The 120,329-nt window shown below is 33.6% G+C and overlaps 2 protein-coding genes and 2 long non-coding RNA genes across 9 annotated transcripts; 3 read left to right on the forward strand and 1 right to left on the reverse strand.

Annotated features, from left to right (window-relative positions):
- The first annotated feature begins 2,208 nt into the window (after positions 1-2,208).
- Positions 2,209-5,157, forward strand: LOC130647234 (uncharacterized). Of its 3 annotated transcripts, none has more exons than XR_008982825.1 (3): positions 2,209-2,511; positions 2,812-3,025; positions 3,097-5,157. XR_008982825.1 is itself a non-coding variant. In XM_057453021.1 (3 exons), the coding sequence occupies exons 2-3, from the start codon at positions 3,216-3,218 to the stop codon at positions 3,644-3,646; spliced, it is 348 nt and encodes a 115-aa protein (XP_057309004.1). In that variant the 5' UTR covers positions 2,224-2,511; positions 2,812-3,215; the 3' UTR covers positions 3,647-5,157. The 3 variants fall into 3 exon arrangements, 1 of the variants encoding a protein (XP_057309004.1); XM_057453021.1 differs by having other exon boundaries at positions 2,224-2,511; positions 2,812-3,500; positions 3,584-5,157; XR_008982828.1 differs by having other exon boundaries at positions 2,231-2,511; positions 2,812-3,900; positions 3,969-5,157.
- A 5,914-nt stretch (positions 5,158-11,071) lies between these two features.
- Positions 11,072-64,558, reverse strand: LOC130647246 (uncharacterized). 2 transcript variants are annotated; one of them, XM_057453034.1, is made up of 29 exons: positions 64,549-64,558; positions 26,448-26,489; positions 23,743-23,851; positions 23,520-23,670; positions 23,050-23,248; positions 21,354-21,410; positions 21,247-21,276; positions 21,134-21,166; positions 20,534-20,596; positions 20,427-20,460; positions 18,563-19,587; positions 18,445-18,489; positions 18,316-18,374; positions 18,096-18,117; positions 17,637-17,657; positions 16,767-16,811; positions 16,641-16,697; positions 16,415-16,519; positions 15,808-16,255; positions 13,932-15,107; positions 13,444-13,506; positions 13,151-13,213; positions 12,978-13,064; positions 12,844-12,876; positions 12,439-12,477; positions 12,206-12,250; positions 11,824-11,856; positions 11,619-11,717; positions 11,072-11,468 (listed from the first exon to the last, which is right to left on the reverse strand). In XM_057453034.1, the coding sequence occupies exons 2-29, from the start codon at positions 26,454-26,456 to the stop codon at positions 11,323-11,325; spliced, it is 4,296 nt and encodes a 1,431-aa protein (XP_057309017.1). In that variant the 5' UTR covers positions 26,457-26,489; positions 64,549-64,558; the 3' UTR covers positions 11,072-11,322. The 2 variants fall into 2 exon arrangements, with proteins under 2 accessions (XP_057309017.1, XP_057309025.1); XM_057453042.1 differs by lacking the exons at positions 20,427-20,460; positions 23,050-23,248; positions 23,520-23,670; ... (1 more) ...; positions 26,448-26,489; positions 64,549-64,558.
- On the forward strand, positions 28,059-30,395 carry LOC130647273 (uncharacterized). Its single transcript, XR_008982835.1, has 2 exons — positions 28,059-28,643; positions 29,528-30,395. It is a non-coding gene; the product is annotated as an uncharacterized LOC130647273 (long non-coding RNA).
- Positions 44,002-53,625, forward strand: LOC130647260 (uncharacterized). Of its 3 annotated transcripts, none has more exons than XR_008982832.1 (4): positions 44,002-44,204; positions 44,306-44,366; positions 44,440-45,354; positions 46,215-46,411. It is a non-coding gene; the product is annotated as an uncharacterized LOC130647260 (long non-coding RNA). The 3 variants fall into 3 exon arrangements; XR_008982833.1 differs by lacking the exon at positions 46,215-46,411 and adding an exon at positions 48,958-53,625 and having other exon boundaries at positions 44,041-44,204; positions 44,440-44,512; XR_008982831.1 differs by lacking the exon at positions 46,215-46,411 and having other exon boundaries at positions 44,058-44,204; positions 44,440-46,016.
- Positions 64,559-120,329: the final 55,771 nt, after the last annotated feature.

Below are 120,329 nucleotides of genomic sequence, written 5' to 3' on the forward strand. Positions count from 1 at the left end.
AGATAAAGATTTAGAAGAAGAAAAATGCCATATAAGGGAACAATAATTGAAATTTGCGTAGATAAAACTTTGAACTAAAATATATTTTGCTTGAAAGGATAAGAAACTTCTAAATAGAAATAAGGCATTTAGTTGAGCTGATGCTTTGCGACACAAATCACTAACGTGTCTGTCAAAATTTAATTTATTGTCTATAGTCACACCTAGTAATTTCACGTTATTTTCACTTTCAATAGTTTTATTTCCTATGTTAAATTTTAGACCTAAATTATCTGCCTTATTCTTTGTCAAAATTATCGAGTAAAACTTTTCAGGGTTTGCAATCATTTTATTCTCTTATAGTATATAACCTTCTATAGTCGTTTTCCAATACGACCAACCTTACATATTCATCACCTGAGACTTTTCCATCTGCACAATAGCACTAACACCCTCTCAATATATAGCACAATTTTCCAACTTTCGACGTGAAACTGAGCGTTAAGCGTTTTTTCGCCGCACGCGTAGCGTCCCTACAAAATTTAAAAATACAGTGAAAAGTAGCTATTTGCTTGCACAAAAACTTTTTAAAAATAACAAAAAGAATTTTCTATGGTTAAACATTTTGCAAATATAAATGAGACGCCTGGAAACTTCTAGTAAAGAAGTTAAAACTGTAAAATAAGTTTCATATCAATATTTCTTTCAAATTAGAGTAATCTAAAATTCGTTCTAAATGTAATTATGCAGCTATAAGTAAAAAAAAATAATTCATCATTTCATTCTCAAAGCAATATTGTTATAATCAGAGGTACAAATACCAACATGTATTAAATAAAAAAAAACATCTTTTATTATTATTTTTTTTCTTTTTCTTTTTCTTACATGGTGGACATTGGAGAAGGTTCTGATCGGTCATTCCAGTACAACCACAGTAAAATCACCTTCTTCAGACATATGCCTACGCTTTTTACCCGCTGAAGATGTGCCAGATTCATTGAACACGTTGTCGGTTAAGTCATTATAAAATGGCTCCTCCAACAACGCGTCCACGTGCAAAGAAGCATTATGTATTGGGACATCCCTCAGTTAGCACGAACCAAACTGCAGGCACAGTCCTTCGAGGTAATTTTCCGTGGTCGGGTTATCGTAAAACTTCCTAAATTCAGAAATACACTGGAGCATATTTGCTTTTATCCACTGAGGATGAGTAAAAGCAAATCTACTCGCAGTGTAATGGCAGTTTAAACTGTACAAACAAGCATTCATCTTCCCCGATATCTTGGCATATTCTACCACATTATTTATCTTTTGTTGTAAAAAATTTTCCCAACTCCTCAATGCCATCACGGATATCGATTTTGGGACCTTTAAATTTGCTATCCACTCTCTTTAGAGCGTCTTCAAAAGTTTCAATGTACTTGACGAATGGTTTTAGATATTCAGATTTCAACTTTTCTCTTAATACTGCCAACTCTGCCATATTTTGGTGAAGCGACCATGCGAACTTGCTTAGCGCAATCTTGTGTCTACAGAGGTACTGGCAGGACTGCGTCTTTAATCGTGCTTTCATGACGTCTTCTGATAGAAAAATGTTCATCAAATGCCCTTCCATAAGGGCATATGAAGTCTTTCACGAGTTGTTTGTAATACCTAAATATGCAATTACGGTTTAAAGTCATATATATTTACGTACATTATTTCCATACATAGGAATAGCACAAGAAATGCTCATTATAATTAAATTTTACCCCACCGCAGGATTTTCCTACTTTTTATTTGAACCATTTTTAAAGGCAGAAACGTATGATCTAAATAAATTTCATAAATGTTATTCAATGGTTTATTATCTTACATCACAAACAACTCCACTGGTTTAATCCTTTTTATAACCAAAATTCACCTCCATATAGCGCTTGCATTGCCTGACATTGCCATTATTTCTTTTACCTTTCTAAAAGAGTTTTAAAATTTCCACTGTTGCCACTGATGCTAATGAGCAAAAGGGGGAGGATTTCTTTTCCTAGCGGTTTTATTACCAACGGCTGTTATTTTCACCAGCAGCCAGAAGTTTGCTCACTCTCCACTCTCTTACAGAGTAATTAAAAGAAGCTAAGCAAGGGGGTTTGACAATCTGTCTTGTCTTTGGGTGTGACAGCCCATCTTTTAACCTCAGTTCAGTAGGTAGGCCAAGTTTGCTCACTTTATCTGCAGGGTTACCGATCCTGATGTTAACCACAGTTATTGTTATAAGAAGCTTTGCAAGGGGGTTTGAAATTTCTTTTTCGGGTCTTCGTGGATTTATGCCCAGCTACTGCCAGGTTCACAAGTACTGGCGCATGGGTGGTTGTCTGCTCTTATTTATAATTTTATATGTATTTATTTATTTTTTCTTTCTATGTTTTATAGCGCTACGTACCTGTCAGTAGGTGTTTTATATAATTACCGTGATTCTGCAAAATATCATTGTAATAAGGGGAGATCTTGCACTGAATATAGATGTCTAGATCTCTACAATTTCAAAACAAATAGGTCAGTAGACTAGTTCTATCATTACAACTTGCTGTTTTTTTATCTCACAATCAATCTTATTTCACTTATTTTCAATTCCATTTATACAGTTTTTCAAACGATATTTTTCCATGCGAAAGTGCGCCACAGTACACAAAAACATAGCGCAACAACCCACTGTCCACATCATTTCCATTTTCTCTTTAAAAGCGTAAACGACGCAAAAAATACACTCGTCAAGTCTCCCAATATACACCACGATGTCGACTTTTTGACATAAAAGTACACAATAAATCTCTTTTACAACCATTTTCTAATTAGATTCAATAAAATGTGCACATACCAATCCTTGGATACACTATTAATCTGCATCCATGGATTCAAGCTTCATTGATGACGATAGCGAACACAGCCTTTCTGATTTTCAAAGTAATGATAGACTCTAACCGATCTCAAGATAGTACCGTTGAGCCAACTGTTCATGGCGAATCTACCTTAAATCGCAAAATTTTACTTTGTGGAAACGCAAGAACAGGTGCAAACAATTTTACTTCTTTTTAATAATGAGTGCTTGTACTCATTATTTATTTACTTTTTTTGAAACAGAAAATCACATTTGGTAAAAACCATAATAATATTTACCAAAGAAGACAACTTTGACGTCTTGGTCGCAACACCAACCACACTACTCGCCGATAACTACAAACAACCTTTGATGTTCTACCATGGAATCTTGTTATTATCTTTCTGGGAGATACACATCAAAGTTTACCATTAATCACAGTCCAAAGTTCGATGACTCGTTTTGCTGTTTTATTTATTTTATAAATGAAATAAAACGTATTTTTGAGCATACGAAAATGCCGACTACCTACAAAGTCAGCGGCGAAAGGATTTTAAGCATAATTAGAGAGGATCCTAATACCATTATTCAAAGCATCTTCCCACCGTACAACAGATTTCACAACTATGATGAATTTCCTATCCGCGACACAGAACCCGAAATTGAGGCATGTACTTCAACGTACAGTAATTTCGCCTTTACTGGAACACGTACAATTAAACATTTTCATTTCTATTCTGTCTTTTTTAGGTGATCGATAGCTCTAGAAACAGTCAAGCATATTTCGTCGGTTCGGAAGTCATGTTAGCGTAAAAACGAGATCAGAAAGGTTCTCTTATGAATGGCGTCAAGGGTGGGAAACGTTTTACAAGTAATAACTTGCAATATATTTCACATCTGTATTGAAAATACATGCGTCTTAGGTTAAATAATCAATGCGCAATTAGCCATCATTGCTTTAGAAACCGCAAGAACAACAATCTACGTGTACCCAGTACATTACAGCCACAGAACATATTGTTATTCAATTATACCTACCTATTGCTAAACTGCTCTAAAATGTCAAGGTTGGTAACTTACTTTAACGCGCTATCACTTCCTAGGCACTTTGATTCTTACAATTTCTATTTAATAGAACAAACACTCTCACATATTACCTGAGCCATCGACAGAGACACAATTGGTCCTGGCATTGTCTCGAGTTCGTAAAGCACGAAACTGGAATTGGCGACAGTAATCACAGCAAAACACATAACGCCTACACCCTCATAATAATGCAAATAAAAAAGTAACAATGTTTGCAAAACAAAATTAACTTTTCTCTTCCTCGTCATCCTTCATCGAAACAATTGGTAAACCACAGCAACTTTGAATTGTTTAAAAAATAATGGTAGATAAACGAAATTCTTAGTTATTCGAAATATTGACGAATGCACTTAAAACAAACTAGATCGACAGTGCGACCCAATTCTACAATTTCCGCTAACAAAAAATACAGCCTATCATTCATGGTTGAAAGTCGCGCGATCGAAACGCATACTTTTTGTGTTAACTGTGCCAAATTGTGTCGAAAACAAATACCAATTTTGGCCTGAAACGTCATTTAGATGACTTCCAAGTACTCAGAGAGTTTAGGTACGAAGTTTAAATCTGTGACGTTGCAATTGACCATTTGTGACATAGTAACTATTTGGAAACCAATAATAGTAAAAACAAATTAAATTTGAAAAAAACTTTAATTCTCGAACTTCCAACAACAAAAGATACAACACATAAGGACATAATTGCCGTTTACCTGAACTATTACAGACTGTCGTGTTTATCTCTGCTTACCAATATGATACAATTGCTAACAGAACTAAAATAAAGAGTGAAACCGTAAAACAAGGAGGAGAGGAGTACTGAAAACAGTTCGATGTAGTAATGTTGTTTATTGAATGTATTTGTACGCGTTTTGTGCGTCGCAAATCATAAAAACCATTTAGGCTTTTGTGTATGACGTAAATACCTTGTAGGATTAAACGATGTTTCCAATTGCTTGTGGAGCCAATGCCTTGTTTTTTTGAAGTATATCCGGGATCGTCATGGAGATTATATGATCTCGTAGTGCAGGCATCAGCACGTATCATTAATTGTTGTAAATTCTTTGCTGTTTTGTGAGCTACCATTATTGAACCACGTGGGAATATTTTTGAAAGAGTCGAGGTGTTTTTTTGACAATGTTACTCAGACGTTAAAATTGTAACCTGCAAATTTGAGTTGTTTTTAATCATTTTGATAGGAGCTTCAGACCTTTTTTTTGGATGAGATTGAAGTTTTTTTTTCAATAGCTCTTGGATTGGTTACGAGCAGCAAGACTGAACTCATTGTCAGACGAGCATATTCTACGTAAACGCATTACCGTGAAGATACATTAAACTGCTCTTTGGTTTGCTGTATTACTAAAATAGAGAAAATTTTGTAACAGTTACAATCATACCGTGGCCCATATGTGACATCTATGAATTGCAATGTTAACAGGAATACTAGTGTTATCAACAGACACAACACAACAACTCGAAAGAAAAAAATAGTGCTACGTTGAATTCTAGACAGTAATTCACATCAAGTGCGACTTAATAATGCTCATCGAACATAAAATGCTAGTTAACAAATGGAATTTGCAATGCTATTTGAAAACTCGCAATTTCAATGTCCATTAAAATTTCCCGCCAAAACGGCACATGATGTCAAATGTTTTATTTATAAACAATGTTTCAAATATGGTGATAGGAATACGAAGGCAACAAACATTACCAAAGTAAGTTGTTGATTTTGCTTTCCAAGTGTCCTTTGTAGGCAGCCATCCATCTGGTAGCTAACTCTCCAAACCTATTTTTTAGTATATGGAATCTTCACGTAATGTGAGGGACAATATTATAAAAGGATATTTCAATGCAGGTTACTCGTATTTTGAAATAATACAGCTTCTTAGATCAAAGTTTAGAGAAGTGTTGTCACTACGTCAACTACATCGCATTCTTCGAAAGCTAAATCTTTGCAGAAGAAAAAATCATTTGCCCTGCAATGCTATGATATTAGCAGTGAAAGAGGCACTCAATGGATCTAGCTCTGAATTTGGATACCGCTTGATGCATCAAAATCTACGATCTACGAATCTACGATAGAGAATCAATCCGTTTTGCACTCAAGGCATTAGATCCAGTAGGCGTCGAAAGGAGAACAAACCATCGCTTTTCACGCCGTAAGTACACATCCAAAGGACCGAATTTTTTGTGGCACCTGTAAGGTTACGATAAGCTTAAACCGTTTGGTTTTGCTATCCATGGCGCCATTGATGGTTACAGCAGAAAGATCTTGTGGTTAGCTGTAGGTCCAACAAATAACAACCCTAAAATCGTATCATCCTACTTCTGTAATACAGTCGAACAATTCCAGCTAGTACCCCGTTGTATCCGCGCAGACCAAGGATCTGAAAACGTAATAATTGGAGGAATGCAACGGTTTTTCAGACGAAATCACGGAGACATAAATTGTGGATATGCAAGTTTTCGTTACGGCCCGTCAACAAGAAATCAACGAATCGAGTGTTGGTGGTCAATTTTCAGAAGAACAAGATGTAACTAGTGGATTAACTTTTTCAAGGATTTATGCGACAATACAATCTTTGATCCAAGCCTGTCATATCATATTGATTGTTTAAGGTTTTGTTTTATGGGCGTGTTGCAAACCGACCTAGATCATGCATTGAAGTTATGGAATAGTCACCGTGTTCGAAAAACAATAAATGCTGAATCGCCTGCCGGACGACCAGATGTTTTGTATTTTTCTCCGCAGAATACCCAAGGCCAAGAGTGCAAGTTCTTATTGGACGATTCAGATTTAACCTTGGCAGCGGCTTATTCAGAAGAGTCGCCTCTTTTTGGATGCACCGAGCCGATGATTGACTTTGCACGCATTGTCATGATCGAAGAGGGAATTGATTTTTCCAATTCGGCTAAAGAAGCGAAGGGGTTGTTTTTTGTACTTATAGAGGAGTTAGAAAACATATGAAGGGTAGTTAATATCATTCTTGTTTTTGCTTTTAAGGGGAAATCAAAGGGACAAAACTTGAGAAAACGACAAGAAGAATTTCGATGTAAAGTCTCTTCCAATGAAAATAATTGAAAAAAAACTAAAAAGAAAAGACAATCTGTATATAGACTTTTTATTAAAGGACCAGTGAAATTGACCAAGAGCTCGCTGTTCTTATATTTAAAGGATTTCCAGCCTCTGTTCTTATTACAACTTCAGATAACGAAATATGAAAAAGTGCTCATGAGAGGGTACAGGGGTGTATCGCCAATATTTATAACCTTTTTCGGTAGATTAAGTTGCAATAAATTGCTGAAGTATTTATTGGCAACCGTGTTAATAAAAAAAATATTAAAAATAAAGGGTGTATTGTCAAGAAAAACTTGTCTTTATAGTAAAGAAAAAGAACAAAATTTGTAAAACTTTTGATTGATTATGCACTCCATTGCCTACAACACTGTTTATAAATCATAAGAATTTGTGCAGAAATTGCAAAATGAGAGCTATCAAAGTTTCAAAATCAGAAGGGTTGTAGTACTGATTAACGCAATAATAATCAATAAACTGTAACATGATAGAAGGTTAGCTTTTTACCAAAATTAAAAAACAAAACTATCAACGAAGTTTCAAAACAAATTCTATAAAATGAAACAAAAACAAAAATTTGAAACAAATTTAAACAAGAGATATAAAACAAAATTTTAAAACAAATGTTATAAAATGCACAGGGACTAAGCAAGCTTTTTATATCATTTTAACTGGATAGCAAAATGTACTAGTTAAAAATATGCCCAAATTATGTACGTGCTAAATAAAATCAGAATGTACAAACTTTATAACGTTATACAGTATACCAAACTTTTGTATATATGTTGACAAAATGACTGTAACAGTGTCAATGTGTCACTAGAACATTAACCATCTAAATTCCAAATAGAATTACAGTTCATATAAAACAATAAATTTTCTCGCAACTGTGAAAATGAATTATATTGCCGTGGCAAATACAGAATCTTGAAACATGTCATCGATCTAGGTCTGAGATGATCTGGTGGTTGGTTAACATAATCCAATTTGATTGATAAATCAGGTCTAAAACTTCTACATCCAGTAACAAATGTTAACAATGACAACAATTCTGGTTTGGATGAACTTCTGATATACCTGTGTAACCAAGTGGTTATTTTTTGCTCATGTTGGTTCGTCTCACAAGAAGTTATGCTCTTGATGATGTTTTCAGGAGTGGGTATCGTTAGATTGTATAAAGCAGTAATCACCTGATCTGAAAGTTTCCTCCAAAATATGCCCATACCATCTATCAATAAATTAAAGAAAGACGATGGCATTCTCAACAATGCCACCTTCCTTGCTTTAAGTACTAATGTCATTATATTTTCCTTTTTAGGTTGGGCGAACACTCCATAGTCACATAAAATGTCCACAATAGCTTGTGTATCATTAAATTCGCCTTTACTGAATTGTCTGATTAAGTCTGCTTCTTTTGTAGTCACAAAATCTAAAAATGACTCAACAATTTCTTTATCACTCACAGAAGCAAGTAGAAAATATTTCATGGAACTTTTGCAAATTTCAAATGTAAACATATTACATTGAATGAAAGCATGATTTATTATTTTACCAATAATATGTAACTGTAAGCATATTATATAAACCAGAAGAAATTTTGTAATCTGGACTGATTGTAACCCCTCGATAATCTTTAAGATAAAAAAATTCTGGTTCAGGAGATAAGGAACCAACCCAATCATAAACTTGATGGAATAAAGCATCACTGCAGAAAATCCTTACTTTAGTACCAAGCGAGCAATGTCTGACAGAAACTGTGGCATGAGGATCACTGAGACTTGGTTCTTCCTCCAATCGCGCTCTTCTAATTTCCATCAATGCAATCAATTCATTGTTCCAATTTGTTTCATATGCCGCTTCAGGAGCCTCACCTGTCACCTTGTCACCGGCAAGAGAAGCTTCAAATGCCTGATCGATATCTTGTTTCAACTTATGTCGTTCTTGTGAGCTTCCAATCAGTGAAGAAGTTGGTGTTGAAGTAAGCAATGGATCTAAAATGTAAAAACATCAGAATTTAGGAAAAAATTATCAACAGGCACCAGGCAAATACAACTAGCATAGACCGCTAACAATCAAACAACTATACGCTGATGAGAATTTTTTTTAAAAAAACAAGTGACATTCATATATATATATATATATATATATATATATATATATATATATATATATATATATATATATATATATATATATATATATATATATATATATATATATATATATATATATATATATATATATATATATATATATATATATATATATATATATATATATATATATATATATATATATATATATATATACTTCTTTATTCCACGTTAGGGGGACCCCGCTCGAAATGTATAATAAGGTGACACCTCATATTTCATGAACAAAGCTTTTTTGCTCAAAACAATTTTAATATTCGAGACCTATTTGGGATGCTGACACAGCTATGGTATGTTTTATGGGGTTTCGGCGATAGCCACATTTTTTGTGTCCCCTTTAATTTTTCAAAGTACAATAGTGAGATTCGGGGGACGTGTCTCCCCAATCTTCCTTTAGGACAAAAAAATATAAATTTTTTTTTGAGTGCACAAATAATTAAAAAGTTATTTATACACATTCGGGAATTAGGGAACACTATAACATGTTTTACGTACCTTTATTCTCCGTTACGGACATGATTTACAAATATATATATATATTTTTTAAGCTTCAGCATTGAATATATAATAAATCCTTATTGCACAATTATGTGTACATTACTTTTGAAATGCAAAGTGCTAAATAAATCTCTCGTGCTAGCTATGCTATAACAATAAAAAATCATTCCAACTTGTTTCTTATTATTGCGTTTCATCTCCTAACCCATTATAGCAAGATAGCTAGGTAAGACTTGACAATTGTTGTTACTTTCCCTTTTTACGCATTGCGGTATTTTTAAGACAATAATGAAAACTTGTGATGTAACTAGCTGCCATAAATAAAGTTTTTTCATTTGTAACATTGGTGCAGCTACAGCTTAAAGCAATTTTAGCATGTTTCGATCTTGAACCTTGTTTCTTCTGGACAAGCTCTTATGTGAGTACTGAGTATTTTAAATAATTAATAAATCAATTTATCGCAGTATTTATAGAGTAAAAATACAAAGCAAAAGGTCACTAATTCATGTTTTCCTTATGCCTTACGCTCTGCCGGCGTTTTAAATTTTTTTTCCTACAAGCGCTTTTCTAGTGGGCAGACCTGCGCGGTATTAAACTCCGTAATCTTAGAATCTGAAGAAATTAAAAGAATGAAATCATAAAATTTCTGATTAAGATAAGGAAAATGCAGGGTTTTCACCTTGACTTTGGTAAATTATTTTTCTACAATACAGCTAAAATACAAATTATATTTTATCTTCTTATAACTGAGAAGAACTGAAAATAAACTGATTAGAAATGCTAACTAGGTCATTTTAGAAGATGTTAAGAAAAAATTCTGAAATAGTACTTCTCTAATCAAATGATGGAAATAAATAAGGTTTTTTGTTTTACTCTAACCAGATGTCAATATTTGTGCGAACTAACGAAGTTTACCCTTCTTTGATCGATCTCAAGAAACGGAAAAGACATTAAAACAACTCTTTACTCTAAGACAATTTTCCACTTGCAGGATCATAAAATTTCGGTAAACGAAAAGAATGGCTTATGATTTATACCCAATCATGCCTTAATTACCTGTTCCGTTCATGTCGGAAAAAATATTCTTGAAGCAGTCGTTTAAAATGTGAGCTTTTCGCTGTTTCTAAAACTATTATGTATTTTCACTTCATATTTTTGAGCAAATAATGTAAAAGTTGACCAATCTACGTTTAATCAATTTATTAATTTCTGTCCAGTTTGTTCGGAAGTGGATTTACACTTGAGACACCTGTTACTCCGAAGATTGGTGAAACAGCAAAATCACTTGCGTATAACGTGACCGTGAGAAGGTACAAAAGGTCTACCCGACGGTAATTATTAGTGTATTGGCGCAAAACATTTCCTATAGGATGACACATAGTCATTTCACAGGTTTGAACCAAGGAGAAATAAAAAAAGCAAAATGTGGACTAATTTTTCTTTCTGAACATAAAATTACAAATAAATTGCAAAGAATAAATGGATCGATTCATACCTTTAAAAAAAAGGAAAAAAATCCACACTAACTCATTTGTGCGTAATACATGTACAGAACGCAGGAATGTAAATAGACACCAAAATGACTAGAAATTAGGTAATTCAAAGCGACAACTTCACAAGTTAGCTAAAGTCAGTATATCCAAACAAAAAATTAGTAAAGCAAAAATAACTGCATGATTAACTAGTTAGTCCAATTTCTTTCAACCTTTTATTCTTTATGTCATCGAACTTTTTCCGCTCGTTGTTTATTTTTGTTCGCACAGCGAAGGCAAAATTGGCTGATCCAAAGTAACTTTTTGCAAAATTTTCCATTTCCAGTCGACCTAAAATAATGCAAGAATGATTGAGTATACTCGCACAAAAGACACAAAATAGTTGCTTTAAGCAACTATGCCTCATTTGCAAGTGATTGTTCAAACAATCTATTTACCTATACTTAAAAACCATCGAACAAAAGCTAAATTATTTGATACCTGGAAATGGTCGATCATTGGTGCGACGCACGTAACAACCAAATTTTTCGAAGAACACTTTATTTAATTCCGGAGTCCACTTGACACTGGATTTGACAGCTAAGTATAAAAGCAACAATAAGATAAGTTTTGTTAATATCAAACCTAAAAAAGTGGTTTAACTAAACCTATATATATGAAGAAGCGATAAAAGTGTTCAACTTACGTTTGCATTTCAATCTCTCATTCTCTTCTTTATCTATTGGAATAAAATCTGGTTGTTTTTTAAACTAGAAAATTCCTGGAAATTATAACTCTTGGTTAGCAAGACGACCATTCAAACTATTATTGCTTTAACAGAAAAAATATTGTCCTTTATAACTTATATATAGCAGCGTTTTTATACTATGGCAACTCAAAAATCAGTAAAGTTAATGACACTTGAAAGATCTAAGCATTTTTCAACATATTTAATCTCCAGGATCATTGGAAAGTTGAATTTCTGAGAGAATTTAAGATTGGGGAAGACGCCAAATTCTTTAAAATCTAATTTGCACACGAAGCAACCTACAAAGGTTTCTTTAAACTTAATTTTTTACATCACTTACCTTCATAGGAAGTAGGATCACATGAATCATCTCTAATTTGGGCATCTAGATAGAAATGGATATTCATAAACATGAAATACATCTTTTGCAAAAGATACTTGTACATCCCATAAATTTTAAACAATCCAGGTTGATATTTCTCGGTATATAAATAATTTTCATAACTGTCTAAGTGTTATTGAGAAAACTAAAATAAATAATTAAAACAGAAAGACTCTTGAAAGGATACTCACCAGTAATTTTAACGTACTTTTTTCTTTTTTTTGATCTGCCTATAATTCAAAGTCAAATGTACAATCAAATGGTCAACAAAAAATACATTTTTATTTCGGTGAACTCGCAATTACTTTTAAGTAAGTGAAAAAAAGTTAAGTACATGTAATTTGTAAAAATATTACGTTTAATATTAGTGATACTAGACAATTTTCCGCAAAAACGTTAAGTAATATATTTTGCATAGAGGACTATAAAAACAACTTATATTTCATATGATTTTTAATTGACCTATGTGAGATTTAAAACAAATAAGGTCTGGTTTTCAAATTCAATGTTCTATAAATAAACATTTCCCACAACGCAGAGTAGGACAGGTTGAATAAATATTGTTTGACAAAAAAATCAAAACTCAAACCACTCACCACGCAAAGGATACTTCCTAGCTTCAACTGGTACTAAAAACAAAAACAAAACAAAAAAACCATCGTATATCTAAAACAAGGTCATGGTTGGTATTATAAATCAGACGTTGTTTTAAATTAAATTTAAAACTAACCATTTTTTGATTCAATAGCTTCTTCATCCGATGAACTGCTCGACAGCATCATCACTCTTTTCCCCACTGATCTTTTTGTCTTTGTCGCTGAATAAAAAACCAAAAAAAACAAACACTTTGCAAGTCACTGAGGCCCAAAGGATTGAATCAATAAACTACAGTGAAGTATTAACCTTCAGCTGATGTTCTTACGGGAGTACTTGTCACTGCATAGTTAGTTGCCAATTTCTTGTCTTCTAAAGAAAGAAAGTATTAGTCTGCTATGTAGTCCATTGAGCAGCTTTAAGGTAATTTTCCAAACAATATAAAACAATGATGGGGAAGATCTTTAGGTTTTGGATCACACATTGCTTTGAAAAAATTTCATCAAAAACAATGACTAATAAAAAGAACAAAATAACGAGTTTTGTAACTAACAGAAATTTTCTCTATTTGCACCAGACAACATTAGAAAAAGCAAACATACCTGTATGAGTTTTGTCTTTAAATGTTTTTAAACTTTTATCAGTTTCTTCAATATGACCGTTATCTATAAACAATCAAGTTATAAACACTGAAAGACTTGCTAATCATGAAAAGTCATTCTACATTTTGCTCATCTGCAATCTTTTAATAATTTTTTAATGAAATCAAATTTGGAACACGTATTATTTCGATCATAATAATCGTGAAATAATATTAGCTGATTTGAACATTTGTTAATACATTATAAGAAAAAATTAAACAAATAAATGAAATACAGTGGTTAAAACGACAAAAATTTATAAAAAAAGGTTTAATAAAACATAACCCGGCAAGTCTTCCATTATATCCTGGTTTCCTAAATCTCAATAAACAAGAAAAAAATTAAATTTACCACTCATGATCTATGATAAAGTTGTTACCTAGAATGCGTGCCACTTCCACAATTTTATTCCATACAGAAAGGCTCCTCCCTAACAAATAAATACATACCGCTTGCATGGAGATTTATTAATTGTTTTCCAATCTTTGTGACTCCCATTAAAGCTAATGGGGCTTGATAAATATCTTTATTCATGCTTTCAGAATGACCCATATGGGCGTAGAACAGTTGTCTTTCCTGTTGTGGCAGGTCCAACGCAGCATATAAAGTGCTGACGCGGTGTCTATTAGTGGTTGCATTTATAATTTCCACATTGGTAAGTTCTAGTTTCTTACAGACTTCTTTCAATGCATGCCAGCCAGACACATTTAAAGATGACAGCTGTGTGCTGGCAAACACAAAATCATTATTTTTATCGATACCAGCCTTGATTCTAAATTTTGGATCAACTAACCTTTTCATAGCAGAAGTAGTGTCGTTTGGAAATAAAACAGACACCAAATGATGATTTCCTTTACCCGTCATGTAGGTTATTTTTAGTGAACTCACTAATAGTTTGTCAGCTTCATTCAAACTCTGAAGACGTTGTTGATCAATCCAATTATCGCTTTCTGCTTCTAACCAATCTTTTACTAGGAGGCGACTTGTTTCCCCACCACGGCGCCCATTCAATAATGTTAGTCGTGTGAGTACTAAGTTCCTCAGTTCAACAAAAGAGTGAGCAGTCCATAACTCAAAAACACACAGTAGTTCACCCATTCTCTTGAGAATATGTTGATGTATTTTCTCAATGTCGCTTTCCAAAGGCAACTGACATGGTTTTCTTATTTTAACTAGCCTTTTTTTTTCAAGCTCGTATCGTGCAGAGGAAACCATGCAATCCTCGTTGGCTTTATAGCATACCATAAATTTTTCGATTTCACTGGCCTCCTCTTCGTTAGCTAACATATATTGATGAGCATACAATATTTTTACACTTTTGTTGATGATGTAAAAAACATTCTGGCGTAGTCCTGGCTTAAGACTACGATCAACATTCAAAGTAACAGCGTCAATGGCATCAGTAAAACACGTAAAATTCTTTCGCACAAACATATCTAACAAATTACCATGATCATGACAAACGCCATTCATCCTCTTAAAAGATTGGTACAGGCTACCTAACACTCGCATATGACCCCTAACAGATTTATTCACGGTGGCTGCTTTTTCTTTTTTGACTACAAGCTTTGCAAACAACTTCATTCCAATTCGTAATATCATTTCATCTTTGCGACATATATTTCCTATTATTAAACAAGGCAAATTAAATTTTCAAATATTTATTTTGTGTTTAAAGGTTTAGAAAATTAAAAAAAACATTATTTGCATCAATTTTAATGTACAGTGGAAGGTTGTACATTGAAATAGATGTTCTTAAACCTTTGGGGGCGTGAATACAAATTAAATAAACCTACATTTTTTTTCTGTCAAACATTTGTGAGTATTTATTTTAACGAAATAAACTTAAAACCTTTTGAAAACATAATTTTATGAATTAGGTCAATAATCTAAAAGATCAATTCATATATTTTTTTTAAATTAAACTACAACTTTAATTGAACACTTTTTTTACTATTTCGCTCATAAAAAACAACAAAAAAATGTTACACTTGATCATATCCAGGATGTAACATGATTATGTTTATTAAATAATTATTTGAATGAATTAAGGATTTCTATGAAATACATAAGGACTTTTAATGAATAGTACAAGTATTTTTTAACTCCTTAAATCCCAGAAGTTTCCTTTGCAATTTTTTATTATTTTTGATTACTGTAGTTATTCGTAATAATTTAATAAAGAACAATGAAAATTTCATGAATTGGTAACAAATGTGAAGAACAGGGATGTTATCACCATAAAGCTGTCCTACAAATCAATTGCTAAACTATGAACAAGTATGGAAAAAAGCTCGTAACGTAAATATAAAAATGATAACTTACCTACGGGATCATCTCTAAGCTTGGCCAAAATGACTTCCTTGAATTGATCCGACATTTGGAGTGACATTGGAAGGAAGTCCAGTGACAATGGCAAGCCTGTTGGGACAGCATCTTGTCTTCTCATGCACGTTCTTTTGTGGCTGGCAAAGAAACGCTTAGAGATAAAAGCAGAGCATAAATTACAACGTTGCAATTCCAAGTATTTCTTTCTTTGACGTTCTCCTTGGAAAATAGGATTTTCTGTGGTAGCTTGCAACTTGTTGTACATTAAAATTCCTTCCCTTTTAATTTTTTTCCATTCCTCAATTTGCTTCACCTTAGTCATCTTTAGTGCATTTTTCACTCTTTCATTTTCCTTATGACATTTTTTAATGTGTCTGCTCAATTTTGAAGACATTATAGAACAATAAATGCACATTCTATACGGTTTTTTGTAAGGACTTTTTTTCTGAAATAAAAAGATAAGATGATTCTAGAATTGCTACATAACACAAAACATAAAGCCTTGCATCAATAATCCTAAATTTAAATAAAATAGCATTGGAAAGTATTAATCAGTCAGTAGTATATAAGTTTACACAATCTTAAAATGCATCGATAATAGTACCTGCAGTTTTTTAGACTCGGCTTCAATTGTTTCCTGTTCACTATCAGTATTCACAATGTCTAAATCCTCATCAATCTCCAAACCAGAATCATTTTTCACTGAAACCTGTTTGTGTTAAATAATACTATTGATAATTAAAAATAATAAATTAGGAAGCAACTTGTTGGTAGTTCAAAAGGGCTGAACAAATCATTGTAAATTAAATAAGCATCATCACAAAACTCACTTGTTCACAACAGCTGACTTCCCTAATGGTCTGCGTATGTTCAGCAACTTGACACACCTGCAAAATTTCCAGATATAAAAAAAGCTATGCAAGGATGTATGAAAAGTTATTACAAACATACAATACCTTTGTCGATGCTAGAGTTTCTATTTCTTCAAGATCAACTTTCATCTAACATTAATAAAGAGTAACTATTAGGTGTATTTAATTATTACTATTGACCGTAGGACCTAATGGAATTGATTTTGGACTTTGACCTTATAAATGCAGGAGATGAGAAAATTGGACTCCCAGAATTAACATTCTTCTTACTTTGGCATGAATGCTGGAACTACACTACATATTGCTTAAATTAAGTAATCATTTGGTGGTGCATGCTTTATTACCAAGTCATAAACATCAGACAACTGACAAAACAAGTACTTTTAAAATAAATTTTTAAAAAAAATAAAAACAAAAAAATTGAAATTACATGCCTTCAATGCACAAGGCAAATTAAGCAAGTTTGGGTCAAATCCGAGAAATTAAATTCTAACAAAATGTCAATATTTCATGATTTTCAACAAAAGTTCTACAAAAATAAGTTTTCAACCAATAAACCATTCAATTGGCGTTAAATGGAAAAGTTACTGAGCACAAAAAAAGATTTGGTTTTATAAAATCTAATCTTTTAAATTTAATGATTTTCTGAATAAATGAAGAATTTCCTATAATTTTCTCTAATTATAACCAGTGCATCACAATGTAACCTTTGTAAACCAAAATTAACTGTCAGGTAATTTTACCATGAAGTTAATTTTTCATTTTTTCACTTCAACAATTCATAATTTTCAACATTTAGGTAAATCGATGACAGTATATTTTAGCAGCAAAAAAAAACATGAAAATTTTATTAACCTGAACTAACATTTGCTGAAAATATACCGGCATTTGTATTAAATTTAAATTAGAAATGCTGCAATGTAAAAAATATATGAGTAATGATGGAATACATACGAACTTCTCCAATACTTTTGTCTAAAAATAAAATAGCATCAATTTATTACTATAATTATCATACCGTACAACTTTCTAGTGGACTCCAACTACACTGTATTCCAATAAAAAAATTGTGCAATGTCTTTATAGCATAATTATAACGGTAATAGTCTAAGCATTTCTTATATTAAATCAGGTGCTATCTATATCTCCTCCTCACAATTCAAAATCTTCAAAAATAAAAATGTACATAGGTAAATCTTTATTATATCGCAATAAAGATTCACCTATGTATATGCACCATCCCGATAAACTATCTAACATATTGCCGTAGTGTGGTGTAGTGGTTTTGTCTTTGGCTCCCAACTCTAGGGTCCGGAGTTCGAATCCCACTCGCTGCCTAGCAGTATGTTAGTGATGAACAAAATAGTTCTTCTTCATTATAACAAAAATGTATATGGGAGAATTCTAACATACCAGTGTTTCAGTTTTGTCATTTCTAAAAAATAAACATAGAAATATTACAACAAAATTATCTTTAAAGAACTAAATAAGTTACTTTAATTTCGACTAAAAAAGCATTGTTTACGTCGTTTACAGCAAATCTCATGTGAATGACACCATAAAAACACCAATTTTTCATAGTTTCGTTTGTAATATTTTATCACTTTTTGTAATATTTGAAAACAATAATTACCTAAAATTAATTTTTAATGGAAAAGTTGTTTCTTCATTACTACCATTCAAAATGGAACACTAAAAAATGAATAGAAAGTTTAAAATTTTTAAGTATTATTAGTGGAATTACTGGACCTTCAATACTTACTGTTTCGCTGTCAGAACTGCTGAAATCAGGGACAATTTCAATTTCCTGAAACATAAATATTTATCATCAATACAATTAAAAATTATACTTTAAACGGAATCATGAATTGCATACATACCGGATAAGTAATTTTTACATCATCGTCACTACAATCCAGCTTGGCAAAATCTATGTCCTTGTAGTAGTCTGCAAATTTATCTCCACCAATGACATTCTTTTTATTTACACCACTGCCAATATTTTCCTGAATCTTTTTTTTTGATTGGTAAGTACTGTTCTTGTACGTATTTACACCTGATGCAACCACATCTGCACTCTTGTAATTTCGACCTTGGACACTGACAACATCTGCAATGATCTCAGCAACTTGTTCTTTATTTTCACAACCTATTTTCATATCCTGTATACCAGCAATATTCGTTTCCTCAACATTCTGTCCATGTAGAGGTTCATCACCACAATATCTGTCCCCTTCGTTTGATTCTACTTGTGTATAAACAGTAGGATTATCCACCTTATAACTCACACTACCAGCAACACGATTGACCAAAACTGCATCTTTGCCTTCACCTACACTTTGATTGTGTAAACTATCAGAATTATTGCCCTTGGGTTCACATACATCAACAAAATCAAGAACCTTGTCATTAGTGACACTTCTATCTATAACACTGACAATATCTGTAATGATTTCAGCAGCAACTTGTTCTTTATTTTCACCAACTATTTCCATATCCTGTATGATAGATGTGTTTTCAACATTTTCTTTAAGTTGGAGTTTATGAACACAATATTTCTCCCCTCCCATATTTTCTAATTGCATGTAAACAGTAGCACCATTTGTCTGATAACCACCATTAAAACCTTTGCATTTAATATTTTCCTCTACTTCCTCCTCTAATTTTTCACACAAATCAACATTCTGACCATTGATAGCAACTGAATCTTTTCCATTGCCTACGTTTTTACTATATAAACGAACAGGATCGTTATTCTTGGGTTCATATACATCAACAACATCAATAAACTTTGCATTCACATCATCTTTATCTTTTACACAGGTGTCAGATTTTAGTTCAATACTTCCGTCTTTTTTCCAAACAACTACTTGATCACATTTTTCTTCGTCATTTTCCCCATTATCTAAAACAAATAGATCAGGTAAGGAGTATTCAAAAGTAAATAACATGTGTATAATACATATATATTGCAGTTCAGGGTGTATGCTACTCAAATTATTCAGAAACTTATATTTTGTTCAGTTCATGTTTCTAAACTATTTAGTTACAAATTTAATATTGCTTCTGGATTTTCCTTTCTTAACCAAGTTGTAATATCTTTGTTTAACCTTTTTCATAACATCCCAAAGAAGAATGAGATTAATTTTCCAGATGGACCCTCCTAAATAAATTTATCCTGCATAAGTTCTATTTGAATTAAATCAGTCAAAACAGTATCTACAGAACCCAGAACCTATAGTACAGCATAAAATAGATAAGTGTAAGCAAATTAGGAAAATAATGTTATAATTACTGGAATTAGGCACTTAAAGTGAGACCATCCATAAAAATATGTCTGTTTTCTGTAACCGACACATTAAAATATCTTAACAGCTAGGTAGGCGATAATATTTTTTACATAAAAAAAATCAGTATCATATTGTCATATTTTTGACATTCTGCGTAAAGCATGTGAAAATCTGCATGACACGTGAAAATAACAAACCTAATAAATCAACCTATAAACCTAATAACATAACAAACAAACCAAATCAGAATTTAATTAGATAAAGAGTGTGAATTAAAATATTTACACTGATTATTTCAAATTATATGGATTTGGCATACAATGTGTATTTATAATTCATAAACTTTTTGTACTTATAACACTTCACCCAGCCATTTTACCCGAAACAAACACATTTTTAGAGATAGCATGGGAAAGGGTGTTACGTAATTGAGAAATTTTCACACATTACAAACCTATCACTTCTGTTTGAAGAATGCAATCATGAATCTAATAAAAATAATTCAATATTTTTAAGATACATGTAACGTTAAAAACAACATAATTAAAGTATATATCTTACCTTGTCCAGACATTCCTTGACATCTTCCTCTGTTGTTGCACTACCAGAAATGAATTCATCATCCTAAGTGCAATATTAGCAAAAAATTACTGTACAGTAGAAATAATTTTGTTTTATTTATGGGAGTGATTCTCAAAAATTATCTTTGTGCATGTTTCGTCTATATGGAGGAGCAAAAGATTGCTTTATAAGCAACATATTTTTTGTTGTATGGTAAAAACATAAATATTGTGCTACAGTTTAACTCTTGTTATTAAATACAAAAAAATTGAAATCGATAACATATTGGTTAAACAAATCATTTTCAAAAATTGGATAAAATTAAGTCATTTTGACACATATCAGAATTCCAATCTTAAAAACTACACAACATAAAATATTTAAATGAAAAAGAGAAAATGAAAATTGTGGATATATAACTGATTATAACTTAAAATTATTTCAAAATGACTTGTACAGTAATTAGAGCTAATATCGTGAAAGCTTTTCTTCAAAATTAACTTTTTAGTATGGCTAATAACAGGAACCAAAACGTGGACATCATGAAAGATTACAATATTGATACAAAAACATTTTGCCTTAAAAATGTAGATGGCTTACATGTTCAGAATAAATCTGCTTTTTTTGGTTATTCTAAAATCACAAAAAAGGTTTTATTATAAACACAAGAATTTTTTGAACAAAAAGTTCAAAATCTATGATTGGATACTCACAATTACATTCCCAGGATTGCATAAAACAAACTGAAAAGAAAGAAAAGAAAAATAGCAGTTACTCTAGTGAAGAAAAAGAAAAATGTATATATTACAAAAAAACTTACTCCCTGCTTGGTAACAACATCAATATTTGCAAAATATGGTGAAGCAGTCTCCTTGTTCTAAACATAATAGAAGTAACAGTTGAAGTTCTCAAAAAAAATTTAGAATATTTTTTTGTATTTTTCAAAAAAGAATCAAAAATAATTATTGTTAAGGCGACTCCAATGTTCTACGGGAGAAATCGATAGTAACTTACAGTCGGTTGGCAAAATAAAAATAATTTTATTGAGAATGTATGGTTGGAACAACAACAAAAATAAAGAAATACACACTAACAACAGCGGTTAAAAAATAAAAAAATTCAAAAAAATCGTTTGTAACCGTTTTAACTCGCTTGGTTGATTTGAAATTCATTTCGTAATCATTTCCAAATCATTTTGTATTCATTTCCCATTAGTTTTTCACAAAAATAAGAATTAATTCGTTTCATCTACGTTAAATTCGTTTCGGTTCAAATTGTTTTAAAATCGCTTAAATTGTCACACATGTTTATAAGACATTGTCAATTTCTAAAGAAATTTAACTATCAAATTACGTAAATAACTGCATTCTTCTTGCAGAAATAATAAAATTCTTCGCTAAAAACGAATATGTAACAGATTTTCTGTTAAAAAAAGTTTTAGCCGATATTATTTTTTTGTTTTCGTGAAAATTAGAGTCTGTCGAGCCTGTAGAACAACTAATGAAGTTGAAGTCGCCTAAAAGTTACAAAATGAGAAAAAATCTGTGTGTGCTCAAAGTTAAAATTCCTCAAATATATTTAATCTGTATGATAATTAAGGAGTTTTAAAATTCCTCTAATATATTTAACCTGTATGATAAGTAAGGGGTAACTAGGGTAATAACTAGGTTCTGCAAAAACACTTTACCTCTATGTTTAATAAAATATTCATGACTTATTAATTATTCACAAACATAACATTCCTTTAGCATGATTTTTGCAGTGCAAAATTTTTGAATTGCATTTTCTCGAAATAAAATTTTCCAACATAACAGTACATAGTTTTGTTGAACACTCCCCTCCATTTTGTCGAAATTCTACGAAAATAAGTTTGTTGCGACAATTTATTTGGCTACAAAACTTTGCTTTTTTTAGCGCAAAAGTGAGAAAATATCGAGGTATTGATCCATCATATACTTAAAAATTGATCAGTCATAAAACAGCTGTTGTAAAACAAAATATGCTATATTTTTTGAACCACGTTTTGTTTTGAGTAAAAAAAGCAAAGTTATTTAGAGCTGAATAAGATCTTTGCAACCATATGTTTTTCAAGAAACAAAAATTTTACTGAAGGGAGTGTTTGGTAAAATATACTAGAAAGGTGAATTTTTGTAAATAATTTTTCCTTCTTGGATTTTTTTATGGAAATATTTTATCATCATTCTAGAGATAATTTATTTGGCTTTCAGAATATATATATATATATATTTGTTACAGTTAATAAAGCAAGCAGAGAAGATATTTTAAATATACTGAGAATGTGTCTAAGGGGGTTACCGTATCCTTAATGGAAGTTGATGTCCTTTAAAAGGCATTCCAGGAATGCCTTTTTAGAGGACAATTGCATCGCATAACTTGGTGAACTGGCGTATGTGATTGATCACATAAGCACCTATTTTTAAAATGAGAAGCCTGATTCATCACAACTATAAAATCTAACTAAAAAGAAATAACAAAAAAGTGACAAAGATACTCACTTTTCTCCAAAAAAGTTCTTTCATATCTCCATACGAATATCTCAACTCTTCTCCAATAGATATGACTTTGTCACACAAAACAAACAGGCAAAGATGCAAATGCCCATTATCATCATATATCGGTTTCATGCAACAGTTTTTGGCATTTTTGCTGTCATTAACGTATTTCCCAAACTGTGTGTTCTCAGTTGCATCGATGCTATTATAAATAATCTTAAAATTGCAGTATATTACCTAGAGTACTTTTCAAATTTCACAACTGACTTTTGTGACAATTTTCCTGAATATTTTATGAAAATCAAATTTTCCATTTTTCTCAAAAGAAAATATTTTTTGCCGGCATTTATTTGCAAAAAATTATCCTGTGCTCTTTACAAAATTCGTAAATAAAGTTTCTTTCCAACAATCTTTACGCAAGTAACTGCTGTGGATATTAAAATAATCACAACATATATGTACAATTTGCTTACCAACTGTTATTATAAAAAAATAAAAAGGAACCAGCTTCATCAGGATATGTAGATTGCAATTTTTCACCCTCAACTTTACTAATACAATTTCCAGCATACTCAAGAAGAAATTCACCATGTTGAAATGTTTTTGTAGCAAACACTCCAAAACCTTATAAAAAAAGTTGTATCATAATAATGTAAAACAGTTCACACCCTATTTGGAAGCATAATAGACGTATACCTATGTTGTCATTGATGAATAATTTCTGGAAACCACTTTGATCTGCTTTTTGTTTGCAATAATACTTTGCAATAGAACGTGGGTCTGTCTCACGCTTATTCTGTCGTCTCTAAAAATAAATACAAAAATGAACAAATAAAAATTGAAGTAAATGAAAAGTAGAATTTCACCCTTTGGCAGCCAGGTCACTTTTTTATTTTTTTCAAGAAACGTAGATGTACTCTAAAGAATCACAAATAAAATTCCTTTCATATAGTAAAAAAATAATTTTACTAAATTAAATTTAAATTTTACAAAAATTTGAATAAATTTTATGTTACCTAAAATTATTTAAAGGTTACCTCCCGCGAAAAATAAAGGTAACGGCATATACAAGTACTTGAAAGGCTGTCTAGGAATTTGAATATTTTTTTAAAAATTCTTGATTGGTTCTTTAGAATTTGGACTAAGAAGATTTACTAATTATGCATGATGACAAGCCATAGAGAGTTAAAAATGTTTCCTAGCCATTCACTTTGACGCGTTTTGAACATTTTTACATAAATTTTAACATTTAGTTATCATAATTATGCTCAATTCATACTCATGGCATCATAATTTTGCATAATTAGCACAACTTTTAAGACAAATATCTCAGAAACGGATAAAGATTTTTCAAAAAAATAAAAGGATTTCTAGAGAACTTTCAAAGATCTTTCATATGAGCTTAACTTAATTTTTTGCGGGAGGTAACCTTTGAGGTGGCAGTAACCCTTTTTTAGCTGTCCAAATAGCTGAATTATTTACTCAGTGTTTTATTTATACCATTTTATTTTACTATTTCCTAGAAATATAGGCCTTAATACATAAGAAAATGATTTTAACTTAACACTAAAATTGCTGAGTCAGCAGAAATTTCTTTTTAAAAATGTATCAAAAACAAGAAAAACTTTTTACAATCTCGTTATTTTTCATCAACTTCTGTTTTTAAATGAACCTTGGGTTAACCCTGTTAAAACGGTGTGCGGATTTTTTTTGTTCATTCTTATTTTTTTAACAATAGCCTTTAATCTTTTTTCAAAAGATTTTTTGTTAGCATCCCCTGCTGCATCAAACGCTGTTAAAAGAAAAATATCGCGAATAAAAAGATTTCCGCACACCGTATCATGGCTGCATGATTCACCAAGCATGTCTGAAAATTTTAAAGTAAAACGAACATGCTATTGAAAGTTACAGCTTGTGCAATGTAGCATAATGAAGATCGTCTTAAATTTCTTCATAATGCGCCATCTTTGTTGTTATTAACGTTTCTCTTTAATAATTACATCATTTCTTTCTGTACAATTTCACAACCACGTAGACTTAAACTATACTCGGCAAAACTAATTAATTATTCATGAATTTTATTTTAAAGAGGAATTTTTAAGGCTAAATATTTTTGTTGAAAGATAATAGTATTATAGCCATAAAATCGTGACAAGTGTGTTATAACAGAAAAAATTGGATATATAAAGTCTGAAAATAACCTTACGTAACCAATTATGTAAAAAAAATCCGATTTTTAAAAGGATTACTGCCACCTTAAAATAATGTTTTATTATTGTAATAACATATACAGTACCGCTTAAATGTACACAAGTTTTAGGATCTCATGTCTCATTTCTACATAAATATCTTTTATTCATTACCTCTTTTGTAGACTGCGTAATTGAAGAATTAAAAACAGCGCTCCATTTTTTGCGTTTTTATTTCCATGTGATTTCTTTGAATAATATTACTCGCTACAGTTTTATTTAGGAGCTCGATTGTTCACGCACATAAGGAATAAGTTCGTATTTTATGCGAGTTATTATTCACTTGTCTAACACATTTTAGGACCGTGCCAAGGTGCATGCGCGCGATCGCGCACCTAATATGAGGCAGTCTGCAAAATCATTTTTATACATCTTAAATAACGAAACGTTGTGGTAAAAAAAAATAGTTAGGTGTGATTCACACTGGCTAATATTCACATTGCACTTGTAAATTTTGCTTACAAGTGCGATTTTTTGCACTCCATATAGCACTGGTAATTTTTTAGCGGGTGCTTTTTCTGGCTCTGGCCTGACATATTAGAAAAGTTAACTCATTGTGGGTATTAAATGTGTGTTTTTGTAAAATAAACTTCACACAAAAATCATTGCTACCTGTTTTGTTTTGTCTTAAAATGTTTGTATGTTTTTTTGTGTCATAAAACAAACGATACAAAGTACATTATATACTTCGTTATGCTAAACGAAAACAATATTAAGTGCTTTGTTTAAAGTAAAAAGTACAAACGAAGTCCATACAAACTTTTTTATAACATGATACAAAATGTTTTCTTGTAACTTAAAAAAGGAATATGGCCACGTTAAAGCTTTGTAGAGACATTTTCTCATCATTTGAAAAATAAATACAACTTTCAAGCTTCATAGAGACGTTTTCTCATCACTTTAAAAAGAAATATGGCCACGTTAAATATATAATATATATGTAAATATATGGTAGTATAAAGACAAAGTGATTTTATGCCAAATACAAGTCAAAATATAGTACGTTTATATTAGGCCTGTTAAGTATTACTTATAATTTATTAATTATAATCGAATAATTATTCTATTGAATTCTTCACCACCATCATTTGCATGGTGAAATTTAGCCCATAGTAGGATTAAGTACTTTTTTCTACAAGAAAAAAAACTTACTTTTGACATTGATGCAAACTTTTATTTATTGTCAATTTACCTAGTAACAAAGATTTAAATATGCTAAACATAGACCATAATATATTGTTCTGTTTCACATGAAAACCTATTACCATAATCAACTTTTTTTAACATATATATACATAGATATTTCAGGGTGTTTGTAGTTGCGGCAATCATGTCTCAGCTGAATAGAACCAACCACAATAATTTACAAAATGATTAATTAAATGTGTGAGTGGGTCAGGAATACACAGCGGGGTGCAACTTACCGAAAGAGATTCAGGAGAGTTTACTGTATTTAAAGAAACTCCTAATTTTGCAAGGAAAAGACTATACATTTGTTTAAAAAATTAAGCAAAACATATACTTTTTTATTGTAGTAAAACATCGTTACTATATCTGAGCATCCCACAAACTACCAATTCAGAAAATCAAATAATTTATGACAACATTAATTTATCAATCAAAACAAGATTTGCTTAAATTTGACGGAAAACATAATTCAGATATACTGTGATAGTATTGTTCTGCCCAATCTTAGGAGACTGCCCAATATTTGGACATAAAAATGCCCAGTTCGTCAAAAGATTAGGCAGGAGACCATGGATGTGACACACAAGCTCTGTTGTTTGCAAGACCCTACAAACATTCTCAGGCACATAAAAATATATTTGGGGTATGTACATCAAAAACGAATTTGCCAGTACTGTTGAATTGACCAGGCCAGATTTGGCTAAGACGGGGGCCGTTTCAAGATTGGGCAGAACAGTATCATTGGGAAATTAGCAAGATAGTTTGATGATATTGTTTTCGAAAACGCTGTATTTGATCCAATTTGATCAATAGACATATAGTTAAAATTGTAATACTATTCTCACTTCAAGGGAAGGTTATATTTTTTGTGGTGAGTCAATAAATGTAAGCTTGCTGTATCAAGCTGGTTTCTAATGTCTGACATCAAGCAATGACAGATGAGCATTAAGTGCACAAGAATATGTGCATGATTCTGTGCAAAAATGCAAATTTGGACCAGAAAACACACACACATTAAGGTTCCAGTATTTTGTGCAATTCAAACAACCATATTTCAACCATGACAATATACAGTAGTAAAAGCTGTTGATGTGTGCAAACTGAAATTGAAAGCTATGACCTTGACCAAAAGAATAATAAGGCGTCAAATAAGAAAAACTGTTTTTACACTCAGCTATGCTAGCTAGCTATCACAGTGAAGTTAGTTTTAGTCAAATTCACAAGAAAATAAAAGAAAACAAAGAAAGTAAGAAACAGAAAATAAAAACACAAGAAACTTTGGCGGCTCAAAGCGCGAAGAACTTTCCCGCATCCAATATATGACGTAATGTTGGTCAATACTGCTACGCTATTGGTCAACAGTTTTTGGTTGCCTTTATATATAAATGGCGAACATAGTTACGCTAAATTCAGCGGTGCCTGGAGAAATTATGAAAAGGTATATGGTTACAATAGATTACACTTTGTTTTGCCCTCGAAAGGACATGGTCAGAGAATCTATATACTTTAAATTTTTAAGTTTTTAGTTCCTAGTTACGCCTGTGTATGTTAAGGGGTTTATAATCTTGGGTAATTAGATCATTTTAATTTGTTGTCTTACTTGTTCAGTTATTTTTGTTAATGTTTTTTAAATTTCTTATAGACTGAGCAAGTTGAATTTTGTAAACAAACTTTATGTAGACAGTTGTTTCATAAAAATGGAGTGTAAAGGTTTTAGCCATATAGCTGTTCTGCCTGGATAATGAACATTATCCAGGCAGAACATATCCAGCCTGATTAAGTAGCTTGCCCTGGTTAAAAACAGGGCAGGAAATACATAATCAGGGCAACATAATCAGGACAGGCCGGCTTATTACTCAAAAAATATTATTTGGCACTTATAAAAGGAACATAATCAGGTCAGGCCAGATTGTGTACGACAGTCTAATATTATTTCTCACTTATTATAGAATGAACATAATCGGGGCAAAGGTGCCGATAAGCCGCAAACGCCCGCATATATAAGGGCGAGTTCGGGCGACTTTTCGAATTAAATTGACGGTTGTCCGCCGAAACCGCCTGCACTTTCCTGAACTCGCTCGAAACATTCCCGAAATGCAACACCTTGTAACATAAACATGGCGGACGACAATTGAAAGAACACGCTTGAAGAGAAAGGAGGTAATAAAGTTTATATATAAGTTATTTATCAAGTAAATCTTATCAAAAACCATAAAAAACATTTCTTTTAAGAACTTAGCTTCCATATAGTTAGTTCATTTTAATTTTTATACTTTTTAAATAATTCTTCGAGAGTCATTTATGGTGAATCTTTTTTTTTTCTCGGGCATTGTTCGGGACTATGCGGGTTTTTTCGGGCAAAGACCTGAATTTTTTTTAAAACGCCGAACTCGCCCGAAAACGCCCGCACTTTTTACGGCGTATGCGGCTTATCGGCACCCTCGTGGGCAGGCCCACTTATGTATGACAGGCAAATATTATTCTTTATTGAATTTCCGTGCCCGCAGGCGTAGGAAATTCTTTAAAACCGTCGTTTTTTCTTTCGGAGCATTTTTTAAGAAAAAATCGACCCTGGAATTTCACGTTCCTCCGTCACAGATTCAAACTTCTTACCCAAGCTCCCTAACTACTTGGAAGTCATCTAAATGACGTTTCAGGCCAAAATCGGTATTTGTTTTCGACAAAATTTGGCACAGTTAACAAAAAAGTGTGCTAAACATAATGGTGACATAATAATTTTGATTTTTGTCACCTAAATGTCATTTTAGGCCAAAATTGGTCCAAAAATTATAACTACTTTATTATAAACAAAATTTGGCACAGAAAAAAAGTATGCTGAAAATGATGGTCACATCAAAATTTTGATTTTTTGTCAACTAAATGCTGTTTAAGACCATAAACGTTTCAAGCGCAAGACTTTTAACTATGAATGATAGGCTGTAATTTTGTTAGCAATTTCTTTTAAAATGTGAGTTTATTATGACACGTTTCGTTTTGTTTGCGTTTGTTTAAGATATAATGTCACATGTGTGCTTTATCTTCAGAGCTTAATGCACCAAACCTCTTCGAATGTCTGGCACGATAACACAACGAATTAGCAGGTTGTCATCAAATATTTTGGTAGCGAGCGGAAATTCTTAGAGCCCCCAGGGCTTCTTGTATTATGCTTCAGAACAAGTCCATTGACGTCTTTGAAGGAATTCATATGATTGATGCCTTAAAAAGTGCTGCCATAGCTACCCGAAATCGGTTGATGCTTACCATGACATTTGGTGTTAGAAAGCTATATTTTTAGCTCAAAAAGTGTGTTACTCCTGCAAAATCTGGGACTTGTGGCCGTCAAAGAAAGAGGTCCAACATTCCTGCTGATAACATTTCAGAATATTTCAAACGGACAACAACTATTCCAATGTTGGTGCTGGAGTTTATTTTTAAGTAAGATGCGCTCTCTCATCAAAATTTAAGTGAATTAATTCAATAGTAAGGTTATAATAAAATATTGGTAATAAATAGTAAAAAGTAATAGTAGTAGTGTCGTAAATAATTATATAATAAGAAATACTCTCCCCTTTTTTTTGGTGATGACAAACCTGCTTGATTTCAAAATGTTCCCCGGGCTCAGTAACTTCGCTGACAGTACCTGGGTCAAGGAGCAACTAAGTTTTTTTCTTTTCTCCATTGATGATTGCGATTGTGATTGCTATAATGACATGATTAATCCATACCTTCCTTTTGTTAAATTTTTCACACATAAGTTATATACAAATTGTAACAAAACAGGGTAGCTGTAATGATAATATTTTTGCAAGGATTTTTTGTAAAACACTGACCATACACTGTTGTATGGTAGTAACAAAACAGGTAGCTGTAATGATAATAATATTTTTTAAGGATAAATACACTTATTCTTAGCGTTTAAGTCTTATCATTGAATTCCTGTGCGTGCAGATGACAGAGCCCCTCTCTTTGCTTCTCTATGTTTCTTTTCTTGCCTACCGGGCTCGGCATGACTCCGGCCGACAGTACCTGGTTTCTGGAGCGGCAGTATGACTGTCCATGTTGGACTTAACAAGCTATATTTTCAATATGTTTTTCGTTTGTCCTACAGGCATGCTGACGAGCCCTGACATTGGGGGAAACAGTCTTATTTATTGCGGTGCAGAAGCGATTGCGAAAATATTCCTATTCTGTCATACCTGAGGCCTTACAAATTAAAACACTTATATACGCATTGGTTGCGTAAAACACGCAAAGACCCGAAGCAGTGTTTTTTTTGTTTTTTTTTTACGCTTTGACATAGTAAAAAAATTGCCTACATCCGTGCCTGGCGAGGTAGTACGACCTTTAAAAATGTAGGTTGTATAATTATAAATGGACTGCATCAAATTTCTATTTTGCAGAAATAGGGCACACAATTTATATGTAGTGTTGAAACGTTCCAGATTAATTTCAATGTGCAATTGGATTTAGAATAAGTATATATACACCATTTTTCTACTTTGTAGAAACAGGGCACACAATTTATTTTTTGACTTGAAACATTACAGGTTATTTTGATTTGTGCCACTGTGGGCTGTTATATTGATTTTTCTATTTTTGCAGAAATGGGGCACATATATTTTTTGACTTAAGGCCAAGATTCACACACGGAAAACGTTCCGCGGACCGGACCGGATCAAACAAAAACAAAGCTTTGCCCATGCACATTGTTAGCTCATTACGCAATCGAAACGGAAAATTGTGCAGTCCGAGAAGCTAGAAGACAGTTGAAATGTTTTTAACTTTTTTTCTGGTCCGCGAAGCGACTAGCATTTTTGACCAATACCAAGCTACAAAATATAGCCAAGTGACATCAAGAAACGACCGGCAGAAGCAAGCACATGTTTTTTATCCATATTATGTTGTTATTATTGTCGTAGCAACGTAGAAATTAATATTCGGTCTTTAACGTACTGGAACAGAACGGAACGAAACAGAACAGATTTTTATCGTTATCCGGTTCGGTCCGTGGAACGTTTTGCGTGTGTGGATACTGGACTTTAAACGTTACTGGTTATTTTGACTTTTGCAGATGCATTATAAATAAGGCCGTATCAATTTTTTTATTTTGCATTACTGAAGCATACGTATTCTATTTTTTGACTTAAAATGCTAGAGGTTGTTTTGATTTGATCAACTGTGTTACAAATCATATTGCATCGATGTTTCTATTTTGCAGAAATGGAGCACACATTGTATTTTTTAACTTAAACGTTACAGGTTATTTTTATTTGAACAACGGTGTTATAAATAAGGCTGTATCGATTTTCCTATTTTGTAGAAATGGGCCACACAATTTATTTTTTGACTTAAAACATTACAGCTTGTTTTGATTTGTGCAACTGCAGCATAAATAAGAATATATTGTTTTTTTTTCTATTTTTGTAGAAACGGGGCACACAACATATTTTTTGACTTGTAACATTACAGGTTATTTTGATTTGTGCAAATGTGTTATAAATAGGCAGTATCAATTTTTCTGTTTTTACAGAAATGGGGCACACATTCTATTTTTTGTGTTGAATCGTTATAGATTAATTTCAATGTGCAACTGGATGAAGAATAAGAATACAACATTTTTCTATTTTGTAGAAATGGGGCACACAACATATTTTTTGACTTAAACGTTACAGGTTATTTTGAGTTGTTCAACTGCGTTATAAAAGGCAGTATCAATTTTTCTGTTTTTACAGAAATGGGGCACACATTATATTTTTTTTTTTACTTAAACGTTGCAGATTATTTTGACTTGTGTAGCTGCGTTATGAATAAAGGCTGTATCAATATTTCTATTTTTTCAGAAATTGGGCACACATTCTTTTTTGTGTTAAAACATACATCTTAATTTCAATGCGCACCTGGGTTTACAATAAGAATTATACGAGTATAGAACCAACATTGACCAATTTAATTTTGTATTGACAATATATTTCGATCTTCTAAAATCATCTTCAGGTTTAAAATATATAAAAACAAGATTAAAATCCGTTATATAAAAAAATGTAAATTGCGTATCACTCCTTTCTACAGTAAAAAAAATTTATCAACAACCGAGTAAAAATTCAAATGTACAAGAGAAAAGAAAATTAAACAATTGACAAGTCTCCCATGAGACACTATCCGTATAAATCAAAATAATTAAAATTTTATTACTAAAGTATGGCTTTTGTATTCATTCTTAGTGTTTAACTTAGGACGTATATCGTTAATAATCAAAGCTTCAAGAGTCTCTAGATGATGCATTGACTTCGTTGATGATGCTAAAATATCTAAAATTATATAAATAGAATGAAATAAAAAATATAAAAATAAAAGTATAAAAATAGAATAAGTAATAACTAAGTAAGTAAGATAAGTAAATATTATATAAATAGGATAAAAATGCACCATTTTTCTATTTTGCATAAATGGAGCATACATTCTATTTTTTGACTTGAAACATCAGGTTATCTTGATTTGTTCCACTGCGTTAAATAAGACTGCATTGATTTTTCTATTTTTACAGAAATGTGTCACACAGTTTATATTTTGACCTAAAACATTGCAGGCTATTTTGATTTGTGCAACTGCGCTATAAATAAGGTTGATTCAATTTTTCTATTTTGCAGAAATAGGGCACACAACTTATTTTTTGACTTGAAACGTTACAGGGTATTTTGATTTGTGCAACCCTGTTGTGAATAAGCCTGCATCTATTTTTATATTTTGCACAAATGGTGCACACAATTTATTTTTTGACTTATAAAAACGTTGCTGGTTATTATTTCTGTGCAACTCTGTTATGAATAGTGCTGCACCTTTTTTTTTTTTATTTAACAGAAATGGGGCACACAATTTCTTTTTTGACCTTTATAACGTTGCTGGTTAATATCTCTGTGCAACTCTGTTGTTATGAATAGGGCTGCATTTTTTTTCCTATTTAACAGAAATGGGGCACACAATTTATTTTTTGACTTATAAAACGTTGCTGGTTATTATCTCTACGCAACTCTGTTATGAATAGGGCTGCATCTTTTTTTCCTATTTAACAGAAATGGGGCACACAATTTATTTTTTGAATTATAAAACGTTGCTGGTTAATATCTCTGTGCAACTCTGTTATGAATAGGGCTGCATCTTTTTTTTCTATTTAACAGAAATGGGGCACACAATTTATTTTTTGACTTATAAAACGTTGCTGGTTATTATCTCTGCGCAACTCTGTTATGAATAGGGCTGCATTTTTTTTCCTATTTAACAGAAATGGGGCACACAATTGATTTTTTGACTTATAAAACGTTGCTGGTTATTATCTCTGCGCAACTCTGTTATGAATAGGGCTGCATCTTTTTTTCCTATTTAACAGAAATGGGGCACACAATTTATTTTTTGACTTATAAAACGTTGCTGGTTATTATCTCTACGCAACTCTGTTATGAATAGGGCTGCATCTTTTTTTCCTATTTAACAGAAATGGGGCACACAATTTATTTTTTGAATTATAAAACGTTGCTGGTTAATATCTCTGTGCAACTCTGTTATGAATAGGGCTGCATCTTTCTTTTTTATTTAACAGAAATGGGGCACACAATTGATTTTTTGACTTATAAAACATTGCTGGTTATTATTTCTGTGCAACTCTGTTTGTGAATAGGGCTGCATCTTTTTTTCCTATTTAACAGAAATGGGGCACACAATTTATTCTTTGACTTATAAAACGTTGCTGGTTATTATTTCTGTGCAACTCTGTTATGAATAGGGCTGCACCTTTTTTTTTTCTATTTAACAGAAATGGGGCACACAATTTATTTTTTGACTTATAAAACGTTACTGGTTATTATTTCTGTGCAACTCTGTTATGAATAGGGCTGCATCTTTTTTTTCTATTTAACAGAAATGGGGCACACAATTTATTTTTTGACTTATAAAACGTTGCTGGTTATTATCTCTGTGCAACTCTGTTATGAATAGGGCTGCATCTTTCTTTTCTATTTAACAGAAATGGGGCACATAATTTATTTTTTGACTTATAAAACGTTGCTGGTTATTATCTCTGCGCAACTCTGTTATGAATAGGGCTGCATCTTTCTTTTCTATTTAACAGAAATGGGGCACACAATTTATTTTTTGACTTATAAAACGTTGCTGGTTATTATCTCTGCGCCACTCTGTTATGAATAGGGCTGCATCTTTTTTTCCTATTTAACAGAAATGGGGCACACAATTTATTTTTTGACTTATAAAACGTTGCTGGTTATTATCTCTACGCAACTCTGTTATGAATAGGGCTGCATCTTTTTTTCCTATTTAACAGAAATGGGGCACACAATTTATTTTTTGAATTATAAAACGTTGCTGGTTAATATCTCTGTGCAACTCTGTTATGAATAGGGCTGCATCTTTCTTTTTTATTTAACAGAAATGGGGCACACAATTGATTTTTTGACTTATAAAACATTGCTGGTTATTATTTCTGTGCAACTCTGTTTGTGAATAGGGCTGCATCTTTTTTTCCTATTTAACAGAAATGGGGCACACAATTTATTCTTTGACTTATAAAACGTTGCTGGTTATTATTTCTGTGCAACTCTGTTATGAATAGGGCTGCACCTTTTTTTTTTCTATTTAACAGAAATGGGGCACACAATTTATTTTTTGACTTATAAAACGTTACTGGTTATTATTTCTGTGCAACTCTGTTATGAATAGGGCTGCATCTTTTTTTTCTATTTAACAGAAATGGGGCACACAATTTATTTTTTGACTTATAAAACGTTGCTGGTTATTATCTCTGTGCAACTCTGTTATGAATATGGCTGCATCTTTCTTTTCTATTTAACAGAAATGGGGCACATAATTTATTTTTTGACTTATAAAACGTTGCTGGTTATTATCTCTGCGCAACTCTGTTATGAATAGGGCTGCATCTTTTTTTCCTATTTAACAGAAATGGGGCACACAATTGATTTTTTGAATTATAAAACGTTGCTGGTTAATATCTCTGTGCAACTCTGTTATGAATAGGGCTGCATCTTTCTTTTGTATTTAACAGAAATGGGGCACACAATTGATTTTTTGACTTATAAAACGTTGCTGGTTATTATCTCTGTGCAACTGTGTTTGTGAATAGGGCTGCATCTTTTTTTCCTATTTAACAGAAATGGGGCACACAATTGATTTTTTGACTTATAAAACCTTGCTGGTTGTTATCTCTGCGCAGCTCTGTTTTGAATAGGGCTGCATCTTTTTTTCCTACTTAACAGAAATGGGGCACACAATTGATTTTTTGACTTATAAAACGTTGCTGGTTATTATCTCTGTGCAACTCTGTTTGTGAATAGGGCTGCATCTTTTTTTCCTATTTAACAGAAATGGGGCACACAATTTATTCTTTGACTTATAAAACGTTGCTGGTTATTATCTCTGTGCAACTCTGTTTGTGAATAGGGCTGCATCTTTTTTTCCTATTTAACAGAAATGGGGCACACAATTTATTCTTTGACTTATAAAACGTTGCTGGTTATTATCTCTGTGCAACTCTGTTATGAATAGGGCTGCATCTTTTTTTTCTATTTAACAGAAATGGGGCACACAATTTATTTTTTGACTTATAAAACGTTGCTGGTTATTATCTCTGTGCAACTCTGTTATGAATAGGGCTGCATCTTTTTTTTCTATTTAACAGAAATGGGGCACATAATTTATTTTTTGACTTATAAAACGTTGCTGGTTATTATCTCTACGCAACTCTGTTATGAATAGGGCTGCATCTTTTTTTCCTATTTAACAGAAATGGGGCACACAATTGATTTTTTGAATTATAAAACGTTGCTGGTTAATATCTCTGTGCAACTCTGTTATGAATAGGGCTGCATCTTTCTTTTGTATTTAACAGAAATGGGGCACACAATTGATTTTTTGACTTATAAAACGTTGCTGGTTCTTATCTCTGTGCAACTGTGTTTGTGAATAGGGCTGCATCTTTTTTTCCTATTTAACAGAAATGGGGCACACAATTGATTTTTTGACTTATAAAACCTTGCTGGTTGTTATCTCTGCGCAGCTCTGTTTTGAATAGGGCTGCATCTTTTTTTCCTATTTAACAGAAATGGGGCACACAATTGATTTTTTGACTTATAAAACGTTGCTGGTTATTATCTCTGTGCAACTCTGTTTGTGAATAGGGCTGCATCTTTTTTTCCTATTTAACAGAAATGGGGCACACAATTTATTTTTTGACTTATAAAACGTTGCTGGTTATTATCTCTGCGCAACTCTGTTATGAATAGGGCTGCATCTTTTTTTCCTATTTAACAGAAATGGGGCACATAATTTATTTTTTGACTTATAAAACGTTGCTGGTTATTATCTCTGCGCAACTCTGTTATGAATAGGGCTGCATCTTTTTTTCCTATTTAACAGAAATGGGGCACACAATTGATTTTTTGAATTATAAAACGTTGCTGGTTAATATCTCTGTGCAACTCTGTTATGAATAGGGCTGCATCTTTCTTTTGTATTTAACAGAAATGGGGCACACAATTTATTTTTTGACTTATAAAACGTTGCTGGTTCTTATCTCTGTGCAACTGTGTTTGTGAATAGGGCTGCATCTTTTTTTCCTATTTAACAGAAATGGGGCACACAATTGATTTTTTGACTTATAAAACCTTGCTGGTTGTTATCTCTGCGCAGCTCTGTTTTGAATAGGGCTGCATCTTTTTTTCCTATTTAACAGAAATGGGGCACACAATTGATTTTTTGACTTATAAAACGTTGCTGGTTATTATCTCTGTGCAACTCTGTTTGTGAATAGGGCTGCATCTTTTTTTCCTATTTAACAGAAATGGGGCACACAATTTATTCTTTGACTTATAAAACGTTGCTGGTTATTATCTCTGTGCAACTCTGTTTGTGAATAGGGCTGCATCTTTTTTTCCTATTTAACAGAAATGGGGCACACAATTTATTCTTTGACTTATAAAACGTTGCTGGTTATTATTTCTGTGCAACTCTGTTATGAATAGGGCTGCACCTTTTTTTTTCTATATAACAGAAATGGGGCACACAATTTATTTTTTGACTTATAAAACGTTGCTGGTTAATATCTCTGTGCAACTCTGTTATGAATAGGGCTGCATCTTTTTTTCTTATTTAACAGAAATGGGGCACACAATTTATTTTTTGACTTATATAACGTTGCTGGTTAATATCTCTGTGCAACTCTGTTGTTATGAATAGGGCTGCATCTTTTTTTTCTATTTAACAGAAATGGGGCACACAATTTATTTTTTGACTTATAAAACGTTACTGGTTATTATTTCTGTGCAACTCTGTTATGAATAGGGCTGCATCTTTTTTTCCTATTTAACAGAAATGGGGCACACAATTTATTTTTTCACTCATAAAACGTTGCCGGTTATTATCACTGTGCAACTCTTTGTGGCGCCGTAGATTAGTGGTTTCAGCTCTCGTACTCTGTGCGGGAGACCGGGGTTCGATTCCTCTTGACAGCGATTCAACATGGGCGAGTGAATGTTACCATAGCCCCGGGTTAACCCAAGCCATGTGAGGGAAATTGGGAAGATGGCACACTGTGTGGGCCGTTGGATGTTGCTGGGATTGTCTATCAGAGCGCGGGCTCTAATTGGTCTGCTTAGCTCAAAATGAGCATTAAATACTCTAGGACTCTCCATCTACGCCATGGCCCCTCCTGGAAATAATAGACAGGGTATATCCCTCGATATTTGTGAGGCTAGCCATGTAAAATATGCACATCTATCTATCTATCTATCTATCTGTTATGAATAGGGCTGACCTTTTTTTTTCTATTTAACAGAAATGGGGCACACAATTTATTTTTTGACTTATAAAACGTTGCTGGTTATTATCTCTGTGCAACTCTGTTTGTGAATAGGGCTGCATCTTTTTTTCCTATTTAACAGAAATGGGGCACACAATTTATTCTTTGACTTATAAAACGTTGCTGGTTATTATTTCTGTGCAACTCTGTTATGAATAGGGCTGCACTTTTTTTTTCTATTTAATAGAAATGGGGCACACAATTTATTTTTTGACTTATCAAACGTTGCTGGTTATTATCTCTGTGCAACTCTGTTATGAATAGGGCTGCATCTTTTTTTCCTATTTAACAGAAATGGGGCACACAATTTATTTTTTGACTTATTTCTATTTTGCAGAATTAGTGCACACATTTTATTTTCAACGTTACTAGTTATTTTCATTATAAAATTCTGTTATAAGTATATGATATAAATGATAAAGCTTGCGCTATATCATTTATGCAAAATCTTTTACATTTGTTTAGCAATAAAGGATGTTACCATTTTAAATAAGCACAAAGCTCGGGGTTTTTTATTTTTCTATCCCATGCCTATTAAAAATAATTTTGCTTTAAGCTATCCTTACTGGTTTAAGTTTTATAAAAATGAAGCTTGTGGGTTTAAAACCAATACCATAGGAATCAACCGTGACTAAATTAACAAACAACTGTGCTTGTTTTGATCTCTGATTTTACACCTCTATTAACAAAATTCTGCAACATTTGCCGTATATATTCAAGAAGGATTTTTATACTTTTTAGCTCCATTACAACGAAAAAAATTTGGATTTTATTATCTTCTAAAGACTACACTGAAGAAACTCCGCCGATCAAAGTACTGGAGAAAGATTTTTTTACGATGAAGATGTATATATTATAAGAACTAAAATAAAACGTAAATTGAATTATGATGTGATATATTTCCTGTCACTAGTTATATTCACGTGTTTTTTTAAGAAACTATCCCCAAAAACCTCAAAATCTTTATAAAATTTTGAGAAAACCGCCAGCCTCAGCGTTTTAAACTGCAATTTACAGTCATCATAATTGTAAAAAACAAAACAGAATCAAGTTTCTTTTTATCAGTAATTAAATACACATATACTAAACAAAGTTTTATCTTAAAAATAACAAAATAAGTCTTTTTTCTTCTGTTAATAATGAAAATCTCAACAAAAAGTAAATAGAGTGATAAAATTTAAGAAATGATTAAGAAAAATTCAGCCTATATTCAGGCATTTTGTTAAGAAAATTGAGACTCAGGTCAAGAACAATTATAAAATGGAAATGTGTACTGTCTGTGAAAAAATAAATACTAAATGTTGAGAAAAAACAAATTTTATTGCTAATTCTTGGTTGTGCTTCCATGTACCAACTTAGCAGATTAGATATGACTTAATTTTAAGCTGTTTTGAGCATTTAAGGGGGATCGCGATCCAGCAGGACGTTTTACAGAGTTTACGACGACCCTGCTGAACACAGAATTTCTGTTATCGCTTGTACAGGTGAAAAAACCTTTTCTAATGTTTTTTATATCAATATGAGTATCTGAAGTTTGTTATATCCAGTTATGGTCGAGCGGCTATATGTTGCTAGATATTTAAAGAATTAAAAGACACAGATAACAACAAGTATCAACTAGCTAAATGTGCCTCTTCATAAGACGAAGTCTCTCTATATACTGGGGTGTTTATGTACACTAAGGTCCGTGGTTATGTTAGTAGCTGACTATATACTATTGTGTAAATAGTGAGCGACCCATAACAACGTTGACAAATGACAGGTGGTTTCAGTAAAAACAGTCATTTTTGTTCGCACTTTGAAATCAACATCGCTAGCTACAAACACCATGCGCGATCCCGTGCAATAATCTGCATATTCTTTATGTTTAGAGTTGCTAAAACATCTATTTAAAAAAAATTATATGCGGCTAGTGTAAAGAAAACTATTTAAATTTTGTTTCACATGCGCCGACATTTACCAGAAATCCCAACCTCGAATGTGACTGCACATAGTCACGACGCATTTTTCTCTTTGCGACCTGTGTCCTTTATGGCTTCACGAATGTGTTTTTAACGTCAGGATTTGACGCTAAGTCCTTACCAACATCTTTTTCCAGTATTTGAAATCTATGAATATGAGAAATTTACGCTAAGTCGTTACCAACATCTTTTACCAGTATTTGAAATCTATGAATAGGAGAATTTCACGTAACTAGTTAACTACCTGCAATCTTCGTCTAAAGTTTTTAAAACACCTACATTATGACCATACATCCAGTTGTTGTTCACTGATTCATATATGGCGCAATTCTTGGTCCGTTGACTGGCTTAATTAGCACATTTGATTTGATGTTTACCATGTGTAGCTGCGTTTATAACACTTCTGTAGGGCTCTTTTGTATGTGTGAAGTTATTTTTTACCTTAATGGCACTATAAATAATCAATTTTCTGGCATTTCAATTTATGGATATATTTGCGTTTTATGAATGCTTTTCACAATTAAGGGACACGATTTATATGTAAGATATGCATAAAAAGGGGACAAAAATTTTAAAAAATGATCTCAATGTCAGATCCTGTTTTTATTATTTATAACGATATATTATAACGATATATCGGTAAATGACATAGTCCAAGTCAAATAATGAAGGAATTCTAGCTTTATCACCTTGAAAATTAATATATAAAATGTAAATTGATTTAAATGAATACCAAGTTAAAGCAGGTATATCGATGTCACATCAAACACTGAACTTACATGAGGGCTTCATAGAATATATAAGACATTTTCAAAATTCATTGAAATTTTCTATTTATTTAAAAAAATCAAATGTCACCTTAAACTTCATTTACCACGCTCAACAAATATATACTCCAAATTTTTGAAGGTCAATGATTCCGTTAGAAAAAAATATATCAATAAACTAACTGCAGGACTCTAAAGCATGCTAGATGGAGAATATTTTAGTCATATATAAACAGTTGAAAATAGTCCTTACTTTGTTCAAAATATGCCCGAAAATCAAAGGGGACACGAATATGTCCCCTTTAATTTCACGTCCCCCAAATGTGCGTGTTTAAGGTAAAGCATGTCACCCTAACCTACTTATAGACATATATATATATATATATATATATATATATATATATATATATATATATATATATATATATATATATATATATATATATATATATATATATATATATATATATATATATATATATATATATATATATATATATATATATATATATATATATATATATATATATATATATATATATATATAATGTTGCATGAAGTCATGCCCACTTTTTCCTTTGTGAGCAGATACAAACGCAACAATATCAAGATTTAAATTGGTAATTTGTCCAAATTTTTGGGAAACTCCTTTGGAAAGGAATAACGCAACAGCTTCTTCCTGAATATTCAATAATGTGTCTGAGAGATTCATTGTTATGCACCGCACACCACCACCTGTGTTACGTCTGACTTGCATATAAATTTCAGATCTTCTTGGGCGATGCTTCCAACCAATATGAACCAACTTGTTTGTAGTTATTTCTGGTTTGGGTTTTTTGAATACCCGATCTACACCACTCTCTTTGACAGTTCTCCCTAATATTCGTTTCTTTTCATCACTATCAACAAGATCAATGGTCTGAGGTATCGTCATAACAAACACTTTTAAACAAATAATATGGCCCTTCTCGGTAAGGCCTAGCTGTTCTAAATCTTTTGACGTAGATTGATACACAGCTTTCTCATCCATCTGAACAACAAAATATAATATATATATGCATGTAAATTGACACACAAAATGGTCATGCAGATATTTTAGAGGGAATTAAAGGGCCGACAACAAAAAATATTTGTCACACTTTGCAGAAATTTTCTATCCCGAACCATGACAAAAGCTATTTGTAGCAGGCCCTAACAGGCCACAAAAATTTTTGGCTTTTAGTCAGAAAAATATTTAAGCAGAGATTCCATCTCTTAAGAAAACATGGGACAGTATTTGAAGTATATTATTAAAGTAATGAATTGAATGCTAGCTAGCTACTAGTGTAAAATAGCTAGCTATAGATATAGCTTTAAAGGCCTTGCCTTGTTTCTGCGGAAATTATTGACAACTTCATCCGCAACACCCCTTTTCTTTAAATATTGACACACCTGCAAGAAAAATGAAAAAGTATGTAGAAGTATAAACATGTCAGTGGTACTGTAATCAACACTAAAGTCTGAAAATACGTCGCACCTTTTCCACACTTTCATTTTCATCTTCATTGTCAGCCATCTTACTTGTTTATATAAAAGCGGGAGTTGAATCTTTTTAGCCAATAAAAATACGTATCTCTAAAGTTCACTCCATCTTAGAGCAATTAACTCGCATCTAGCACTTGATAACTGACATTGCCACTTACTAAAAACGTGCACTTGATAACTGGCACTGCTACTTAGTAACTCGCACTTGACAACTGTCATTGCTACTTAGTAACTGGCACTTGATAACTTACACTGCCACTTAGCAACTCGCACTCACTAACGCGATGCTACTTAGTAACTGGCACTTATTAACTGGCACTGCAAGTTAGTAACTGGCACTGCGAGTTAGTAACTGGCACTGCGAGTTAGTAACTGGCACTGCGAGTTAGTAACTTGCACTTAATAACTGGCACTGCTAGTTAGTAATTGGCGCAAAATCATTTTTACAAATAAATAAATGGTATTTTGGGACTCTGAAACATTGATAACGCATGCATTTAACAAATGTCACATATGGGCCACGGTACAATCACCACACCAATGAGAGAAACAATCATCGTGATATCTACTAAAATATTTTATTTTAGGAAATTCATTGACCGTGACTTTTGTGTAACCCTTCAGTACTATTAACCCGCAAGTCGTGACTTCTTAATTACCAGTTTCAAGAAAGTGGTAAAAACCTAGCATGAAATTCTTAATCGAATAAAAGAACTTTCTACAACAAAATCATCCGTTTCTTTCGATCCTGTCAATGTTTATTATCATCCGTTATTCCGATAATATGTTTTTTTTTTTTTTAGAAGAACACAAGTAAGAGCATATAAAGCTATGCGAATAGCATCCATCTTACGGTCATGTCGGATCGGCAATTCTATACATGCGACCAAAGTACATACCAGCTCTTTCAAAATATCTATATGAAAGAAACTGTGCTATGAAGGTGTGCTTCCAGATGACTATCAAAATAGCACCGAGATACACTAGTGTATTTGTGAAGATATCTCAAATATATTTGTCGAAAATTTCAGGTTGTCTGGATATTGTTGGTAGGGAGAAAGTAAATACCAAAACTAAAAAGTATTATTTCACAGAAATGTTACGCGTAACGAATAATGAAGTTTTTGTCTCATGATTTTGTGGAACATCGTAACTATGCATACGAGATGCACCACGCTTAAAAGGTGTAGAATTTTCGCTTTTTTCATGAATTATGTTTTGATGAGAAAAGGATTACTCTCTAACGACATGTTTAGACAGTTTTACCAATTTTACTCCGCATGCTTTCCACACTTAATGTCATAAAACGTATTTTCGAAACGTAAGTTTTAGTTTAATGACTTTTCGCTTTTATTATAACAAGCCAGTAAGGAATTAATAATGACATTGTATCTTGTTTAAGTAACGAATTCATGACGCGGTTACTGATATCCCACGACATTTTAATAATAAAAATTAAATAACCGGAACGATTTTAATTCTCCGTTTTTCTGAGATGAGCCACGTTCAGCTAGAGAGAAGAGTGCTTAACTATTAAGAAGAAAAAAATGGAACTGACAGTGGCTGGGTAGAAGTTTGTAAGCCTTTGGTAAGTTGTTTTTATTGATTTGCTATCTATTTTTTTTATCTTTTTATTATTATTTTTTATTATTGTTTACCTGATTTAAACAATGCTGTACTTTTTTGTAGGCTTGCAAAGTAAAGAAACTTATACATTAAGAAAAAAAAGATATTGTCAGGCAGAACGATGGTAAGTGAAATTTTTGAAATCTGGATGATTTTTACAATTGTTGTAAGTTAAACTAGCTATCTCACATTTCTAGTTCCGTTCACAAGCATTTTACGGTGAAGTAGAAAAAAAGTTGTAGAGGGTGGAATCGAGGATTCTGGATTGCAGTATGTGATTTTTACTTTTTTAATATATTACATATCGTTCGCTGTGAACCAGTACGTGCTCGTTAAACTGCAAGCTGTAATACACTTAAACATATACCTTATTAAGTTTTATATACTATTTATACCGTTTGCAAAGATTTTGCGCGTGTGTGAATATTTGTACATTATGTAGAATAGCTTTAGTACCGTTTTGTATGGCTGTCAAATACTTAACCAACTCTCAAACTGCAATATCTGTGTAGGTGAGGTAGGCGCACCAGTAGCTGTACCGTTTGTCTGTAAAAGGTTTTAAAAAGGTTTTATTATTTTATCAATCTTCATATTAAGTATAAAAGACAAATAAATTAATAGAATATTAAATATTAAAAGACAAATGGTCACAATTTACAAAGTGTATTATTGTCTGGTGGAAATAAAACCTTCGACCGAGTGCAATTCGAACCAGGGACCTTTGGGTCTGCCAACTAAACCCCCAACTGTGCTCGATCCAGTAGTGAGGGAAAAGGCAGTTGCAGACTCGCCCCACTATCGGACTGACTAGTAATAGTCACGTGGCTTAAAGTGCCTACTTCGTGACCCCAAGTTCTGGACACAATTTGGTCTTATCCACCCCTCCACATTTCCGCAACCTCTGGAATTAAATTGCACGCACATAGCGACCTTCAGCTGATGGGTCACAAACTTACATTTTATGTGTCAAATTCTGTGTTTCACTTTTTCCACCTCGGGTTTGTTGTTTAAGGTTGACAACGCAAATTTAATATTTTTCATTCTGGTAATGGCTATTCCTAAAGAAGGAAGCTTTACAAACAGCCGGAAATTTCATCCAGACAAAGTACGAAGTAAGTCAGTGGCAACGGCTTACTTGTTTTATTTTTCTGAATTAAAATTGAAAAAGAACTAATATAAATATATTCTTTATGCATTTTCCATAAGAAGAAAATGTTAATGATTTCTGACCAGGTTTCCTGCATGCACATATTTGACGTTTCGAAGGATCACAGAGAGCATTAGAGTTCTATCAGATCGAACAGTATTGACCAAACAACTAGCAAATTTAAAAAAGGGAAGCAAGGCACAAAACCATTCACAATGAAAGCGAACGCTTTACCATAGCGTATGAGTCAGTGTATTATTTTGTAAAATTTCCTCTATAATGCATTATAACCCTAAATAATGCATCATACCTGGTAAACAAAAAATCCCATTCACTGCTATATTACCGAAGCACAAAGTATTTCTATTTCTCTATGACATTAAATTGACAGTTAAATTTTTAATTTGAACGTTTTTCACGAATGTCATAAAAACTCAGGATAGGTAGCGAAATTATTTTTTTTCTTTTTTACTTTTATGCATGGTGGATATTAAATAACTTTCCGGTAGGAAGTTATACTACAACCCTCCATAATGTAACATTTCTTGGCCTAAACTCTATACCCGTAGAGGATGTGACAGGTTCAATGGACTTGAACACACTGTCGGTTGAATCATAAAATGGCTCCTTTAACAACGCATCCACCAAGTCCAATGAAGCATTTTCCAGTAAAAGCAAATCTACTCAGTGTAATGAGTGCCCAGAGCATACAAGGAAACACACAACTTACAAAATATCTTTCCATATTCCGTGTTCTACAACATAATTGATTGATAATTGGTCGTGAAAGATTTCCCTAACTGGTCAATGGTTTCGCTTTTTTAGATTTTGAATCTACAGTTATTATGGGACCTCTACAATTTCTATGTTCCTAAGAAGAAGATGCTTTAAATTTAATTTTTCCTTCAGCTCAGCAAATTCTGTCATATTATAATGGAATGCGAGGCCGATTTAAAAGCTTTGTCAAATGGAAAAATAACAGCTTTTAGAAACTCATGGTGATACATTAATATATAATTATGCTTTAAAGTCATATCTTACACATTATTTTTTATAAGTTATTTTTTATTGTTGTTTCACATTACACGAAATTCCATGATTTTGATCCTCTGTACAAACGAATATCACCTTAATACATTCTTAATGTTTTGTAATAAAATTTTTGCGCGTTTTTCATATTTTGTTAAAGCGTATTTCGAATAAAAACTGAAACAGCACTATCTGAAAAAGGTTCTTTTATTGAAACAAGTTAAAATTGATTTAAATGTGTTTTATTTGTTATAGGCTAAATTTAAAATAAAAAGAAAAAATTTTCTCCGAGCTTACTAATGGTGAAAATGCAAATTAAAGTATTTCTAAATTAATAAATCTTAAATTAAAAAAAAATGTAGCTGTCCATGTTGCTACACTTCATTTAGGTTACTATTCAATATAAGGAAGTAATTTTGCAGCATTTTTCTCTCTGTAGCACTTCACAACGCTCATAGTACGTCCACGAATATTGAGCAAACCACTGTCGTATTTCGTAGCCTGTTTCAAACACGCCATTATTCCTAATCAGTGAATAATCTAATTTTGCAGAAAAAAAGTATTTCAACCATTTCTTCTCTGTGTGACAACGGGTTTTCTTCACGGAAGTTATTGTCTTCACTGAAGTTATTGAAAAATGCGTTATAACGTGGCAGTAAGTAAGAGACAGAAAAATTAATATAAAAATTAATGATGACGTAAAAAAGTGCCTAACATAACTACTAAGCATAGGGATGAAAAAATTGTGTAAAAATAAAAGTTAAATTGCGTATTCACTTACCAACTTACCTGAGAATATAAAAAGTAATAACGTATGTAATGACATATGATGGTGTAAAAAAATTCTCACCTAACATCGCTTCCTTTTTGTACGTAGGCTTTCCATGGTTTGCAATCCAATGTCTTTCATTTATTTGGATTTTAAATAATGAGGTTTAATATGTCCTGCGACCGCAACTACATAGGGATTAAAAATTTATGTAATAATAAAAGTTGTGGGATAAAGCAATTTTTTTGCATTTAACTGAAAAATTCTGGAGGGCTAGGCTATGCAATTTTTTCTAATTCAAATCAACGATGCAAAGAGACAGTTCTTTGTTTTTTATAAGTGTAAACTGGCTGCGTTTACAATTGGTAAAAGTTCTTTTACGTCACAACATGTACTCACTGAGAGTTGCTGTGTATATAATGGAAGTATGCTCTGAACTGGCTTTGTCAAGTTGCAGAAGCATCTATATTAAAAAAATAAAAGTAACACACGAAAGTGTAAGTTGACAATGCTGCGCTGTCTGTCATGCAGAACACTTTTTGCAATGCATTGCACAAAACCATGTAAATAAAAAAATTCTTGCAAACTTTTTGCAAACTATTTGCAAGTTGAGGCACTTTTACTTGCTTGTCTGATAAAGTTTGTCCGTACTATGCAACACGCTTTGTAGAACTCTAGGCGATGCTGTAATTGTCCCACTTTAAGTTGCGGCACAATCAGATTTGCGAAAACTGTGGCAACATATACATTGAACATGATCATAGAAAGAGGTAAAATCATTACCAAGGCACCGGTGACGTGGTCACAGTTTGCCACGTATGTATTGTCATTTCAGCGCCACATATACAGACAGCGATATAGCGCAATTTAATACCTTCTGCCATGTCACGAAAATTAAGAACACAGGCACAAATGTCAAAGCCGATATACAGTTTTTCACAAGTTGGACCTTAAGCTTTTTTCAGCCGCAAGCAGAGCGAACTAGCGACGTACTTACAGTGACACAAAAGTGTAGAAAACTTTTACGGTTTTTCATCTTGTGACTTTCGGTGTAACGGTTGCAACAATTCCTTAATTTTTTAAATACGCGTTTAAATATAGAAAATAGGAATATAGAAAATAGGAGTTATTTCCTTAAGTCAGGACTAATCTATTCGGTTCGGAACAGGCAGATTGGTGATTGTCAGTAAAATACCTTTAAACTCCAATATCTATCCTATACATATTTTTATTAGCTTTTCACCCTCTATATAACAGAGGCAACAGGTATACAAGTACTTTAGTAAATGTTTGCTGATTCAGCAAAACTTTTAATGCCTTATATCTTAACTGCTCGTCAAAAGCACATGATTCTATGCATTTTTCGCAACATGTAGAGCATTTCAAACTTTACATCAACCTCTGCATGTGCCAAAAAACCTACAGTAATGAATAAACGACAAGTTTGGTCCAGCCCTGGTGTATACTTTTTCAGTTCACTCAGGCAAAAGAAATTTTAGACAACACATACGAAGAAAGTTTGTGAAATGCAATCCGCGCGTCTTGTTTTTGTTTCAAACACAAAATTTTCTCCTGTTAGAAACATTGGTTGCCCGTTCATGGATGCTTTACTTTTTTTAAAAAGTTTTTAAGGTGAGAAAAAATTACTGTAAAATGTGAAAATGTGCTGTTTCTTATGGTGATTGTCGAAAAAAAGTGTTTTTATTTTTAGAACAATTCTGTATCCATAATCTTAATCTTGTATAAAAAATTTTTTTGTATTATATTTAGATGAAAAAAAAACACAACAACAATGGAATATCCGTGACAAGAAAGATCTGATCAGAGTGTCAATTCGTTATCTGCTAGTATAAAATGTTACTATTGCTATTTTATAAAGATATTAAGACTGCTGGGTACAAGCAAGTAGATTGCAGTTGTGCAAGCGTTACATTACAACGGAGTTTTTAAATTACTGTGAAATCGCAATATGATCAGTTTAATAGCGTGTTTAACAGCTGTTGCCCATCACTAAACTTACTGGATGTGTGTTTTCCGTGTTGTTGGATACACACACGTTTATCAAAAGCAAAGCGATTTCAAGTCCTCTTTGCTGAATGATAATTTTGCGGAATAATTTTAAGTCACTATTACCGTTTGAATAGTGTTTTGGTGTTACCTAATCAATTCACAGTTATTCTGATGACACTTCAACTATTTACCGTTGACAAATGGTTCGGTCAAGTTTTGTAATAAACATTAGCAATTAAGGAAAAAAAATCTGTGTGGGAGAAAAAGGTGAAAAAAGTTTATTTTTGGAAAAATAGATATGTATTATTTTGAAAGCGAATGTGTTATTTTGAAATGTATTATTTTGAAAGCGAAGGTATAATCTAAGGCTGTCCGTTTTTGTTTCAACCCAAATTAATATTACTATAATAATTCTTTGTTGAATGAGTACTTCGTGGTGTTCTGTCATGCTCTTCAAACTTATTCAGCAAAATTACCGAGCTATCTACGTTTTTCTGCTTGTAGATATTTTCTTTCGACTAAAGTTTAACTGATTTTTTAAAACTTTAATATTTACGAAATTAGTTAATCTTGTTTGTTCATTAGTTAACTACTTGTTATATCATAGCCTATGAGCTAATTTGTCCACGTTACATACAACTTGTAATTTATAGCATGCCAGGAAATATATTTAATTGATGTGAAGTTTCGAGAACAGCATCCATAAACTGGAATAATCGGCAATCTGATATGAGTTATGCGTGTATTAAATGAAAATTACTTGAAGCGCGGACTGCATTTCACAAACATAAATATCAAGCATCAAAAAATAGTTAAAATTTAAATAATATTTTTCTATGTTTTTCTAGTTGATTAATGTTTAACTGTAAAAGTGGCGATACCACCACCTGATACACAGCCACTATTCAGTCACAAAACAAATCTTTTCTCCGTTAACAATGAAAGATGCAAACGAGACGTCGCGTTGGACCTTCTAGCCTTTCGCACTCGATAATAAATCCAGTTCACTTGTTGTTGCTTCCCCTTAGGCGAACTGTCGAAAAGTTCCGTGGAAAAATACGTCAACAAAGAAAATTCAATACTTAATATTTTTTAGATATTTGTCTACCGGCTACATTTGTGTAGAGCTAGACCGCTGATCAAAGTAACGTATAGAAACATGTGCTTTTGACGAGCGGTTAAGAAAATATTAGGGTATAAAAACTTCTCTCACGTCAGAAAAACTTCGATAATATGAACACATTTTTTAGAGCTGGCGAACTCAACCTGTCTGTTTTGAAACGGGTTGGTCAGAGACGTCAGTTACCTCAACTTATTTGGCATTAAAATAAGTGGATCGCTATAATACAAGCATGCAGTATGTTGTAAAGCGGACACAACATATTGTTTCAGGTGTAAATAATTTTTAAAAATAACTTTTTCGCAACTTTTTTCCGAAAAAAAACACAGCTCATAGCCTGCTGCTAACCCATCATACCAAAAACAGCCAGACTATATTTGTTTTATTTTTTGAAATAAAATCCGTAAAAATTCAAAAGTTCTTGGGACACCGGTACTAATGCTTTATATATATACAGATAAAGCGTTTTATAAGTTGATTTTGCAGATTTTTAAGAGAGTCTTTGTACGAGAAGGTTGCCAAACTTTTGGCATATTTTAAAATTTTATACTCTCTGCGCGTAGAGTTAATTTTATAATAATATTCAGAATAAAGCCAAAACCGATTTCACTTTATCTTTGCTTGGAAAATTTAAAAACACATAAATAATACACCAACCGCATCTTAACTAAGCGCTACGTTTGATGGATTGTCTTCTTCCTGAAGTTTTATTTAAAAAGCACAACAGCTTTGCGCTTTCGTTTTGGCAAAATCAAACCATTTATGCCGCAATACAGCTGTATGTAACGACGTATACACCCTTTTACGAAACAGTTGAAGACAGCCTACCAGTCCACTCTCTTATCAAACTGATTAGCAACTTAAATAGAAGCTGGTGATGTAGCGATATCAATAAAAGTGCTATACAGGGCAGGACACGTAAGGGATGGTGGTGTAGGTGGACATGTTAGTGTTAATGGGCCTGAAGGTGTTAATGGAGTAGGAATATGGAATGATAAGCGGGAGAAATTGGTGTTAATTTGTTTAGTGGGTGGTGAAACGGGTAAGTATGTTGGTGAATTAGGATGTTACAAAGGAATGGCGGGTTGTTCTCTGTCTTTCCCCCTGTGCTGTATGTTTTTTTGCAATACCTAAAGGTCCGATGAATGTCAAAACTTTTGACCCCTGGCATTGAATGCAAAATATGCATAAGTACTCTGTTAATGTTCCAAAGATCAACTAGTCGATTATTCAATTACTATAAAAACATACTTATTCCAATGTTTATATCTATCATTTTACCCTATATTCATTCCTATCATTTTACCCAAAATGACCGTTTTCGTATATAGCTAATTTAAAAATTGGATCACTAAGAACAAATAGAGAAAAAAATATGACCGCATGTCAGTTTAAACTTGTAAATATGTGATTATGCAAGCAATTCATGAATTATTTTATATATTGTAGTCTTCGAAGATTATTTCCGTCTGTTGTCAAATTTGAACTTAATTATTCGTTCACCTTGCTTCACAATATTAGCTAATTACCTCTTCTTAGTTATATTCCGGAAGCATAAAAAAGATATCAAAAGTGAACCAAATGTGAATGCTGTGTTACTGACTTCCTATTTGTATGCGTGTTTTCATTTTCGGCATGGTATCAGCTATTCCATATACAAAAATGAAATAAACTTATGAAATTCTTATATACTGGGTACTTAAGAGAATTATTGAAGTGTATTATGGACAGATGATGACAAAATATATTTTACATTGTCGCTAACACAGGCAATAAAACAAATAAACTTGTTATTTGAGATCAAGCCTCCAAAAATTATCTTGTTAGTCTATAAAGGAAACTGGCACAGAATCTTTCTTCAATACCAAGTTCTGTACAAAGTTTACCTCCACGCGAGCCTCCTCATGTGCCTGCAAACATATTCTGAGCCATTCTGGTGGATTCTAAAAAATAAGATAATTGGTTTTACCTTTCGTATTTTTATGACGTAATTTATTGACTTTAAGTTGAATATTTTTTAATTAGTGGTAGAACATAGCGCACAGTGTAGTCAGTGATTAATTTACTTTTCTAGATATTATCGCTTTTATATACTAGAATTTTTAACATTTTTGTCATATCTGAAGTAAACCTTATCGCTATTTTATTAGGAATATCAGAATTATTTTTAAATATTACAAACATTAAGCAGTGTAATTATCACATTGTTATAGTTTTGACAAAATATTTCATTCATGATTAAATAATAAAAATTTCACTTGAAAGTAGCTACTAAAGTCCTAAATAGACAATCTAAAAGCCGCTTGCTTTCATTTGTTTAAATCGATTCGTTTGTAAAAACTTATTTGCGTAATTTTGACTAAAAGTAAAAATAAATACTTACTTCGAGCCAGGAGCCAGTCCTATAAATCGTGAGGAGGATCTAGCCTACATTAAAAATATAAAGGGTCATTATGAATTACTGACGATATGGTACAACAGCAAATTATTGCCGAAATTATTGCCAAAATTAGTTATGGCTATGAAAAGACTATTCGTAATTTAAATTCAAAAAGTAACTAATTTATTAAACCTCCTTGATTAAATAGCCCAAGAACTTAAAAAAACTGTCTTTATAGAAAAACGTCACTGTTTTAATCTTGTAAAATACGAATGTTGTGTTTAAAAACCAAAACTAAATAGGTGTTAAAATTTTTATACGAATATTTTTACCTGAACTTTTATTGTATGCCGTGAAAGCAAAAGTAGATTTTGTATATTTCGTATGGGCATTATTACCAATTAATAGCTTTGGGCTTGTTATCGAGTAATAACTATTATAAGTTAAGAGTATTTTTCTAATTATAACCCATAAAAAAGGAGATTGTATAAAGCCACTAGTTTTTTTCAAAAGTTAAATTCATTGGGGAGGTCGAATTCACTCATTAATCAGAAACAAAAACAAAGAAGAGATTGAATGTACTCAGAATAACAGGTTTTAAGAAGCAACAACATTGGGGAGATTGAATTCACCCATAAAAACAAATTTTCAAAGCAATAACAAAATTGAGAAAATTGAATTCACCCATAGAATAAAATTTTAAAGGCAACAAAACTAGAAAGAGCTATATTTTAAAGAGTAACTTTTGTTAAAACAGAATGGAGGAAACGGAAATCACTCTACATTCGCAACATTTTCTGTTAAAACAATTATTTGCAACAACAGCAAAAAATGTAGATAGTATATAGGGACAGTGGGAATCTCGCTAATACATTCATGCGCGACATTTGAGGCAAAATTCCAATCACCTTGTCTCGTCTTGCACACCGAGCACATAAACATAAATAACAATGTTCGATTCTTCGCTTAATAGCAGGGCAAGTGAGGGGTCTACCATAAGTTATATATAATATATAAAAGATATATACTATTTCGTTACTCGCTTGAAGAATTCCAGATCTACCGCCAATGGAGAATAGTATGTTATTGTTTTCTGAGCACCAGATTCCTCTTAGTGAGACAGTAATCACGCCAAACGTAATGTTTCGTGTTTCGAATTTCTCTCTTAACGCATTTCGTAGACCAGGTCGATAGTAGTATGCAACTTTTTTATTGTATGCATCTTGCAGCGTGCTTCCCTCAGCGTGTTGAAAACGCATTAACTCGGTGACAATAGATACATCTTTAACAAAAACACTATCCGACTCTGGCCACTACGAAGTCAGGTTTCAATCTGATGCCAGCAATGGTAAAAACTTGTTCGACAAGAACTTGCTTGTTCTTAATAGCGATGTTCTTGCCGAAATCGACAATTGCGGCGTGCCTTTGTATCCTTGGGAAGTGTGTGAAACCACAATGTTGCACCGCGTGGGAAAAGGTTTCCCCCACCCTTTGAAAGTGCTTTCACTTCTTATCCACGTTGCGCCCCCGGTTACAGTTTCCAAGTGTAGGGAGCCGTCAAATGCGTAGCTTGACGAACTCGATGTATGAGCGTCCTGAATTAAATGATGTAATGCCCTTTTGCCATAGTTGACCCTTATGATTATTCCTCAACTCGCATAGCGGCTTGCCGTCTATTGTTGCGTACAGCTGGTCACTGAAGCGAGGGTTCTGCCTCATTGCGTTTTCGGGTGTTCCCTCGCCAAGAATTTTCACGCACTTAAGTTTTGCCAATTGAGTCTGAATCGCTGTATCTCATGATTCGGTCATCTTTGTTATACGTCTCAGAAGCATCGTTGGTATGGTTAATGCGCAGGATGGTAGGCCTTGGCCGCCGTCTTAGGATTTTGTGTAGAAAAAGGACGTTTGTATGTCCATAGGAACGCCAAGGAGATCCTTGACCCACATACGAATATTGAGATTGAATGATGTTACTTACACGGCCGAGTACCATTCGATGTTGAAATCGTGGTAGCAGGTTGTTTCTCAGAAGCTCGAGCTTCTGATGGGGCTTGAGAGGCGCAGACTTCAGACAATACAGTAAGATTGACAGGTGGTGTAGATTGGGTCTCATCTTGCCATTCGGGATGAAATTTGAATGACGTACCATAGTCCGTTGCTGAGAGTGCTGCGCTACTAATGTAAAATGATGGCTCTCTGATTACGACTGTAATGCCTTCCTCGCGGTGGTCATTTGTGCCGATAAGCATTTCATGGTGTTAATCGTCATGCCTCAGTTATCAAAGAAGTGAGTTGTTTTTCTGAGAAGTACGTCCATGCCAGTCTTTGTCTCTGAGAACATAATAAGGTCGTCAGCGTAAGCCAAGTTTTTTAGTCCACTATCAGGATGGTCGACGTTTTTCAGGTGAAATGTCAGAAACCGGGTAGTAATTACTATATCAGCGTTTGGGTGTGGTTATCTCGGCATCGTCACGAGGACTAATCGAAAAGTACAGGCGACCACGTGTGCGTTCTTGGATGGAAAAACGATGCTTCCTCGGTGTTGTTGAGTATCATGTCTGCTATGTGCTTTCAATTTCGTCGGTACGTTTGTTAAAATCGTGCGAAGTGTTAAATTTTGATACGGCGTCGATATCGAGTAGTGTTGAATCGAATTAACGGCTGATTGGACCTTTTGTTGTACGTATAGCTGGAAATCAAATAAGCATCGACGTCGGTGACAGAGAGCCAGCAATCAAACTGAAGACAAGTTGGTGAAGTACAGAGACAAGTTAGTGAAGCACAGGATCATGTTGAGACGATTCTATGATCGCATTAAAAAAGTCAGCGTGTGTTCCCGTAGGTTTTGCAGTAGGTGTTGCTTCAGTGTTAACCGCGTTAGGTTGAGGTTTATTGTTTATAAGTGGTTCCTCGACAATCTAATGCATTCTTTGTCTGAGTTCTTCCAAATAACTTCAGTATGCAGCATTTTTGTTTCGTGCTTAAGTTCGGCTTGTGCCAGGATTATGGGCTCTTCGGTAGATGAGCGTTCTTTGCTCTTCACTATTGTCTTATGGTAATCGAATTCCTTCGGGTGCTTCCTCCGCTGATGAACACCCAGACCAGATTTGGACTGGCAACAAAACTCGCACCAATGATACTTCGTTTTAATTTTTCAGTCGGATTCCCCTTACTAGTTCTAAGTTGATTGTTAATTTCCTGTCGAACTGCTCTTGCGAGCATACCTCGGAAAGATCTGTGGAAAAACCACCCAGGGAGAAGAACAATGGAATAATATAAGTTGTTTTAGGAAAAAGTTATTTTAGGAAATAAAATTTTTTTTTGTGACCAACGGTTACAGGGACATTAATGTTTCAATGTATTTGAAGTCTGTTTTTCTCACTAATTTGGTTCTAAGAGATGACGTCAGTTTTTTCACTCGTTTTCAAGTTCTATGGCTTCAAAGGTAAAATGACACTACAATAGCTTCACTAATTTAATAATATCATTGATGTCAATCTTTATAATTGCGCAATGTTTTAATAACGAATGAAACAAAATAAAAATATTTTTCAAAAAAAACATTTTCTTTAGAAATTTTAACCTGCTTCAGTATTTGTAGTCACAGACAAGCCTTTGGTATTAATATAATAAAAGAAATTCTATGCGCCACCACCAGCAAAACTTTCTAATTAAGAAATTACAAGTTTTCATCCGGTATTTCGTTTACTAAACTCTTATTATCTTCCTAACTTGAAGTAATGTTTTGGAAGTAGTATGTTAACTAACCAGCAGTGCCAACATCCCAGTAAATACTGTGTTGAACCTTTTCCACACTGGCTGGAAACTTCAATCATTTCTTCATCACTGGACAAGCTTATGTGAAGAAAATCTTTTGGCTGTTTCTCGAAATGGCAAAACAGTAAAACTTGTCCAGTAACATATATATAGCCTAAAGTCCCAGTCCTAATTTGTGCGCGGGATACGGGATAGTCGGGACATTATAGTCCTCTTCATCTAATAGTTTTATATAATATATTTACCTGACTTTTTTGTTTTATTTTTTGTTTTGTTATTTATAATATTTCAATATTTGATGACTTGTTTGGTTTTGTTTACTGCTATGGTATTTTATTTTTTGAATTATGTGTTGTAGTTGTTACTTGATTTTTATATTACGTGTTACTTTGTAAGAAAAAAGTGAAGGGAAAAGAAGAGGTATAGAATGGGGACAAAAAAAGGGAGGGGTTGTTTAGTTTCATTATAGTGATTTGTTGTTTTTTAATTAAATATTTTCCCCTTTTTTTAAATACTCCGTTCATCGATCCTTGCTGCTTTGATTAGTTTTGCTTTATTACTTATTGTCAGTTCCCCCAGAACTTTGCCTAGCTATTGTCGTTCATTGTTTGAAAGAGGGGTGGTACTGTATAAAACGTACGGTAGTAGTGTACTCTGTTGGTTATATAGTTTTTTATGCCTTTAATACTCACTTTGAGGTTTTAAAACAATTTTTTGCCAAATATGACAATCCGATTATTTATTGTTGGAGCGTTAGCAGTCAAGAAAAACATGTCATGTTGTTTGCTTCTGAGAGGCAATATATGTGGCGGAGGGATTTTGTTTGTACTACTTTAAGTCTTTTTAAATTTGCTGGCTTAAGGGTTGTAATGGTAGTGGCACCGTATTCCATTTTATCCTGACGTCTTTCTCAATTGCTTGTGGTTACGTTCGTGGTTAATTTTCTCTCCTTTCTATTATATCCGTGCTTTTAGCATCACAACATCCGTTGGTTTTTGCAATTGTAGCGTTAAAATGTATTAAACAAATACAGGACGTTTATCATCAATTTGCCACTTTTCTGAGGCCTATTGACCTGAAATTAATTAAGGAATAAGGAATAACAGGCAATAAATATTGAAGTTATGTTGAAGACTTATAAACAAGGTATTGAAATTATTTTGTGGGAAAATAAGTTTAGCCTTCATTTTTTTGAGTTTGTAGTGAATTTGATGTGGCTTATAGGAAATAATGTATTTCTAATCTTACTGTCGTGTGCTGATTCATACGTAGAGGAGAAAAAATATCCCATTGCTTTTCTCATTTCCATAGCTCATGATATCGCATATTTACAGTATTTCTACATTGACATGTTGTCACTTTTAAAAAAAAGTTAAAGAGCGGCAGATAACTACATTTAATTGTTACTTGATGCAAAAATATTCGCACTTGTCAATTAAGTTCTACTCAAAAACACATCGTCTTTAAACCATTGTTATTTTCAGCTTTTTACACATTTTTTAAAAAACAACCACCAGTTTCATGATAAGAAGTTACTTTTATTTGAATAAAACAATATCCGCTACCATAAGCTTGTTGAAAATGCGTCGTTTATATTAAAAAACATATGTGACAACATCAGCGGCAATATGTGCAACGGTTTTCTTTTACTCTTTGAATTGGCATTGAGATAAGCAGTTCCACATTTCTAATAATTTTTCTTTTGATGTAGCCGAAAGAGTCTCACATGTTAAATTATCTGACGTTACTGTGCGACGTCAATATTACTATTTTAACGTTAATATCTTAATTTAAATTGAAGCCATCACAGTGCACCTAAAGCTTTATGGCCAAATAACTTGGAAACGAGGTGGTGACGTCAATGATTTATCACTGCGCGGGTAACTGGGGACAATTACCAAAGAAAATGTATATGAAAATTACCCTGGGTAATTTTTAACACAATTTTTAATACAATTTAAACATCTCTGCAACTCTTTGTCAAAAGTACATAATCCTATACATTTTCTTGATCAGAGTTTTAAGATCTATACGATGAAGGCAACAGGTATAGAAATTTCCTGAAAAAATTTTTTAGGGTTTTGACAGGCCATTGCTGTCGTCAGCAAAAATTGTAAATCCTTTATATCTTATTAACCGCTCATAAAAAGCAGATGATCATATACATTTTCATGATCAGCAGTTTCAGCTCTACACAATAGAGGCAACGTGAAAACTTTGTACTTGTTTTTTTTTTGTGGATGGGTTGCTGACGTCATCAAAATTCAAATGACGATACGTTTTCAATTTTGTCCCGCCTCAGTGGATTTTTCCACGGGATTTATCGACTAGTTATTCAATATTGCAAGAGCATGATCTATATTATAATACTTGTATACGTTTGTCTGTCTGTTTGTTACGCAGTCAGGTTTCAATCTAATGCCAGCAATGGTAAAAACTGGTTCGGCGAGAACTTGGTGCTTGTTCTTAATAGCGATGTTCTCGCCGAAATTGACGTTTGCGTCGCGCCTTTGTATCCTTGGGAAGTGTGTGAAACCACAATGTTGCACCGCGTGGGAAAGGGTTTCCCCAACCCCTTGACAGTGCTTTCACTTCTTATCCATGTTGCGCCCCGATTACAGTTTTCAAGTGTGAGCTCGATGTATGAGCGTCCTGAATTAATTGATGTAATCCCCTTTTGCCATTTTGCCCTTATGATTATTCCTCAACTCGCATAGCAGCTTGCCGTCCATTGTTGTGTACAGCTAGTCACGAAGCGAGGGTTCTTCCTCATTGCGTCTTCGGGTGTTGCCTCGCCAAGAATTTTCACGCACTTAAATTTTGCCAATAGAGTCTGAATCGCTGTATCTCATGATTCGGCCATCTTTGCTATACGTCTCAGAAGCATCGTTGTATGGTTAATACGCAGGATGGTAGGCCTAGGCCGCCGTCTTTGGATTTCATGTAGAAAAAGGACGTTGGTATGTCCATAGGAACGCCAAGGAGATCCTTGACCCACATACGAATATTGAGATTGAATAATGTTATTTACACGGCCGAGTACCATTTGATGTTGAAATCGTGGTAGCAGGTTGTTTCTCAGAAGCTCGAGCTTCTGATGGGGCTTGAGAGGCGCAGACTTCAGACAATACAGTAAGATTGACAGGTGGTGTAGATTGGATCTCATCTTGCCATTCGGGTTGAAATTTGAATGACGTACCATAGTCTGTTGTTGAGAGTGCTGCGCTATTAATGTAAAATGATGGCTCTCTGATTACGACTGTAATGCCTTCCTCGTGGTGGTCATTTGCATCGAGAAGCATTTCATGGTGTTAATCATCATGCCTCGGTTATCACAGAAGTGAGTTGTTTTGCTGAGGAATACGTCCATAGTACAGGCAAACACGTGTCGTTGATTGCGTTCTTAGATGGAAAAACGATGCTTTCTCGGTGTTGTTAAGTATCATGTCTGCCATGTGCTTTTAATTTCGTCGGTACATTTGTTGAAATCGGGCGAAGTGTCGAATTTTGATACGGCGTCTATATCGAGTAGTGTTGAATCGAATTAACGGCTTATTGGACCTTTTGTTGTATGTATAGGTGGAAATCAAATAAGCATCGACGTCGGTGACAGAGAGCCAGCAATCAAACTGAAGACAATTTGGTGAAGTATAGAGACAAGTTGGTGAAGTACAGGATCATGTTGAGACGATTCTATTATCGCATTAACAAAGTCAGCGTGTGTTCCCGTAGGTTTCGTAGTAGGTGTTGCTTCAGTGTTAACCGCGTTATGTTGAGGTTGTGGTTCCTCGACAATCAAATGCATTCCTTGTCTGAGTTCTTTCAAATAACCTCGGTATGCAGATCTTTGTTTCGTGCTCAAGTTCGGCTCGTGCCAGGATTATGGGCTCTTCGGTAGATAAGCGTTCTTTGCTCTTCACTATTGTCTTATGGTATTCGAATTCCTTCGGGTGCTTCCTTTGCTAATGCACACCCAGACCGGATTTGGTCTGGCAACGGAACTCGCACCAATGATACGTCGTTTTAATTAAACAGTCGGATTCCCTTACTAGTTCTAAGTTGACTGTTAATTTCCTGCCGAACTGCTCTTACGAGCATAGCTCGGCAAGATCCGTGAAAAAAATACCCAGGAAGAAGAACAATGGAATAATATAAGTTGTTTTAGGAAATAAGATTATTTTTTTGTGACAACGGTTACAGGGACATTAATGTTTAAATGTATTTGAAGACGCCAAAATGGTAGCTTAGCTGCCCATCGCTGCTTTTCTTTAACCACGCCTGAACCACGCTGAAACAACTATAGTATTTGTTTTTTCCATAACCTTTTCATCGTCCTACGAAAATCGTTTTAAAGTCACCTCCCTGTTTACCACGATCTTCGCCACTCCAACAAATTGTCATCTTTATATTAATAAAGAAGTTGTGTTTGTCTGTGACCGCCTACTGACGTTCCGGCGCGCCGTCAATGCATTTAGACTGACGCCAATGCGTTTAATAGATTGGTGAAGCCATTACAATGCAGTTATAACTTTAAGGCCAAATAACTTGGAAGCGAGACTGTGACGTCAGTCATTTTTCACCGCGTGGGTAACTAGGGACAACGTAGGACCAAATTGGATGAGTTTCCCAAACCTGGTTATTCCAATCCGTTTCGGAATAGATGGGTTGATGACGTCATTAAAAAATCTTTAAGCCTTGTTATCTCTTCAACCGTTTGTCATAAGTACATGACCCTATACATTATTGTGGTAGGGACTTTGCTGACGTCATGAAAATTTTACAACATCTATAATTTGTTAACCGTTCGTCAAAAGCACATGATATCAGCGTTTCAGGCTCTGCACATTAAAGGAAACGGATAAACAAAATTCGCCAATTTTATCGAGTTATGCACTGCTGACGTCAGCAAAAAACCTAAAACAACCCATTTTTCCATTGTCCTAAGTGGATTTTTCCACGGGCCTTATCGACTAGTTGGACTATTAATCCGGAGTATTCAACCATTTTTGTGCCGTGTTTTATTTCATAAACCAATCAGAAACCTTATTCGTTGGACGTGTTGGCGCAACATAGCGTTTAATTTTGGCCAGGGCGTCCATGAGATCACCAGAATATACACACACCACCACGAGGCCACGAGGAAGGATGGGTTTTACATTGCTTTTGCACACTTATTCTTTTCCCTTGTAGTTTCTGATTGATATTCACATGAAAACGGGTAGAAAACAGGCTCTGTGGACAGCGGTGTAAGCTATTGAGATTTCAATAAACTCCTGCAGTTAGTCCATAACATATTCTAATATTAAAGCGATATCAATATACCGCCACCTAACCCACAGCTAAAGTTTTTAATTTTTCACAACCTTTTCTCATAATACCTTCTTCATGGTCTCCAAACCGTCCTCATGAGGAATACTTGGGTAAAGTCCCACAACATCGGCATCATGAGGTAAAGGTGGAAACTCTCAATTTACATATAAAGTCATTCGTATATTTCATGAACGATTTAGCTTTCCTGGAAACAGGTTGTAGGTTAAAGTCAAGAAAAAAAGAAAATTTCTCTGTCAAATATCCATAGTTAAGGTAACTGGCTTACCTGGGATAGAGGATAAACGTTTGTGGATTTTAGGCCATTAATAAAACCTGCCTAACCGAGGTTCATTGCCCATAAGATACTAAAGTAACTTATTAATTTCTTTTCTAGCTTTTAGACTTATAAGTGCATTAGAAATCAGTTTCTGCAGGCCAGGTAAAGGATTCTTACTACACTCTTTGTACATGTTTTCATTGGATAATTGACTCCCCGCCTCCTTGAGATAATCCTCTCTATCCCACACGACTACCCCAGATCCTTTATCACCTAGTTTTATAAAAATAGACATATCAGAACGCAGACTTCTAAGCGTTTCTTGTTTTGCTATTGAAAGGTTGCTATATTTCGAGTCAACAGCTTTTATAGACACTAAGTTCTCCTCAAGAACACTTGATAGATGTCAATAGGAGTATTCACATTTTTACTCTAGTACTGACGCAAGAATCCGGGTGAAGAGTCTTACGTTCATACATCCAAAACTGCTCTCTTCTCAACGGTGACGCTGCGTCAGTTTTATCTATCAACGTAAATTTACTGTCGGCTTTGATACCCGAATGACCCTCACTTAAATAATGTGCTTGCAAATACGCTTGGAATGCTCTTCTTTTCAGACTTTTTAGACAGTAGAAAAACTACGTTGTATTTACTACTCACGAAATTCCTGACAATTGTAGAATATATGGAACTGTGAGTAGTAAATACATTTTTATAGAACGTTTTTTATTCAAAGTTACATGTGCTTAGATTTATAGTTAGGCATTAGGAACTTGTGGAACCAGCTTATAGGTTTTTCATGAAATACTTGGTGCTGTGACGTCGCATCTGTAAACACGTTGGTTGATCGACACTTTCTGTTCATTGGGCACAAGTGCTTATCATGACCCCGTAGTAATTCTTTAGAAAATGAATAGTTAGAATGGTTCTAATAGCATTTTCTATCCTGCAACGAAATATGAACATTTCATCATTCACATAAAAAATATCTCCTTTGTTTACAAGACCAATCCATTCCCTCGTGAACCTTAAAAAATGTGTAATGTTTAATGTTTTTTAAAATTGGCCGAAACTGGAATAATACGAGACCTTTAACTCTAACTTTTCAGAACCTTTTCATATTTTTGACACAAGGAGGAGAATACAATATAATCCGACACCTTTGTGCTGTTGCTTTTGGTCATATTGCCAAATTATTGGGTTTGGATTCCAAAATTACATTTACCAAGACAGCAACCTCCTTCTTTACGCAGTAATTAAATAATAAAATTGTACATCCCTTCAATTTTTTTTCTGCTTTCCTTTAGGAGTGCTGATTCTTTCATCATTTCGATGATTGTTGGCACTAATTTTGGCACTAACAGGATGAACACGCTACTTCAGCTGTTTCCCAAGGTTGGACTGTTTCCAACTTGTTTCAACAACAAATCCCACACCATCGTTTGTGCTACGTTCAAATTTTTTTTATCTGGCAATCGTATAAAATCTGAGAAGGTAAATTATGTGACTAGCTAGGTATAAATAAAATGAATTATTATGACATCTAAAATACAAATTTCTTAAATTGAGTAAAATTAGCTACCTACATACCATGTGAATTTTACTTTTCTGCTTTATTGTTGTTCTATTTAATGACCCGCTGTGCTGCACCTAAAAATATTATAATACAAATATTATTATAAACGTAAGAATGAGATCCTACAAAATATTAATGAAAACATACATGTAGCCGCATGTTTATCCAAGTATGTTATTTTTTCTTCTTTTTAGACCAGACACAACACAATAAATCTGCACTTTTGCTATGTGACTTTAACAAGTAACGAAGACAACATTGTTTTCATCTTCGATATCTATCTCCACATCTTCATGCTCATTAAATTTTATCTGAAATACTAAGTTCGCTGTCTATATCAAAATCCACCTCGTGAACCCTCTTCATCCAAAATTTCAAGTTAAGTTTCTCAACAGACACGTGCCAGAATTTCGCGTTGTTTCGATAGAATCAAAAGAGTTGTTCTCCTTCCATATTCCTTTCTTGCGGAGCTGCGAGCAAGCGAAGTCCATTTGCCACTTAGGCGAGCGAAAATATTTCTCAACAGGGAACATTTTAAAAAAGGTAGTCAGTGACCTGTAGTCCAGTTCCGCTCATGACCTCCAGGTAAATAACTCTTTTACATACTTGCGCAATTCAAAAAAATATATTTTTTGCGTACTGGGTCTGAAGTGTCTTTTCGGCGCAAAATGTGCAAAATCAAAATTTGAAATCAATTTTACGACGTTCAAAATTTCATCTTTTAAAAAAGAAAAGTGAAAAAACAAACGTAGACAATAAAGACTGCTGAGGAAAGTTAAAAAGTTTTTCATGTCAGTAGAGAAAAATAAAAAATAAAAATAAAGTTTATCATTTTTGCGTGTTTTATGATGGCTTCTCGAATGAAGTTTATAGAAAAACAATCTGTGCTTTAAAGAGGAAAAAGAAATAAATAAACTCAGGTTTGTAACGATATTATTTTTACTTTCTTAGGTGAAGAAATAATTCTCTTTTAATTTTTTTTATATAGCTAGCTAGCTAACAAATTTTTCCAACAAACATTTAAACCGCTTCTTTACATAAAACCGTGTCTTTTATATTTTAGACCTCGACTCTCATTGTAAAAAGAAAACCTGGAGACCAAATTGTAAATTGCCTAAAAAACTTCTTATAGCACCGTCGAGTATAATGCTTGCAAACATAAAGAACCTGTTCTCGTTTTGCAACCATTTATATATTGATTTCCGAGACTCATAAACATGCAAGTATAGGCATTTTTATTTTTACTCCTCATCTCTAACTACGCCTTTCATGAAGACATATGAAACTATTTTTTACTTTCGTTCAAAATAAGACAGCCATACATCACTAGTATTGTTACCCCTTCATCCCTAACCAAAGCTTTTGCAATAGAAGAAATATTTTGAACATCAAAACTGTTCTTTTTTGCTGTCCTTAAACGTGTATTACACAAAAAAACTTTTAAACTGATATCTCTGTAGATATGTCTGTAGGATTGGAATATTAAATTAAAACATGGTAAAACGCAAAACGGCTTTTTACTTGCACAGATTCGTTGTATTATGAAACTGGGACCACAGGCGTGTATACCGAGCATTTTTTGTTTATACCGACCTAATGGAAGATAGAGACATGATTTTCTAATTACGACAACGGTCACCCAAATCCCAGTAAGGAGAAGATTGACGAAGATTGGTGTGTGATCCACATGAGCATTTTTTGTTTATACCGACCTAATGGAAGATAGAGACATGATTTTCTAATTACGACAACGGTCACCCAAATCCCAGTAAGAAGAAGATTGACGAAGATTGGTGTGTGATCCACATGAGCATTTTTTGTTTTATTGAGATAAAAACAGACAAGAAATGAATTTGATTTGGAGTTACCAGCATGAAATATACACAGAAATCTTAAAATAAGTTCATGTAATTCGTGGTAATAATATTATTACGTATACCTGATACAGAATCATCGATTTGTGCTTCGTAGCCCCCTCAGCCTGACTTTTTTTCTTTTTTTTTCTTTTTTTTCCTTTTTTTTTCTGGGACGAACGTCAGGCTGGCCAGACTACCACACCAAAATAGATTTCAGAGTGTCCTTAGTGATACATATAGCTAGCATGGTACTATTCTTTAGTTCATAGCCAGCTACGAACCGCACGCTATGCCAATTTAGAAAAATCGAAACTAATCTTTCTGCCAATTTCTACCGGTCGTCGTTAATGACAGGGTTCTTAAATAAACCCGTCTTCACAAAAAGCCCGATTCTCTATAGAGTACCATCAACTGGCTGCGGTTTTAATTTTCTTTATCTTGCAAAAAGGTTGGATTTTCTTAGCTTCGCCACAATATTTGTAAATTTAAGAAATAAAGCGTTATATGAGGTGGCTATACTAAAAGAGATCGCGTGATCCTTACTGCCTCCAACTTTAAACACAAGCTTTCGCTGAATGGAAAAAGACGTTTTGCTGTTTAGTTATTTATGGGAGATTTAATTCTACGAAAATACTGATGGATAAAGGAAGGATAAAACAAAATAGTGGACGTGGAACTTCATCTTCATATGACATCAATTACTCACGAAACAATCACCCTTATTGGAATTGGGAGAAGGTTCCAACCAGAAGATTTAACGGATGCTGAAACATGACAGAATTCAGGTTTTTAAAAAATGATATTTAACGATTAAAAGACGTTTTACGATTACTCGAGATAACCAAGACATATAACCGTCTGTCAGTGAGAGATTGATGCAGATTGTATTACTGGTGTATATATACGAGTGGTGTATAATGTAATTCGTCACATTATAGTTATTTATTTATTTATTTATTTAACAAATTTGAATCCTAAATGATTTTTTTCTTTTCTTGTCATAAAATAGTCTGACCTGACAGCTTAAGTTGCATGTAAGTGGTGACGTAACTTAATCAAGTGGTGTTTTTTTTGTGTTTTTTTGTTTTTTTTAATGAATACATTTATGCACATCGACATTACATCGCTATTCAAAAGTTAAATTAAAAGTATAAAATATAAAGCATATAAGTTAAAAAAAAAAAAAATAATTCAAGCATTAACAAGTAAAAATGATAAGAAGGAACAAAATAAAGGCTGGAAGGATAAAAGCAGGATAAATCTACGACAAACGGGCTTAAATGAAAGCATACGTACATATATGAATGTAGCTTTTAAGTAGGTATCAAGTATATATATTTCAGAAAGAGTATTCAAATCTTCGTAACGAAATTTGTTTGGTTTTAAATGTTTGTTGATATGTTGTAAATCAATTACTGATCTGAATGTTGGTTCGTGCTCTGCGACAGTCAATGGGTTACAGCTATAACGTTTGTTAGATCCCTCTTGTACATATGCTTTCTCTTAAAAACTAACGATTGCCTGTTCTACAAATTTCGACTCCTAAAGCTGGCGTAAAACTGTGCCGATGGAGTTGTAAAAATGAAAATATAAGATACATGTTTTTTCTTCTTTTGGGCTGAAGGAAGAAGAAAATGACCTCTTTTCCACACAAATAACAGGAGAATCGCAACATTAAAATATAGAATGTTTTTAATGTTTACATTCATCATCTAGAATGTTTTTAAAAACGCTGCATTTCTTTATTTATATTCTTTAGCCTGTTTCTTTTTATTGGCAGCAGCTTGCCGTCTAGATTGGTTCATCGCTTTTCATCGCAGATGTTCTTACCTTATCTTTTTTACTTTTTCAAGGATGCCTTTAATCACTGCCTGTTCTGCAGCAAAGATTTTTTAACCTGTATTTTTTTACCGTTATCTTTAAGCGAGGCTGTACTTTTCTTAAAAGAACCAGTTGAGTTTTCTGTCGCTTATTTCACGGCTTTATTAAAAACTTTTGGAGACATAAATAATATAATAAGTTAACCAATCCGCGAGCTTTAAATTTTATTGACTGCCTTTCTCTATTGTTCGGATAAGGATATTATGCAGATATGTAACATGATTTACCTGTACTCAGCGCTTAGCCTGGTGTCACGTTAAATTTTTAACTTAACTGCAAAATAAAACAATATTGCACGATTGTTTTTGCTTTAACAGGGTCAAAATGGTTATAAATTGTAATTCTATTTTAAAAAGCTCAAACTTTCCCACAAATTAAAATTGCTGAGTGATTTGTTTTTTCGAGCAACAACGGACTTTTTTTGTGTTTATGTTTAAACCGAAGTTAAGATAAACCTTTTCGGAAAAGGAGTAATATCCCTAAACGGATGTGCAACATGGTATACCTGTACTAAGCGCTCTGTCAATGTTAACGATGTGTTTCTATTTAACCAAAGTAGCGACACCTAAATGGATAAGCGAAACAGTTTACCTGTACAAAGCGCTCAGCCCGGAGTAACATTCATTTTTAAACTCTCACCAGAAGCATTTTCGGCTGACTGTTTTTAATGTGATGGGGTAACAACTGGTTGTTATTTTTAGCTAAAGTTAAACGTCCACCGCCGGGTATCACAGTTACTACTTGTGGTTTAACCCAGCATCTCGACGCCGGGTCCTCTGGCTAGTTTGAATTTCTCCATTTTACGCCAATTTCAAAGTCAGAAATTTGTATGTTTAACGACATTCTCGCCGTCTTCCGGAGCTATTAATCAAAAAATCTTTGATAGGTGCTCTGGTAAACTTTTAACGACTTAAAAAAAAACTTGAAGTGAGCTATTTTTATCATGTCCTCCAGTTGTCGAGTGTAACTTATTTTTCAAACAACAGGCTTACTGACAGTGTTTTTAAAATATTAGTTGGCCTTGTGGGTGTTTATTTTTTCCCCAAGTCTGAGCACCTTTGGAAGTATTAGAACCTACATTTTTCCCATTTATGATTTCAGAATTAGGACACAAATTTAACTTGGTGGGAACAAGAAGTGAATTAAAAAAAAGTCACACAGATGGCAAGAGTGGGTTGTTCATCGTTCATGTTTTTTTTTTTATTTAATATCAGCGATCCATTATAATATGACAGATTCATAATACCCTCTATAACAAAAAGCAAAGTTTTCTTTTTTTCTATCACATTTCTGTTTAGCTATTATTTTTGTTGTCTACATTTTGAGTGCAAAAATTTATATAAATTTCTCATCGCTGTAACGTTTCATGGTTGATCCCTCTCTCCGAACTGTATAATGCTCATACAGTTCGGAGAGAGACATGTGGTGTTTAAAGCTCCTGTCTGATAGTCTGTCTATCTTGTATCCTACCCACTGCAAGTTATTTCTTAGGTTATAGTGCTTGCTGTTGCTGCTTTACATAGCATGGTAGTGGCGTCGAGTTAACTGGGTTTTTTTTGAGTTAAAAGCTTATATGTGGTTGGCTCAGTGATGAAATTCTCAAGTAACTTCATGTAGGAAATTTATGACTGAGGTGGCATTTCTTCAGGCGCGACATTTATTCAGGCGCGACATTTATTCAGGCCCGACATTTATTCAGGCGCGACATTTATTCAGGCGCGACGTCTTCAGGCGAGATTAATGTTTTCGAGCGTCACATTGGTGATATCGCCCAGGATACTTCGGAAGTAATGTTAGTAGCGTCGATAGTGGCAGCGATGATTTGAAATGCTATTGTACTGTCTACAAAAGTCTCCTTTTTTAGTAAAAAACAAAATATTAATATTAATATCACAATACAATAGAAATAAACATTTATCAGAGTACGTTAAAACTTACTTCATTGAACATATTGAAATATATATAGTAACTGTCAGAAACGCGTGCAACACGTATGTAACTGTGACTCCTCCAAAAACACGTCAAATTTCAATGAAGCATCATCCACTGGCACATCCCTTAGCGAGCAAGAAGCAATCTGTAGACATAATCCGTCAAGATAATTTTCCGTGTTTGAATTGTCGTAAAACCTTCCCATACTCAATACACTGGCGCATATTTGCTTTTATCCACTGAGGACGAGCAGAAGCAAATCTACTTACAGTTTAATGGGTGCTTAAACTATACAAACAAGCACCCAGCTTACTCTACCGCATGATTGTGTTTCGTGGTTAAAAATTTTCCTGGCTTAATCGCATTCCTGATGTTCCTGATTAGGAGCAAGATATGAATGTTTGTGATGTATCTCTTCCCGTACTTGATCCAACAAGTCATCCCTTTTGCACTTTCTTGCCCTAAGTTTCTGCGTACGGACCAACTTATCACCACAGCCTTTTTGCTGAAGCCAGGCCTGTAGCTCATTACATCTTTTGTCAAAAAGGCACCTTCAGAACAAATTTTATTAAGTCGAAGAGCCCTTAAGGCTGTACGGATTAACTATTTTAGAATGGAGAATGTGACAAGAAGATGCATGCAAGTACAGTTGACTTGATCAGTGATACGTTAGTTCCCCTGTTTAATAACCTTTACATATAAAAAATGAATGCTTTGGTCAGATTATTCAGCTATTTCAACGCTTTGTCCCCAAAAACCTCAAGCTCTCTTACGCGCTGCCAAACCATCCTTACGTGAAATATTAGGATAAAGACCAACTACGACACAGTGCATTAAAGAAAATAATTAGGCAAGATGGGTAGATTTTTTAGTAGGTTGTAAGTGGTGATCTAAAATGGAGGATATATTTTCTATAAAAAAAGTACAATTAGATATTACTGGGCGACCAGGAACGTTATAGAGTTGCTTATGTTTCAGTTAACAAGAGGACTGACAGCATCATCAAACATTTCCCAGTTGAAACTATGCCTCCTTCGGATAATCCTCTCTATCCAACACTACAACAGCTGAACCTTTATCAGCCTCCTTGATAACAATTGACGCGTCGTTCCTCAAAGTCTAATACCTTCTTTTTCTTTCCTGGTAATTAGCTTCCCTGGTAATTAGCTTTATCTTCTTCCCTTGGGTTAAGCCCGAAATCTTTCTTCAAATGCTACTGAATGCTACTAAATGTTCATGTAATCCCATAATAAGTTTTTCTAATAGATGCGTATATGTGGAGCTCAACGTATTTTTCCATACAGCTTCTGAGTTGTAAGAAGCAAAAAATATGAAGGACTTCTTGTTGATGTTCAAAGAAATGCAACTGCTTTCTCGGCAAATTTACATTTTCTGCTTGTTGCTTTTGATACTTTAAAAGTGGTTTAAATATATCGTTTCAATAGTTACGTTTTTGAGTTTTACATTTCACATAAACTGTTGCATTGTCGTGAGATAAATCGGACGTGATATTGTAAGGATCAGCACGTAATATTATCCCTTAAGTTATTCTCTCTTTTTTTGCAACCAATGCTGTCTTTTGGAAACAACAACGACAAGTCTGGATGATTATTAAAGATGGTATGTGGGATGTGGGTCTGGAAAATGGTTTTAATGTCGGGTCCTCTAGGGTTAAACTTTGTGAAAAGGATAACTTTTGTTTCAGAATTATTGCGGTAATCTTTTTCCTATGTTTTAAGAGGTTAAATGTTTTTAGATTTAAAAACATTTAACCTCTTTTTGTTAAATAGCCACAGTACTCGTTTGATTTCTCCTTATAATCAATATTGTTACTACAGATCGTCGCACACTTCAACATTGGGTATTTTAAATAAGAACGATTCCTAAGCCTTATTGTGGATTAATATTTATTCGTACTCATACTATTATGAGTAATTTGCAGATAGACGGAACGAGTTCGTTTATTCAGATTTGCAGAGAGACGGAACGAGTTCGTTTATTCGGATTTGCAGAGAGACGGAACGAGTTCGTTTATTCGGATTTGCAGAGAGACGGAACGAGTTCGTTTATTCGGATTTGCAGAGAGACGGAACGAGTTCGTTTATTCGGATTTGCAGAGAGACGGAACGAGTTCGTTTATTCGGATTTGCAGAGAGACGGAACGGGTTCGTTTATAATCATAAAAAGAGTGATTTCAACGTCAATCATTTAATAAATTTCGGTTTAAAATTGGGTGAAAATTGTTTAGAGCATTAAACAATTCGTCATGGACATCTTTTTTCCGCCTTTTATAAGTATCGTCTCCATAACGTTAGTAGAAAGAAGTAGCCCATGGCTTAACTATACTTTGCTCCATTTTGTTCATAAAGCAACCAGTGAACACGGCTGAGAAAGGACCACCCATCGAAACCCTATCGGTTTATTTAAATGACTTGCTATTCGCAGTGAATATACATTCAGTAATGAATTTGTTTAATAGCTTTCAGAATTCGTTTTCTAACAATGGCTTCATAAAAGCAAGTACCGGTTTAATCTGCGGTAGAAGAAACCTCGCAGATTGATTACTTGAGGGACGCGTGTTGTTCACTGATGAAAATAAAAAAGAGAGCACATGTAATATTCTACGAAGGTCTTTACATCCTTTAAAGTTTATAATAATATAAAGATCACATTCCGGATGATACTTCACGAGTGGTTTTCGGTGTTGACTCGCTTAGCGCAACATTGGGTCGGCACAAATACTCGCCTGACCGCGTTTTTATGACATCTTCTGATAAGGGCATACCCAGTGAGCAAATGTTTGTCTTAAAAATGTCCGAGCCCTGGATACCCTGTTGGGAACATGTGTAATACTGGAGTTCGTCCTATCCCTGTCGTCCAAAGTTTGTCCAAATAGGACGTGACTAAGACGTCCTTTACTATTGTCCCAAGGTTGTCTTATGACGATGTTCTCGGGGTGTTTTAATAAGTCCTCCGGAGGAAGGCTAGTTATTTCGTAACTGCACATTGTTTTCCTATGTTGGCGCCATCACTAAAAAAAGAGATACAGTTAGTACTATGAAAAATAATAAACAGATATTCACCAAATTGATGAAAGAAACCCTGTGGAGATCCATTATTAACATTTCTTTTTCTTGACAGGTAAATCCTCATCATCACTACCATCTAAATTGTTCATTTTAAAGCGTTATTGAAATGAAATTGTAAAATCTTAGTATTACAACAATGAATAATATAATTGCAAACATTTTATTTAATTATTAGACTGATTGAGGGTTTCATCATCAGTTGTGAAAGTATATTCTTCGCAGAGTTCCCGGCTTTCTAAAAAAAAAATAACATACAAATAAGAACACACAAGGACCAAAAAATATATCCAAATTAGGGGTGACAAATTTTAGGTCTTGGCTCCATAAATTCCTTCTCAGCTTTCTTTTTCGATACACCCTTAGGATATCGGACTACCTTTGTTTCTTCATTCACCCAAATGTAGGGGACTCTTTATCTCGTTCATGACTGTTTTCCATCCAGACAACACTGCAACACATTTTGTTCTATAATAAATTCTAAAATATAGTGAATACATCAAAGAATATGTCCTGCCATGCAACTAGCCTATAGGGATTGATACAACATCAAATATTTAGGCAATAAAGCTTATTGGTAGACTTTCTATGTAAAGTACTATGTGAATGTAAAAACCTGTCACTACCCTAAAGTAATGAATTTTTGCGTGAAGGATACTTTGAGAAAAGTGCAAAGAAAAGAGGATAAAAAATTCACCCTATATAGGCGTAATTACCCACTCAACTGAAACTCAACTTCCAGCATGAATATACATATTTAATTATTACCTTCAATTCTGTATGGTCATACATTTTTGTGTTTTCGGCAAACTTGACAAGTTTAAATAACAGAAGGTAATATTATATGACTAGCTGTATACCCGTGGAGATATCCACTTTAAACGTAATAAAGAAATCTTACATTTGGTATGTGTAAGTTGAATGGATGTCCGTGATGCATAAGGTAAAAACGAATTTTGGATGTTTTTATTTTTGTATCCTTGTGTTAGACAATATAAGAAAAAAGTGGCATGGAGAAGTGTGGAAAAAGAAATAATCACCTACTGTAATGGACAATTGTGTTTTCGAAGGTGTATTCAAAAAGAAAGACAAATAAATTTTATGTGTTTTATTAAACCACCTGTTTAATTGATTGTACAACATAAACTCTTTAACTTATCCTCTCACTTTTATTAACGATAGTAAATAGGAGTTATCTGAAAGATTCGGACACAATAATGTAAACGGTGGAATGTAATAAACCATTTGATACTAAGACATGAGCCAAATTTATCTTAGCACTTTCCAAGTTATCTATCATGCGCCTAAAGTTCTCTAAATGGTTGTATTCACATATTTTTTTTTAAAACAAAGTCGATCCAGAAAAATGGGTTGGCAAACTCTAATGATAAAGTTTGATTCTCAAAGAAAATGATTTAACCCTTCTATTCTATGCTGTATGTGTTATTTGACTTCAGAACGCATCTAAGGTTAGAAAAAGGGAAGCATAACCAAAAACGTTCACGTTACCCTCCAGCTTTTGATATAAATACAGCACCCAAACTTTTCTGAGAAGCATCACTGTGGACAATAAAAGGAAGATTGAAATCAGGACATCCTATGACTGCAGGTGCTTGTAAAATTGTTACCATCATGTCTAAAACATCTTCATGTTCACCAGTCCAGATTATTTTGCATTTCGAATTCTTTCCACCTTTATCTTGTTTATTTACGCTTTTGAGTAGATCATATAAATGTGTGACTTTTCTTGCATTGTCTTTAATAAAACCGCGGTAACAACCTAAGAAGCCCAGTCAAAACCTCAGATCTCCAACTGTAGATGGTGGATTTCGAAATTTATCAATATCTTCCTTAGATGCAGGATCTGCTTGATACCCATCTTGCTGATGACACGTCCTAGATATACAACTTTCCCTTCGAAAAAATTACACTTGTTTGCTTTCAGCTTGATTCCTTTTTCCTTCATTCTTCGCAGAACAGAGCTGTCATTCGAAAGTACAGCATCTATTTATGCAGAACAAACAATATCTCTTAAACCTTTTAGACATTTATTACTGTAACGCTGAAACACAGGTGGAGCAATGGTTAAACCGAATGGGATTCTTAGCCAAAGGTATTGCAAATGCAGCTCGTCCATAAAACCCTGATGTGAGCTTTATTCATGTCAAGGGCTGCAAACCAGGACTGACCTCATACTCCGTCAAAAATCTCCTGCAATCTGGGTGTGGGTTGTTTGCCAGGAACATTTTTTTCGTTTAATTCCCAATAATCAATGCAAAGCCGGAGGCTGCCGTCATTTTATCTAACGCAAAAAGTCGGACTAGAATAAGGCGAGTATGATTTTTAGACCAGTTTTTTCATTATAAATTGTCAACATAATCCTTTACTTGCTGATACAATTGTCCGGGTATTACTTGATATGGTAGCAATTGAAACTTCTTTTTCCAAAACTAATTCACGGTTCGTAGGATTTTTAAGAAACACGGTGATGATTTGTATTTTTGCGAAGCGAAATTGTGGAGCACGTTTGCTATGCGAGGTATACCAAAAGAATTATTGAGATTCTCGAAATTTCGATAGAAAAAAAAACACATGTTTTTATACAGTTATTTTTACAAAAAAGCTCGTAGTGCTGTCACATTCCCTATACACATTGGAACCACTGATTTACAGACTGTCGAGATGCGAGGTCGTTCTTAGGGTGGTGCCACAGCTTTACTCAGAACGAATTGATCTCAGCGGTAACCATGAATGAAGACGAATGACGTCTTTTTTCCACTCAAACTTACTAAAACAACATTTCTAACGGAAGAGATACTATCCGATTTGTTTCGATTTTTTTTACATACACGTAGTGTAAATACGAAAGAAACACTGACGGCAGGTCCAGCGCTCTCCAACGTTTTGTGATTTGAAACAGCCACTACATATGGGTCGCTGTTGTTCTTGTAATAGCCGTTACGGAATTTATTTATCATCATGTTCGCTGAGGTTCCAGTCCACGACGCATTGTCCAAGCAAAGATTCAGTAATATATAGTCGCGCTCATTAGTGAACTATTTCAAAGAAGGTAACAATTCTTTGGATTTAAAAAATTTGACCCCCTTTTGACAGTACTGAGTGAGTTCAGACTCTTCTAATTTTCTTACTTCCTTACCAGTAAACAATTGACTAAGCTGCTGTATGTTACACTTGTAAGAGTTTTTCTTTCTTTTTTGTTCTTTAGATACAAATCCAATTCTCGCGCATAAAAAGAGAACGTATGTTGTCTTGTCTTAATATTTTCCTTACTGTCGCTGGCTTAACTGGAATGTATTTAAAAAGCGGAGACAATGGATACAGCTTTTTACCGTGCCAGCCTTTCTTCTTACGTCGAAACCAACTAACCATTTATCCCAGATGCTCTTACGATGAAACAAGCAGCTCAGAATTGTGTTAATAGTGGTTACTTACATTTTCCAAATCTCCTTTTTCATTCATGCTTGTTAATTTTGAGGTTTGTTTTTCTGAATAAAAAAATGGATAAAATAATTAAACATAACCTTAATTCCGTTGAAAATTAGATGGAGGACGTTTAAGATCCATAGCTAAAGAGAGCTTACACACGTCTTTAATACAGCTATTTAAAGTCTCGACTTTTACACAATAAAACTTCATGAAACTCTTTATATCTGTTGACAGTAATTCATGTTCTTTCACAAGACAACATTCTTTTTTGTGAAATTTTAGGTTAAAATATACCAATCCCAAGGAATTCCAGTTTCACAACATTTAAATAAATCTTCAACGTTTTCTATCGAATAAATACATCAGCAGAGCCCAGATTTATTATACCCAAGAACTTTCTTTTTTCATGCAAAAATGCACTAATTTTTGGCATCATAATACTAAAATTAAATTTGTTTAATTAACCTGCAATTTGCATTCTCTAAGACATACATCTTCATTTTCCTTTCTGCAAAAAATCGACAACAGAAGCAAAATAACAAGGGTCGTCAGTGTCATTAATACTATTCCAATAAATTCATTGTCTTGTTTTGACAAAAAAATATGCTACAATCTTATTCTCAACAGAATGGAAATAATGGCTAGCTGTACAGTTGCCTTTTGTTGTATTCAACTTTGAATAATATTGATGAAAACTTGGGGATGATCGAAAAGCTAATGGATTTCCCCTGCCTCCTGCAAGACACTGGTAATTAGTCTGTAAAAGAATAGTTATCAGGTGGTCAGAAACTGTGAAAATCAAAATTGCAAATTGACGTACTGATCCATTAATATTTCTACAAGGTCGCTTGATACCTTTTTTTCTTCTTAATCAATTAAGTTTGCAACTTTATCTCCAGGCTATTGTGGCCTCTGAGCTATAACGGAGCCTGAGGATTTCCTTCCAAACCTTCATATAGCAATAAAACGACAGAAGTAACTTGCAAATGGTCAAAATTAGGTTGCAATTGCAGAGAAAAATATTGTAAATCACGGCGGGCTATTTCCCGTGTGAAAATGCTTAACTCGTATTTTTCAAACGGCCTGGCTATTTTGTCAAGGATTGTTACATGGAGTTTGCGCCGCAATTCGACACTCCTTCAATTGCAACCTAGGTTTTCACAATAGCAGGTACAACAGCAGCGCGATGGAGAGATTTGTAGAAAAATAAAAATGGCTACCTGGCTAAACACACTGAAAGGTTGCTGCAAGTGTTTAAAGTTTTGATTTGGTATATAACGAGTAAAAAATGGATAAATTATTGTTATTTTATGGCTTTCGTAGCTACCGTTACTCATTATTGCATATAATAAAAAATAAAAAGAAGATGGGATGGAGGCAGCACAGCTAGCTAGCTGCCAGAACACACAGGACAGTCAAACAACAAAAACTACTTTTGTGACACATTGTATCTCAATATGAAGCAAATAATAACACAACAACTCTGTTTAAATAAAACATATGAACTATGAAAACTTTTTTTTAATAAAATATAAACTATCATATAGCTAGTGTTTTATAACATCTATTCACAGAAAAAAATGATGATGATCTAGAATTTGTTTTCTTTTGCAAGAGAAAATTTGGCATTGCCATGCTCATAAAAATAAAATATATTTGTATAAAATACATATTCTTTGATGTAAATATTATAAATTTTATGCTGTAATAGTCACCATACTTTCTATATGATTACGTCGTAAACATTTATGTACCAAATGTTCTGACAAAACATTAATTCACACACATTTATATTAAAAAATTGATTTCTTTGAGCTTTCTAATTGGGAAAATTAATATTCATACTCTTGCGAAAGACACTATCTCACTGATTCACAAATATACATTGCAAATGTTATGCAAACAAAAAGTATATAGCAGAATAAGGAAATAAGGAAAATATACATCTAACACGAACTATCAACATACTGAACTTTTAAACAAAAAACGGTGTCTAAATTTCTAAATCAGAAAAAACCTTTTTCATGAAAGCACTCTCACATAGTTGGCATTTCAAGTTATTTCTAACAAGCAGCAAGCAATGTTCACAACACATATCTCTCTCTGGTATGTAATCAGATCCTCTTGAAACATAGTGCAACTTATCGTAACCGTTTTCTCTCAGATGCAACAATTGTATGTACTCGTGACGGAAAATTCTTGGCCAGCGACATTGGAAAGTGGTATTGTTAGAATACTTTACAATCATCTGGTGCTTTTGCTCCCGCCCTTCCATACTATTACATCCAATTCCGAAACCGTAGCACAGCAAAGTACTTTCAGCATGGAAAGGTATGCAGTTACATAAAGTCCATAAACTGGGTGAGACGCTTACATCATACCAACAGCTTGACTTGAAAAGTAGTTTACATTGCTTCTTTAAATCTTTTAAAAGTTCCAAATTGAAATTCTCTACACGTACTGATAGTGAAATAATTTTTCGCAAACATATGAACTGAAAATGGATTTGATGCAGCCTTATTTTCATTTGTTCACTCTTCAATTCATTTAAAATAAGTAAATTTAATTCTGGGAAATGACAAAGAAAGGCTTTACTCTCCTTTCCACGAAAACGAAAAGTGAAACTACTTTCATTCTTAGAACTGCTTTCATTAAACCACCGGATAATTTTTTTCGACAAAAAATTACATCCCATTGCTGAACGTATAAAATTAACAAATTTAATTAAAGCATGTGAGGAAGGTATATCTTTAAATGCTTTGTAGGAATTCAATGGAGCAGTTGCCAAACATAGATTGAATAACTTCATGAAGTGCTCTTTGACGACATTGTTCTTCAGATGAAGAGGTTCGCCTTTTGCTTTATCAATATAATGGCCAACCAAGGGGACTTCTTCTTGTCTACCTTTCAAAACTTTAGATATATAAGATGTCAAGTTACTACGTTTCGTTGCACTATTTCCTTTGCATTTAACTTCGATTTCTTTTTTTTTACCTTCAACCTTTTTGGCATCACTTATGCGTTTGTGATAGTTGAAGGGCATCCATTTGTCACTTTGCTTGGTTCCGTATGTATATTCAAATTTGGCTGAATTATCTTTATTTACATTTCCGAACGTTGAAAAGTAGTAGGCTGAATTTGTTAGTTCCCCAGCCAAAAAAGCCAACATCTTCATATCGTTAGGTAATTCACCCAATAAAAATTCAACTTTGTAGGCAACTTCATCAACATAAACAGTGAAAACCTGACTTTCCAAAAACTTCACGTCCGACAACAACTTGAGAACATAATTGCGTACAACAGTAGAATTTTCCTCAGTATCACCACCAAAAATTAAAAAGTTTTCGGAGCTGCTGCATATCCGATTACCAACATTAAGAAAAGAGACTAAAAATGACATACCACAAATAGGAGCTCCATCCCCACCAAGAGCAAATACAAACAGAAAAGATTCAAAATCTTTTTTTTCAAGCATATTGAATGTTTTTAGTTTGTCACTCCGTTGACGATTCACTTTTAAATAGAATTTTGCCAATCGTAACAAAAATTCATTACACGATCTATAATTTCCTGTAACTGATTTTGTTTCATCTCCAAAGGTTAGAGTTGGATGTATGTCATGTAGTGTTCCTATATCAATGTTATTGATAATGGTTGCTAAATGAGGATACTGAATATAATTAACCACTGAATTCTGTTTATTCTGGGAAATTCTATTTGCCTTTCTAATTGCCATGTATTTAGCTTTCCCCATGACATTGTGGCTGTAAAAAACATTGAGAGAACGTAGTTTATTATCTTCTGAATTGTAAAATTCTTCATTTGCTATTTTGATGGTAGTTTCCTTTATCTGTTTTACTACAGATGATTTAGCATTCAATAAACTTTTTGCAAACATTTTTGAGGGGATTTTCGAACACAATGTGTCAATCATACCAAACATAACCGGCTGAACAGATTCCTTAGACCCTCCGTGAATGGCAGAACAAGCTTCAAATGTTTCCAGACGACGTGTATCTTTTGCTGATCTATTTAAATCACTAGATGATGGGAATTTACTACGCCTCTCAGCTGTTACCTTGCTGATGCTAAATTTGACTTCAGAGTCCACTCTATTCTTACTACACTCATAGTTTAGGTGTCTAACACGTTTTCTTTTTCTAGCTAATCTATTTCTTAACTTATCAACATCCCTTTCAATCAAAGTTATCTCACTGCTCAATGCTGCTAATTGTTTTTGTTTTTCCTCAATTAGGTTACTCTGATTTGAAATTTTCAAATCCATATCGTTGATTTTTTTTCTGTTTGATGTATATTTTCCTAACTGGGAAAACTTAATGTTTTGTGCCTTTGACTTTCCTTTAGGAGGCATGGCATAGAAATACAACAAAATAAAAACATTTAACTAGGATAAAAATCCAATTCTGTCAATAACTACATACCATACCATATTGATTGACAACTTTGTACGATGCAGTTATATTTAATGTCTTTGTTGACACTTTGTAATGTAAAATACATTTTTTTTCATCGTCACATATTATATCACCGACGGCATTGCTTTTAAACTTCTTTTTGAATATTTTATTGATATCAAGGCTAGACAAGTTTGATAAATGGAATTTCAATGACCCAAGATGGTGAAAAATAATACTAATTTCTTTAATGATACCACTTTTGTCTTTCTTAACAATCAATTCTCTACCGTAAGCTGTGCGGAAGTCGCGAATGGCTTTATAAACAGCTAAAAATATTTCGGAATGGACACGTTCATTAATGACAACTTTGAAGGGATTATACAAAGTTTGTTTTGCTTGAATTTTTCGATTAAGAGATGTTAAAATTGTATCGAAGTGAAACTTTATTAAATTGATGACGAGGATATTTTTTTCGTCCAACTCTGCATATGAATCAATTAAATCTGACATCATTATACATGATCTAAAAACATAGGTAATTATAAATATATATATTATATATATATATAGAAAAGAAAAGTTATTATCTGTCATTTTAGAAAAAGAAGATGAAAAAGAGAGGATATTTTTATTTACTATCTTAAGTGGATAAATTTTGGAGAGTATTTAATGGTGAATGACCAAAATGGAATACTTGGCGGGGATTTAATTTTGCGAATGATAAATTTTATAAAATTTGGCGAGGATTTAATTTGGCGAATACAAAAAAATGTTTATTTTAACGGAATTTATTTTGGCGAATGACACAAAGAAATGAATTTTTATGTCTTGGAATGTTTTAAAAAAAATAAGAATAAACGTATATATATATAAACACAAGTTCGTTATTTATAGGGAAAAAACATTTTTCTTTTCTTAATTAAAAAAAACGGTATTCCAATTCCAGCTCCTTTTAGATCGTTTATTCCTTAAATATATAAATTAGTGGAAATAGTTTTTCTTATGTGGTCCTTCTTTTATTGCCTGTAAGAATGCGCGTACATATACAGAACTTTGTAAACATTCGCTCATCTATACACAGAACTCTAGCTAGCTACGGTTTAACGCATCTATTTTGCCTAAAAACCCTAAATTTTTCCTTGTTACTTGTGGATGAATGAAAACTTGCGAAAAAATTAATACATGAGAAAATTTAGTCAGAATAAAGCATAGCTAGCTATAGCTATACAATGGGACAACACATCCACAAAATATTTAGCTAGCTAGCTAGCTTTAAAGACAAGTTTTAATTTTTTTTATATGGATGGGTTTCTTGTATATATTGTGAAAAATTGAGAAGTCGGCTATATGAGACCTAAAATATACTTATACTCATAGGACATAGCCAGATAGACCATTAACACACCTTAGTTTACAGAATATAATAAAAAAGAAACAATTTAAAAATGGCCGCCATTTCTTAATTCCTGAGACTGCCATACGTAGCTTACTACAATTTTCCCATACTTCCGTTGCTTTTATTTACCAAAAAAACTTCAAAATTAAAAAATGTAAAACAACAGAATTGAAGATTCGTCTTACAACTTGCGTTTTAATGCCTTCAAATAGAAAAATAATACCATTTAATACTATTCTATACCCAACAAAGTTTGTTACTGGAAGGGTAAAATTGAAAGAGGCACTATTTCAAGACAGCTAAAAAGACATTCCACGATGTTCAACATAAGCATGTTTATATTCGATCGAAAGAAAATTTATTCGACTTTCAAATTCTAGCGCTCGTAAAACCATCAGACACGTTTAAAACACATACCAGATAAAAGTATGGTACCATGTACCAAAGATATAATACTTACGGTCCTCGACCGTTTTTAAAAACCTACGGGCCGAAAAACGCGGACGCTTTTGATAAGCATTTCTTGGACCGTTTTTACCCGCCGTGAATTGCGTAGTTTATCTAAGAATTGCAAAAGTACTAGAAATTTTGGAAGAAAACATCACCAGTTTGTCAATAGATTAAATTTCTGCAACTCTGGCTCAAATGGAGATTAACATTACAATTGAAGGTAGCACAGGGTAAAATCATTCAACGAAAGATCTTATTCGTTGTTGATTTATCGAATTGGTGGACATGGATAGGGAAATATCTAAGTTTGTCCCTAAGTGCTTGTACGATTCTGTATTCTGTATTTCATCGCTTCCATTTTTTTCTTTTTTTAGATTGATCACTAATTCATTATTAAGTAAATACAATGCAATACACTGTAGATCTTCATTTAATTGACTTTCAATCAATTCCCCTCAATTTTTACCTATCGTCAGCCAAATTCAAAGATTGTGAATTAATTAAACAATGTTTAAGTTATTAAAATATAACAAAAATAGTACGGCCCTCAAATCGACCCTTGGGATATCCCACAAAATATCATACAATCAGATTTGGATTTCTCAGCCATACAAAAAAAATTGCTTGCATTTCTTAGTTTGTGTAGAAGAATTGAATAACTCAGTGTCAAAAGCTTCTGACAAATCAATATAGAGCACTCGAACAAAAAATTTTGATTTATCTACAGCCTTTCGGATGTTGAATGTAATAGGCAAAGTTATATAAAACCAGTAAATGAGACATGTATATTTTATATATATTTATTTATACATAAAAACTTGAATGTAATACGTGAAGTTATATAAAAACAGTAAAGCAAAATTTCCTGTGTAAACGTTCACTCCTGTTAGTCCCCGTGCCCACTTAAATATTAGAAACGCATCCAAATTGCATTAAAAGTATTCCAGCCATTGTATCTATCAAAGAACCTACCTACCTCTCTACACACATCATGGAAAAATAGAGAAAAATCTCTTAGCTTGTTTTGCCAATGCCACCAATTATCTATACGAACGGATTTAACTGAGTCAGCTTGAACTGCTATATTTTCAAACAAGAAGGAATTAATTTCAAATAAGATTCCTTAAGTCAAGCGTAAATTTTTAACCTTTCCCATTTCCTTCAAGACAATAAAAACATTTCCTTGGTAGTGTAGAACAAAACACTTTTTTATTAAGTTACTGCTTGACGATATTGATTTGAAATTCGTTCGAAAGCTGCACAATTATTACCATTCTCAACGAAGCAAACTATATTGCCAATGGTGAATTAGATTCAGTATCCCTTGTGTTTATTCGAGCACTGTTATATTCTTCCAACCAAAGCTAAGTGCCAGTTAAAATCCCAGGTGAAACGAAGAGATCTACCAGAAGTCTAACCTTTATTCTATTCTACAGTGGCATCAACCTTCGACTTCTTTTTTGTGGCAGTGTAATTTTTCAATGTCTGTCCTATAAATAAAAATGGCATACTGCTACAATGAGAATGTTAGACATGTAATCCTTCCTTAAGCACAATCCTGTTTGAGCACAAGACGGCAGTAAAGAATAATAATTCTTCCCGTTAGTGTCAGTGTCGAAAATGTTATAAACAAACTTTTTTTTGATCAAATCGATTTCAAACTATTTGTAAAAATTCGTTCAGTCTGACAATATCTTTTCTTGCATTGATTTTTCTTTACTTTCTTGTTCTATAAATAAATTAAAAACAGATGCATTTTTTTATTTACCTTTAAATCAGGTAAATGCAAAAATTATTTTCTTGAAATGTCGTAGGATATTAGTAACCGTGGTATGAATTCCCTACAAGAACAAGATACGATGTCATTATTAATTCCTTACTTGATAGTTATAATAAAAGCGAAAAAGTCATTAAACTAAAAACTTTTAGGAAATATGTTTTTATGAAATAAAAGAAATATAAATTTTATAACTATGGAAGGCATTGCAAAGTCATCATCCTTAGTCAAATAAAAATGATGAAACAAAAAGTGCGTTTTAGTTTTGATGACAACTTTTTTCCCGCCAAAAATATTTAGATTGTCTTCTCTTTAGATTAAATCTGAACATATTTTAGTTTAGTTTAATCTCCCTTAGAAATTGTAACCATTGCAAGGACTGTACTTTTTTGCTGCATTACATTTTTGTTACTTGTTAGCTTCTAAAAGACAGAAAGTAGAAACAGCCATAACTAATAAACACTAGGTTGTTATAAAAATTTTAAGAAAGAGGATGAGTTATATATAATATAATAAATACAAATATAAATCGCGAGGTATTGTATTCAGACAACAATCGGAACTCAAGTTTGAGAATCTGATCATTTTTTGACTGTAAAAATGGTCTTTCAGGGGTTAAATTATTCAGTTTTCTAAAATCATGCAAAACGTTCTTTTCTTTTCTTTATATAAAGATGACTTATTATTGTTTCAGTAAAGAATACTAGTTTACCTCAGTTCTGTCACATTTGGGAAACCACAAGATGTAGGACGTTTTGTCTTTTTTCAGAGAAACATTTTGAAGTGTCCAAAAGTCTCGCGAATTTAAAATAATCATGGAAACCAAAATGACACGCCTAAACTAATAAAAATATACTAGTCGTTAGCCCGTGGAAAAATCCATGGGGTCGCCCGTCCTTTAAATTTACCCGTCGCCACAAAGTGGATAGAAATATAACGCATTTGAAATTCGTGGTTCCGTAACGCGTCTTTCTAACTTAGAAGGGGGTCCTCGCAGAGACAGACAAAATACGGTTATTATTGTAGAGAATGTTTGTCACTGAATATATATAGTGAGATACTATATTTAATCAGTGACACACTATATATATTCAGTGTAATTTTATATTCATTCAGTGACATTATATATTTATTTAGTGATACTTTTGTTGCCAATAATGTGTAGTATAATTTTATTAGCATGCATGATTATTTTTAGTAAAAATATGCATATAAGAAGCTTGTTTTAAAATATGGTCAATAAAATATAGGTCTGCATGAGTTCACCTGGTCTGTAGATTTTACTTGTGACTTGTGTGCGGAGCAACTGGGGAAAAAAGTACATGTAGGCTCAATGTGTAGAAGAATTTTTTAATAACCTTGAAAATGTTATTGCAAGAGTGAAAGATCTTAATCAAGAAAAAGCCCCGGTTTTGTTATAACTAGTGAAATTAATGAATTGATCTACACTTTTCAAATTTTCATTAAAGAGCTAAGAAGAGTTGATAGAAACTAAGTTAATATTAACAACAGACGACTCGCAATATATTCTCGAGGAACTAAGTATTTTGATCAAAGTGGACCTGGTAGGCCGAAGTATGACATTTCAGAGAAAATTAGAAAATAGTTTGACAGACATTATCTCCCTGTTATCAGTTTCACGTTGGACAATACTCAGAAGAGTTCAAGAGTTCAGAATTTTTGAGGAAACAGGTTGTTCCAAAATTTCGACATGGAGTATGCATTAAGGAGATCTATGGTTTTGGGTCAATTGAGATCGATGAATTTACGTTTTCAACAATGACGTGTGACAGAAGGGATTGATCCGGAAGGATCTCAAATAGAATGGCGTATTCTAATAAAAAAGCGTAAGTACCTGGACCAAATAGTTTATGACATTTGGACGGCCATCATAGGTTGGTGAATTAGGGATTTGTAATGCACGGTTGCATAGATGCGTTATCAGGAATAATAATGTTTCCACAATGCACTTGTTATGATAAAACTGATACAGTATTATCACACTTTGAACAAGCCGTATGTACTTATGGTATCCCCTTAAGAGTAAGGACTAAAAAAGGAGGAGAGAATGTTCTTGTTTGGGATCGAATGATTAAGATGCGTGAAGCAAACAGAGGCAATTATTAACCAAATAGGCTTGGTGTGATGAAGTACGTTTGATGTGAGTTTTATTTCACATTTCAAGCATTAGAGGAGTAGCTTTTTCAATTTACGTTTCAAAATTATTGTATTAGTTTTTTGCGTACTTATTTCAGCGTTTTTTAGGTTTTGTACATTTAGGGTTGTACTTATCTCAACTGGACAATTCAATACAAACGTATGTACAACATTACATATATACGCCCTGAATTATTACATCGGTATAAAAGATTTGCCACAAACATAGGTAATTAATACAATGAGTTTTTGTTCTGTTTTTAACAAAGGAAAGACCAATAGTTAAAGGTTTATAATATACTTTACCTATAAAATTTACTTTAAGGTAAGTATATAAAAAGTTTAACCTAAAATGTTTCATAACAAAATAAAAATAAACAAAATAAGCAAAAAAATCAGCCTTGCCAAGGTATTAAGGAACAATTCGGTGAAAAACATTTGATGACGTCAGTATTTTTGGTTATGACGTCATCAAATTTGGAGACATTTAGAAAAACAGCACAATAACAATATAAAATAAAATGTCACATATAGGTTTAAAAACAATTTTTAATAAAAGTGTCTTTTTCAGAATTTTACTCAACATCAAAAATTGTTGTCATGGAAATACTTTGGCATAATTCCATTTTTTGGAAAATAAAGCTAAATAAAAGTTACGAAAATTTGAAGGTGTAACTAAAAAAGTAAAATGTTATTAAAAAAAGCACGAATAGGGTTAAGGTTAAACTCCAACTTTCTAGCTATTGCCGAAAAAACATTTACACACACAAAAAAAGACTGAAATAATCAAAAGGTAAACAAAAAAAAACAGATAATAACACTGATGTGAATTGCTTTCCCTTGCTGCTTAAGATGACAGAGAAAGCATTCTTAAAGTCTTCATAAGTTAAAAAGATAGGACGTCCAGTCTCATTGGACATATACTGCAAAGAAATTAACGTTTTGAGAGACGCATCTTTAACAAACTTGATAAAGTAATTATTTCATTCATGGGATACGCCCCCCCTCCCCTTCTATAACTTCTCATAAGCTTGTTCATTTTTGCTTGCATCAGCACATATTTTCTGTGACGTCATTTAGGGTTGTACTTATCTCAACTGGACAATTCAATACAAATGTATGTACAACATTACATATATACGCCCTGAATTATTACATCGGTATAAAAGATTTGCCACAAACATAGGTAATTAATACAATGAGTTTTTGTTCTGTTTTTAACAAAGGAAAGACCAATAGTTAAAGGTTTATAATATACTTTACCTATAAAATTTACTTTAAAGTAAGTATATAAAAAGTTTAACCTAAAATGTTTCATAACAAAATAAAAATAAACAAAATAAGCAAAAAAATCAGCCTTGCCAAGGTATTAAGGAACAATTCGGTGAAAAACATTTGATGACGTCAGTATTTTTGGTTATGACGTCATCAAATTTGGAGACATTTAGAAAAACAGCACAATAACAATATAAACTAAAATGTCACATATAGGTTTAAAAACAATTTTTAATAAAAGTGTCTTTTTCAGAATTTTACTCAACATCAAAAATTGTTGTCATGGAAATACTTTGGCATAATTCCATTTTTTGGAAAATAAAGCTAAATAAAAGTTACGAAAATTTGAAGGTGTAACTAAAAAAGTAAAATGTTATTAAAAAAAGCACGAATAGGGTTAAGGTAAAACTCCAACTTTCTAGCTATTGCCGAAAAAACATTTACACACACAAAAAAAGACTGAAATAATCAAAAGGTAAACAAAAAAAAACAGATAATAACACTGATGTGAATTGCTTTCCCTAGCTGCTTAAGATGACAGAGAAAGCATTCTTAAAGTCTTCATAAGTTAAAAAGATAGGACGTCCAGTCTCATTGAACATATACTGCAAAGAAATTAACGTTTTGAGAGACGCATCTTTAACAAACTTGATAAAGTAATTATTTCATTCATGGGATACGCCCCCCCTCCCCTTCTATAACTTCTCATAAGCTTGTTCATTTTTGCTTGCATCAGCACATATTTTCTGTGACGTCATCAGAAGCTTGGAATTTGTTAAAAATGCCACTATCTGTTTAAAATTTAATTACTTTTGTTCCAGAGCGAATTTTTGCATTCTGTTTGAAGTTTCTGAAAGCCAAATAAAAGTTATTTAACATATTTTTCGGTTCTAACGTGTATCGCATAAAAAATTGCCAAAAATTGCCCGAAAATCCGGTTTCTTCCGATTTTCGGGTAAAATCCGACAAAATCGGGAAATCTGATTAATCACGTGTCCAAGTTATGTAAAATGATTCTTCTTAATAAAACAAAGTTGTGTTGCAAGTTGCAAAATGTGTTTAATAAACAAAAATGTGCATTGGCTTTCAAAGTTTGTAAAATAAAAAAACGACATTTTCTTCCGAGTGAAGTTCCATGTGGTGGTCTCACGGTGAAAAGTACATTACAAACAAAAAACTTGACTAAAATATATAGCTTTCTTATAACTTGTTGCAATGCAATTTAATTTAAAATAAAATATACTTCTTGGTCTAAATTATCTTCTTTAACTAATATTATTCCTTGTGTAAATAAGAATTTGCATCATATCTACATTTTTCTCGACAGCATTGGTAAGTTGGTGTCTTGTCAGACAAAATTTAAGTCATTACATCGAGGTCAATAAAATTCATAAGTTGTTGTCGCCGTCGCCGCTGTTATCGTATTTTGTGTTGTCAAGTGGCTTGTCTCTTTAAGTGTGGTTGTTATTAGTTGTGTTTGTTGTTAACTGTGGCTTTATTTTATTGATTTGTTTTTCTTTTTAAAACACTTTCTAATTTGTCTTCGTCTTCAACCCGGTGTTCAGTACAGAGTGCTTTTTTATTAAGGTAGTTTTAACACACATCTTTTATGTTATTTCAGATTATGACTTTCATACACTACGTTATTTTATTTTTACGCACTTCTGTACCCTTTTAGTTTTGCACGAAGAATAATGAGTTTTACCTACACATATTTTCATGGTCCACCGAGCCGGATTTTGAAAATATCTACTACAAAAAAAAACTGAAAGTTGTTAAAACGAAAAACCTTTTCTAAAATCGCAGAAGGAAAATTACTTCCGCAAAAGACTTGATTCTTGACTATAATATATTGAACTAGTCGTTAACCCGTGGAAAAATCTACGGGGTCGCCCGTCCTTTAAGTTAACCTGTTTCAACAAAGTGGACAGAAATATATCGCAGTTGGTATTGACCCGCATTTTGAAAATTTCGTGTTTCTGTGTTATGGCAAAATATTATTTTATTTTGCGGAATAAGTTTTTGTAAAAATTAAAAAATTAATCATGACACCGAGCTGAGCGCTTAGTACAGTTAAACGGTGCTGCACAGACGTATAAGGATAATACCCTTTTGAAAAAAACTTTCTCGCAGACTCTGTTTAAATTAAAACACAAGAAAAAGTCCATTGCTAACACAGGGCTGAGCAGTTAGTTCAGGTAAACAGTGTTGCCCATCCGTACAGGCGTGATACTCGAGAAAGTTTAAAAATTAGTACAGGTTTTACAAAAAACGTGGTTAAAACTGGGCTAACCGCTTAGTACAGTTAAACAGAGTTCAACAGGCGTATAGAAGTACCCTTTTCCAAAAAAACTTCATTGCAAATTCGGTTTAAATGAAAACACAGGGAGCAGCCTGTCCGTCCAGCTAAAGCAATTGCTCAGCCATTTAATTTGCAGAAAAAGTTTCAGGAAAATAATAAAAGATGCTGGCTACCTAACTAACTGCATTTAGCATAAGAATTATCGCTTAAGAATATTGTTATAGCCAAACTGCATTTTTATCTTTATGCTCTCACTCTTTAGCCAAAGATAGGAGCTAGCTAAATGGCTACAGCCTCAACATAAAAATAAATGTTGGGTAGGATAAAAAGCTCTTAGACCATACAGATTAGTAATAAGTAAGGCTCTACCTAGCTAGCCTTCAAAATCTTCGTGTTATACATGAGCATAGGGGTACTATTATTTTCCAAAAGTCCTTATCGCTTCGGAGTTAAAAAAAATCAGCCCGGTTCTGCTTAAAAAATTACTCGGCAATCTTATTTTGCAGAATAAAATTTTAAAACAGTAATAAAAGTGGTCGCTGCCAACTGCATTGAGCTTAGCATAAGAATTGTTAAGAATTGAATTGAAGCCAAACTGCATTTGACTACTTTCACTTGCAGCCAAACTGCATTTGGCTACTTTCACTTTTTAGCCAGATAGCTAAAAGGAGGTAGTTAGGTAGACCCAACTTCAACATAAAAATAAAGAACAATATACCAAACTGAATAAAAACTTTAACAGAATAGGAATAAATAAAGATAGCTATAGCTAACTGTCTCAAAATCTACGTTTTGTAGCTAGCCAAAAACTTAAAATTAGTTTGTTTAAGATTTATACGTAGCTAGAAAACGTGATGAAATATTCACCTTAACATGTGAAAACAAACTAAATAATCCTATAGGATAAAAAGTACTCAGAAGAAATAAGGAGGATTGAAAGGACACCTACAAACTTCACACCATCACTTCCAAACTACAATGGCCTTCGTAAGGGTAGCATGTTTCCTCCCGTCGGCATGTTGAGGCCGGGAAGCACTTGGATTGGTCATTGGTGTAAATGGAGCCTCGTGATTGGTTTATTACGCGTGAGCGGCAAAGCAAGGCCGGTAAAAAACGGGGTCTGCCGGGGATTCGAAATAAAGCTGCAGGGCCGCAGGGATTTTCGGCGGGTCTCGCTACTTGCTCCGCCATGTTGCGCAGAGACAGACAGACGACGGTTATTATTATAGAGATGAAGAAAAGTTTAAGAAGATCGAAGCCTTACAAGAACTTATTATACAGAGATACAGAAGACAACGAATGAAAGATTTCAATGACGAAAGCCTTATAACCAATATTATAAGAGAAGAAACTGAATTCAAAATTACCATAAGCGGAGACATGAGAATTCTTGAAAAGTTTTTAAAAACCTTCGAAGATTGACGCCTTCTTATTTAAGGTTTCCGGTGTGGCGAAAGTTGATATCGTTAGATTTTCACTTAAGATTTCTTCTAAAGACATTTGTTTTCAACACGTTCCGATATGTATGATCTTTCCAATTAAGAATTAAAAACAACGCGTGTGAGAACAGATTGTTAATTTTTATTACTAACATTAACTACGGCTGTTTGCAGTAAAACGGAAGTACTAAATTTGACTAATAAATTTCTCGTTTTCTTGATGTTTTCGAACTCTCGATTTTCGCATAGCGCAGAAATATGATCTCCTCTATAATAAAAGAATAAGAAAATCGAAGATTCAAAACAATGGAAACACAATGAGATTAACGCATTTTCTGTACCATACATTGTGCGCGTCTCAAAAACCAACTAGTTTATATTGCTCTTAGGACCTATGATCATCTAAACGAACTAGAACTAGCCGAGACTGGGGAAGGAACGGGTCAGGTTGACATTCTTATTGGGTCATCCGTTGGGGTGCGGTTAGTGGTAAGGCAGTGCGAGGAGATAGTGGACAGGTTGTGTTAGAATCGCTGTTTGGTTGGGTTTTGAGCGGACCTGTCAACGTCGAGACTCGGAAAGTAAGTAGCACCAACATCCATTCCCTCGAAAAAACCCTTTCAAAAACGGCAATCGATCGTCTTTGGGATTTAGAAACCCTCGGAATTACACTGGTCGAGAAGTCACGTGGCGAAAAAATCCTTGAACATATTAAACGAACTCCTGACAATCGATACATTGTGAAATTGCCGAAAAGGAAAGAACACCTGCTTATAGCCGATAATTGTGAGCCTTGTAAAAAGCGCTTACCTTACTTGCATTTGAATTGGAGTCCTACTATTTTTCGCTCAGTTCTAAACTCGCGCGATTTAAATTCGCCCACCTGAAAGTGGAGAAAATTTGCTCAGTTTTGAATTCGCGCACATCAAAATTACGCATTTATCTTTGTAGAACAATATTATTCAATAATTCCATTAAGAGCGATACGAAATTGAGATTTATTCTATTAAGGTACATAAAATGACCCGTTTTTCTTCTTCATGCTTTTTTGTCTTACAAAGGGATAAAAGATACTGTCTTACAAATATAAAATATCAAAACGTCATTGAAATCGTATCTTAATAGTTTTCAAATGAATCCTCTCTAGGACTTTTTGTTTTAAAAGCGTCTGCAATTCCCAATCTTTTCCATCCATTTTTCACAACATCTTTGCTTGTGCAAATGTAGTCGTAGTACTGGGTCACCTATCTATCATGTAGAGGCTTGAGAATGCTGATTTTCAAGTCAACGGTAACATTTTCAGGCAAAACTCCTTATAAATCTGGGCTTGTACTTGTTTTGCTTACCATGCTTAAGCTTTATCCCGTAAAAATGATTTGCATGATCGGTTTACAGTCAAATCAAGCGGTTGAAAGTTTGTCATATTATGAGGAACCAAACTCTTCACTCTCTGTCCACTGTGCTTTAAAGACGTCAGCAATCAAAAGGCACTTCTTTGTTAAAGGAAGACCAAGTTCCTCCTTCGTGCTTCTGACATACGGAACAAAAGCTTTCATTATCAGTTCGATTGATTTTTCTTCATTGGACCAATAATTGTCGCTATGAGTAATATTGAACTTGGCCGGAAATTTGAACTTGGGATGGCAACGAGGAGTTTTGCCCTGATGGATGATTTGCAATGGTAGAAAATCACCAGAAAGAGTGAATGAGAAAGTTCTTGTAACTTGGTGGTAATCAACAGAATTAGCTATTGGCACTAGTTTTGCATTCATTTTATCCATTGTATACTGGCTCAGTAAAATAAATGGCAGGGGTGTTTGATCTATGTTTATAACAAGTTCATCAGGTATATTGTGTGCATCAACAAATTCTTTAACAGCTCGATGAAAGGCAAATCCCATCTCTTTTAAAACAAGATACTGGCTTTTTAGCTGTTGTTGCACGTCGTTTTGTGAATCCTATCCCTCGAAAAATTGACTGACACCAAGAAAAAACTTATGTTAGGGTACCACCGTTTTCTTTCAATAGATAACGGTTATTCCCTTTACCAATAGCAATAGCGATGTTGTATTTCACTGCACATCTGGCTTTCTTCATATTTTTAATCATCTCAAAAACTTTGTCTTCTAATTCTGAAGGAAGAAGGGGTTTAGCGCCACGGTGTTTTCTTGGTAGTTCTCTAACTTCCTCTTGATTTGTCTTAGGTTCTTTGTAGTTTTTAAAGATTCCACGTACTGTAAATTCAGGGCGTCCAAGTTTTCTTGCTTCAGGTCTTACACCATGCACAATGCCCCATTTAGCAATCTCTACACGTTGATGCCTGCCATTATTACCCCACTACTGTCGCTCCTTTTTTGACTGTGGTTCAATGATAATATTCAACTGCCTTTGAACTTCTTTTTCATTGAAGATATTATTTCGGTTTGTCTGTCCAGTATTCATATTATGAATAATGATGGGAGAAGGATCTCCCGAAATGTTGCCTACTAAACTGTCATGTTCAAGAAATGATAAACTTCTTTTCCCTTAGCTTCTTAAAATACTTAAAAAGTGACATGCTACAAAAGAACTCCCAACCACCAAAATTGACACAAACGTAGGTACTGAATAATAAAACAATTTTTAATGACGGTGGAGTGTTCCATTTTCTACATTGCATTGGTGTGATAAACACCTGGCTCTATTTATTATGTCAAAAGATCCTATGAGACAGCACGTGTCGCTTTAAATGAAAAAAAGACGTATTGTTGCAAAAATAACTATTCACGTTATCTGATGCAGGTGAGAAGAGAAATTTGTTGCAAAAGTAACTATTCACGTTATCTGATGCAGGTGAGAAGAGAAATTTGTTGCAAAAATAACTATTCACGTCATCTGATGCAGGTGAGAAGAGAAATTTGTTGCAAAAATAAGTATTCACGTTATCTGATGCAGGTGAGAAGAGAAAATAAACATAATTAAAATAATAATTTTTAAAAAAATTATTAAAAAAGTCGTTCATGTCACGAATATCACCCAAATTCAGTGGTTCTGTTATTGAATTAATGAATGTTTGCATGCTATGTACAGCGTTCCTTTAGTGTATTTGAAATAAACTGAAGGAAATAGCGTCGGTTGTGATGGTATTACTAAATATCTTTGCTTAAAATGTGGTGTATTTTCCTGCAACAGGAGTTTGGACTGTTCAATTCCTGTATCAGAGGAATACCCAGGATGGTTGGAATGTAAGAAAGGTACTTTGTGCCTCAAATGCAAGAAGAAAGAATACACTGTTGACTTCGAAATTTAAAACACAACCGATGAGGGAGTACCCAAGCAAGTCGAAACTACAGACAAGGAACGGCAGGAACAGGTTATGGGGACTTCTGATGAACATATACTATAAATTGATTGTGCATCCAGGGGATTTCATGAGTATAGAAAAATTTGGTCCTCAAAATACGGACAAAAGTTAACTATTAAACGTGACAAGTTCAATTTTTTTTATCCCTATTTAATAGCTAGAACATTTCTGCGAAATTAAAGGAAAAATTGAAAAACTCTCTCTGGTGGGGCAACTTGGAGAAATGTCTAAATTTTGTAAATTCTTCTTAGAATACGACGGCTTTCTTGATGCAACAGTTCGAATCACTAAGTTCCGTAGAAGTCCTTTACCTCAAGGTGGCCTGGAAATACCTAAGTATTGGCAAAGGGAAAGCAAGCCTAAAAATTATTCGAAAGATGAAAGGCTTTGTGCTTGAGAATCACCTGGAGCCGGAAAAAATTCCATTGGATATCAAAGTTGAAGAAGACTTCTTGTAACTCTTCATGTTTATTTTTGAGAAGAAGAACTGATCTAAGAAGCGATCTAAAATACCTATAAAACGTAAGTCTATTTATGTTCTGACCCTCTATAAGAGCTAAATTTAAGAATTTTTACATGAACCAAAACGTTCCAACCCGAAAGCTATTCGCGCGTATTATTTTTCTCTCGATCTTAATTACGCGCACCTAAGAACTTTGACTGTGTTGGAACTTTTAAACAGTGCATTTTATATACAACATACCACTGCTGATTTTAAAACTTTCAGGAAAACGAGGAAATCTTTGACTTTCCCATGCTACTTTTAATTGTAATAAAATTGCTAAAAGCAAAATAATAAAGCAATACCTAATCTAAGAATAGTCCAAGTTTGTTGTATAATATTTCTTATTCTTTTGTTGAGCAATACAACTTATATAAATATAATTATGTTTTAGGATAAGATTTTGATGTCAACCTGGTACCTATGATGAATATTCTTCTGACAACGAAAATCACCATCAAGTGAATAACACAGACGATTTGTTATGAATCCTTATAATATTGGAAAACTGTAAATAATGGATAAATATCTGGTATAATCCACAAAGTTGTGCTTCATGAGAGGAACTAAAACGGTGAGAAAATCAATCTAAATAACTTGTATATACTGTTAAAAATGAGTTTTATGTAAAACAATACAGATTGGAACAAGAATTGCATGTTAAAGAACGTTCTGTTACAGACTGTAAATCTTCAGAATTGGCCTATATAATTATTAAAACTTTCTTAAAGATTTTACAGTATTAAAATATTTTTCAAACATAGTTGACAGGGACATGTGAGGGTGAATAATATACAGACTTGTTAAATGTTGTGATGTTATTTTTCTGATTTCGAACTCTTTTCTGGCTTAATAATCTGCCTTACTGTTGTGGGAATTTTATAACATTAAAAGTATTGCTTAATAGAAATTGGTGCAAAGCTACATCAGTAATCTTAATACTAAACTGTATTAACTTCATAAAGAGGTGATTACTATATATTCTTTGTAGACGTTTATTATATGTTGCTATCTTACACAGTCTAACTGGAAAGCTTTCATACTTTTATATGCTGCTTTTTCCTTTTTATATTTGCAGGTTGTTAACACAGACTATAATTTTCCAAACAATATTTCTACGTTGCACTACTGTCGGCTATCTATTCCTAAAATTGTCTTGTAATGTAATTTTTTGTTGTATTTTTGTTGAAGATGCTTAGATGAGGATACCAAATACCAGTATGTCATTCAAACAAACTATGGAAACGCTAACCCTGTTTCGAATCTAATTTGCTAAACGGATGCATTTTCCATCCACATGTTTTAACAAGGATAAAGGGTTAAAACTATGGAGATTACTGTTATTTATTTAGCTATTAAAAAAACTTTCGTTTCTAATCTAGGAAGGATTTTTAATAACTAAAAACTATACCTTTGGGAAAATTTTAGCTCCTTTTACAGAAAAAACACGAAACGCCTGATTTACCTCGTACCACACGACAACCCTTGACATAACTTTGACAAAAAATCTATCAAATTTTGCCTAAACAGAAAAAAATCCTAGATCCGCCCCTACTAAAAATGGCATGTTTTGGAAAACCGCCGAAGTTTAGTTAAGTTAGTGGCGGAAAAAAAACATAAATTGGTAAGTTAACATGATTATATTACAAAATCGTTCATGACATAAATCCCAATTTTAATATAAAGTAGTGAAAATTGACAATCTTTGCTATATTTTGTGCTAATTTTGGCAACTTGTCATTTAATTTGTACAAATTAGTGGTATTCGTAACTTTCTGCACCTATGCCTCGAACAAACCCATTCAGAATTAAATAACCCAGATTTTTCAGTCCTTCTTTACAACTGGTGTGCAATATTCAGCCAGCGGCAGAAGTATTTTAATGCACCACTTTTAAAAAGATTTCAACTTCGCCGCCATTAAGTAATTTTCCAACAATCTAAGACAAAACCCTGATGACGAGATTGAAGGACGTAAACAAACAATAGCCATGTATGTAGTTGTCCACGAATCCACGAAGAAAAGTATTACTATTATTCTTGCATTTTATTCTATCTTTAGATATAGCTAGCTAACAATAATATTATAGGGTTTTTTCCACGACAGATATATTTGAATGGTCCCTTTCATGTAGAAATGTGTCACGGTACCCATAATAAGTGTTTAGCTGGCTGGCTAGTTTTGTGGTAACTGGCTACTAGCTAGCTAGATGTGGTCTCTTGTTCTTTGGTTAGGACCAGTGATAATCGTGAATTGCTATGAATTGTTTAAAGTATATTTATACACCAACAATAAATTTTGCTAGCGGTTGGAGACAAAAAACTTTTTTCATTCTTCACAAACTTTTTCTGCAAAGTGAGTGGGTGGTCTAAGCAGTTTTTGTGAAGAATATTTTTCCGTGACGCAAATCTATTTTATTTGACAAACAATGTTAGCTTAACTAACAATTTTTTACAATTCGGCGATTTAACATAACAAATTTTTTGAAAGTGAAAAATTTGCTAGACACGTTTTAATATTTTAAGAAGCAAAATATATACCGCAGTAGGCCCCAACTTTAGAATGCTAAAAAACGTGGAAATGGCATCATAATTAGCTAACAAGGATAGCTAATCACAATAAAATATCTCTTGAAATGATGCTTTTTAAAATTTCAACTCTTCTAAATTGATTAAAATTCAATCATAATCTAAGGACTACAGTATCAAATTGCATCAAAAATAGAAAATGGATTACGTGTGAAATAAGCATACCTCCACCCATTGACCACGCCCCTGGCTACAGTGCTCAGCAAATATACCATCACACCATCACGTTGATCAGAAACTCAGGTGTGTGTTATCTTTATCGAGCAGATTTGAAGCGCTATTTGATCAATTGGGCACGATACAAGCAGATAGGTACACTGTCTTGTAAAACTGTTGTTCAAATTTTTTTCAGCTTCTAAATGTTTAGTTGTTCACTAGAATTTTTAATTTGTTGCACAACAATTTTTCAAAACTTTAAAGAATAAGAAATGCGAATTAAGTGATGATAACCTTAGCCATGCTGTATGACGTCAGACCTTGTTTGATCAAAGATTTACATTGTTTTGACGAAGTCATAAGGTCTAATTTTATCAAGTTTCGAGTGTGTGTTTACGTTTGTGTGGCAGGAAACCAGTCTTCACTTTCGTATCCTTAAGTAATATTTATATCTGGAATGTAACTCAAAGCAGGTAATCACCTCCTCTCACCATCAAAAAACTTTGTTATTAAAAACTCATTACGCATGGTAAAGTTTAATGCCAAAGCAATTTTTGTCCCGTTTTAACAACACGATTATTACGCTTGTATAATCTGATGTGTTGTGCACGCTTCTTTTACATGTCATTTACATGAACATTTACATAAAAATTTTCATTTCCGGTTTTGTCTGTGAACATTTCAGCCATGACTTGGGGGTAATAAAACAAACAAATACGACAATGGTTTTTCTTCTATGTAAAAATCAACAAAAACGTCTTTCTTCTTTTACACTTTTAACTCTACCATCTTTAGTCATAATGCCGTTTTAGTTGAACGGCACCGAAAGTCTAGCAAGCAAAAACAAATATGGCGGCAATCTAACATTGTCCACTTCCAGTTTTTGTTCTGTCCTACGTCAAACAGTTCATTCTTGCATTGTTTACAATGTTCAGTTAAAACAACAATCGAGTTTAATGATGTTTTTATTTCGAGGTAGTTTGGGTGAACGCGCCGGTTAGAGCAATAATAGCTGAGCCTGACATGTTTTTTTACAAAAATCACTTTCATACCCTGAAATAATAGTTAATATATATACGTTATTAATATGGTCTATAGCTTATATAATGTGTATTATTGTCAACATTGGCAGCACTATTGTTACCAGAGTTGTCAAAAAGAAAAACATTTCTTATTTTTTCACTATATTTTTACACTTTTTTTCAAGTCTTTTTTATTAATAATAACAGCAACGAGAACTCTAAATGCTTAGGAATGAAAATTTAGAGCTCCATATAACCAGGCGGGAAAGTCTGACATTGTGTAAGGTGAATTTTAAAAATTTATTTTGGCATGTCAAACACAACCATGGTAGATCCTTTTACGCCACTAAAAATTAGCCCCTCTAATTTTATTCTGTATATGCGAGCATCTTATTTAAATATAGCACAGCCTACTTCTGAAAAACCAACTGCATTGGCTTTTCCATAGTAAAGTTTAAAAGCGCGCGGGCACAGTTAAAATTTGATTTTCACTGTATATCTTTAAAAGAGTTTCCTAAGGAAGTTTGGCGGGTGGCTACTGAATTCAAATTGCCTCAGATTTAGTTTTCAGCTCTGTTAGACCGACTTTTTTCTTTTTCTAAGATGGAGAAGATCCACAGAATACAGCTTTTGTCATGGAACACACAAAAAACACACGGTAATAGAAGTAACAATAGAATTCTATAAAAATGTCGCAATACAGCATAAAAGCCTTGTGGTAAAGCGTTCGCTTCCAGTGCAGGAGGTCTTGGGTTCACACTCCAGTCGAGTCATGCAAGAGACTATATAAGTGTGAATCTATCCTTTCTTCTTAGCGCGTTAAAATAGGATTGATATCTTAGGCAGTTGTCTAGATGAGCGAATACTGTGCTTTCACGACTTCTGTAGCTAAAAAAAGCTTTAAATGCACTAGGACTTCCTTCCCAGGACCTGGTACTGCTAGCAACCCCTCGAGGTCATCCTGGGTAAATAATTTTAAATAAATAATTTCAATAATAAAAATCGCCATCAAAACAAAAAGGTAATGTAAATCTCCCCCAATCCCTTTCCCTATGCACTGACCGTTGTAAAGCCTGAAACTGAGTGTATTATAAGTCTCTATAACATTAGCCCTCGTCTGCATGTTTGTCAGTCTGTAACGAAAACACAAAACACGATATTTGAAGGTCGGGCGACCCCGTGGATTTTTCCACAGGTCGACTACTAGTTTTTTAAGGCGTTTAGAGAAACATGGGCGGATGCATCCTTTTTTTAATAAGAAAACAGCAACACTCCTCCAAGTGATACAACCACGTGAATTACGTTCAGAGGTACTAGCCAATCAGTTACGCACACGTCACATCAATTCATACGTTTAGTATTATCTTTAAAGATTAAAATAAAGTCTCCTAATTGGAACTTTTGCGTACAACGTGTCTGTGATGAAGCCCTGTTAAGAACTTTCAGACCGATTTGCCTGAAGGTAAGACAAAAGACCTTTCCCGGTGACTAGTCATTGTTCATTAGACGCTACCGTAATCACAACATGACATTTTTCTACTTGAAAAAACTTGTACACAGTGGGTTAGCCATATCAAGACGAAACTGAATTTTTTTCAGGTAAACAGAAGGGAAACAAAGTATTCATGTGTTTTTTTGTGGATAAAATTGAATGTTGAAATTTGGTGACTTTTCCTAAATTTTAATACAGATTCAGCCAAAACAAATTTTAGTGAAATAAATTTAACTTCCTGACATTTCTGAACAAAGAGTGTTCTTTTAAGAATTCTTTTTACAGTAAGTCAATATAAAACAGTTTCGTCGCATTGTTTTGTTTCTAAAGTATATGCTAATGAATACTTTTGTGTTACAAAGGATATACTTGTATTATCAGAACTAAAAAATTAGTCATACGTATGACGTCACTTTTGATCCCTATGACGTCATCAAGTTGTATATTTACCTAAAATGAGTTTGTACCAAGATTTTCTACAAATGCACCAAGTTTCATCACTTAGGCATCGAGCAACAAACCCTGGGGACGAGGATATTATTCTGCAAGGATATCTGTAAACTTTTGGGGTATCATGGCTACCTTACCTGGAGTTAAATCAGTAATTAAGTTTATAGGTCATTATAAGTTTTAAGTTTATAATGACTGGTAGTTCTCTGGTGTTTATTTAAAAATACTGGTGGTTCTGTGGTACTTACTTTTAAATACTGTTGGTTCTTTGGTAGTTTCTTTAAGTACTGTTGATTTTCCGGTGGTATCTTTAAAGTACTGGTGGCTTACTTGGGTTATTTTAAAATACTGGTGGATACTTTAAACTATTGTTGATTCTCTGGTGAATATTAGTGGTTCTGTGGTAGTTACCTAAAAATAGGTTCTGGTTGGTTCTCTGGTGGTTTCTTTAAAATACCGGTCGCTCTCTGATGGTTACTTTAAAACAATGGTTGTCCTCTGGTGGATACTTTAAAGTGTCTAAAAAGCTTGGACAACGACATAATCTACGTCTGGGTTCTAGAAGGTCCAAAATTCGTGGAAATTGGGTATGTTGACGTTAGCAACGAATAGCACATTTTTAGAGTTTGGGTTTAACCAAATAACCTAAGGTGCACTCTACACATTGACAAGTTTAAAATGCATGGATCTAATACAGAAATAGGTTATATGTAATTACTTGTGGTGGCGAACTTCGAAATTAGCTGTCTCAACCTATTTTGACCAAGAATGTAGCTATAGATATGAAAGTTCTTTTAAAAACTTTAAGCAATTCTTTAAGAAGATATTTTTTAAAATATGAAATAAAAGAATTGATTCACAGACAATAGTGCGTCAAAAACAGAAGTTCTAAAAAACGCGTTCTGAGAAAAAAATACATATAAAATAGACAAGATGGCAAGTAATAGTTTCTTCCTGTTGAAAGAGTGAAATAAAAAAACAAACTCGATAGTTAAAGTACAATGTTAAGATATTTAGAGTCATCGATGGAACAGAGAAATTTAGGATGACACAGAGGGAAAAGTTTAAAAAAAGTTTGAAATTACATTGAATCAAGAAAGAGTATTTATATTAACAAGGAATAATTTTGATTCAGAAGATTTTTATTTTTGCGAACATTAAGCATGCTTTACAACTGGCGCTTAAAAACAGACTTTAATTCACTTTAATTTGATAAAACCTGGCTGGTAAATGGTTTTAACTGATCTATATGTCACAATAAATTGTTTTGGAAAGAATTAATGATATCAACCTTCACATTATGAAGCAAACAAACAAACAAACAACCATAGTTTTTTAATAATTTCATTACTCCTGTGCTTTAACTTTTTAAAAATTGGAGAACTTCAAATTCTTTATTTTAATGGGACGTACATTTTAATTTTAAATTGAACGTTCCTGTTGAACAAAAAGCAGAAGATGCACAAAAGTCAACTGAAGCATGACAGTTGTCGTACAACTGAAATATCTTTTACGATAGTTCAAATGGTATACGTCTCGCAATGCGTCCTCAGATTGCATTATGGCTGTAGTGCTATATTTGCACCAAGCAAATTAATGAAATAAATTGCTCAATCTCCATTTGGAAATTTTATAGCAAATATTTCCTGTCCAGCTTAACAAATATTAAAAGAGGACGACATTTCTTAACTGACGAAACAGAAAAAATGATATTTTGAATTTCATAATTTTGTAATATAAACCATTAAACAATTAATCAGGTTAGCCCGTGGAAATGTTCACGTTAAACGTGATTCAAATCTCAAATAACGCCGGGTATAGAAAGTCTTTTTAGAAAAAATAGAATAAAAGGAGAAATGTAGGGCCATTATCTTGTTATTCCAAATTTTACAGAAATATGAAAAAAGCTCACAAAAAAGCAGTATATTTTTTAATTTAATCCTTCCAATGTACTGAAAACATTTGATAATGTTGCTTGTCTTTTTTGGATACACCTTATTCTACAAAGAACAATAGTTGTAGTTGTACGTTCGACATGAAAATTAACACAAGTTTTAATCAGGCTTAACTTGGCTAACAAACTGCCGATGCCCAATGACATCGTCACACTTTGTCATGGTGACACTTTGGCATATGCGACATATCGGTATATTCGATAGAATATTCTCAATTTTTAAATTTTAATGCAGTCTCAATATTATTAAGAAAGCGCGTTTTTCTTCCATGTTGTTTTCTTATCTTTAGCTGGATTGTTACGATGGTCCAAAACTGCTACTGCAAAAAGAAGATAACACCAAAATAAATCCATGGCAAATGTTCTGCAAAATTTCCATGTCAAATGTTCTGCAAAATTTCCATGTCAAATGTTCTGCAAAATGTCCATGGCAAATGTTTTAAGCAGAGTATATTTTCTTTATACGTGCGCACGACAACAAGGCTAAAAGCACAAAAGAGAAGGATTTTCTTGGTGTGGATGTTTCAGCTACCCTGAGTTACTATGAGTGCTGGAGAAACTTGAAATTACGATGAGTTATAGAACGTCATCGTCGTACAAAGGTCACGGCAAAAACAACAAGCCAAAAAGGACAATGTAGGTTTACATCCTTTATTTGTGTCAGTTATAGATTTTACACGTCGTAGAAGACGCTGTAGAAGCTTTTGGTTTTCTTTTAAATGTTTGGAATATATGTAATGTGTTTGGTCCGTAATAAAAAACGTTCAAAAATGCCGTTTGCCTTGTGATGGGACAAGCGTAGTACAATAGCTATATGAAATTTTGCTGCCTAAACTAAACACGCAATAAAAAACTTTTAATACCGTCATGTAAAATAAAACAGAAGTCACGCATGCTTGGAATTTAAATTTGTTTGACGTAAAGGAAACAATAAATGACGTCATTTGAATATAAAATAACATCATTTCACTGAATTGATATTTTTTTAAATCTGATCTGCCTTTTTTCCGTAGGACCCACTAACAACACCCATATATGCACTAACAACACCCATATATGCACTAACAACACCCATATATGCACTAACAACACCCATATATGCACTAACAACACCCATATATGCACTAACAACACCCATATATGCACTAACAACACCCATATATGCACGTCAGCACTAAATGGACGCAAGTTTACGAGCTTTAGTTTGATATAAATGTATCTATACTGGTATCAATGAGTGTTTAAACGTAAAAAATAATTCAAGTCCAGATAAAGAACAAAAAAGTTAATATAGGCCAAAAAAGCGGGAAATTAAATCGGTACAAGGTAAAAATGAGTACAAAAGAAAAGTTGGAAAAAAGAATCAAGAAGTTCACCTAAAACCTAACCAAAGAATCAAAGTAAAGACTATTAAAAATTAAAGTTGCAGAGTAAGATGAAACGTATGGACTTCTTTTTGTTTATTTTATCAAGTACGCATTTACTCACAGGTTCATAAACATCGCTAAACGCTAACTGAATCTGATATTCTTTTAAGAAATTCTCTTTGTCCCAATCAACAATCGCACTACCTTTATATGCAGGTTTTATAACTATTGTATCATCACTTGCTAGCTCTGTTAATGTTTTCCGTCCTTCTTTGGACAAATTAGGGCACCTCCTTCCAGTTTCATCAATATTCTTATCGATTTGGCTTAAATACAGTTTCAGAGTATCAACAGTGTCCATGATGAAGGAGTTAGATTAAACTTACCATTATCAATATACAACCAACTTTTGTAATGCAGCTAAAGGAGCCTGGTAGGTATTTTTTGATCATTTCCCTACTATCGCTCATATGATTAGAAACAGATTCCTGTCTTTATCAGAGATATCACATGCTGCTTAACGGTACTGACATAGTGTCTGTTATTAGTCGCATTTATTTGGCTAGTGTTGTGCGCTCTCCTTCGTTGTGTATGAAATGTTTTCGCGCCAAAAATGTTGCAATTAACGACTCTGGAAAGTAAAATAGGTTCATCTCTAAGGTATAACATGATCTTTTATCTCTTGAAAACGGTATATTGAGGTAAGCTACGCCATCAAAATGAAAGAAAAACCATTAATGCCGGTGCTGGAGTTCGCATAACGGCTGTTTCGACGTCAATTTCTCGAAGGATTCACGGGTCATGATCGAAAATTGTGATCCTGTGTCATAAAAATTGGACGGAATGGTCGGCGATTTTTAGCGATAAAAATGTTCGTTGTTGTTTTTTGAAACAACGATCTTTTGCAATAACTGCAAATCGGTTTCCTTTTTTCTTCACGATTTTTGACATCTTGTCTTTCTAGAACACGTTCCTTCATTTTTTTTAGCTTATCGATTCTTCTTTCACTTTTCGTTTTAAATCTTCCAGCTGCACACGTTAACGGTTGTTCTGCACAACTGGCTGTTGCATCTATTTTCATAACCAAAAATTCCAGTAATGTTTCTAAAGATTTGTTTCCTGTTAATTGAAATCTTTTGCCTTCACCCGTAAATTGTCCTCTAAATTCGAAGTAATATGGTTTAATGCTACTTCACGGATGATATCGTTATCGTCCAATTAATATACTCCTTTAATCGTTGTAGTCAGTTCATTAACATATTTGTACCTTTGGTAAATTTCATGGCTTGCAATCTCATTTGCAAAGTTCTACGGTAATCCTAACCACTAAACTGAGTGTTTAATCGTTGTGCAACTTGAGCAAAAGTTATGTCTGGGGTAGCTGCTAACAAATGTGCGACTTCGGTAAACGCCGAATCTGTTAAGCAGGATAATAACATAGAATTTTTCTTATCTTCAGCAACCCCAAAGGCTGTACAATGGGCGTTAAGTTGGTGATAATTTTGTTTAAATGTAACGGAATTTACAGTCATATTGTAAACAATGACCATATAATAAAACCTCTAAAAACTTTAAATTCGGTTGAAACTCCAAATTCTCTATGTGTAATATAACAATGCATATTTCTTCTTCAAAAAAACAACCAATATATATCTACTTTTAACCCTTTCACTTCCAGCTATTTTTCCCCTATATTCCCAGAGCTTTTTCTTTGGAATTCAACCTTACTAACTTAAATATTAATATCTGCAAAAGTATAAAAAAAATCATCTTGAAATTTTCACCCTTTTGTTTTTATATAATTTGGAACAAAACTTCCAAAAAAAAATTAAAATTGAAATTTGTGCCGTCACAATCTATAAATAGATCCTTACATCGTTATTGAAAAATAACAAATATTTGTTTAGAAATGGTAAAAAAAAAATTTTCAACACATAATCAATTAGATATAGTTGAGAAAATCTATAAGGTAACATAAAATATAAGCAAGGGACATAGTTCTATGGTAGCTCATTCTGTTTAGCTAAAATTGCAATAACATCCTGTAGGAATTCCAAGAAGGTCTTCTTTTCGTTCTCGGTACGAAACTGAAAAAGTTTGTGGGAATTCAATACTGCTTGCATAATCAATCTGAAAGCAACCTTTTTGTATCACTTATAGTGTTTTCTGAGAACATCTATGTTATGCAGCTGCTGATCGACCATGTCAACACCTCCCTTGTGGCTGTTGTACGATTTTATCATAGTGGGTTCACGGATTGGTACACCATCTTTATTTGCTTGACCAGTTTCTGACATTAAGTCTAAATGCCATATTGATAGCAAAAAACAATTTTAGGTTTGTTACCAGATTTGCCCTTTGCAGCTCTGTATTTTGAAACAACTATTTTGTTGTTGTTGGTTGATCTGTAAAAAGATGCTTCTCCTTTTTTCAACACGACATCGACGATATCTTTGCAGAAGTGTTTGCGATTACTTCTAACTGTTCCGCAAAGATGGGTGCCTTGGTTTAAAAAGTATTCAGCTAGACTTGGACTGGTGTAGAATTTATCAGTAAATAAGATGTGATATTTTTAAAGGTACGGGACCATCAATGAGGCAGGAACACTTTGAGTTGTTGGCATCCCTTCATTGCTGTCGTCGTCATAGAACATACCTTTTCCACAATACACTAAAAAATCGAGAGTTATTCAATTGGAGGTACAACGTACATATAGTTTGATTCCGAACTTTGCTCGTTTAGTACGGATGTACTGTTTGAACTTCAAACGACATTTAAAAAGTACGAGAGACTCATAAACACTCAAGTTCTGTCCTGGGTAGTGTTCGTATCTTTGTTTTATGGATTAAAGTTAGGATCTTCGTTATTATTGAAGTGCAACAACTTCAGAATTAGTTGAAATCTGTTTCTTGTCATGATTTTAGAAAAAACAGGAGTACATAACAATGAATCTGTCACCCAGTACATATCAATTGACGGTTTGTGAATTATACCCATCAACAAAATAATAGCAATAAATGACTTCATTTCTTCCAACGTTACTTGTAACCACATCCCAGCATATGTATTGTTCCTTTTTTCAGGCTTATGTTCAAAATATTGTTCAGCAAACCGATTTGTTTCATCAACGAGAAGCTGAAATATTTCATCGGTTAGGTAGAGCGAAAAAAGTCTAAATGCGTTGGGTTGTCAGGTAGAGAAACTTTTATGCGCCCTTCGTCCAAATGGTATCCGTATCTCATTGTCAATACCAACCTTCCTTTCCTTCTCCCAGCTCCAATTCTGTTCATCATTACCATTAGGTTGCAGTTGTTCTTTACCTTTACCACGTCCCCTTGCACGACCTCGTCCTCGACCTAGAACATTACCTCTGCCACATCTTAACCATCTGTCAGCGTTATTGTTATATGACCGTCCGCGGACCTCTTCGAGGTGACCAAGCTAGAGATCCAGGGTACTTAGGTTCAGAAATAGGGCTCGAAACCTACCCTTGGTTAAAGCTCTGTTCATCTTTTCAAATGTGTTGTGTCCTTTTTATTTTTTATTTTTTATTTATTTATTTTTTTTTTTTTTGATTAATTCCTTGAAAAAAATGAGAATTGTGCTTTTAGAGGCATTTTCTCTAGAGGAGTACAACCTCCAGCTTATTTCCAAAGACCTAACAGGTTGAGTTTATCATTGCGGTGGCTAGCCACCTCTTTGTATAATATTTTCTCTCTCCTTCACTAGTATTTTCATCTATCTCAACTGTGCCAATATCAGCATTGTGGTTGTCAGGACGCAATAAGTTCAATGGCAAATTGTCTTCATCGTCACTATCTTGTACACTTTGATCGGTAGCACACTCCTCATTGGTGTTGAGTAACATTGCTGCAGGTGCAGTTGCAGGTTCCAAATCACTGTCATCTGTGTCGTTGAAATCCTCCCTAAGATCAATTTCCCCATCACTTCCAGTCATAAAATTAACTATATCATTCATGTCATCTGTCGTTTTTCTTTTTTGTCCTGACATTTTTTAGACAAAATTTAAAATCGTCTGAAAATCGTTGTGAATGAGATTTTTTGATTTAGATTCCTGTAAATAGTCAGGCATTTCATCAGCTTTCCAACGAGACACAGTTTGTGCAATGAAAACAAGGAATCTCGCCCTAAAAACGCGACTTGATCACCCGCTGTGCGGAGGACGGAAAATGCGGTTTTCTTATCACCCGCTGTTCGGAAAATTGGGAGTGAAAGGGTTAACAGATTTAAACGGAAGGATATTTCTCTAAAAGGTGACTGTTATCTTCAAGAAACCAAACCACCATGTACCGTCCCTTGAGAGGGCTGGGTACCAAGGGCAAAATGAAACACAAGGAAGGAGAGTGCACAACACTAGAATTTGGTAAAGTAACTTGACTGCATTCATCTTTAAGTGCATGCCAGTCAGAGAAGTTTAATTCAGAATATTGTAGCTTTTAGCAACACCAACAGCTACTCAAATATTAGGATCGGCAAGTGTTTTCATCGCTTTAAATATATGTTCAGGAATTAACAATGAAACCAAATAACCATTGCACAAATCTTCAAAATTGTCTAGTAAGTTGTTTTTAATATACCTTCCAACGTTTTAAGCGTTCAATACAAATTTGCCAGTTGGCTCATTTCTGCTCTTACTGGTTTATATACTGTGGAGACGCTTTACACTGAATTTTGCTAAAAATACAGAATATGCTCGTCTTTTATTATTATGGAGCTCAATTCATCGTCACCCAATTTCTCTAAAACGTTTTGTAAATTTTTCTAAATCGAATGGTACACCAATTGACATTTTATCATGTTGTTTAGTACACGAACGTCTATGTGTAGAAAAAAAACGTTTTTAAATAACAGCAGAACATGTTGTGCAAAACAACGAGTCTATATACTTCCTACGCTTCCGTTTTTCTTGAAAAACAAGGTTTTCTTTTATCGCCTCTTTCTTGTTATACCTTATTGAACAAAACTAAGTCGGACAAAAGTGACTACATTTTTTGGAGATGACTATAATTATGTTCGACTAATATTTCATCCGACTAAAATTTTGTCCGACCAAGTTTTATCCGATAAGGTACGTAATTATTCCTTCTCTTTGAAACGGTTGAAAAGACCTGAATTTTGGAATACGCCTGAGTTTAAGAGCATTTGCCACTTGATTAAATGATTTATGTACTGCCCTAATATCATGCTGCAATTTTTTGCACATTTTGCCACAAAATATGAACAACTGCTTTGGTTTTCGGCGTTGCTTAGGATTATAAAGAGAATTTCACTTGACTAAGGAAGCAATATGATATGCTGGAATCTATTTATTCATATTTAGAACACGAAAGCTAAAGAGATGGTAAATTATATCAAAAAGGGAGGGATCTCTTTTTCCTAGCGGTTTTAAATTACCCCTGCTGCGTGTTTCAGATACACTTTACCGTTAATCACGCCTTGGCTTACTCGCCACTTTCCTAGAAAGTCATTATAAGAAGCTTAGCAAGGGGGCTTGGTAATTGCCTTGTCTTTGGGTGTAACGACTCCACTTATTACCCCAGTTCTGTACGGAGGCTAAGTTGGCTCACTTAGTCTGCAGGGTTAACGACGTTGCTATACCTGATATTAGAAAGACGCGATATAAGATTTTTTTCATTTTTCCCTTTCTTGTTTCCGTGACTTTACATCCGCGAAGATTACCCCACCGACTTCAGGCTGGTTGCGAACGGCTGGTCCTAAGCGACAACCAGTTTGGTTGCTGTAAGGTTGTAATGTTGTCGTAGTGTTTATATTCTATGTTTATGTTGTCTGTTTTTGCGTAGTGACCGTTAGTTGTACGTATGGTATTGTGCAGAGATGGTTGTTAGGTTCAATTATCCTGAATCTGCAGACTATCCTTGCTAAAAAGAGATCTTGCGCTGAATTTTGATCTTTCGACAGTGTAACCTCTACATTTTCAACTAGAAGGTCAAGTCATCACACAGTTTCACAAACTCTTGATTTTCAGTTATGCTGACAGGCAAAGTGTTTGATTTTGTCAGGAAAATTCCATTGCCTTCGGAAGATAAAATGTAAAATAGCTTTTTAATTAAGGCGAATGTGACCACAGAGTTAAGAAAGGCATGTGAAAATGACATCATGCAAGCGGTAGCAAAGAATTAGTTTATAACCAAAACTTATTTAATACACCTTTCCCGAGACTTATTCTTTTGATGTGCCGCAACTTTTTCTGTTGAGTTTTATGAAAAACGGACAACAGATTTGAATTCCTTATTAAAAATGTCATAAACAAAGAAAATTTCGAAACAATGCAGCAAGTAAACAACCTGCTATTCTAATTTAAAGATTTGTGGCATGTCCACCCTCTTTTTGAAAACGAGGCGGGACATGTAACTTGGGCATTAAGAAGACTTTAACTGTGATATATATCTCCTCAAAATAGCACTTTCTGTTGGCGTATCAAGTTAAACTTTTACACATAAATTAAACAAACTACGCTGAATTCAAATATGGTATTCATATTATACGAGTTTAAAAAAAGTATGACTCATGGTCTCGGGAAAGGTGTGTTGGGAACCTAGAATAATAATCATTTATTTAAGATAATCTATATAAAAAACGAATAGAAAAAGATAAAAATGTAGCCCAGTAGTTCAGTTCAGTTCAGAAAATTACATGTTCTTTATTTGTCAAAAAGATATTTCTACATAAAATAGATACTATATAAAAAATGTCTCCCACGCAAAAGACCATCCTGTACTTCTGCCTCACACCGGATCGACAGAAAGGTTCGCTTAAGATTTCATCACTTACGGTAAACGAAACGACCAAGTTATTGTTTATTATATATAAGTAATTCGAAGCTAAAAACTGTCACTATAAAGGCTTGTATGGCATGGCATGTATTTTCCTTCTAGAACATTTGTTTTTATTCTAATTGCCTTAAAAAATTAAGTCAAGTTATTAAAGATGTGTTAAAACTTACATTGTCTAAATTGTTTTCGTTAGAAAGATTAGTGGCCATACCATGGTGTATTTGATTTGTGTTAGGTGAGTCGTCCTTGAAAGAAATAACGGAGAACGTAATGCTTTAAATTATGTCTTTGAGATCGGGGCGTTAGCCTCGGGTCTCGGTGTTCCGATCTGTACTGCCATGGGTGGTATAAACATCGCCGCATCAATCGGTCAGGCCGATCTGAGGAACTCCAGACAAGGCTTGTGGTTAAGAGTAAAAATCACGAGGTTATCAGCCTATTGGCCGAATCAAAATTGAATTCCATTGTTGATCTCATCTCAAAAGCAGTAGAAAATGGGGTGATTAGTGACTATGAGTACTGCCTGATCTCTCGAGAGAAGCAAAATTATATGTTATTGAAGGAACAGATGTGACAACGTTTTAACCGTATTGTGACCGCCATTAATAACAGGAGCGTGCCCAGCTAGTTGCAAAAGGTCGTGAGGAAGGACCTTCAAATACATGATGACAACAAGTTTTGCCCGCATATCTCAGTCAGCTGGTGAGTGAAGCATTTTAAAAAATACGGAGTTAAACTTTCATAAAGAGTGGTTGAACAAAAGTGTGTCATGAGCTTAAAGAACAGATATTGTAAACAAAGGGAAAAAATGGAAACGTTTTGGGCTTAAAATTGCTTGCCACAACAGACTGCACCAGAATGCGAAGTTTTATTACAATGTGAGCGTTATTACTGAGGTTACAAGCTGCGACATTTAATGTTCTTATAAAAGTCTTTTTAAGTTAATTACGGTCAGAGTCACACAACTCTCTAAATCATAACTCTCTAATGAAATACTGAAGAAACAGCATTAAAAAAATTGTATCTAAGAAAAAGTGACCATGTATTTTTTGAAATTTGAAGACGTCAGCGCTTTTCCAGCCTTTGAAATGCCAAGAAATAAAACCGTTTTAACCTCCCGCAAAGAAGAATTGACGAGGTTAATTATGCATTGCTGTTTCTTACTTGTAAATGCATAAGACTGTGAAGTTTTATCTGAAAGCGTATTGTCTATTCAAAGTTATGACCACTTATGTCTTAAAAATGTTGCAATGTTCTTATAAAATGATCTTTCTTACAAGACTATTAGGAGTATAAACCACAAGTGTTTGAAACTTTGTATCAGACCTATTTGTAGTAATCAATACGATAAAGGCACATAAAAAATATTTACCTGAAAGAATTCCACGCTAATCCTTTTAGCAACAATAATGTCAAAAATAAGGTATATTTACAAGTTGAATGTAAAATTGCGGTACGTTCTAAAGGTCATAACTGTAAAACGCGAATCTTATTGCCCTGTGCTTTACAGACATTTGAAGAAAACATAGCAATAATGAGGTACATGAGGATTATTTCATAACAATATGCTTTAACCCTATTCGGTCCGGGGGGGATTCACCCCCTGACGGTATTATTTTAATAACTTCTAATACTATGTTGCATAGCTACAATACTTACTGAGTTTCAATAACTATTCCAAATTTTTAGGTCCCATACCTTTCAGAGGCTTTGATAATGGCCATTACTCGAAACTACCCCTAAAAATCTCTATGAAACCCGTAAAATGGGGAAATGGGCGGGTTCATCAATTTGTTCAACAAGAACCAAAGACAGGAATGTTTGTAGGGACATAGGCTTTGAAGGTGGTAGCCCCAGACGGATACAGTTTTGCTACACTAGAATTGTATAGCGAGGAGCCGTAACAAATTCGGGAAAACAGAAGATTACAACAAATGATTGAGCGATTCAAATCACCTGCTCTGTTACATTTTTCAGGAGTTTCTAGGAAATATGACAGGACAACACACTTTTTTTGTAAGAACAATTGTATAAAGACAGGACCCTAATATTTTCTCATTAAATTGGAACAAAATTTGTTTAAAAACTAACAATCAAGGTCTGAATTTTGTAACAAAATAAGAACAAACCAAAATCTGAATTTTCTTGCATTTTTTTTCAATCCACCCAAACCTTTCAAAAGTGAGACCAAAATAGGAATAAATTCGTGTAGTATGAAAAACAACGTAAGAATAGATCAGGTGATTACATTCTTGCCTATACATGTAAACTTCCACTTTTCGGAGATTAGTTAGATGACCTAAAAAGATAAAAAAAAAACATAAGATAGAAAGAAAATGACAAAGATTATTTCAATACATCCATGTTACGGGCAAACTGAAATTTTTCAAGTTACAACAATGGTTTTATGGAGAACAAAAACAACAACATCAGTTTGTCTGACCTATTGCAAACATAAAGCATATATTTATATAAGAAACATGATTATAAGAAACACTAGGCTGATATTACAAGTACTTTCCACTGTCTTATTCAAAAACGAATTAATAAATCGACTAGTTTTTGCTGAAAAGTATATCGGCCTTAATCATAGGAATAAATTCTCGTTTAAAGTTAAAAAATATCAAAAAAAACTAAAAAAATAGATGTTTTTTATAGTTTGCTGCAACTCTTTATTTTTATTGCATTTTAAACATGTTTTCTATATTTAATAAGATATTGAAATTTAAAACCAGTATTGATTACTGCGTACACACTTTATGCTCAAAATAATTTTACAAACTCAATGTTCTTTTGACAAAATTTGATTTTGCTTGCACAATTCTCTTACAAGGAGGAAAATTTGTGCATTAAAAAACCTTACATGTATGTTTTTTTGTAATAAAAACACTCTTACATATCCAGGAGACAACATTACATAAATTTTTCTATTTTTTTAAATATTTTTATGTATGTGTAAACTTTATCTCCCAGAAACAATAATTACATTAACAGTCGCCAAAATTCTTGAACAAAAGCCCACTAGGATGTTGCATGTTCATTTGTGACGTAACACGTCGTACATAGCTCAACAGGACTTGTGAAAATTTACTTACTTTTTGTAAAATTCATTGTGAAGTTCCAATGTTATAGTGTTAAAAGATTTAACAACATGCGAAAGTAGGTAAACAAAGTAGAACTTCCAGGTAAAGGCACCTTTTGATAAAATAGTTCAGTTTAGAACATATATCAGTAAAAAGACGCTAGTAGCCACAGTTTAAACGTTTTTAACCATAATTTGACTTTCTCCACCTTATAGGTCACCATTTTTTGCACCTTTTTGCACTTTTTCTGATTTTTCCACGCATGTACAAGAATCGCTTAAAAACGTAAATGAGCGAATATATACCTTAAAGCTTACCTCCCACTTTAAAAAAAGTAATCAAAAATCAACTCAAAATATTGTACTAATTATGGGAAAAAATCGCCATCTTGTGTCCCGTAAATAAATGCCTTCGCGGGAGGGCTTGTGACGTCAACTCCACGACAATAAATTCGCTGACTCTGTCGTGGCCCAGGTTTTTATATATACAAAGCGGTTTTATATATACAAAGCGGTTGGTGTTTTGTTTTTCAACATTTGTAACAGGTACTGAGGATGTAACAGGTATATACTGAAGATAAGTAAACACTTGTTTTTTTTACTTTCCTTTTTTAAAACTGAGTTCCCGTGAAAAGTTGTGGGTTTTTTTTTTCTTTCTAAGTTTCGGCCATTAAAAAGTCTACAAAACCTGACAGTGAATCAGACTTTAGCTGGGAAAGATGTTACGAGGATGAGAATGGAGGTGGAAGCAATAGCTTAGTAGTGAACCGTGGCCTTTTTCGCTATTCCGATGCCATGAGAATGAGATTGGCTCTTTCCGACTTGTGTAGAGACTTACAGAAATTCCCACAAAGACGGGTAGCAGCGCCGGGAAGTATATTTTAAAGTAAAAAAGAAGCTATTTTAGGTTATCAGAGCTAACCATGGCGGGTGACATTTTATTTTACTTTCTATGCCGCGCCGCAATCCCTAAGATCCCTGTTGGTTAGAAGAGTTAGACTCCGAAAGCGTTTTTAATTTCGAAGATTAGTAGAAAACTTGATTTTATGGCTAGACTATATATTACAGGTATTCTAGCCAAAAAAAAGTTTCTTCAAATCTTTCTAAAATTGCCCATAATTGCTTGCGATTGCTTCTTCTTACCTATAATAGATGTAATTTAAAAATCATTTTATCAAAAAAATGTATGGACGCAACCTGGTTCTCAGCGCCTATTGTCTCGTTATACTTCATAACACGTAGCTAAACTTCCAAATTTACAACAAACAAAATTTACACACTTTTAAAATGACCAGAATTTATTTATCGTTTAAATAAGAAGCCCTGCGGCTTGAAGATTTCCGTCAATAGCCTGGAAATTTGAAGCGGACTTTGAAAACGGAGAATTATGGGGTAAACAAATCACCGAGTATCCCAATTCTCAGTTTTTATTGTAACTAACCTGTATTGTTAAAATACAATCTAATAAATAAAAAATAAAATAAAATTTTTACATAGCCATATGAAGTATTCTAAAATAACAGTTAAACTTTAACTGGATATTTGTAAAACTGATCAGGAAATTCTGAAAATTTCTGAATACAAATCTTGTTATGTATAAACTTGACAATTCGAATATAATAACTTTTGAACGAGCTCCATTTAAATGAAGGAAGTAGTTCATTGTTAATTAATTCAGCAAAAAATACATATTAGCGTTCAAATATTTCAGTATTTAGGCCTTCAGAATTTACTCTCCTGTTGAAGATTTGTTTAAATGTTGATGGTGCATGGTTTGATAACAGCTGATCTGAAAAAGAAAGTACGTTTTAAAAATGAGAAACAAGAATACAATTTTGCCATGAACTGAAATTTCATTAGGTTGTTTAATTATTGCATCTTTAACCTCTCTTTGCCTCTTTGATTTGAAAAGGGAATTTATTAAAAAGATACAAATCAATGACATGTGATGCACAAGGCATATTATATTATAAATATATATAAATATTTTTGTTGAAAAAACAACATTTTAAGCAGGCGATCCAAGATTTTGAAATCTGTGTACAATACAGGATTTATTTTGGCGAAATCGATTTATTGAATTCAAAAAATTTAACTGTTTGTTATCCTTTTTTGATTCGAATTCCTAAATTTGAATTTCTTTTCGGAGAGTCTGATTAGTTGCATTTTTCTGAAAATACTTCTGAAATTTTAAATTGACGAATTGAATTCAACAATTTGAAACAAAAAAGGGTAAACACACAATAAACTTGCGGATTTGATAAATCGATGGTCCTTTTCGTGAGATTTTTAAAAATCAAGTCTTTTCTAAGAAATCTTAGAAAAATATTTTGTGATACTTGTTCAAGAAAGATTTTCAAGAAAATTAGGCACTCAAAGAGAACTGATAATTAGCCAGTAACAGAATAGTTAGCCATTTTCAATGGCACCATAGCTTGTGGTTATAACTCTGGCACTTTGTGCTGAAGAATGGGGTTCGATTCCCCTTGGCAGCAATTCAATATGGGCGAGTGAATGTTACGATAGCCCTAGGTTAACCCACCATGTGAGGGAAATAGGGCTTTTGGATGTTGCAGGGATTTGTCTGGTAGAGTGAGGACCCTAATTGAGTCTGCGTTGCTCAAAATGAGCATTAAATACTCTAGGACTTTTCAACAGTTATCTGTTAAGAACACAAGGAAGCTTTTAACGGCTAATTATACTATGCGTAGCGTCTAATTATCCTACATCAGCTAAATATATAAATATATATATATATATATAAAAATCCTATGCTAATATACCTTTTTATCTGACAGAAGTAGCCCCACAAAGTGTTGCTTGGAAGCTTTTTTAGCCCCCTTTTCCCCCATAAGAACAGGAGTCGGGTGAGTCTGGTGAGTCGGGTGTCCAGTAATGGAAAAATTACGCAAAGCAGGACAAAGGCTTTTTGTTGCTGGCTCTTTAAGAAAATAAGAACTCTAATCAAAGCACCATTTTGTGTAGCTAGCTAGCTAGCTATCTGGCTCTATACGATGTTATTATACGATAGTGAGTATATAAGTAATTTCACGACTATTAAAAGGGGTATGTCAGCACCAAAAATTGAGATAGCTAGCTAGCCAGCACACCTTTCTCACTTAATAAAAAATAATTCTTACCGGATAAAATACACGATTTTAAAAAATGTGCTTAGCTCCCCAGCTACATCAATAAAACTACTACGACCAAACCATCAGAGACCAGCAAGTGGCAAGGGGGGCGAGCAACAAAATGTAAGCACTTTTAGTCATGGCCGTACACAAAATGTTCTGGCCACAAGAAGAGTACACAATCTCTGCTCAGATTGGTCATTTATTTGACATTGATTAAAATAAAGCATCTTCATTGGCTTATGAAAATATGGAAATTTTTCGAGGTTTTAGCCTGGACACAAACTTAGCAGCGTCCAGGCTCTGTGCTGTCTCTAGATATATATCTATCTTCCATCAGGCGATTTTAAAGATTCCGCCCCGCGTAGCGGCGACGGAAATCAATAAATTTCGAAGCTTCTCCAAACGAAAGAAGCTGCATGTGAAATTTTGTTGCAAACATTTAAGTTAATCGTAAAACACAACATATACGTCTGCACATGACCTTTCTTCCCAATAACGCCCAAGATAATCTCTTAAATCTAAGAGGTACCAGATTCTTAACTCATCTCCATATCTTGCAGATATGTTAAGATTATCAAATTGAAGATAAGTTTTCATGATATCCAGGTACAGAGTAAGAATAAAGCGGGTTTGAATTCGGAATGAAAAGCGCTTGCAGGCTGAAAGATTTTGGATTTTCAACTTCATCCATGCATGCACGACTTCTCCGAATTTTTACCCTTTCAAAGGCGGAATTAAATTAAAATTTCTAATTTTTGGAGCGAAAATTCTCATTTTCAATCGCAAAAATCTCCGCAACTAGCAACACCTATGAGCTGATTTTAAGCCCATTCGATGGGTAGTTTGATGCTCTTTAAAACGTTGTCCAGTTCTCCTCCACACCGGGGTAGTGCAAGTCACTGCATGCTTTGCACAATTGATTTATTGCTGTGGAACTACAGAGAGCAGGAAGGGGTTAATGGGTGCAGTCGAAATATAACAATTCATCTTCTTAGGTATTTTGGCCCGAAGTTGGGTAGACATCCATGAAGAAAGATCCAAAATGGCGAAATTCGGAAAAAAATTCGTCTCATTAAAGAGTAAGATAAAAAACATCCTCACCAGGGAAAAACTGAGAATGCCATATATTTAAACACAGAAATCTTAGCAGATCGAAAAATAACAAACAGTTAAAACGCATCGAAAAAACCAGAAAAAGCTTTTTAACAAATAAATTTCCGAAAACTCTGTGAAGTATTTCCCTCGACCAACCAAGGTGAATTTCCCGACTATGTGTCAGAGCCTTCTTGACTCCAATATTTCCCCTCTTTTTTTCCAATCCTCAGTAAGAGCAAACCTACAAAAAGGAAATGAACATTCATTAGTGTTCATCGGGAACTGTGAGCTTCAGGTGAAGTTAGTTATTTGAAATTGAAGGTGAAAAATTTTGATATGAGTGAATGATGGTTTAAAAATGTTTTGTAGTTTGAACTGGTAACTATCCAGTAGTTCTGGTTTATAAGTTGATATAGGGGCAGAAAAATCCAGGAGCTCAGGTTTAGGGTCAAAAAGGAGGAGCTAAATCCACTTGAAAATGTTCCAAGAAGTGTTAGTTCGATAAGTATTTTGGCGATTTTTCACGAAATGAAAATGGCAACATTTTTTTTTTTAACCTTCCTTTGACACGACACAATTCACTTTACTGACGATAAAATTTGCTGCATGACCTTCGTTTTTTGTCCGCCAGTTTTTCCTTTTTCAAGACATTTCTGATAAATTGATATTTAAACAAAGATGAAACTTTTTGCGTGGTCATGTTTTGGAACTAACTTTTCCAGAAAAAAAAAGTTAAAAAAAGGTGAAAATACCTTTGCGATTACAAAAGAAGAAAAACATAGGTATTTTTCCTTACTTTTTTTGCTCGAATCCATTTTCTTTCTCTGGAATCACCTGAACATGGAAAGGATCTGCCAAATTGACCGCATGGGATTCATACAAAGTTAAAGGGCAAAATATTGTTTGACGCATTTCTCAAACAAAATTGCAATTGAAGGTTGAAACGAAACGAAACTGACTAAAGTAGATACAGTGGAAGAAAAGAGAGAGGTATAATAAGTAGCTAGCCGCTGGGAAAAACGGTATAGGAATCTCAAAATATGAATGCAAACAAAGACAATTGGGGAATATACTAACCAATTTCTCTTTTCAAAAATTGCAAAATTGAATAACACACTTCGAGCGTGTCTCGATCGTCGAAATAGACTAGTCCCTCCTCGAACGTCAGAAGAACTGCTCGACCATACGGAGAAGTTATTCAAAATGACGCAACACGACTTCGGCTTCAGCATTTTTTGATACTTGAACGCTTGCGAACGCCAAAAAATCCCCAGGTTGAGGTTGCCTAAACCCATCCTGCCGCTCGCCCCTGCGGGTCAAATTGTTGAGTGAGCTTTTCAGGCCAATCAATATATAGCGAGGGGGCGGGTATAGTTGATTTTCGGCCAAAGATGGAGAAAATTCCGTGCGTTGCGTTTGAATAAGAATTCGGATATGATACGAAATCTTAATTAGGATTGTGTTATTTTTGTCAAAATATGCTGTCCTCCTCTAAAACGACATCTCCATCGAGAGCCAACGTTACTATTGTAATTGTTGCAATTCAATGTAGCTTCTTCACCATGTTTAAGTTTCAACTTTTTGATGGTGCCAGTATTACTAAAAGAACCATGTGTAGCTTGTAACTATGTTGGAATTTATATACAAAACCAAAGAAAACAAGAAAGCCGGATAGCTTTAGAACTGGGGTACTACTGGTCAGCATAAAAAAATGAACTTTTGTAGAGTTTTTCTTACGCGTTCTCCCAAATCTGAAAACTGCGGAGCATGTGCATTAGCAAAGCTTTCGTTACAATTCTGCTTTCTGTTGCCCTTATCAGTACCTTGTGTCGCAGAGAAATGTTCCTTGGATAGGCTATAACCGTTCGGCCAAGTAAACATCGAGGAACAATGAAAGCGCGGAGGAACCACTTGGATTTGGAATTATAAATTTCTATTTATACAGTTTTATTTCAGGTTGTTAATAAGTAATTTTTAACGCGATGGGAGAATTCATAAAATTTTCGAGTTTAAGAATTGCAAAAGTTTATTCGGGACGAGCGTCAATTGTCTGGTTTTGAACAAAATAAAAGCGGCAAAATCATCTGTCAAATAGCTAAATAAACATACTGCACTAAAATATTGCAAGTTTTCCTATAAACTTGGATAATCAGCTAAATCATGAATTTCTCTAAATTTGACAATAATTGCAGTGCCATCAGGACTAGATAATCCTTGGTTATCTCGACTATGAGAATCCACTAGATAAACAAAACACCAAATAAAAAAAATAGAAAT

Source organism: Hydractinia symbiolongicarpus, chromosome 1 (genome assembly GCF_029227915.1).
Source record: "Hydractinia symbiolongicarpus strain clone_291-10 chromosome 1, HSymV2.1, whole genome shotgun sequence".
In the NCBI taxonomy this organism is placed as follows: domain Eukaryota; kingdom Metazoa; phylum Cnidaria; class Hydrozoa; order Anthoathecata; family Hydractiniidae; genus Hydractinia; species Hydractinia symbiolongicarpus.

What these genes read in the sequence shown, in the direction of transcription:
- LOC130647234 (XM_057453021.1), top strand. Translation starts at nt 3,216, where the DNA reads ATGGAATCTTGTTATTATCTTTCTGGGAGATACACATCAAAGTTTACC. An exon ending in ACACAGAACCCGAAATTGAG is followed by an intron (nt 3,501 to 3,583) that starts GCATGTACTTCA and finishes TGTCTTTTTTAG; the next exon opens with GTGATCGATAGCTCTAGAAA.
- LOC130647246 (XM_057453034.1), bottom strand. An exon ending in AAGTCAGCTGTTGTGAACAA is followed by an intron (nt 16,520 to 16,640) that starts GTGAGTTTTGTG and finishes TAACACAAACAG; the next exon opens with GTTTCAGTGAAAAATGATTC. An exon ending in CAATGATCGACCATTTCCAG is followed by an intron (nt 11,469 to 11,618) that starts GTATCAAATAAT and finishes GCATTATTTTAG; the next exon opens with GTCGACTGGAAATGGAAAAT.